The 118,603-nt window shown below is 38.1% G+C and overlaps 3 protein-coding genes across 5 annotated transcripts; all 3 read right to left on the minus strand.

Annotated features, from left to right (window-relative positions):
• Positions 1 to 20,228: 20,228 nt before the first annotated feature.
• col12a1b (collagen, type XII, alpha 1b) lies at positions 20,229 to 95,514 on the minus strand. Of its 3 annotated transcripts, none has more exons than XM_066723046.1 (66): positions 95,252 to 95,513; positions 93,215 to 93,325; positions 87,632 to 87,748; positions 86,980 to 87,123; positions 85,688 to 85,747; positions 84,448 to 84,711; positions 83,066 to 83,230; positions 82,240 to 82,413; positions 81,562 to 81,852; positions 80,262 to 80,864; positions 78,626 to 78,898; positions 77,884 to 78,159; positions 76,923 to 77,195; positions 69,696 to 69,965; positions 67,551 to 67,817; positions 67,001 to 67,193; positions 65,677 to 65,801; positions 63,605 to 63,754; positions 63,401 to 63,520; positions 62,854 to 63,018; positions 62,556 to 62,702; positions 61,553 to 61,698; positions 60,813 to 60,942; positions 60,121 to 60,266; positions 59,465 to 59,594; positions 58,917 to 59,056; positions 57,669 to 57,798; positions 57,100 to 57,239; positions 56,878 to 57,010; positions 56,755 to 56,778; positions 56,465 to 56,604; positions 53,669 to 53,798; positions 53,335 to 53,474; positions 52,811 to 52,940; positions 51,140 to 51,282; positions 49,851 to 49,980; positions 49,416 to 49,558; positions 49,059 to 49,188; positions 48,420 to 48,539; positions 47,863 to 48,009; positions 47,208 to 47,324; positions 46,054 to 46,206; positions 45,649 to 45,723; positions 44,818 to 44,957; positions 44,559 to 44,682; positions 43,976 to 44,119; positions 43,683 to 43,847; positions 43,304 to 43,342; positions 43,037 to 43,175; positions 42,121 to 42,263; positions 41,601 to 41,710; positions 35,471 to 35,629; positions 35,060 to 35,137; positions 33,266 to 33,352; positions 33,055 to 33,108; positions 32,667 to 32,762; positions 31,872 to 31,925; positions 30,447 to 30,500; positions 29,349 to 29,402; positions 28,522 to 28,593; positions 25,814 to 25,849; positions 25,658 to 25,724; positions 25,321 to 25,506; positions 24,871 to 24,948; positions 22,746 to 22,916; positions 20,229 to 21,205 (listed from the first exon to the last, which is right to left on the minus strand). In XM_066723046.1, exons 2-66 carry the CDS (start codon positions 93,282 to 93,284, stop codon positions 21,084 to 21,086), a joined length of 9,336 nt encoding a protein of 3,111 aa, XP_066579143.1. In that variant the 5' UTR covers positions 93,285 to 93,325; positions 95,252 to 95,513; the 3' UTR covers positions 20,229 to 21,083. The 3 variants fall into 3 exon arrangements, with proteins under 3 accessions (XP_066579143.1, XP_066579061.1, XP_066579216.1); XM_066722964.1 differs by having other exon boundaries at positions 20,229 to 21,238; XM_066723119.1 differs by lacking the exon at positions 20,229 to 21,205 and adding an exon at positions 21,275 to 22,393 and having other exon boundaries at positions 95,252 to 95,514.
• Positions 95,515 to 99,620: 4,106 nt separating this feature from the next.
• cox7a2b (cytochrome c oxidase subunit 7A2b) lies at positions 99,621 to 104,757 on the minus strand. The gene is made up of 4 exons (XM_066723271.1): positions 104,629 to 104,757; positions 103,692 to 103,781; positions 100,941 to 101,025; positions 99,621 to 99,876 (listed from the first exon to the last, which is right to left on the minus strand). Exons 1-4 carry the CDS (start codon positions 104,644 to 104,646, stop codon positions 99,821 to 99,823), a joined length of 249 nt encoding a protein of 82 aa, XP_066579368.1. The 5' UTR covers positions 104,647 to 104,757; the 3' UTR covers positions 99,621 to 99,820.
• A 1,056-nt stretch (positions 104,758 to 105,813) lies between these two features.
• Positions 105,814 to 111,544, minus strand: LOC136768811 (cell cycle control protein 50A). The gene is made up of 7 exons (XM_066723225.1): positions 111,066 to 111,544; positions 110,666 to 110,785; positions 109,835 to 109,942; positions 108,905 to 108,992; positions 108,585 to 108,731; positions 108,290 to 108,496; positions 105,814 to 107,180 (listed from the first exon to the last, which is right to left on the minus strand). The coding sequence occupies exons 1-7, from the start codon at positions 111,309 to 111,311 to the stop codon at positions 106,987 to 106,989; spliced, it is 1,110 nt and encodes a 369-aa protein (XP_066579322.1). The 5' UTR covers positions 111,312 to 111,544; the 3' UTR covers positions 105,814 to 106,986.
• Positions 111,545 to 118,603: the final 7,059 nt, after the last annotated feature.

Below are 118,603 nucleotides of genomic sequence, written 5' to 3' on the forward strand. Positions count from 1 at the left end.
TTGGTGTTCTGTCTGTGCTCATGAGAACGAAATACACATATGGGTGTTTAACATCTATAAATCAAAATATGTAAAAATGCAGTTGCTTATTTTTCTGTCATTTAACTGTGGTTGTTGAAAGACCCAGTGGGTCTCGAGAGTTGCAAATTGCGTAGAATAATCATCGTTGTTGTTAATGAATAGTGGTGATGGAATCTGCTAGGAAATGGTTTCCCATTATGACATCTTAAACAGCTGGCTGTACTGTACGTTTAACACAGGGAAATGACTGTAAAGACAACATGAATATCTTAATATTCTAACTGGCTAATGGTGCCTGCGAGAGCAATACGTAATGGTTTCTGTTAAGCACATTATTACATCTGTAAAGAAAATCACTCTGCTTTTTACCCATTCATGTTCTTGTTTATTTAAACCAAAACAGGATCATTATGTCAAGAATTCATTTTATATTAATCATATTCCCATTTTAATCAACAGATTTATGAGCAGATTTCCACTCTGTAAATTCCACCATAGCATAGTAAGTGCATTTTTCTAAACGAGGCTGCATTGCCTCAAGTGATTGAATCCCCCCAATAGTTATTACACAGCTTTCTAAACCAACATAATAGTTGAAAAGCAGAGGTCGTTCAAAATGTTATGTGGATAATAAAGGAGGAAACACCACGGAACATTGTGGTTGCAGATAGTCACATGTCACATTGATTTCAGCTGAAAGGTAAACTTTTAAACTGCATGATTAGGTTCTGCTCCTGAGCGTTTAGATATTAAAATGTTTTTTAACTACTGGCGGGTGCCAGTTTTTTAGACATCCAGTGCAGACTTGGTATCCTACTTGCATAGGCAAAACAAGTGTGTAACATCTTCATCCGTCTTCTGAAAACATTAAGTGAAACCAGGTGACATTTTTGAGAATAATACTTGGTCAGTACAAAGCCGACAATTTTTTCAATAGAGAGCACAATGTTTGCTTTAATGTAATATGAAAAGTCATGTGTTCTAATATTTTTAAGACATGGGGCTTTTTTGCTACAGAAATGTTATGTTACAGATAAGAAGGCAGAAACAGAGCTGCCGTTACCGATTTATCATTTTACCCCTTAAATATCACAACATCCTAGACCTAAGAATTATTAGATTACCAAACATATGTCTATGTATCAATTTATTATTATTGTTGCTGAATTAACCTAATACATTTATCCAAGCTGATTTACAAAGTTATACAAATACTAACATACAATATTCAAGGCAATAACATTAGGTTGAAAATCACTATATATTGCATTGAGCATATGAAAACATTAAAGGTCTACAAGTGTAATCAAAAGAGTTTTACTCTGAAGATGTCTAATATAAATAATAAGGAGCAATTCTAGTGAGCATCAAAGTGCAGAGCAGGTAGGTGATTATAGGAGGAAATGAATGAGTCATCTTTCATGAATTAACTGATTCTGGTTATTTTAATAATAATCATAATAATAATAATAGAATAAATAATTATGATAAACAGAATCGGTGCCTTTAGAAAGGGACCATTCATGCTATAGGGTGTGGGTTTCACTTCTCTGTCTATAGTGTGACCTTAATTCTCCTGTTTCAACCACCTGTGCTGTAAGAATATTAACAGCTTAGACTATGAAGGGCTGGAACAAGTGAGAGAATATCCCATGCAGTCTATACACATGTTGCATCTTGTACAGTATTTTCATACATGTGCCAGTATGCGCAGCTTCAGAATATGAGAATACATCCGTGAATTTTGGAGCATTGCATATACACACAGACTCGCAGTTCAATTATGGAGACAGCTGGCACTCAGTCTGATATATCTAGGACATTAATCTGAATAAGATATCCATTCACATGAAAACCTAATAAATATATAGTATAGTATATATCACTGGTTCATGGATAATGTTTCTGTATTAATCTGATTTCAGTAAGAGTAACAGCTGATGAAGATTCTCATGGGGGATGCAGGAGATTTTTAATAATATATTCAAGGCATAGTTTTATACCAATTAAATTACAAAAAGACGGTGGAGGGATTTTGTTTTATAATACCGCTGTTTTTGAGATTCTTTGCACACCATAGATCTGAAGATCCACAACTATAAATAAACCTTGCTCTAAGAAAATAATCTAAACAGAATTCCCAGCACTGGGCAATTTACACCACAGCTGCGCTTTACATGTGATGCCTTAATGAGACAGGGTTGTCCTGCCAAGACAAGGGATGCACAGAGGATACGTATCTTTAGAAGCAAGAATGTGTAAACAAAGATATAAAACTTGTAGTGATTGAAAATTCAAAGTGTTTGAGAAAAGCAGACTTCTAATAAACTCTACATTAAAGCCGAGTGCAAATTTGATTCAGTGTGTTTTTTATTCACTTTGGCCGTGCATGTCTGTGTTGCCTACAAAACCCCGACCGAATCCAGTTGTTAAGAAGCACATGTGCCTTATTAGCCTTTAAACAGATAATTTGTTTATTTACGTTCGGGCTCTGATGTGGCCAATGATTCATCACTGGAACGGTTTCCATAAAGCGGGGAAGAAATGGGTACTTGACGTTCAAACTCGGATCTTAGTATCTCATGCATCCTAATAAACAATTTAGTCTGAAATGATGGTAGTTTCAACAAATTAGACTGTATATATATATGAGTCTTTGTTTGTAAGACCATGTATTTTTTAATTATAATTTTAAACTCAAATTAGTTAACCTCGTTTCACACATCTTTGTAGCAGAACTCACAGCACTGTACTGTGACCTAAAGACTGTGCTATCTTCATTGAGAAACCTTTTAAACCAATTGTATGGCACTGAATGTTGGGCGAGATACTGAAGACATGCTGCCACCGCACTTCATCTTATGTTTGAGAATATCTGTGCACCTATTATAAGTACTGTAAGCATGTCTTCGACTTATATTGCTGTTTTTCATTGTTGGTGGTGGTGCTGCTGTTCAGGATGAAAGACTTTAGAGGAGTCACTTAGTCCTGTCCTTACACATTTGTCTCCGTACAGAACCGACATTCCTACAGAGGAACACATAATCACTCCAATGTCTTCATGTTATCCGATGAGTTGAATGATCTGTGGCTGATTAGTAAAATCGTTTTCACATGTAATAAACTTTATGAAGTCTGCATTTTTATTTATTTGTTTTTGTTTTGTTATACTCGGTGCTCAAATTGAGGGGGAACAAGGAGGAACGGCGGACCCCTTTTATCAGAATTTAAAACATAATTTCCCTGGTTACATAGGGCTTGAAACGAGGGGGAATGGCATTCCCTTTGGTTGTATAAAAATCCTAATCCTTATTATGTAATATCTATAAGGATCGAGAGACTGATATGTATAGTACAGGTGTATTAACTTAATCAATACAGTACATTTGCAGTGTGAACATTAAACTGAATTAGGATTCAACCAGATGCTAGTTGATGGTGTGCTGCAAAGGAGTTGGGAAGCCTTGCTTTTAATTACTTGTATTAGTCGTCATCCTAGAAAACTTCTATCTATTTTCTCATGAGTTATATTGTTTAGTCTGTTAGACTTAGTTATGAACATTTTGTGTTGGCATTTTTACTTCGGGGCTTATTCAGTGTTTTCTTTTAATGTGGTATTATTTTTGAGAGAAACCTAAACCCCATTGAAAAAGCATTTCTGCTTAGGAGTGTGAAGTAATTTTTTAACTACTTTGACAAAAAAGCACCAAAAGCAAACTTTGCAGAGAGCATAAAAATGGTCCTGAACTGAAACTGAGTATTATATTACCAGTACAGTATCGGGGACTTGCATTGGTGAATATTTTGTACAGTTCCCCATGTTAACTCTTTACGATTTGAGCACTGGTTATACTATACAATATATTTTTCAAATTATACAAATTTACAGATTAATTGTTGTATTTAAATGTTAATATCAAAACCATTAAACATGTTTGTAACAGAAGCAGGAGAAGTAACTATAACATTTTTGACATATTTTTACACTAAAAAAGTAACTTTAAAATTGAAAACAAGTAGTCTGTTTTTTAATGAATGGCATCCTCAAAGGAAAGGATATGCAACAATGGAGTTATCCCACACAGGGAATAACATTCATTAAATATAAGACATCAATGTTGTTTTACTTCACCAACATTTGAGATTAACTGCAGTAGGCCTACATGTTTTTAAAAAGAAATACTGGTTGATCACACGAGGAATGGAAAAACTCACCTCACCCTGAACATGGACCTGTGCCAAGAGATACTTTTCCTACAAAGGCACACTGTATCTCAGACTTGTCCAGTGTTATTATGTTATTTTATTTCTCTCTGCATCCTCTTTCGTTAGGGAAACCAACTGCTTATTAAACCACAGTAAAATTAAACCTCTCAGAGACTTTTAATTTAATATACCCTGCCGCATTGCTTGCTGAGGTTTACTTTCCTTACAGAGGCAATAACAGGCGTGCAAATTATTGGTAATCATCCGAGTTGAAGTTAGGGGTGACTGCTTTTTATTTTTTCTATGTGAATTTTTGTGTTCTTGCTTAGGACATTACGTGTATTTAACCCCACTGATTTCAGACCACAGCTCCTGTAGGAAGCACTCGTTGTGTTTTAGAATGTATTGATGGTTTCTCTGACTAGCCATCTTGCAAGGAAGATTGTTGGCACTGTCTAATGTGACAATGACAGCAGCCAGTCATCTCATCCCTATCTCTTTATTATATAGTCTGCTTGTGTGTGATATCTCCACCTATTTTTGTGCTCTTGTTAATCCCTAGCAATGTGTAAAGTGTCTGTAGGGGAACTCTGTTTGTGATTATCAGAGTTCCTCTTCTTATTTAGTTTGCTTGCATGACGCCTGATAATGAATGCTTCCAACTTTGTACAGCATATGGTACTGTGGAGAAACAATTCTCAGACATGCTTTTCTACTTCCTCCAGTTATAGCATCACGTTCCAGCTCTTTGTTCACTGTAAATGAGTACAGATTGGCTTTTTGGGTTTGATTTGCCACTTCGATTGTATTTGTTCCTGCTCTAAGGCCATGGGCAACATGATAGTTAAGCAATTGAGTTGGACTGTGATGGCATTCTTGTGTGGCTCCAGGAGATCCTTTGGTAACTGGGCCGTTTAAGTGTTGAATTGTATGACCTTTATTAGATTTTATCCTGCGAATCAAGAATTTCTCTAATTTTACTGTGTGTTTTTTCATTAACTTTTCTGGGCACTTTTTCAACATTGCAGCGTTTCTTCCCTAAGTGCTGGCATTGAGGAGATATCTTGAAGTTACAAAGAAATACTGTCAATACATTGTGCATAGCTGTTAATAGAAGCCAACTGTCTGAAATATGTGTTTGTTTGTTTCTTGGATGCTAACTCAGAATGACTTTTTAATATATTTATATAAAAAAACGGTTCTTTATGGCTCTCAGACATATTCTATTTAAAATATTTCTCCATAAATATTGAGAGAATGTACTTTGTGTTTTTTTTCTTCTTCTTGGTCATCTACTATGCAAATGCTACAACAATAGAAGACCATTAGATGGCAACGTGGTCCACAACAATATTTTGCTCCTGTTTTGCTCTATAATGTTTCATTGTAAAATAATAAAAACAATGATAATAGAGATGGAAAAATAGCCATGGTCTAAAGTTCATTTCTAATTCTGTATAATGTGATTGGTGATTTGTATGCAAAGGTCTTCTCTTTTTTTCAATATAAGTTAATATTTTCATTAATTTAATTCAGATAAGCATTCCATAAAACAGTACATATATACATTAATGTCTCTGCTGAGAGTGGTTGTCAAATGGGAAAAACAGCTTGAAACTGAAACACTTCACATTAATGCTCTCAGTTGCTAATCTCCCACAGTGGCTGGAAAATATAATTCTGATGTTTCTGTAGCACTTCCACTTTTGTAATGGCAGATACCTAAAAAAACTAATCTTCCAGCAATCTTCAATGTGGATTGACTATGCAAGCAAAAAACAATACCTCAAACCATATTTCCAGTTGTTCAGAGGAGTTTCTGGTTTAACATCTTCTGCATTTTGAATCTTGATTTGAAACAGATATTTTTTAAGAAACTCCATAGGATTCTTTATTTAATGCTGCACCTTTGGTTATTTTACCTTTTGGCACAAAAAGCAAAATTTTCTTCTCATGTGGCTTTTCTCTGAATGTAGTTTTTACATTTCTGCAAAATTACACATTAAGAACATTCTGTTAATTGACAATAAACCGAGCTGTGCAATTAGAAAAGTAAAACTCAGTCATTAATCTTTCATAAAACCAGTCCCTGTGCCTAAAATAATGGCATCCTATATTGTGAATGCATACTTTAATGAAGAACCGAAATGAACATCCACATAAAATACTAGGAATACAATTTACTTGTGTGTGTGTGTTTTAGTTTTTTGTCTTTTTAGTTCTTAGATCATTCAAATGCACAATTGTCAAACACTAACAGTGTTTCTGAGGCACTGCTCAAATGACCATTGTATCTCAAGAAAGACTGAACCATGAGGTTTCTAGGTAGTAACTATCAATACAAATTAATTGAAGTATATCCATATATCTGATGAACCCTCTGTGAATCCCTGTTATGTATTTTGTTTTTCCATCAACTTCTTGGGATACTCAATGACATGTGGTTAAGATTAAGAGAATGCATGAATACTGCAGATTATGCTGTAGGAGATGAAGTCAGGTGAATGCAAGACTTGTAGCTCTTCAGTTACTTGACCTCTTAGTGGGGAAAGAAATAAATGGTCTGGAAGTCTTAACGAATGGAAGAAAAACTGAAAGGGAAAGAAAAGGCCTGGGTCCTAATCAGTACCACTTTGATATAGCATTACATAGTAAATCCAAGCCATGAAAACATCTTTAAATCCTTGAGAAATGTTTGTGATGCCTCTTAAAAGTATGTCAAGGTTTATTGGATACTTCTGCAGATTCCTAATGTATTGTGTAAGATACACACTATAAATAAACAAGTAGACATTGTCCTTGTTGTATTATTACGACCGCATTGTAGAATGTACATAATATGTTGTACAATGTTTTTCTTGAGATGGGCTTCTTGAAGGAATACATTACGCTCTACAGATGTGATTAGTTGTCTAAGTGACATTCACATGATTGACATATGGTTAATGGTTTAAATTAGTTACACAGCAGGTTTACACTTTTTCCTTTCTATTTACACTTAGCTGGAGACACTAGGCTAAGTAGGATTTTATAGTCACTTCTCATGAGCCGTTATTCATCTGTAATTATATGACGATGAAACCCAAACAGAAGCAAGATGCCTCTGGCACAAAAAAACAATAATCGAGTACTGGGTTGGGAGTGTGTGATTGGCAAGTGGGTCGAAGTTGTGCTGTAATCCAGGCCACAAATAATAATGGCCAGACATCTGCAGATGAGAAAATACAAAGCTGTAGTGCTTTTTTTTATTATTTCTTGTCACTGCTTTACAACAGCATTAGAATATATGAAGCTCAGCCCAGCTGTGTTTTGTTTGCTGTTTGATGGTGCACTGTGACACCTCTCTGATCTCTCCCTGTACCCCGTCTGTTTATCTGCTGCGACTGTGCCTGAACTTTCCTCTCACTCTTCTCTATCACACGCCTGCTCATTCAAAGTCAAATCAGTAATGTAGCCTCTTTCAGAGTCCCCTCTACCCCTTCATCAAATCTGGCCTTTTCAGTCTGCTTTGTATATCCAATACTACCTGCTACCGAAGGCAAGAGCACCGTCACCTTGTGTGTAATTCGTCATTCGAATACATTTATTTTTGACTCCTTTGCTTTATTTGCTATCATTGCTATATCTTATACTGTATTAGTTCTTGTCTGTTGCTTTTATTTACCACACCTGTGTAACATTGCAGTTATTTGTAATTATATAAGACGTTTGTGTCTTTGAATGTGAAATGAATTAAGACATCAGCCAAATACATATTAGTAAATAAATAAGTGTACACATGCATTCAATTAAATACATTTACATTCAGTGAACATATTGAATATTATCAATTTGTCTGCATGTGGTTTTCCCCCCAGATTCCAATTAATTTTAAACCTTCTTTAATGTTTGGAGCTTGCCAATGAAAAATAACAATTATATTAAATTGTGCTGTCTTCAGAACAATTATTTCAACATTTGATTAATGACTGGCAGCACAGATAAATACATAGATTTCCTATTCTCTATTTTGGTGCTAAGTTTAAAACCAATCTTTGTAAGTTTAGATACATTTGTCAAGACATATATAAACAAATACATTTACTGCTGGAAACATTATGTTAATCCAGCTAAACGCACAGATGGGTAAAAAGGCATTGTTTATATTGCTTATAAGTATACACCTATCAGCCATAGCATTATGACCACTGACAGGTCAAGTGAATAACACTGATAATCTCATTATCATGGCGCCTGTCAGTGGGTGGGATATATTAGGCAGCAAGTGAACATTTTGTCCTCAAAGTTGATGTGTTAGAAGCAGGAAAAATGGGCAAGCGTAAGGATCTGAGTGACTTTGACAAGGGCCAAATTGTGATGGCTAGACGACTGGGTCAGAGCATCTCCTAAACTGCAGCTCTTGTGGGGTGTTCCCGGTCTACAGTGGTCAGTACCTATCAAAAGTGGTCCAAGGAAGGAAAAGCGGTGAACCGGCGACAGGGTCATGGGTGGCCAAGGCTCATTGATGCACGTGGGGAGCGAAGGCTGGCCCGTGTGGTCCGATCCAACAGACGAGCTACTGTAGCTCAAATTGCTGAAAAAGTTTATGCTGGTTCTGATAGAAAGGTGTCAGAACACACAGTGCATCACAGTTTGTTGCGTATGGGGCTGCGTAGCCGCGGACCAGTCAGGGTGCCAATGCTGACCCCTGTCCACTGCCGAAAGCGCCTACAATGGGCACATGAGCATCAGAACTGGACCACGGAGCAATGGAAGAAGGTGGCCTGGTCTGATGAATCACGAGTTCAGGGTGTTGACTTGGCCTCCAAATTCCCCAGATCTCAATCCAATCGAGCATCTGTGGGATGTGCTGGACAAACTAGTCTGATCCATGGAGGCCCCACCTTGCAACTTACAGGACTTAAAGGATCTGCTGCAGGGCTGTTTTGGGACCTACACTATATTAGGCATTTCAACTAGGTACATTTAAACTTTTACAGATAGCTTACATAACTTTTATTTAGAACTCAAAATGGAATTGAAAAACTATAGATAATATATATATATATATATATATATATATATATATATATATATATATGCCATATGCAAATTTTCTTTGGAAAAACATATCATATCAACACCAAGATAAATACACATCTAAAAACATCAGAAATATTGAGCCTTCAAAGACTCTTATATCGTTCAGATTTAAACTGACAATAAAAATGTATCCATATGGCACAAAGAAGTTTTAATTTCCTTCTGTTTTCTCATACAGTAAAGCACAATGTATCTGATTATTGTTGGAAAAGTTACACTAAGCACTCACAGATCACTTTAATTTGAAATGCCCTTTAGCAAAAAAGTATCTCTTTTAAATAATTCACAGTAAATTCAGTCTGAAGTATTCTTAAAATCATCCTCATTTTCATGAGGTTGTCTTTAGTGTGGAATCACATCAAGGACATAAACTCTCCTCATACAAAGACTGGAAAAGATAAGTAGGGAGCCATGGAACCAATGTGGTAATAATTTTCCAATTTACAGTAAAACTCTCCAAACTGCAGAGTGAAAGATTTGAGAAACTGGACTGATGGAAGGTAGGAGATGTAAGACATGAACATGTCTGGTTCATAATAAACACTGAGAGATGAATTTCAGTACAACACGTCTATATTTTTCTATTCTATATTAAATTGCAATCTGAAAAACTAACCTGAAATACATGTAGCACTATTTTTTTATTAAGCAAATCGTTTTCCAGAGTGCATGTCTTGTAAGTGTGTAAATGCAATGAACATGCCTAGTCCTTCACATGTACTGCTTCATGTCACTGTTGATATGTAGCAATGGAAACAATACAGAAAATGGAAAATAATCAGCATTCATTCAGAAAAAAACATTACCTGAAGCATTACGAGACGTATCTGTCATACTCTGCTTGTCTAGCAACTTGTGTGGCACTGACTCTTTTTTCACGTGATTAAGATCTGTCTTGATGAGTAATTTAGCATTGTGTCAGAGGTCTGGGAACAGCATCTGTTTGGTCTGGAGCTCTTCATCGCACAGGATCCATTTTAAGTCTGGGTAATTCTTAGGGGGGTCATCCTTTACCTTCCACAACCTGCGATAGCACAGTGGAGATGAGATCAGCAGAGCCGGGATGTGGGATGCCTTGGCAATGAGTCTGCAAGTGGGATTGCGGGGAAGTGGGTTTACTGGAATGCTGTTGCAGGGATGAGTGGAGCCTCACTGAGAACAAAGGCTTTCCTGGGAAAATCTTTTTCAATGACATCCAGTAAACCTGCTCACCAAGACTTCCTCATTTCCCCCTCGTGCGTTACAACAGGTTTCCTAAAAGTCAATGACTGGAAGGTCTTTTAATATGTAACTGAAACCATCTTCAAGCCACCTATTTATTTTCGTGCTGCAAGTCCACGATGAGGAAGTTGAGCTGAAGTGTGCAGCTTTCACTGAAGATACTCAATAATACAAGGCACAAAACTGAGGAATCCCTGCCTTTCCTGTCAGCACACAGCCAATTTGTGTGCCACTGCCTTGGGGAATCCCAGTTAAAGTTGGCTGTTGACATACCCTAGATTTGACCCAGCATTCTCTGGACTACAGGACCCAACCTGCACTGTGAGCAGTCTTTTTTTTTCACTTTCTCCCCAGAAGCTGATTATTTCCATTCATTCAAGCATTTTCTTGAACATTGATAATGGACAGGACAACAATTGTACTTTTTCCAGATTTATTTCAGTTCAGTTAATTGGGGCAATTTCTAGACAGCTAACCAATTAGATTGTAAAGAGAGAAATATGTAAATTCCATTGCAGAAAACCAGTAGGAAAATCTGGAAGGCAGGAAGCAAAACAAAACATTCCTGAAGTAGCAGTAAATCATGATTATGTTCAAATTAGTTCATTTTGTAACTCTCCAGTTCATACCTCAGCAGGGCAATCTAGACTCCCACATGTAGCCAAAACGTTAATTCCATCCATTAAAACTGTCTGTCTTGCACAGCTGTGCATTGATTTATTAAACAGACTTCAAAACCACACAGTTACACTACTGTCCATCGTGTATATCTAGAGATAATTGTGACTTCTGTAGTTCCACTTTATAGGGTGACAATCCTCTGTCTTAGATATCCTACCTTTCAATGTGAAGCATTATCGCCTCCTCTGAATACACATTGAAAGACTCAAGAACTTCAGTGTGGGGCATAGCAATATGTTTAACCCACATAACCCTAGATTGCAAATGCAATGTGTCAATTTATGAGAGTGCCAAAGGAGCAGGCTTCAAAAGTAGTGCAGAAACATAAATATGCATAGAAAGGAAATTATACTCTCGATGGAATATTCAAGGGACGCCAAGGCTGAAAGGTACCATATGAATTTCTCCTTATACTCCTGTACACTATCCTATTTCACAAAGCTTTCTATAGCTGCCTGTGATCTACACTCTTACCTTGTGACAACGAGATGAAGGAACTTTAGGAGTTTCATCCAAGCAAAATGTAAAACACGTAATACAGCCCTTAATCCATGGTTTATATTTAAGTACAGGCTTCTTGCAGTATTTGAGAGAAGTCTGGGAAAAAAAAGATAAATAAATACAGGAGAAAGACAGACAACCAATTTCAGTCATCTGTGTCTCCTGGTAGGAAAAATTATAATGTGCCATGAATGATGCAACAAAAGGTGTTTTTCCAGTAGCTCCAGGTGAAAATAAGGGCCCTTTTCAGTTTGTTCAGTAGTAATACAGCATTTCTACCACAGACTGGCAAGCTTTTTCTGATTTTTTTTGTGTTTATGTGCAAAATACAAAACACTGTAGAAGAAGGCAATTGTCAGCTTCTACAGAAAATGTGCAAGTTTATACCAACAAATTTCTCTATTTTTATTTATTTATTTATTTATGTATTTCTTAGCAGACGCCCTTATCCAGGGTGACTTATCTCTAGGAAGATTACCAAAAGATATTTCACATTAGGGAATGTAATAATGGAATGGCTCCACTTGGGTTTTGAACACTGTTTCCAGATATCAGACTACACACACCTTCCTAGACTATATTGACATGCTCTAACTGTTGGAGTATGCATACAATGTCCAGTTTTCCAGAGGCAATTATTGATCTGCTTTGGGATCCATTGCAAAGTGTCTGCCACCAGAGAAGATTTGGAGGTTAAAGGTTCTTCCAGTCAAAGAGCAGAACAGAGTAATGCAGCCATGCTCTCAGGTACCCAGTTCATCAGTGAGAACAGCAACATATAGCCCAACTTGCCACAAACAGATGATAGGAAAAAAACAAAAACTGGCAGAATTGATTATGTGGGTCAAAATAGATATAATTCTTAAAATATGTGGTTCCCACAAATTGCATTTACAAATAATTTAAATATGCATTGTGCATTCACTTAATTAAGTATGAAATCCTCATGTTCTGCATTTTCATATGTTGCCTAATATATATGCTACTTTTAAATACTTACATAAAAGTGAAAGGCTTTATAGCTTATATATTTTTCAAATAAAAGCATGTTGTTCAAATTATTGCAGAACTATTTAGAATGAGAACATAGTCAATGTGTTCCCATTTATTAAAATGTTAAAATGTGTCTTTTTTCAGACTCGTCATGAACATATGCCTTGTTCCTTATTTGGGTGGGTATGTATCAAATTATCTGCTAGACAGGCATTTGGCACTAGTGTTATAATAGATTATAATACAGCATAATTAGTAATTGTCAATCCCCTGTTTATGTGTCTGTGAATTGTAGAGAAATTGCCTCAAATATGGTAGCATTTATCATAATGCAGATTGATAAAATAATTAATTCTTCAGATGCAGTTTGACTTATAGAAAACAACCTCATTGTTTATGTTTTCTTGGAAGCATCAGGCCTCGCAGAGATTTGGAAATCATAAGTCCACCAGTTGTTATCAGGAAAGTTGCGATATGTGATTATTGTTATTATTGTTATCTGAGTTGACTCTTGCAAAGCTTTTCATCACGGAGGAACAATTTGTTTGACAAGTTAAAGTGGCACTTAAAGCTTCGACAATTATGCAAGCATAAATCACCATACCATACATACGGTTTACAATTTCCTGCAAAGACCAGCACAGGAAGATAAATGGAACGCATAAAAAATGAACTTAATTAAAAATTTTAATTAACGATTCACCCTTACTTACTTTTGCAGGATACAAATAAACAAAACAATGCTAAGTAAGTAAAGTATCTGCTACTGGGTATTTTATTTTTAATTTAATGTTGTTTTTGCACCAGTAAAACTTAGCAAAGGGAACACAATTCAGAATTTTAAGAGCATAGGCAATCCAACAGTGAACCATTGAACCAACAGAATTAAGTGAACCGTAACTTTCTTGAGAAAGCATGATTAGTCAATACTCGTGTCGGTAGAAAGTTCAAGTTTGTTTCCTAGGCTGTATTTCCTGGCAAATAAATTATGTATTTTTTCTAAACCAGAAATATATATATAGTTTAATAGTCTGTATTCTGTGTGGAGTGTAAAAAGTGTGGTATGCTTTGAATAGTGATTATGGGTGATAATGATTTGATTTCTCTGTACACTGTACTGTAGACTCAAAGGAAGACAGTTGGGTATTAGTACATGACTATAGCAACATCAGCAGTGCTCAAATGAAAACTACATTACTGATGTCTCCCTTACAGACATTTTGATACTACTTATCTACTGGATTTCTGCCAGTGCTGGTTTACCACTAGAAAGTCTGAAAGCCCACAGTTATGAGGAAACCTAATAGTGGGGGGAGATAACTAGCATTTACAGCTCCATTTTGTGATTAGCTAATCAACTGCTTAGCTCATTGAAAATACTCATATATATTTCACTTTATTAGCCTTTAAACATTTTTTAACTTTATTATGATCGCACAACTGTATTGCTGTATTAAAGTAGGACACTGATGTAATTATGGATTAATACTTTACTGTTGCACATCATGCCCTTCTTCCATTTATGTTTAACTTCGGATTGGCCACACTACTGAAGTGCTTATTAAACAACCATTTAAATATAGTATTTTAGAATGCAATACAAATGCAAATGGTTCTTATAAGTAATCATTTTACAAATGAATTAATCCATTTACAAACAAAGCAGTAAATAAAATACAAGATTTTTAAAAATCAGAGAGGATGAATTTATATAGACAGTGGGAGATGCAAACAGTCACCCTGACTAAAGGACCTTTGGCTTTCTGTCTTATTTCAGCAGACTGGAGATAAAAGCTGAAAATCTCTCACAGAGACGTTGTGAGTCTGGACCTTCAGTACTTTCAAGTCAATATTCAATTGCAAACTAGATATTGGCAATATTTTAGCATAGTTATAATTATCAGTGTAGAAGCAGAAAAGTATCACAAAGTAAGATGACAATTTTTGAATACAGCTCTAATATGTGTATCTTGTATCCTTTTCAGGCTAAAATTGACCCTCAAGATTCTAGTGACAGGCTTGATATTTCACGGCGCTATATACAAATAAAATGTTGAATTTGTTTTATTTTATCTTTAAACGATAACTATATTTATCTTCCTTTCCCTTTGTGTGTTTCTACAGAATTCTCTTTAGATCAAACTTAAAAATACCATCTGTCCCAGCAACATAGAGAGTGGTCATATAGCGCAGGCCAAAGCAATCCGTATCTGGGGCAGTTTCAGAAATAAGCACTCTTTGAAGAATAAGGAACAGTCAGAATCAATTACCTTAATCCTCACACTTTTGTTTTTTCTGTGGCCAATCCTCTTAACTCAAATGCTGTGCACTTTCCTTCTCATAAGCCTAACGTTCCTGCCCCACAAGCCCCAGCCTTTATCCCTTTCCACATCTCGTTTGACCAAGTCGCTCTGTACGAAGTTTGACAAAGGTCGACAGCGTAAAACTAACACTCCTGAACAATGCTGTTCCTCGTTTGACGGTACTTCAGTCTGACTGGCACATTCCCCACTTGGCTCCGAATGTCCTCACCCTTGCTTACAATATATGTTTTCTGTTGCCAATTCTCGATGTAATGGATTAATTTATGGCGTTTTCGGCTTTCCCTGACACCATGACACTGCCATCAATTCTCTTTTGAAGCACAAACTCGGCAACCCTTATTTTCATCCTGTTTGGTATAAATGAATGTTCCAACACTAATCCCTTGGCTCGTACAGACATTTCTCCTCAATATGCAAAGGTCCCTTCCCTCAGAGGTATTAGGATATGGATGCTTCATTCATCTCCTTGTTGTTCAGACTCCCTCCCCCTTTCTTTCTTCTGCTGTTAACCTTTACTTTGCAAGTCTGCCTCCTTTTCTTTTCTGTCTGCTTCTGTTGCAAGGCTTTCCCTACAGATCAAGATGTAATTTTGTTCTGTCTCTCTGTGAGTCAAAAGAAAATGTAGGGGTGAATGGGAAACCTCTTTGTAACTCTCATCACAACCCTCTTATAACTCAACGTTTACATAAAGAGATGGGTGAGATGGAAATGCCTCATATTGTGCAGACTGCCACCTCTGCCAGGATTTGCTTGGTTCCATACACTTTCCATTAAGTCATTACTGGCTGCCAGAGATGCAGAGGTTTATAGTTCTGCCCAAAACACCCCAGACAGAAGATGAGTTTCACAGTACTTATAACAAGATATAAAATGTTGAAAGTGCTGTTGAAGGGTTCTCTCATTGTATGCTAGATGTTTGTGATGACAATTATACCCCTGACTGCTGCAGAAATCTATACTTTTCCGTTATTAAAGGTAAAACTCTATTAAAATATTTTGACATATGCTGTAGAAACCTATTCTGAACTAGAAATAATATTGTCTGTAGAAACTTTCAGAAATTACTCTAATTCTGTCCTATACTAGTGGAAAAGGAACACTTTGCCAGCCCTAGTTGTAGTTAACACAGCCTTGTCAGTATCGTGCAAGCCCTAAAATGCAGACTTCAGCGTAGCTGACAACAAAAATGCCATGTCCCGTTTGAAGGTCAATGGGTCGGTTAAACTGTATTTAAATTGAAAAGCGAAAACCTCTTTATTGCTGTTGTGTGTCTCTATTAGTTCATTTTTTTATTTCAATTTTTCTGAATATTAGTAAGGGAAAAAGCTGTAACGTTTTTCATTATATTGCGGGTAGCATATGTCAGAACATAATGTGTGCAAGTTCTCCTATTCAGTAACACATGCAGGTTGTTTTGATAACTCATACTTCCCAAGTTACAGTGGGAAAGGTCTTTGGGTGAGAATATACCAAGTCATATTGCTATTTGCTTTCCTCAGTGTTTTGGCAACTGCTAAATTATACACATGCATTTTCCACATGAAACAGGATCAGGCAATGCTGAGACTTAAGAAATAATCAAAACATAAATAAATAAATCAATAAATAAATGAACAGGTTGCACGATGGCGCAGTGTTTGGCATTGCTGCCTCACAGCTCTGGGGTCCCAGGTTTGAGTCCTGGGTTGGGGGCCTGTCTGTGTGGAGTTTTAATGTTTCATCCTGCGTCCCATCCTGGGTGTATTCCTGCCTTGTGCCCTATGCCTGCCGGGATTGGCCGCGGCTTCCCCGTGACCCTCAACAGAATAAGCGGTTTCGAAGATGGATAAATAAATAAAATAATGAATTTGATTTACGCAAATGGGATTAGACCAAATAAAAATTTAGAATTTAACCAGTTGAGCTCATGCAGAAAAAAACATGCTTATTTTGAAAGTGATAACAATTTAACACCAAACACACATGCCCAGCAAGCAGGCAGATATCAGGAACACATGGGGAAATAAGTACAGTCACTACTATTTACACCCCCCAGGATTCACAGTCTTACACATGTGGGACTATTTGCATCTCTGTTTGCAATTCCAATTCCAAGTTCGTTCATTCCTCGTGTGCACCTGCTCTGAATAATGTATGCAGTGCAGGCTGTATGGTCAAGAAAAGAAGTATTCATTTTTTTCCCCAAGTTACAAAATGAAATGAAGAATAACATTTTGTAGACCTGAATGTATTGCTGCACAGAGTTAATTGAAACGCGTTCAGTTGAGCAGCCTAAATTCTAGCATGCAGCGGGTTCTGGATCTGGTTCTGAAAGCCACCGAGGGCCAGGAGAGCAGGACAGATCTAAGATAGCGTGGCACTTTGGAAGACAAATGTATGCGAGATGGCTCAAGCTTCTTCACAGAGGGAGAAAATTAAACACAGCTCCAAAACTAAATCAAATAATCCTTATTGGAACATACACACCAGTTAGAGTTAGTTTCTGCACTTGATACATTTTAAATGAGAAAAGATGAAGGATTATGATTGTGGACCAAGAATTTTGTTTTTTCCTCACTTTGAAATCTACTCTAGTAATTGAATGCCATTAAGCCTAATTTAATTATGCTATTTTTCACATTAGAAGATTTTTGTGCTGTTGCCCTAATACAGGTTTACAGTAGTATACCATGTTAAAATTGTACAGTAGAGTGTAGGAAACCAAACTTAACCATGGTAAATGATGAATAAGTATTTTAAACCATGATAAAAAATAAAACAACCTTGGAAAACTCTGTCCAAATCCACTGCCAAATTAGCATGCCAATTCACTGTTGTAAACTTTCACAAGGGTGTTTTTTGTTTGTTTGTTTGTTTGCATTGTTAGATTTTCCTGCTTGTACCACTACTGTCTTACATCTGGTAAACATATTAGGGAATTAATCCTTGAAATGCAAGCTGTTTTTTTGTTTTCACTTCCAAGGTTTACCCTTTTTTTATTGTTTGCCATCTATCTTTCAATTCTAATTTGATGTGGCGTTTCCTACTCAAGGTGGGGCAGGCGAGATTCCGCTAGGAGAAACTTCTAAGAGCTTCTACTGATAAAGTTCATATGTTTAAATGGTAACAAGCAACACTCAGATCCTTGCATTTCAAGTATGGGCCAGTATGGACTGTGTTGAACAACATCCATAGCTGCTATTGAGCAATAATAGCCAACACATCTTGAGATATTTGAAGCTCAGCAGGAGTAAGCTCACTTGCTGAAGTTAAACCATTTCCTATTTAGTTTTCAGCATAGGCAGCTGTTCAGTGGATTTGCTTGATAAACAGTTTTATGTTGTCTTTCATTTGAATGTTCTTTCAAGATCCTAAGGTTAAGTAATCAGCTTGTAAGAACATGGTCTACTCAGTATTGTCTGTACTGGACTCTGGTCTATAATGGTTTTGCCTACTTTTGACTTATTATTGGAATTTAATTCCCATTTTGAAGTCATAGCATTGGCTGTTGAGGCGTTGAGTGCCAGCTTTCTGTTTAGATTGTCAAAACTATTGTCTCCCCAGGAAAGATGAGACCAAACATGCTTCCACACACCTGCAAGCTGTCAAAGCCATGTTCATGTAAATGTTGAAAGCAACATTTGTTTTGTAGAAATATAAAAGGGCTTGACAGAGTGCACCATGTTCTTTAGACTTTTAAGCACAAGGCATTGCTTGCCTGAACTGCACCAGAACCTAGGGTTATTGAGTCCACATTACCAAAATATATAAGATTGGTTAACTATTGACATCCCAATAAAGTACAACCACAGCAATATAAAATACTTACATATGTGACAACAGCTGACTCTCCTCTCCATGGCATTTGATTGTGTCTATGGGCATCTGTTTGATTAATTTTAAGAGATGTTCTTGTGGTGTAGAATTGCACCAGGGTGCCATATTCTTGAAAAGTTAATTAGCTAAAAGTGCTGTCTTACTGCAAAATGACCGGGCCTTGAATGTGTAGGATATGCATCATAATCAACTGTGAGCTGATGTATTGCATGTAATAATGACATCATTCAAAGAGGGTACTTTGTAGTGCCTGATCGCTTAATGACAAGTAGTTATACAGAAGTCTTCAATTTTGTCATGCTAATTTTTGTCTGCTCTGTCATTAAATACTCTACAGAAATACAAATAAGATTCTCTTATTCAACGTCTGTGCCATTCCATACAGTGTAATTCTCTAACACAGCTAGAAAATGCTGGTTAATTGTATGTGCAGAAGCGGGTTGAACTCATAGCGTCCCTTGTAGTGCTTTTAATTTTATTTCAGAAGCCATGCATGCAACTTGAAGCACATTTGAAGGGTTTGGAATGTGATCCAATAAAAGTATAAAGAATGGAATGCATGTTACAGAAATAACGGCTATAAAATTTGGGGATTTGCGATATTAACAAGGATCCTTAAGAACTGTCATCCAAATGCAGGGAGCAGGCAGAGAGATTACCATATTTAGGGATGGAGTGGGACTGTTACAAATCAAAGTAAACAAGTAGAAAAAATTGATAAAGGTCACCTGGGAAAGATTTTAAGAATATAAAAGATGTAATTCGGCTAAACACTATAAAAACTTAAAATATTTTTTGGTGTATTTATTCTGTCATATCAGATTCACATGACAAGATATCACTGACATGGTCAGAAGTAAACCATTCTTAGGAATGACACACAAAATTAATTAAACTCCTCTAACTTGAGTGTCCTGGTAAATCCAACTTTATACAGTTTGGCATTGGCAGGTAATATGAAAATAACAATAACACTTGCTGAAGATATGCAGAGCTCAAGTAAGAATTTCATGTTGGCCTTGGGAATAAGATGTACTGAAAAGCTTAGTATGTCTCTGGATAACGAGCTTTGTGACCCATCAAGCTAACGATACTAAGACGACAGTATATGTTTCACATTAACTAGCCATGGTTTTCTCTCTTTGAAGTCTGTGTAAAACCATGCATTGAATCAATATGATCCATTTAAAACATGCACCACATATGAGGACACTTTCACAGTGTCTTTTTAGCCCTTAGGTCATGTAAATGTCACAAAAAGAGGTCTGGTAAATGGGGGATGGGGACAGTATATTTTCTTTAAGCCTTTGAAATGTTTAAGACATGTCCTACTGGGTTCTTAAGGGTTAATGTAGAGAATTCAAATAAGGAACTCGACACAGGTTACATTTTCAGTAGTTTTATTGAAAAATGCCTCTTCTGTTTCAGAAATAAATAAGAAAATAAGGCTGTGAAATTCACAATTTGCAGTTAAAAACATGAAAGAAGCAATTCTATGTCCATAGTCTTGCACACAAATTCAAACTGCATTGAATATCGCTGAAAAAAACAAACCAAAAAAAAACATCCTATATTCTGATAAAAAAATTTAACAGTCATACTAAATATACAACACAGACATGCAATTCCACCTTTGGTAAAATCAGCTGTGAGTTGGTATAATAAAACTTAAATATTTAGTCTAAAATAACAAAATGAAAGTCATGTTTAACTGCTGTATTGACGTTTTGTGAACTGTAGGTAGATCTTGTACAAAGTCTCCTCTTTACAATGACAGATAAAGAGGCAAAATATATAATTCCATTACAACAACAAACAGCTTTACAATAAGACATTTGTGGTGATGTACAAAAGGGGAAGGATCCATGCCATTTATTGCTAGATACCCTCATGCTGCAAACAAATGTAACCTTTCTTCCGGATGTTTTAAAATGCTGAATTTGACATGATGAGAGCATTAAACATTAGACTCTTTAGTATACACTTAAGGCAGTTATATTACAAGCAAAGACACTTTAAGGGAACATATAGCAAGCTCACAGGTTGTTTCATTTAAGAAATAATGTTTGGGTTTTGTTTTGCGTTGTATGTTTTGGCCATTTCTTTTGTTCGCTAAATGTACACATGCGTCTATGAAATGTATCAAACCCTCATACATTTCCTTCCAATTCTGTCAACACCAGCATGTGTGAAAATAGCAAATGACTTCCCATAAAAAGAACACAATCCTGTTTTTTTTTATGGTGCTATCCTTGCGTATTGCTGTCTTGATAGTGACCTCTTTCCGCGCTGGTTTCGCGAATAACCGGGGGACTGTATTTCTGTTTCATAGTCGTCGGGCTGCTCCTCTGGAATGGAAACTACATAGGTTTCGGGCTCAGGCGGGTATGGTTCTGGTTGGGAATATTTTTTCCAATTGAAAATCAAGACCATCTGCAGTTGTAACTCCACATGCACACAGACTAGATATTGCTTAATTTAATTGTTGATGAAAACTCAATGGTAACAACTTATTACAGTGGATGATTTTTTTTTTTAATGGCATAGCTTATTGTTTGAGAGGCAGAAATAATACATGTATTTGTAAACATTAGAATACTGTGTTGCTGGTTGTAGTGTGTATATATATATATATATATATATATATATATATATATATATGCAAAGCAGTATAAAACAGATTCGAATTTTTGAAAAATAATGTTTAGGTACAAGTACGTGCCATAGAAAAAATAAAAAAATAAATCCAAATGATAAAAGGAGAAATATATATATAGACGAGTGGCATATATATGCTGTAATATGTTCCTCTAAAGAATTAAAATATTGGTCAAGTAATCATTCTACCTCCAGCCTTTATATACGTATGAAATTCTGGCACTATTCCTTAAAACATGGCTGGTGCCGGAGGAACACGAGTTACTACAGCAAAACAATGCAAAAATTATTGGGGGGGGGACCTTTCAGCATTCATATTGCAAACATACCATAAAAAACTCCTAGGCCTAATGGCACGTGCTTTAATTTGGACCTGAGCAAAGGTGGAGTAAACCAATTTAGGCATCAACAAAGGAGGTTATGTTGGCATTCAGCAAGCAGAAGGTTATATGCAGAAGCTCATTAAAGATGTTAACTGATTTTAGTGAATGTGATTCCCACAGAATCATTTACAAGGCACAATTAGTTTATTTACAGATAACACTTCTAGATTACCATATTAACACTTTGGTTCTTGGTTACGAATCCACCTTGTTAGTAGTTTGACATGCTCCTTTGCTGAAATATGCTTCTTTGTGTTTGCTTTATTGGTTCAAGATGCAAACAGGCTCACTACGATGCCATCGCTGTTGCTTGTCTGATAAAGTAGCTGAAAAGTGTTGTTAGTATGAGTCCTCTCCTTTATGACGGTCAACAATGTTCATTAATCATTTCCATGGGGATTATCCTTAAAGGCTCATAAGCACGTGAGCAAGTATCTCAGAAACAGGACTTTCAGGATTTCAAAATGTAAGCAGCACAGGCGACCTAGAAAATTTACTATGCCGAACCTGAAACAGGTTAAAGAGCATGTTAGTTTTCAGTAGAAAATAAAAGAAAAAAAAATGAAAAAAACTTTTCTAAATGAGGTGATGAAAAAATGATGGCAGCTAAAACAGAACATCATGTAATAGTGTATACATTAATATAGTAAAACTAATCCCACACAACAAACCACAAACACTGGAAAATTAAGTATAAAATGGCATTCGTAATACAGTACTGTATGCTCTAGAAAAGATAAATACACTGAAAGGTATGTTAAATCTTAACCCTTTCAAAATTATAGAATGCCTTCATGTACAAGAGTTATGCAATTTGTGCTTTAGGAGCAGCTTCAGGTTTATGGATAATTTAACGTACCTGGGTATCCTTGACCATTGTAAGGAATGCCAACACACTGTGAAGAGTCACAGTAACCTGGGGGACCGGGTGGCCCCCTGACTCCTGCCTGGCCCTGGCGACCAGGTGGACCACGAGGCCCTGTTGAGCCTTGAGGACCTGGTGGGCCAGTTCGAGATTCTCCTGGTGGGCCTGGGGATTCAAAACAAACACTTATAACCACCTGACATCATCCTCACATCTCCCCTCAGAGTCAGAGAAAAAATTGGTTTATGCCACTGTAATTTAAATATTTAGACTGTTCAATTAGAAGGAGAAAAAAGGAAAAGAAACAGTGCTCGTTTGAGTTACTGGCACTCTTTTCTCCTTTCCGTCTAGACGATATAAACCTACTATGGAATTTCTCTCTCTCTCACTCTCTCTATCAAATCCTCACATATGTTGTCAATGAAGCCTCGAGAGAAAACTCATTGTACAACAATATGATTAGCCTCCGAACAATGACTCATCACCACTAGCTTCCCCTACTTGTAGGCAATTTCATTTCTCTCTTTTCACGGAAACAGACTTGGCACCGTTTGACCCATGTTGTAGACATCAAAGAATTGCATGCTTTTTTCCACTCCCTGTGTGATAGGAAAGGCTCTGGAGACCCAGTGCCTCAGACAAGCACACTGTATTACAATTAAGTGTATGACTATATTAGCTCCACTCCCCCCACCACCAAACGACCCTCCTGGGTGGGTGAAGTCATGATTTTGTTGAATTATAGTTTACAGAAATTAAAGGTTGTATCAACTGGGGGTTAAAAACGAATATGAAGACCGTATGGCCGCACTGATAAAAGGAAGCCATGCTAAAATGTATCTCCAAGAAAATTACTCATTGCCAGCACATTCATAACTGATCATAAAACTAGGTCACATGACTGGAAGCAAAAAGGCTAGTGATTTCATAGCTGCCTGAATTTGACAAAAGTTCTTCTAAAGAATGGATCACTCTGTGTTTACATGCAGTGGTGACAATTTTTTAGGCCACACTGACCACACAATATACATTTTGTCTGGCATGGGGTGTAGTTTTACAGTTTAAGAAAAAGATAAATGGATTAGGAAAATGAAAAGTAACAGAAGTTGATATTGTCCAAGCATAATTAGAAAAAGTGTATGAAAAACAAATACAAACTTGGATCATCTCCAATTATGAATTATGAATTATGAAGCCTAGCTTTGTTTTTTGTCTTCTAAGAAGTGAGGAAAATGGCCTGCCAATAGAAATAAGCTCCAGTGAAACTTGAACAGCTTGATTTCATAATTTGGTTAGATTAAAACGTTGCAACATATTTTGTTGGAATGATGTTGGGGCTGTTTTGAGAGATTCACTTTCTTTCATGCTAAATTAATTTAATTTAGACAAGCCTGGATGAGTTCTTTCATTATGGTTTTTTAGCTTCCAGATAATCTCAAGCATCCAAAGTATGTTTCTTGACTGCATTTCCAGTATTTCACAACTCATAAGAAATCAGAAAACCTATGAACCTCTCTATGGAGGGTAATCGTATGCATAAACTACACATCTCCAATAAGAAAGATAAATCTGTTTTTGTACATTTTTCAGTTTTTGTAAATTGCATTGAGTGCAGTATTTAAAATCATAACTGAGTAATATTGTGATTATATAAAAGATAGATGTTTCTTACTGGCCCAACAACAAGCATTAAATATCATGTAAATACATTACTATAATAACAATGTATGATATTGTTACTAAATCTAAAATATTTGCCTCTGTAAACAAATGATACATGTATATTGGATTTTCTGTATGGTTTCAGGACGATCAAAAGCCTTCTCACATCATCTAAGCAATGATTATAATTGGCAGGCACATTATTCTTTTTTTAAACACAAGGTTTAAGAAGATTGATGGGATGCTGGTTAATGCTTTATCCATCACTGTGAAAGCTCTCCAGCAAAGCCATGCTGGTGCCAGCTGTTATAGGTAATGGGTAAAAGGCACACAGAGAACCATGTGGCTCCACAGTGCTGTTATGCAAGATGGAAGCAATTAATTACCCAGAAATTACCCAAAAGTGTATGTGGCTTTTGTCATTCTAAATATTGGCATCTGATGCTGAAATACGTACCAGGCGGTCCAGTTAAACCTCGTTGTCCCTGGGTTCCTTTTCCTGGACTGCCCCGTTCACCCTTCTCTCCTGGTGGACCTATTAACGACACCAAGAACAGTCAAGAGAAGAACATTTCAATCATGCAAACGGTTGGCAAATGAGGACATCTGCACTGGTGAGCAGAGGAAAGTAACATCCACTTGGCGTAGCTATGGAAAACATGTAATGCGACACAACACAGAAAATAACCACAAGATATTGACATGAAACTGGACATAACAATGTCATAAATATGACTTTATATTCCAAAACTGATAAAGTTATGAAATAACTCGCCACACATGCTCTGGGATGTTTAGTTTTTTTCCTCAGTATGCCCTACAGATATTGCTCTCCTGACTGGCTATTCTGATCATTGGCTTTGCTCTACATGGGACCAGTTCCACGTCTTGCTTTTTTGATACGCACCTCTGTCTCCTGGGCGGCCAGGTGTGCCTGGACTTCCTGGGAATCCGTTCTGGCCTGCTTGTCCTTGTTCACCTTGAGGACCAGAACTGCCAGGGGGACCAGGGGGGCCAGGAGGGCCGGGGTTGTTGCGAGTAACATAGCCATTGGGAATTTGGTTCAGCATAGTGTCAATCCTGCTCATTTGGCCTAAAAACACAAAAGAACAAGTACAAAACAGGAGGTAAGAACCTCATAAACCATTCATAGTTCTTTGTAATATATATCTGTATATTTGTACTCGAGTCTCCACAGGGTGTATTAACAAGAATTGCACCAAACTGCTGAAGTAGGGCCTCACCATTCATCAGCTGCTCACAGACTTGTCTGGCAATCGAGCGCATCATATTCTGGGATGCAAAGTCTCCCTGCAAGAAGCAGTTTTTGATTAGGATCAAGTCATACGTGCTCCTCAAAACACCAGCGCACACAAAAAAAACACCACAATTATACTCACCCTCTCCCCTTTCTCTCCTTTCATGCCAGCTGGCCCCTGTATTATGAAGAAGAAAGAAACAAGTATATAGACATTCTCAAGTGAAATATTTAAGTGAGTATATTTAGCATAGAATTAGGTGTCAGATATTGCTACAGCCAAGAAACAACAATACACTCATACATAACTGTATCAAGGGAAACTTTGACTGGATTGAAACCATTCTCCATCAATACAGAAAGCGCATGGGGATATTTCTGGAACAGGATATTGCTGTTTGCTGATGTTGAGAATGAATACAAAATACAAGAAATAAATAACATGGTCTAAATAAACTTTTTATTTTTTATTTTTTTGCTACATAACAAAGTTGTTTCCCTGGTGTTGGAGGTCCTGCTATGGTTGCAGACTCTGGTCTTTACAGGATGTCAGGTACTCTGTTTTTGGCTCCATTGGATTATTTGCAGGCCTATTTGCACCTTGTTCTTAGGGACAGATTCACTTGAAAACTGAGTAATGTTGCAATTTTGCTTTGGTTGGTTTTACACAATACAAGTTGCTAATGAATAACAGCTCAACCCCAAGTGAATTTAAATCCCATGTGTCCAGCCTCATCACACCAGAGTTTATTTGGCTTTGCACTGGAGATTTTCCAAGTTAACTTGATTGCACTGAAAGTTGCATGTAAATAGGTAGTGTGTAGGTTTTGGCCATCCTGGTGTAACATGGAAAATATTACTCCCAAATAAAAAAAAAGGTCTTCCCAGAGAATTATGGTAGTAGTATGGTAATCATAATAATGATAATTATGATGGTGATGATGATGATATCCAGCACGACCAACACACAAAACTGGGATGTATATTTAAATAATTGATATGACTAATTACATAATTTAAATACAGGTTATTTTAATAGTTATTGAAATCTAAAATTTGAAATACATCTCCAGTGTATTTATCTGCTGCTAATTTGTTGCTTAGTTGATTTATCATTGAGAAATAACAGTTTGAAACATGTATATGAATCATGCTGCAGTTTCTGCTTGACCAGACACATCTGTTTTGTTCCAGGACTTAGTGGATCATTTACAGCATTCATCTTATACTAGCTAAAGAAATGCACGACTCCAAGCTGACATGGATGTTAAACTGACCCATTTAAATCACATCATAAGTTTAGTGAAAAAACTGATAGCTCAGATAGAAGATAAGACGAGAGAGTCGGTGACCATTTTGGATGCATCCAAATTGGGCAAAAACAACAATTTCCATTGTGATATGCTAGACAAATGGCACTACTCATTGGAGTCCTTGAATCCTAGGCTAGAAGTTTCCATTTCTTCACCATTATATATGGTTTCCCATAGTATGCATCATTTGGCTAAAAGCTGTATTTACTACAAGTGGTATGCAGTCTTGTAACACATTGGAACTATCTGTTTAATTCCACTTAATAATGCAAATTTATTTATTATTCCTGCAGGAGCCCAATTGCTTACTAATCCTGTAAGATAATTTTCAAATGTGGCACAATGCCCTTTCAGTCAGGCTGTGTTCTAACATGGAAGAAGTTCCAACACTGAATTGCATGTTATACACAGGACAGACCCAGATTACACATTGAGTACTGAGCTATTTACAACAGGCTATGCCAAAAAATGAATCACACCTTGTCCTAAACACGTGTATTAATAACGCAAAAGCCGTTATGCTCAATTAGTCCTTCAATCACTGTAGCCTTTGGTTAATGTGATTTCAGCTCGCTTTTGTCTGAGCAATATATTTTGATTATCATTATTGTTTTTACTTGAATTATCAGTGATATTTGTAGAACAATTAAAAATAAAAGATGTTGGATTTGGTTTGATGTATTCCTGGATATATGTCCAAGGGCCATTATACAGAATGTGAAATAAGATAACTGTGTTAAGTCTATATAAACTCTCCTAACACGAAAGAGTGGGTAGTATTATGTACTACCTGTTGCACACCCTCTGTAGTTTGTTACACACAAGGATATGAGATCAAACTTGACACCAATGAGAATGAACTACAGCAATGTGAAGAGCTTCAGACTGTGTGACTTTCTATATTCAGAATATGTATCTCACCACAAAGTTTAGCAAATCTAGTAAAACATAATTATGAATATGAAGACATTGTTCTGTAATGTTATTTTTGAATATACACACAGGCCTGGCTTTGGAAATATCTACTTGAAACAAGGGGGTCATAAATCAAAATTATGACTTACATTATTTTGTTGTTTTATACACTATCTGTAAGGAGTATTTGTACTGTTGTGTTATATGATACAAGCCTGGAGCTGTTTGTTTATGTTTTTGTATACTTTTAATGATGTTGATCCCCCACCCTAAACACCAGCCATGATTTATTTTCTAGTTTTGAAAAGAACATTTATGAAACGTACAGTGTGTGTTCAATTGGCAAGAGGGTCCTTTTGCATTCTCTGTATTACAAAGTAGGTGTTGATGTTGGTTTGAATAACCTTATACACTGAGGAAGCGCCCTTTCCTCACTGCAATTTGACATGCCAAACACAATATGCCATGGTTATGTGACATTGTTGCATTGGCTCCTGGAACACCTAACTTCCAAGATGTTTCAATGTTCTGAGTAACAGCCTGTGACAAGAAAAGCTAAAGCAGAATGATTTATGCCATTTCTAAAGTCTTCGGTGCTGCAGTAATGGAAAATTGCACTTACAGGCTGCCCTGAGTCTCCTGGTTTCCCTGTTTTCCCACTTGATCCAGGCATGCCAGGTGATCCCGGAGCCCCCTAATAAAGTAGAGAAAACAATTAACCCTTCACATTGACATAAAACAGTCAATTATATGACTCTGAGTCTCTGTATGGTAAATAAGTTGAAAATAAAAGTACTGTATCATATTGGCTATATCCCAGGCTGTCTGAGAGTTGAACACAACTGTAAAAAGATCTGCTGAATTATAACGCACAGATTTCAGCTTCCTACAAGTTAAGCTATTCAGCAATATTATTATTTGGGAGCCAACATTTATTCTCTCTTCTTCTCTGCTTTGGCATCCTTCATGTCCCATCTAAGACATAATTCAATTGCTTTAATAACTAGTTTGAAAGAAGCAAACTTCTCAGTTGTACATGTTGGGTGGTCAAACAATAAACTTGTATATTATCTTGCTAATGGCATCCTCCTGTACACTGCAATTTCAAATTCACATTAAGCTTAGTATAAATTTGAATTAAGGTACAGTTTGCTGCTAGTTATATTACTAAGAATTCTGAATGGGATATAGATGTTTAACAAGCAGGTTTCTTGGCAGAATGCGTCTTGCTTTAATGGGACAATTGAATCAGGGCTAAACAAACTAACGGGACAGAAAATTGAATCCAGGCTTTATTGTGTGAAACAGAGAGCTGCCACTATCTGTACACATTATTATGATTTAACTCTCAAACCAGAAACGAATTGATTCATGTTAAGTAAACATTTAAAGTGGTTTCTTTGCCACATCGAAATTCTTTTACTATTTCTTTGTTTTTATATTACTTACCATTGGTCCAGGTGGGCCCCTGGGTCCCGCAGGCCCTTCCTTTCCTTGAGGTCCCTACATAGAAAAAAAATAAAATAAAGTTACTGAAGAACACAATAGAATATTAATTGAATAGCCTTATTTCACCAGGAATAGTTTCACTGATTTAAGAAATCTGTCCTATTTTTTTATTGATACATTCTGTGTGTTTATTTTCTCTGCTAGAAGAGGACTCATTCAGTTGCATTTAGCTGTCAAGGAATCAGTATCTGTGCCACCAGACTCTGTACTGTACACCGATATACACTATATCTGCTCTGACCTTCAAAAAAACGCCATAATAAAGAATGGACAATTGCTGGATATATTTATATATATTTAAGGGAAACCGTGCCTACATATTTAAAGGGGTGCCTCATGGTCTGTACCAGGATCACTTCTCTTTATCTTAACACAAACATGCTGGAAATTGGTGGAATCAATGCCAAATATGTATTAATGGCGATTGCAGCCCCTCCAGGACCAGAGTTATGCAGCACAGACCTAGAAAGATGTTTTGGATTAATCACAGGTCTACACTGTAAAATGCATCTACAGCATATTTACAGCTTTGATTTGATCCCATTTGGATTGAGACGTGTTTCTTTAGAAATTCAAAAGCATATTTTTAAACTATTCAAATTGCATTTGAAACATCAGTATAAACAGTTAATTAGAAATTCTAGTATAAATAGATGCTTTACAATTTTTAAGTATTTGTCTAGGTAATTTACTGATTTTTTAAATTTTTATTCTTGAAAGTACTTTCACTGTCTGACAGATCTAATGATAACCTGAAATAAGTGTTTCCAAATTCTTGTGTTTAATAAACATTACATTCGTTTCCTGTGTTGCAGTCAACAGCAGACCAGCTGCGCTTTAATTGTCCTGCTTCAGGCATAATGGTCTTTCCCTTTAAAACCAGACTAAGCATACATGCAAGAAAAGGCTCAAATACTTAATATCTTGTAATAATCATGTTAGTAATGCCTACATAACCAAGGTGAATTAAAGCACACACTATCATTCCCAACATAGCATGTGCTTTACCAAACCTTCTGCAGAGCAACAGACTCTTACCCTTCCTCCTACTGGGCCAACAGGTCCTAATGGTCCAGGTGGGCCAGGAGGTCCCTAGAAAAATAACAACAAAACATTTCACATAACCAACACCCATAGAAGACATTTACCTTTGACCAAATCATTGAAACCACTTTGGTTCCCCCTGTAATGTCAGTGTCTACAATGGCATTAAATCATTTTTTATTGTGAAGTTGTGCTCTGAACTTTTCTTGTCTCTTCCGGCTCCCCTTTAATGTGCAGCACAAGATTTACAAAGGGTGTAATTTGTACCAGATACGTTTTATTGGTCTTCAGAAACCTGGTCTGCATACTTGGAGGGTCATTAAATGAATGTTTTGCTCAGGGCAACCCCACTGATCTGTCCTACACTTGGAGTAGGAATACAGGTTTTCAAGAGGTGTTTGTGGTGTTAATTGAATGGCTGATTGTGTTAATATACAATAGTACTGTTTAACCAGTGCAATCATTTACATTAAAAATGTCGTTAGGCAGATGCTGTTAACAACGATAATTGCTACAACCTCCAGAATTATCAATGCTGTCTGTCACATGACACAATGTTATTTTGACACTTCCTCATAACTGTTTAAGGGCACCCTGGGGCTCTTTCATAGACTTGGCTTAGAAGGAACAGATGCCTATTGCTACTTCTAGCTACAGAGAAACCCATCCTCTCCAACGTGTCCTGCAATGAATAACAACTGATGATCCTTGCTGGAAATGGGCAGCCAATGTCATCAGGAAGCCTGGGTTGACTACACTAGCATAAGGTCAAATGAAGGATTTCCCTTTATGGGTATTCCAGGAAATACAATTATATATTCTTTGCCATATCTATCATGTTATGTTGAGCAACAAAAAGAGGCACCACAGCTATACAGTCATAATCTGGTTTCGTCAGTGAAGAGGCCTTGTATCCAGTCACTGATGTCCATCATTTCTAAACAGTCCTTCAACACTCCAAAGAACAGGTTACTTCTATGAGGGACCAGCAATGCTCCAGATCTGTTCCACAATTTTGCTGAAACTGTATTTTACATGGTCAAAATGTGGTATGGCCATCTAAGTCTCAGTTTTGAGAGCCCTGTTTTATACGCACAATTCAGCCGCCAACAAAATGCATTAAATAAACATTTTTTAAGAGATATCAGTGGGAAGTTGTTGGCTCCTGCCCAATTCATCCTGCAAGAAAATGCTAAAATGATTACTTTACAATTCAGATTAATGGAAATAAAGTTAAATGTTAGTGTTTTGAAACGTCTGGTAGTTATAGCTACTTAGTGATTGTTTCCCCTTTGGAATATTGTCTGAAGCGTGCCATGTGGAGACGATCCAGAACAGTAGCATTATTGCACATAAAGGATTATCTACTGTTTCCTTTGCAACAACACAGTTAAAGCTGTAATTGAAAGCAGTACTCACTGAACGTCCAGGTAGGCCCGGATCACCAGCATCACCTTTCGGTCCTTGCCGACCCTGTGTTAATAAAGAGAGAATGAAAAGGAAAAGACAATGTTAACAGCCTCTGCTATTTCAAATGAATGTAATACTTACTAGAGCTATGTGTAAGCCACAATAAGCCAACTATAAATAATTTAAATAATGTATTTGACATGGTGCGGAGATGTTGATATCTACTGGTCTGAACCATGTAAATCTTGAAATACCACAGTGGTTACTCATCTTTCGGAAGGAAAGGGAAAAAAATATGGGAAAAAAGCTTAAATAAAAAAAAAGAAGTTTATGAGTCTGGTTGGGTATGCTCCAGGAAATTTTAAAAACAGTGGTAAGAATTTCTCCTTGATCCAGCAGCATTTGAGCTGCACTAACTAGGTAAAAGTGTTTTGTTTTGTAATGCTGGAGTGGGTCTCAAATATCACATGAAATATTTCCTAATATTTCAACACTGTGATGTTTTTGAATTGGGGAGGGCAGTGATTTATGCTAATGGTATAAAGCCCTCAGCTACTGACTATATAATCCAGACATGAAGGAATGCAAGAGCAGGATCTATGGACCAAAACCCATGTCCTGTAAATTATAAAATAAACATGTAACGCAATCCTCATTTCAGTTTTTGTCATTGTGAAAAATATAAATAAGCAGAGGTAGTGATTTAAAACTTAAATACTAATCTTACTGAATGGTAACGTTTTTTTGTATTATTATTTCCACCTCCTAATGTATTTTCCAGGCGCTGCTGTATCAACCACTTACCGGTTCTCCTGGAATAGACAGTCCATTGGGTCCTTGAGGGCCTGGAAGTCCCATAGGGCCTGGTAACCCTGGCTCCCCACGTGTGCCGACTGGGCCCTATCAGAAATAAGTATGTATTACATATAATTAAGGGATTACACACTTTCTATTGTGGATACATAATACAGTTGGTAGAAAAAGTTTAATTTCTTTGCATGTTTGTTTTGTGTTTCGTGAGGGTGATGGTTCTTCAATAATAAGGTTTTCAAATTATTCTGAATTCTGGTGATTTTGTCTAGAGACATTTATTTACAGTATTTTTTCCAGTTACACCTAAGAAAAGCCTTAAAAATTAACTGAAATTGAGTTTACACATTTGGGTCACAAATTGGGTCAGCGAGCTACTTACAGCTTGGCCAGTTTCTCCTCTTTCACCTCGAGGTCCTTTGCTACCAGGTCCCCCCTGGAAAGAAAAGAGCATTGAGTTGATGAATAGAAGCCATGCTTAGTATTACACTTACTGATTGTGTCTATATAGTTATGATTTAAGGGCATAGCTTATTAACAACAGCAGCAAAACGTACTACACAAAGAGAATGACCGAGATGTGAAATCCTTACCGGAGGTCCAGCAGGGCCCGGTGGCCCAATGCTGTCCTGAGCACAGGTGCAGGCATGAGGCAGAGCGGGACATTTCGCCTCTTCTCTCTTAAAAAATAAAAAAAGATAAATTACATACATTACATAGTAGATAAGCCTAAGTCCCAAAAGACATCAAAAGACTCTTTGGTATTTCCAATATTGTACAGAGTATATATCCAGGTTGATTGCCAGCTCTGCATAGTCTGACTAAAATGGGTCATGCAGTCAACATAGAGATTGCCATATTTCTCCATGTATCCAAATATATGGAATCTGTGATTTGCCGAAATATTGAGATGTTGAGCTCCCAAATGCAACTATGGACAGATTCTTCTTGGAAACATGCGTCAAGACTATCATTGTTGACCTGAGCTCTTAAACACAATCTGGCTTTTTTAGATTTATTTAGATAAGAAAATGGAGATCATTGTATTTAAAAAACAATTCTGAGATTGAAATTAAAGTATATAAATAAAGACTAAAGTCTGACCATGAAGAGACCATGAGGAACCAGACGCTACAGTGCCTTAAAAAACGTAAAAAATGTGACAATGAAGTCCACAAACAATGGCTGCCTTTATGCATGTTCAACCACGTGTGTGTTTGGAGATCTCACAAGGGATTGCAAGTGAGAAATCCCAGAACCAACTGAGCAGTGCCAAGTGTCCAAATAGCATGATTAACAGCGATGCATAAAAGACTTAGAGACCACACTATATACACTGCACCGGCTGTCTTGCTTACATTGTTGTTACATTGTGATTTATGCGTCCAATTCAAACTAAAACTGTGGAGTCTTTACACACTGGCCAACATGCTGAAATTGTTTGAAAACCAATATTCTGATAAATATTTGGTTTTAGAAAAATATGACTTGAAATGTAATCTAATTTTCTGCTGCTGAACTCGACTGATTGAGTTTTTCTATTATATTGTTTGTTTTTTGTCACATATGATATTAAAATGGTCCTGTTATGACATTCAGATCCCATAGAGCATCAGAAAATGTGCATAAAAGTTTTTAATACACTTTTAACCGAAGTATTGTAAATGGCAATAGCACAGAAGCCATTGAAAGACATTGTGTTGAGCATTGTGCTTTATAGCAAGAATTTCCCTGGCTGTATGAGCATAGCATAACCTTGAATCCTTGTTTCTTAAGCATCTCCTGAGGGAAATCAAATTTTACATGTGCAGCTTTGTCAGCCCTGCGCCTGATTGCATTATGCGATGTCGAAAGAATTTAAGTCTGAGTTCTCCTTCAGATGAAGAAAACATCACTCTGTATAAGTGAGAGGTGATCAGTTGATGATATTTTATAATATAAAAGAGGTGTTATTTAGCACGTGCACATTATTCAATCATTACGAAAACAAAAGGGTCCAGTACATTTCATAATACAATTATTCTAGACATGCTAAAAATATAGAAAGTGCAATGAAAGTCCAATTTTACTGTATATTTGTGCATTTGAGCAAAGCTACTCATCCTCTGTCACAAACACAAATGTACACTTCAGCTTACATCCTCACAGCAGGTCATTTTAATAGCTGGGCAGGATTTTTAATGACAGAAACAAATAGCAAGTGTTTAAAGCCTTTTAACCCACTTCATTAGAGACTGTAATTGACTGTTAAATTCTGGTTTAGAATGACTGTCTGTTGAAGAGTGAGAGAAAAAAGAAAGGTCAAGTGGATAGGTTTAAGTAATTTTTTTTGTTGGATATCAGTAAGGTTTTATTTCTTCAAGGATCTTTATCGCGGCTCTTCTTACCATTGATGGCAGGTCGCAACATCTGTCTCTGCTGGTCCAGCCTAAGCTGCAAACAATATCAAACATCTGGAGCTGGAACTGCACAACAAAACGAAAACGGATGTTACATGTGTCTTTGATATAGCGTTTGTATTTAAAAACAAAAACATGAATTCATTTGTAGAACCTGTACAGCATCAGATGATGAATGAGCCACACAAAGTTTACAGGGTCAGCGTTGGCATAATTTACATAAATTAAAATCTCTTCTCTTAATTTAATTGTATGCCAAGTATGGGGAAACAAAAAAGACAAAAAGAAATGAGCAGAACAAATACTAGCTCCTGCAATCATATAAACTCAGTTTGGCGGCTGTGGTAAAAATACATTTTTATCTGATTTGATTTAACAGTGATGTCAGCTTTTACTCACTGTGGCCGACTCTCTTTGGGATCCCCTCGACTTCACCATTTTGCCAAGAACTTCATAGCCATCAGTAGAAATGTTGGTGGCTTCCTTGATTTCTTTCTCTGCCACTTCCTGGCAATCCACATTTATTTTGACACTCTTGGGGGAGACAGCTATGTGAAGCTGCAAAGAAAATAAATGATCATAAATGCCTTTTCCAGCACACACAAAAAAAAAATCTAAATAGAACCAAACAACCCCAGAACAAATCACATATGTTTATTTTGTTGCTCTGCAAATCACTTGGAGGTATTGGATGGCAAACAGGAATAAAAAAGTGCCTGTTGATGGCCCGTATCCTCTTATGTTACTATTAATCTTGATACATTACTGAACACTACTCCAAATTGAATAGCCAGCACTAACAGGAAGGAAAATCAATCAATCAAATACATCAAACAATCTGAACTTTCTACTGTATCTTATGGTTGTTGCATCTAAACTGCAAATCACTATTTACAGAATGAGCAGTGAAAACAAATACAGTGCCTTTACATGAATAACAAATGTCTATACAAGAATCCAAAAGTGCATGTCACTCACAAATGGCATCTATTGAGTTATAATATCTGCGATAAAGCTTTCATTTAACATAAGTGATTCAATGAAGAATCCTGGAAACTGGACGGGATCCCCTTTCCTCTTAATAAGGACATGGAATAGCTCTGTTAGTACATGCGTACAGACTTAAGCATATATGTCAGCTGCTGTGAAGTAAATATGACTATGGTATTTGGTCTTTCCATGATCCAAGCGACTTTATAAACATTGGGCAGTGCAAGTGCTGCCCTGTATTACTAAACCACGTACTGATGATGTCATTATGTGGTCTACCATCCAAAAGTGCATTGTGTCCAAACTTTTCCTGGTCACTTTAAAACCGACTTTCAGTCCCTAAGGGAATTGTAATTGTGAGATTGTGGGTTTTCCATCTTGCTTATAGGGAATAAAACAAATTGATGGAAAAAACTTTAGTTCTGGCAACCACATAAGGCTTTATTGCAGTTTTCTTGGTAACAGAATACAGAATTTCAACTTCCTCTGAAGGGAAGGCACCACTGCCACTGGGTCCTGGCAACTGCTAGATAGCATGATAAACGTTGTGCAATCAAATGCAATGCATGATGTGGGCATAGTTACATTCCCCTACTGTCTGGTTTCTGATTAATGAAAATAACTCTGAGACAGATGAGATGAAACGATTGATTAATAATACTAAATAAAGCTTAAGACCATGACCACGCATTACCAATGGTGCTGTGTGGATATGATGAGCTGATAAGTCTTTCCAGAAGACTTCTTGAGCATTGTAGAAGGCAATACATGTACAGGAACAACAACATAAGATTGTGCTCCCACACAGTATAGCAAACAACAGAAATCTACACAAGCCATCAACGAAGACATGGAAAAAGCTGAACATGGCACCATTGTATCAAAGCAACATCTTGCCGTTATAAACAACAAAAAGCAACATGGATATTTTTCTGATACAAGGTGACTAATTGCTTATTGTTAGAGCGTAGCAGGCATGCATTATGTCAAATTATTAAATAAGTCAAAACAAACAACAAATAAGAGAAATAATACATAAAAGGTGAACTCTTACAAATTGCCGAAACCTTGAAATTGCAAATGTGGCAACACCTTATCCATGCACATTCGTTCCACTGTGGTGGACCATTTCATTTTAAATTCTAGACGCCCCTGGGTGTGCAGACAAATGGTGCATATGGTTTTGTTTCTAATTCTGTCTTGCTCTATTCCCTGTTGACAGGTTTCCATGATTTTTATCCCCTTCCATTTTATTATCCTTGGCTGGGTCTGGAGGCTCTTAACTGTTTCTTTAGTTTCAGCTACAGTTCAATCAAAAGGTTGCAAGTTCACCACCTAAGATCGATTGCATGCAGTTTGGAGCCCGTGGAAAGGCAACTAGAGGGAGACACTTGGTACCAGGATGAAATATATATACATTCGTTATCATGGCATTAGCATAAGCCTTTTCTAAAAGTATCCAACCTATTTGCAAGCTGAACTCTAAGTTTTATTATACAAAATGAGTGTATTACATACTACATGAGAAGTTGCCACCTCAGAAATGACTAGTAACCACCTAGTAACTGCTCTGAAATCCTAATCAGCTTTAAGACAATCATCTGTCAAATAAAATCACCATCAGGAACTGAAATTGGAAAGTACAACTGCCAGGGAGGGGAAAGCTTTGATTTTTCAGCTTTATATATATATATGTAATTATTATGATTATATCATAACTGATCAATCACTTGCCGAACCGGTTACATTGTCTGCCTAGCACTGTATTAGATATACCTTTAGATGCATATACAGCTAGGAACTAAAGAGATTGTCATATACATTCACATTTGATTGGTGCTATTCCATTAAAAAAACAAATAGTGGCTTCATAAATACATTTTTGGAAGAAGCTGTAAAGTATACATTCTTCAAAACACTAAGAGCACATTCTGCAGCTGCCAACTCCAAGTGCAAACTGGAAGAAAGTGCCCTGTTCATGGAAAATACCAGTTTCATATCAGCGATTCTTACAGGATGACAATTTTGCCTTTTACACTCCCTCGCATGGGAAAGAGGAACTGCCTGCTGCTGAAAACTAAAATAGCATGCATGGTTTTCTCAGTTTATTTTAGTTCACAAGCGTGTCTATCTAGTCACAAATGTACTTGATATCCTTTGTAAGGGAGCTGGTTTTTGGCCCATGAACAAAGTGCCCTCGATGTGTCCTTTAAAGGCTTAAGAATTTATCCAGTACTAATACATTAATCTGTAAGGGTTTTCCCACATGCCCTCCTACTGCCAGGACACAACTAATAAGGCTTTACTTAAATGCATTTCATTTTTTTCCCATTTCTGTAGTCATTGCAAACAAAAGAGAGATACATTTCATCTCATCTACAAGAAAGAAAGAAAAAAAAAGTTTCAATTGTTTTAACGAAACATATATCTTAATTTAGTAAATAATGATTGTTACATGCATAAATGCATTAAATATGGCAGGAGCTAGGGCAACTATCCTGGTTGTAATTATTCAATAATTGTACATTTTGTGTTTGTATCGGCTTATGTTTTGCACATTTACCTTATTTTCATAAAGCTGGTTATTTATTTCTATAAGCGAAGTACAGTGCATTTTACATGGGGGAAACAGGCTCAGGGGATACATTTGGTGACACAGTCTACAATATGTAAAATACACAATGTTGTTAGAATGTACGGACTTTATGCTACAGTATAAAATCCATTCTTCTTGCCCAAAAACCCTTGAAGCAGAACTCGGGCTGTATATCACAGTGATCATAGAAAAAGTTCCACCAAGACCAATTCAATTATGCTCACCGGTATAAGATTTTACAGGCAGGAAAAAGTGATTTGTGCATTTTTTATGCCATGTATGCCAACGTCCAAAATACTTGTTTGCCACTTGAAAACTAAATCTCACGCATGCTCTCTTGTTATCCATTTGCAACTGTTAAAGATAAGACAGTTTGATAAGATTAGTGGTTCATCAGGTGTTGTTGGCATAAGACAAGAATTCATGCACACAAAATCCAGTCCTGGGGATAAATGTATCGGAAATGTAAAATCATGCATTTGCCAGTTTAAATTATTTCCTTGCTGTCACTTTTGACATTGATGAGGAACAAAACATTCCCACTACCCTGGGCTCTGGCACACACCAGCCCTCTGGTGAGACCCCTGCTGAGCTTCTGGGCTACAAATGAGAATTCAATGCTGATCCACCACACTGTGCTAAGAGGCCAACCGCGAGAGTTGCCAACCTTTGAGCTACTGCTAGAATTCCCTGTGGTCAACTACTCAAAGCACGTGACAGAGACCTGCGCCAAATCCCAAATGGCAAGCCTGCAAAAGAGTCTTAAATAATAATAATAATAATAATAATAATAATAATAATAATAATAATAATAATAATAATAATGATAATTAAACCAGTTTCTAGTATACAACACATACAATAGAATTAGTCCAATGTAAAAGTAAAAGGAAATAATTTCTTGCCTGTTTACTTACTTGAAGATATTCATTAGTAAAATCAATCTACATGTTTAAACACATAAGATACTTAGACTGTGATAGCATAAGCAGGTCAATATGTGTAAAAGCAACATAATAGTAAATACTTTTTAATCCAGTAAATTGTGATGTATAGTAGAAGACATACATAAATATAAGTTTGCTACAAGCTGACTGAACAATCTTGAATGATTGATCTTGTCTAATCTTCTGTAAAGAATGTGTATCTGTCAGCATGACTAGAAATATCCTCTCTCTGTGTATTGCCTTAGATATCAGTCTTTATATGTGTTTGATAAAAAGCAAAAAGGGTAATTAGTAAATTTATTTGAGATTCTTGCTTTAGCAAAACCAGATATCCCATTTACATTTTTTTCCCTTCCACTGCCTTATCCAAGTTGTGAATTTCCATTTCAAAACAACTTATTACTTCAACACTTCCACTCTTTTCACCCACTGATCCTGTTGATTATGAGGTTCTGATACACTGAACCCAGAGGGCCGTGGTTTGGGCCCCCTGATCCCGACGGGCCAGGCAAAGTGTCTGCTCAGTAGAAGCTGCTAAGTTACAGTGCTGCACCTTATCCTATCCCAGAAGAATTGTGTAAACATGTGCAGGCAAACACAGTCCCCGTTAAGGGTTTTGAGCCAGGTTCTATACGATGGCATGGCTTAAATCAATACATAAATAAAATAAAATAAATTGACATAAGTGTGTAGCACCATGAATCCAGAAATATTGGGGAATCTGTCACCTGCATATAACCCTGGCTATTTGTGTTCCTTTTTTGTAACCATTTAACATTTAGAAATGTATTTGACTAAAACAGAATCCATTTGAGTATTCATTTGCAAATGAACTGTAAGTGCTGTGGATTCTTCTGTCGGATTTCACAGAATTCTAAAGCTAATTGGATTGGACATGCCATTTTAAATCAAATAAAGATAAAAAATAAAAATTCTGTTCCCTCAACATGAAAACCAAAATCCACTGCCAGGGGCCACATTTGTTTTAAATTCGTTTTTTGTATCATACTGTTTTAGGGTGAAAATCTTCCTCAAACACAGCATCTTCCAGGACAAGGTTTTATTACTGACTGCAAATAAAAACACTGAGGGACCGAAGCCAGAGCGAGAATGTAGACCACATTGTGTATTTATATGCTTGATGAAAAATCAACCAAATGTTGTTTGTCTGTGATTTCACCATGAAGACATTTCTATTATGAAATGAACAAATAAACAAAAGCAAACAAACACAATGCTAAACAATTCAACACACAATCTTGGAAATGCCAAAAACAACAGGCATTCATATCAATAAATCCATTGATATAACCACTTCCAGAGAGCTCCAAAGTGCCTACAGTCCATCACCAAGCATATAAATCACCATTGCTTTTTGGGTCAACATTATTTTTGGTTGGCCACCTTTGACATTTTTCTAATGTCTGTATCCAAAGTTAGGACAAGCTACCCAGAAGACAACACAATATACTACACATGGTCTTATTAGCTTATTGTAAAATTCCACTTTAGCATCACTGGACATATCCTACTCATATATTCCTGTGATATATTCAACTACTTCTCCATAACATCCACATCACAGCATCATAGTCCATATTCCAAAAGATTTATCCAGCTATGCGACACATTTTTCACATATTAAGTAGTGTACCTCATAGGTTAAAAAGCACCTAAATAATACCAATTCTGGTTAGGAAATCTTTATTAAGACATTGCAATAAAATTAAAATAAAATGTAATTAAATGAAACATAGCTTCTTCATGAAGTCAAGGACGTTTTGAATGTAGAATCCCCATCTACAATTTCCAAGCTGACTATCTATTACATTTCCAAAACAATGATGTTTAGGTATCAATGGATGCACAATGGATGGATTGATTAATTTAATTAACTAGTTCTTCAATACCATGCACTGATATCTTGAAACCTTCAAAATGTGATTTTCCGTCAGAGTAGCTTTGCATCACAATCCCGCCGTTAAAAAGCATTTACCTTGTGGAAGCTTCCGTGGAAGATTTTCTTCACTTCATCGTTATCAAACGTAACCTTCTGGATCTCTCCCCTCGTGTCCTTATTGTAAAAAGATAATGTTTTGCTGGAAGCTGAAGAGAGAGAGACAGCGCTTAGACAGTGCTCCAGCGATGCATCAGATGAGATGTCACGCAAAGCTCATAAACTAAAAAACCTCAGCACTGCATGAGAAAACCACAGACATAGGTATTTATCAAGCTGCCAAGTGAATATACTATGTAAATTTACTGAAAACAAAAACACTCGCCTCTAAGTGACAGCAGTAGCATGCCAATTTTATGAATGCTTATGCTTTCTGAGGTTGGGCCTTGGTTCTTGTGTAATTATTAAAAGATCAATGCAGCACTGGGATCTGGAGCCTATTAAAACGACTCTATAACATTTGTGTTTCATGAGGGAATCGGGAGGGGAAAAAAAATGTAACCACAGCTGGCTTGCAGCTAGTCCTGTGATACATAGAAGAAGCTCATGAGTTCCTTACGATCAACTGTGAGCCCCACTTCGGGTTTGTTGCTGCTATCTGAAATCTGCCACATGTCAAACGCCTCGGTCTGGGTGTCAGGGAGAAGGCGGAACAGCAGGATCAGGGTGTAGGCAGGTGGCAGGCCTTCTGGGTGGACCTCTCTGTTGGAAAGAAAATAGGTCTTGTGAATAAAATGGCACATATTGGGAAGCAAAAGCAAATGTTCATAAGCAGAGATTTTACTATAATTATAATGTATTTTGTGCTGTCACAGTTTGAATCATCTCCCAGTGCTTCACTATCATTTCACTTTGCTATCCTATATACTCAACTGTGGTTTCGGCATGACAGAGAAAAGTTTTATAGGGACTCCATATGCAGATGTCATTAATTAAACATCTGCTTGCATCCACAACATAAAAACTGACTATTTATTAAACCAATCTTGTGCAACATTTACTGATCTCCCTCTTATTAATAGCTTTTTAATAACATTAAAAGCAGATTTTTTTAAATGCAGTATTGTCTGCTCCGCAATAATGATTTATAATGTTTCTTAAGTGCAGATACACAGACAAGTATTTGGATCATTATGGGAAAATTAACAAAGCACAGCATAGACACAAGTTGCTGTTAAAACCTGAAAATATCTAAGCAGACCCAGTAAATTGCATCCTGGGTCTCTTGGGTGCCACTGTAACCTAGCGCACGTACATTAATTCATTTTGTAGTGAAATGAAAAACGACTGATTTTGTCGTACAGTTAATTCACAGGCTGCAACAATAAACAAGCCTGGACCAAAAAACATGATAATATGAGCAATGGGACCTTGAAATGTGTAGCCTGGAAAGACCATTAAAAATAATGACCAACAGCACACCGTACACGGCTGAGTTAACTCATCACGTTCTGAAAATGGTGATTAGAACTTACTTTGTGGGCTGCGAGAGGTATGCGTTTTTATGGAGCCTGTAGGCCGTAAAACTGTTGAAAGATCCTGGCTCCATAGACACCCCTTTTACGGAGGCAAACGTCTTGTCTGTGAGGTTGAACGCCTCAAGCATTCTGAAGCCTGCAAGATGAGACACGGCCAGTCAGAGGTCATGCCAGCACAACCAGAAGCAACGATACATTCCATAATTAGCAAAGAAACAACCACCACTAAAGCAAACAATGCAACATTAAAAATATTGTTCTTACCTGGTGAGGTGTACCCATTAAGGTAAATCAAAGGACAAGCTGAAAATCACAAAACAAATATATATTAGAATTCATTCTTTAAAGACTCAAGATTGACTATCTTCACTTAAACTAAAAGAACTATATATAATGGAAATTATGGAAGAGCTTACAGATACACAGCTGTTACAAGTGGTGAGTGATATGTCAAATGTGTTCATGGGCTAATTAAGACTTGACTGAGCATTGGGATCTAAGCCATAGCTATTCCTATCTAAGCACAGGGTGAACACACATAAGATGAAGTTAGAACAACAATAATAATAATCATTCATTATTCATTATTAGTTACATCAGTGTCACATACACCATCATTCCAGGTAAAAACAAAAAGTCTTACTTGAGGTTGCGGTCTCACAGATGAATGTAATGAGATTATCCTGAATCTTTTCAAAAGCGTCAAAGTCATCCACGACAAAGACATGACGGTCACTGGGCTTGCTTCCAATCTGCTGCAGCTCTGAGTAATCCACATCAGCAACTCCAATAACGAACACACTGTAGCCTGTACGAAAAACAAGAGGAACATTGCAGCTCTGAGTAATCCATGTCCACATCTCCGTTAGCAAACAAACTACAATCTGTACGAAAGACATTCGACTGAAACACTGCACTGCTATCTCTGATATTTACCAGCATGCTGTAATGCAGGGGCAGTTTTCTTCACTTCATCTTGTGACCGGCCATCGGTGACAACAACGAGCACCTTTGGAACGTTCTTCCTCATTCCATTCTCTGGGGTCAGGACCTTCTCACCGATGTACTTCAGAGCTACACCTACGACACAAAATACAAGGAAGGGTCTTAGGTTCTTGCAATCAATCAACCACAGTAAAGCTGTGCAACTTTATGAGGGAAGAGGACATGGGCAAGAAAAAAGAACAAAATCCAGACAGTGTAATTTTGTGTGCCACATTAATTGGTTAATCCTAACAGTTCTGTGATGACACTTGTCTTCTGCTACTCGATGTAATTCAAAGGGTTCTGGAAATAATTTAGTGTCAATGCCAAGATAAAGGCATCTGAGAGACTGAGCTAGATCTTAAATTAGAACGTATTTATTGATTTACTTGGAAAGAGTTGCGTACATATCACGCAAAGGGCTGTGGGGTGCGTTCCTGTGCCACGTGTGACTGGGTAAGATGAACAGGAAACTTTACAAACACAGCATCGAGGTGAATTGTGAGTTTTGTTTTAGCAAAAGCTTTGGCTGTACCTGTTCTGGTGTTTCCTCCTCTGTAACGGACAAGTTTGAGAGCTGATAGAACCATGCCCTTGTCTTTGTAAGTGTTGAGTTTAAATTCGGTCTTTGCGTCATCACTGTACTGCACGAAAGACACCTGTTCACACAGACATAAACAGAACATACAATGAATCATATGTTTATTTTGGAATGCCTGGTGTTACTTAATGCTCTTTACCCAGAATGCCACTATATCAATTGCATCTTTCGTTTGGTTGGAAAATGGACACACCTGCATTCCATTTGGACTGATGACGTCAAAGGCTCCAGTGGTGTCAAAAACAAACTGCAGAACTTTGTGGAAGTTATCATCACCGATACTCCAAGATCCATCAATCAGGAACACCAGATCTGCCTTGGCACCTTTGCAAACTGGAGTGGTGCAACAACAACATTAAGTTTAACAGCAAGATGGCACAGCTGTCTGGAGTTGAGCAATAATAGCACAAACAAAAGCTGCATAATTAGACTCAGAACTTCCCAGTCTTGTGGAATTTCACCAAACAATCCACAGGGATACAATGAATTAATGAACCTATGCGGAGCATGTATCATTTTAATTGATCATAAGCCCCTACAAAACACATTTGGAGACCATAAGGGCGGGAAATGAAAAAATACTTTAATGGCTTTTGCTTGGAAACCATTTTGTAAAACCGGCAGGATGTCTGCACAATGCAATGCAACATGTTTGTGATCTCCTGTAATATCCCCCTGAGGTACATTAACAAGTTAAATACAGCGCCTAATCAAAAAGACAGTTGCACTGGAAAGAACTCATTTTCCACTCGACACAGTAATTGTTTAAATAAAAATCAAGCTTTACTGAAACGCTCTTGTGACTGCAAGACACATGATCTCCATGGTTTAGCACATGCTGTACAGCATGGAATAAGGGTCCGTAAAACTTGTTCAGGGGTCTCTAAACATTTTTGAACACAGTCAAATATAAAACATTGGACAGGAAGATGATGTTTGATCTGTAAGTAAGAATCTATGATCTATGAGCTTTTATAACATAACATTGGGACACAACTTTGACCTCTCTGTCTAACTTGCTTACCTTCCCAGGAAGGTGGAATAGTGGGAGGTGGAGGTGGGGTTGGGGGCTCAGTGGGAGCTTCTGTGGGTTTAACCACTGCAAAGAAGAAAACAAAACAGGTTACAGAATCACCTGTCTCCCTAGACAGCAGTAATACAACGGACACAGTGTAAGACTCCACAATGCTGTCTTTAATCAAAGCCTGTCATGCAGTAATACACATTAAACAGAAAAAAACACTCCAGCTAATCCCCTTTATTGTATTCAAACCTGTCAGTGCTAACCTTAATTCGATACTAAGTGAAGCACAACTCTGTACAAAATGAATCGTATTCCTGTGCCATCACAGATAGTCACTGTTGACTTTGAGGACAGACTACCTCTTGCTAAATTTGTTTTAATGATCGCAGTGAAGTCAGTACTCACAGGTCCGCTCTCTCACACTAACCCCAGCTCCTTCAAGGTTGGGTGTCTGGGCAAAGACAGTGGCATTGTATAAGGCATCAGGAGAGAGGCCACTGAAGCAATAATTTGTCTCTCCCCCGTTAACAGTGACCTCCTGCTGTCCAAGGCTGTACACTAAAATTAGAAAGGAAAATGGAAACAGTTAATACAAAGGATAAACTGTTCTAAATTTAAACTCCTTTCAGAAAAGATCGGAACAGTCTGCATTTAAAACAGTAAATGATGTGCCTTGATTGAAGTAATCTGATATCTGACAAAATTAGTTTGTTTTTTTTGTATGCTGTTATTTGCGTGACTCTTTTAACTGTTAAATATTGCTTAGATCAGTCAGCCACTTTGTTATAGTCTACGGTAATTTGAATTCACATTGTGCTTCTAATCAAATCATTTATCTATCCATTTCTGACATCACAAGCCTACAAAGTTTATCTTGAAAGCATTACGGGGCTTTATACCCTTTCTGCCTATTTACCTTCTGGGAGTAATTCTTTCAGCAGCTGCATTCTCACACTAACAAAATAGCCTTCATTTGGCAAACTGTCTGATACAGTTCAGTAATGACTACCATATAGAGTTTTAATAATTGCAATATTGCTTCCTGTTTCTAAACAGTTACCCTGAGTCTAAGTGTGAATATATAACAGATGGATCCAAAGGACAAATGGAAATTAAAAAAGCATTGAATCGTTACAGGTAATAAAACCATTCAAATGCTGTATCTTTAGGCTGGTATTTTAAATGTTGTTTTTATGTCAGCTTCTCGTTAAAGTAAGACATTGCAGACACCCCTGGAGGTACCAAACCAGCAAATATCGAGACAACATCACAATATGCCGCTTTATGTTTGGTTTTTGTTTCAGGTTTTAGGTTATCAAATGTACAGTTCATGCTAGACCTCTTCAGCTTTTCTTAAACGGGAACATATCAAATCTACATTAATATGGGCCAAAAATTGAGAAAACTACACTATATTAATGCCTGTTCCGGCTACATAAGAATCTGTTTTGGTTTGTGTAACTGTACTTCTTCTGGGTGACGGACTGCTGTGCTCTCTTTGCTAACCACAGGTACGGCACAGGAAAAAGAACAGAGATCAACCACAAGTCAGTCCTTACCATCAAGAGGATTCAGCTTAATTCGGTAAGAAGTGGCTGATCTATGAGGAAGCCACTGGATGCAGAACCTGTCAAAGCCAACGGTGTGTGTTTTAAGGTCAGTGACGTTGAGGTACACTGTGAACAAAGAAAGAGAGCCGGACAATTGTATTAACAGTGTGTGAAAAGAAGGCCGCTTCACACAGGAGCAGCATTTTGACTTACTGAGAGCCTGTACAATTTAAACTTCATAATAATGAAACAGTTACATAAGTTTATCAGGGCGCAGCATTCTCGAGATTCCTATCCGTAGCCACACCCTAGGAAGATTTTCATCACTACATTTAGCTTTACACTTTGTGCATATACTTTATGTGTCTTGCAGTCACATATCTTTAAAGATCAAAAATAGTTATAAAATAGTTTTGTTTTTTAAATAGAGAGGTCAATCTGACTGAGTATACCTTCAGTACTTCAGTAAAGGCTTAATTCAAGTACAATCATTTATCAGACCTGACTGAAGGACAACAGCTACAGCTGACCTGAAACACTATGCAGTTGATGTAACCATTTCCTGTCAGCTGTGCTTATAAGACTCTGGATGTTGCAAACACACTGGGATTGCATGTATTCTTAAAAACATATCATGGAAAAAGAGAAAATCTGTAGGACATACATGTGGTTCCTTGTCCTGTCAGAGCACCACTCACTCCCCCGTCATACTGAGAGTAGACTTTGACATCATAAACAGTGCCAGGGTTCAGATTGTGCAAGACATACGTTGTGACATCGCCGACGTACACTTCCACCGTTTCATCCTTATCTGAAAATGAACACAGTGTCAAGCAATCATGGGAGACTCTTTTTCATCCATATTCAGAATTACTATCCACTGAGAGCTGCCATTACTGTACTCTATGGTTTAAAAGCTTTGTAAACTATACTTTGTAAACTTTACTAGACTGCACTTTTGTAATGCTTAAATTGAATGTTGTATTGATTTGTATAACTGCACCTTTTTATACGTGTGTAAACCATGCGTCACCCTGGATAAGGGTGCCTTCCAATAAATAAATGTATTTGTATTCTGCTAAAAGTGGTAGTTGCTCATGAATTTACATGCATTAAAAATGTACCCCCTGAAAAATCATGAGCAGCAGCAACTAAAAAATACACCAATGAAAATGATGAGTCTTCCTCAGTGGAAGAAAGCTGTGCATGTGTCCTGCCTACCTGTGGGCTGGTAGACAAGCTTGTATCCCAGGACTGGCGACGGGGAAGGATCCCAGGAGACCCGGAAGCGGGTGTACCACTCGTCCGACACGCGCAGATTGCGGGGCTCCAGCAGACCGACTGAAAAAAACCCAAAGCAGACAGAAGCCTCCATTAAGAATCAGTCCTGGCAACTGACCCCCTTACCACCCATTCCCGGGTGAACCAAATATACATGCCAATAAACGATCTCCATTAACCGTACACCACATTCCCTTTAAAGTGTAGCTTTATTTCACATTCTGAGGTTGTTCTTTTTTTTTTTTTTTTTTTTTTTTTTAAGTGTAATATGTCTATTGTATTTTTTAATGTTTTTACTGGAGCACAATAAATTGGGCACTACCTATACTGACAGAGGTGTTAAGGCGTCAGAAGTGTCACCCATTTCAGGCAGTTTGTGAAGAAAGCCAGCTGAGGGTATCAACGTAAGAAACCTGAATTATTCCTACGTTCCAAGCTTTTTCTGATTCCCTAAGACCCAAAACTGACACAATCAGGAAATAATGCCACCGAGTTCCCGGGCACATTTCATTATAAATACTGTGGCACAGCATTCAGTACTAGAGGGATACTCCTGAGGGATAAAAGTGCAGCTGTTACCTGTCTTTCCATTTCCGGTGAGCTCACCACCTGCGCCATCAGGGTACACAGCCACCACATTGATCCTGTAAGGGGTGTCAGCCTGCAGGTTCTGCAGGGTGACGGTGTTTCTTCTTCCAGGAACAACAGTCTACAGGAGACAACAGACACACTTACAGGACAGCTGTCAAACTCCAGCTCCAGCCCAAACATTGCTCCCCATGGTATGTCTGCCAATAACTCGGCAATTATTTGCCAACTGCATTCAAGCACGTCAAATACTCATTAAATATCTTTGTCCTGTACCTAGGTTGTCTCCTAGCATTGAACATTCACATAGACCTTCAGATTTCTATTCCTTTTGGTTTTGTTACTTACGAACTCTTCGATCGGGTCTCCAGTCGTGGGAGCGTAGGTGATTTTGTACTGCTGCACGGGGCCCTCGGCATGATCCCAGCTGACACTCAGAGTGCTTGTGGTTTCACCAAATACACGGAGGTTTCTTGGTCCACTGCGTGGCACTAAATACACAAACACATACAAAATGTATAGATCATTTTTAAACCTGAACAGATAATAAAGACTTTATTATTAAAAGAAGAGAAGGTTAAACAGTTAGACAAGGTTTAACTCACACTTTCATATTCTGGTGCAGTACTCTGAAGTGTTTTTGGATAACGTACCACTCAGACAAAACAGGTCACAAGTATTCTGCCTGTGTAGAAAGTTTTAGCAGCTGTGCACTATCTATGACTGCCAATCAAAGCTTGAAGGTTTGTATATATTGGTGTTTATCATTACAATATGACTTACGTGTTTTCCCATCTCCTGGAACTGGGGCTCCCTCTCCGTCGGAGTAGAGAGCCACAACATTGACATTGTAAGGAGTGTCTGGGATGAGCTGTTGGAGGAATGCAGTGTGCGTGTTTCCTGGCACCAACACCTAGACAATAAAAATAAAAATATGAATTTGAAAATGCAACCATTTCGATGCCTTCACAGAAATCTTACTGCTCTAATTTTCTTATGTAGTGTTGTGCATTGTGTGTGATGGGATTACAAAAGTCCACATTTTAAAATCACGTCCATGATCAAGGAGCAGCAGCATGGACGATGTGAAGAGGTTTAAAGGTTCTTTATGTATTTAAGATCTTTTGGATGTCCAGGTTCATGATGCTGCACTTTGACCAACTGCGTAGAAATCTTATTGTAATTACATTATGAAGATCATTCCTAACCTGGCTAACTTTCACAAAAGTCACTGACACAATTCAGATTAAACATGGTGATCTTCCTGATACATTCAAAAACTGAGCAACAGCTTCCTGAGTTGTCCATGTCCAGCATCTGACTGACCTCTGTTCTTGTCTTATTATATAACTTTTCAATTGACTGGATTGTATCTAATGTACACTATTTCAATTTTATTATTGACAGTGTTATGTAGTATTGTATTGACCATATCGAAATGTAAGTCTAAAGCTGGCTCCAGCTTTGGAAAAAGCCAGGTCCCAGCAATAAAGTTTTTCTCAGAAACAAAACATATGGCTGTAGCCAAGAATGTACTTTTTAATGAATAGATTACCTCATTAGTGGTGAAGTAAACCTACTGTTTTTAATAATTCAAATATAGTTGTTTTTGTTCTTGATGTGTGTTACAGATTTGTATCACATTTTCGCAATACTACACGTTTTGTGGATTCATCAGTCATAATATAAGTAATTCCGATCTCAATGAGTCTGGAAACATAACTAATTACTGTTAATGAAGGATGAAAAGTCAAGATGAGGTTTTATTACATGAAACATGAATCATTCAGTGTAGTTTTTATCTGAGTTATGTCTATGCCTGGCCCAGTCTTTTAAAAATATATATTTTATGCTTCATAAATAATAGGAAAAGTTATCACCTCCAAAAAAAAAGAACCGATATTGAAAACATATTTTACACCACTGGACTAAAAAATCTGTTTTAAATTATTACTGTTCTTTTCAAGAAAAACAAAAACTTGAAATCAAAAACACTCTCAACATTGTGAGGCAGGCTACTGGCTTCGCAGTTTGGGGGTAGGATCATTAATAAGACTTTTGACATCACTCACAGATTCAGAAGGCCTTGTTCCCGTCAGGGGAGCATAGGTGACGCGATACTGCTGGACTTGGCCCGACGCAGGCTCCCAGCGCACATTGAGGCTGTTCGGAGTTGGATTGAAGACTTCAATATTGCGGGGTGGGCTGCGAACCACTGTCAACAGATACAAGAGCATTATGGCTTCCACACATACCCATGAAAAGCATTCAATGGAAGTTATTAAGAGAATTCTCCTGTTGTCAGTTGGACTTGCAGAGCCAATGAACAATGGCAAAAGAAAGCAGTAATGGACTCTGCAACCTCTCGGGCAAAAAGAGCATAGGTAGATATTGTGAAAGGTGCTCAACTTTAAGCAGAATATTTTGCACAGTTAGGGATATTTAAACTTACCAAAAGCTGACCTAAGCCAATTTAATAGGATATAAAGTAATTTTATAGTCTGCATGCCCCTTTAAAATAGTTTTACTTGTAATTAAAATAGAAGCAGATGTTCATCTTAGTTTTGCCACTCTGCAGGTCACCAGCCAGCATTTTTCTCTCTACTTTTATTCAGTACAATTATAACCATGATTAGAGCAACAACAAGCATTCTTGCTAAGTTGTAATTAGATTTTAAAAGAAAGTCTGTTGATGCCAAGTGTTGGTAATGGCAGAACGGAGAGGACTTGACACACACAACGACACAATACTCCAGAACGCTGAACCATGGGAGTGGTTAGAAACCATACTGATAGACCATTCAAAAATGTGATGAAGTGCAATTGTATAATAATTGTATACTGGAAATAATTAAAAGCTTTTGCATCCTAATTATTTGTCAAAATAACAGTTTATCTATATTTTCTTGAAATTTCGTGTCCTGTTTAAAATTTTCTGAGAGATTCTGTCCATTTCTCATTCCTTCAACCAGACCGTGAGAAGACATCCAATGTGATAACGGGGATTCATGCAGGAAAGCTCGAATGCCCGGTACAAAATCATTACACACTCAGAGCTGTACAATGCAGATACGCTTCGCTGGTCTAATTTCTTTTCAATTACCTTTTCCAGAGCCAGTATTGCTGGAGCGGTTAGTTATCGTGGCCAATAATCTAACTACAATAAGCAAAAGACGGTCTAGGCCGTGCACAATAGGATATTAAGCAAGAATTACATTAAGTAACAGGAAAATGCTGATGAGATAAAACTATTCCTTTAATGTTCCACTGCTTTTCAAGGCTATTTATGGCCCTTTTTTATGTGCGGTAAACAGTATTAATTTGAAAACCACAACCATGTTTCACAAGTGCTTTGTTCAAAACTAGAGTCATTTTTCCAGCAGGGAACCACGATTACTCATGTGCCCCCCCTTCAGCGGACCACAGTGAGTCTAGACACAAGACACTTTGATGTACTTTGGTCTCGATAGGCAAATTCTCAACGCGTAAATGCTTGAAAGCGAACATGTCATTAAAAATTTCAACTGTTTGAAATAAGATCCCATTTCAATTCTTTCTTCTTTCTTCATTTTGGATTTAAAATTCTCTCGGATGTACCAAGGAGTCACGTTCTTGGCATGACTGTGTACTGAGAAATACATACTTCCATGTAACTTTTTTAAATGACAGAGTGTTAAAGTAAAACCCATGGACCACATTGTAATTTGAACTGCTTAGGACATTTAAAGGAGTCTTCAACTCACATGTCTTTTCATTTTCAGAGAGACGTTTGCCCTCCCCCTCAGGATACACAGGGACCACTGTCACCTTGTAGAGCGTGTCTGAGAGAAGGTTCTTCAGAACAGTAGATGTTGTGCCACCAGACACTTGCTCCTGGAGGAAGCAATTTACATGATTCGTTAGTTGGTTTGATTAAAGTTAAGGATGATGTCAAGAAACTTGCTTCTTTAGCAATAAGCCTATTTTATTTCTGTTTTGAAATATTGATGAACACAGAACCACATTTTAATTTGGTTTTGTACAGTGTATATTTTAATTTCAGTTAGCCTACTGTAAGCATTACAGAGAATGTGGCCACTCCCCTGGCACTGTTGTGCAATTAGTTTTGAAGAAGCTTGTTTTGCACCCATGTTTTAATAACATGACAGCTTAGCAGCTCAAGAATTACTGTATTTCGTGGGAAATGAAGGGGATTATTTCTCAGGTAAGCCTCCTGTGGCCCAGTGTCCTTCTACGCTGCATGAAATGAGCTACAGACAAGTCCTACCATATCTTCGGCTCCTCCCGCGGCTGGGACATAGAAGATCCTGTATTGGCGAACGTTGCCCTCAGCCGGCTCCCATCGAACATTCAGGGTTCTTGTAGTGGGATCAGTAACCCTCAGGTTTCGTACTCCTCCCAGGGGTTCTGGGAAAAGAAAAAAGAAAAATCACTATGGGCCACTAAACTCTGTTTTATAGGTCTTTCTTAATCATCAGTCACTGCATACCTTGAGCACGTGATCCTTTTGGCTTATTAATCCCAGTGACTGAATCAATAGTCAGTTTGAACATAACAGATACCTGTGAGTAGGTTATAGTGACAGCTGAAGGGATACTTACTGGTCTTGCCCCTGCCAGTTATATCTTTAATTTCCCCAGTAGGGTAGACTGCGGCCACAGAAATGGTGTAGGGTGTATCTGAAGTCAGCTTTTGTAGAACAACGCTGTTCTTCTTGCCTCCCACCTGAGTCTGCCAATCAAATACATTTCAAATCAATACACTATTGTTCTTCTACACCCAGATAAGGTTACCATTCTAAGCAATACATGAAACTCACAATACTTCGTTTTTAAAATCTACCTTTAATTGTTACATCAGTAGAATCTGTGGAAGAATGATTTTGCCCTCACACTATCCTTGTGTACTTGCATAAAAAGATGACCTGCATCAAACACAGTGCAAACAGGACAGCGTTCCCTATGATGAAATTCAGTTAAGATCAGGCTTCATATATATTATGTATAGAGACAATAACTAATTGATTTCCTTATTAGTATTAAGACGATATGCAGTTTAATGTTCTCTCATATTCTGGATCTCTGCTTTTGATTGTTTAAAGGAGAGTTGATAATGTTTATACATGTGCTATGAAATTCTGCTTGGAAGACCTTTAAGAAACATCAATGTAATTGAGTCATCTTGGCAAGCTTGCTTTGTAATCTCTTTAAGAGGAATTTATACAGCTCAACACGAATCTCTCTTCAATGCAATGTTTGCTAAAAAAATAACAGAAGAGATGGCACCTCACTACGTAGCATTGCTTTTAATACATTAAATCTTTGTTTCCTTTTGTTCAAGCCAGAAAAATAATAACACACTGCACTGTACTGTGTTGAGCCCTAGACTAAGCAAGCATCTCGATACTGCCCCCGTTTGCCCAGGCAATGTGAAGTATACATCACATATTCACTTTCATAGAGGAAATCGTTATGTGCATCTGTGGAATTCAAGTAACGCCGTCATATTTAAGTACACAATTAATCATCTTAAGCCTCTACAATCACTTTCTTAGTCTTTTATGTAATATATTTGCAAAGGGGGTTTCCCTCAGTTTAGAGTAAACTACTTGAATTTTATAAACACAGCAACCAAACTATTTGTTAGCATAGTGTGGATGTTTCCAGACAGCCTTTAGGAATGTTCTGTAGAAACTTATCAGACAAAAGATATGAAAAGTCCAGAATAAGACGCCTGGAAGCCTGGGAGTAAACCATCATTTACTTTGAGAAACCCTACTTATTTATCAACAGTGATGCTCTGTGTTCAAGGTAAAAGGTCAATAAACTGAATTCAAATCTCTAATGAACAGACTTTTAAATCTGTTAACTTTCAATAAAATTAAAATGAATATCCCCAAGTGTTGGTCATATAACATAAATAAGGAGAAACACTCATGAAGACTATATCTGCTCTCAGCCTATCATGAAATCGTGAATTCCAGACAAACGTGAAAGTAAAATTACTCTGTCAAATACAGAATGAAAACATCATCTAATTGCTCCTCAACATGATCATATTTTTCCAGTATGTAACTGTTTTATATTGTAGCATGCACAGCCCCAAGGGGAAAAAGTGAAGCAAACTAGTAATTAGTCTAGCTCAAAATCCTATGACAAATATTCACCTTACAAATCCAATTAACAAACATATCAATTAAATATAGGTTAGATTTTAAAGATCCAGAATACAGTGCATTTGGAAGCCCTCAAAATAAATATTTACAACATCTTTTACCCATTTCAATATTGTCCCACTCTCTGTGATATCTGAAGGGTATAATTTAATAGAGTACCAAGTTGTTAAACTTAAAAAGAAGGGAAAAAAAAACTGTTCACACTCAGTATGTGATTATGTTAAACCCTGCTCAAGCCTAAGAGTAACAGTACTTTTGATCTAACCGCATATCAAAAACAAATGGTTTCCAAAGGCAAATTCCACTGATGACTATACGTAAGCTTTCATAAAAAAACTAAAACTGTCTGAAGTGTATAAACGTCTACATAGACAACAGGAAAATATTGAATACTGTCCAGAAACAGTGATAGAAGACCAAGATTTAAACATTTTTAACTGCTTTCATAGAAGTTTCATAGAAGGTCCAAACAGGAATATTATACAAAATATTATAATTTCTTGCCACTGCACTAGTTTGTAAAATTTAAAAATTTAATTAAAGCGAAGGAGGTTGGAAAAAGCCCATTAGTTATATATCCTAACATTCCTTGCAAAATAAGGTACATACGGCTGATAACTAGAAACAAGTTTGTCTTGTAGTATTCAGTGGCACAGAAGTTGCTAAGTTCCTACATGTAAACATCTGATGAAAAGCAAAATGCAAGCATCCTCTTTCAGAAGGGCAGCCTCCTTTCGAATCCCATTAGCTCTTGTTAGACCGCTGTGGTTGTGTAAATACACCCGTTGCCGTAAACAGTACTCAAGGTATGAACCTCCACTCATATAAACAAAGTGAAATGATTCAGCCAGATGGGCTTCTTCTGACAAGCTTTCCATGCCTTGCTAATAAATATTAAACCAAGCCATATTTGACCTGACAGCGGGCCTGTTTATACTGTCCAAAACCAGTATAAAACAGCAGCAGAGGATTTTTATACCACTAAGCAGGACTTTTTTTGAAATGGGCTTTACTGATACTTTGTGTGTGGACTTCCTTATGTACTTTCATATACTTCTGTTGGAAATGTGTGCTTTCTTTCTTTATTTGGCTCACTCTACATGTATTCTTGATTGTTTTTTTGTTGATGTGATGCTCATTAACACTGCATGCCTTTTTGACAGGGTGTGTTTTAAGCCTAGGATCACTAATTGTGAACTGGGAAAAGTGCCACTGTACTTACTGACTGTGGCTGCCCCCCAGCTGTAGGGACATAGGTTATCCTGTAGTTCTGCACCTTCCCTGGCGCGTGGTCCCATTTCACCGTTAAGCTGCTCGTGGTAGCGTTGTACACCTGCATATTCTGAGGGGGACCTGTGGGAGCTGAGAATACAATGGAAACATGAATACAATCCATAAATAGCAGCTGAAAATGCACATCGTCCTTGTAATTAGGGAGACGATAAGTGTTAAGAACTCAAGAATGTAGGGAAAGTATTCCTCATGAAATGTGTAATAATTCATGTCACTTACCAGGTGTTATAACCTTTATTGGCACTACAAAGAGACAGAAACAAAAACAGGATAAATTAGCACAATGGAGAAGGAAAAAAAAATACATTATTTAATCCTATAGGTGTGGGAAACGAGGCTTACGTGTGCGCTGTCTGCCCATTAAATCCTCGCTCTCCGATTCATCTGGGTAGATGGCTGTGACCTGAACTTCATACATTGTGTCTGGATCCAGGTTCTCTAGGACTTGGGAGTTGTCATCGCTGTTGAGGATCGCCTGTTCATGAAATCTCAGTTACTGTCTTGCTCTGATTAACACCATTTAGCACATTGCTACTGAAATAATTGCAATCTTGTGGGACTTACAAATTGTCTGTCGGTGTCGCCCTGTTTAACCCAGCCAACTCTATAGAGAGCGACGTCAGGAGCTGCATGATCCCACGTGGCCCTGAAACTGGTCGATGTCACTTCAGAGAATCTCAGGTTTCTCGGTGCGGGGACGACATCTGTGAAGATGAAAAAATGACAATGCCGTTGACAATGCTGTCCTGACACTTACTTTAGGAGACCTTCCTAACCGAGAAATGTAAAATGTAAATAATGTATGTTTGAACGAGACCGGTGCTGTGTGGAAACTAAACCTGAACAAAGGGCGCTGTGAACACAATGTTTCATGTGACCGATGAGTCATGGCAGGTTCTGGGTTTAAGCTGAAGGAGGTTGCCAAAAGCATGAAATGATGGAGCAGTCAGGGCTTGAGAGCAACAATTTGCTGGAGTTACTAGGTGGTTTCAGTTGGAGGTTTCCTTTAAAGACCTGATTATTCTGGATTATTCACAAAAGCTAGTCATTAAGTTACCGAGCTCCATCAGTATTTGCGGCAAAAGTGATAAAAAGAGCAACTTTTAACATCACGCTTCAAAAAGACACCTTACCTGTCACAGCTTGTCCAAGCATGGGACTTCCAGGCCCTTCATCGTATACAGGAGTGACTGCCACGTCATACTCAGTCTGAGATATGAGGTTATCGAGGACCTTTGTAGTTGTCCTGCCTCCGACCTCTATCTGCAAGCACATTAGGAATGAAAGATTTATAATTTTAATATTTTGCCGTTGTTTATTAGACCAGAACACAAACATGTTTATTATAACCTATAAAACAAGGTCAAGAAGCAAAGCAGTAGAGGATGAAAGAAACAGACACAAAAATTATAACTAATTTCTGTGGATTATACGATACTATCTTAAAGACCTGTTATGTTTAAATATTAGTCAGCAGGGAAATGGAGATTGCAAGGTCCCGTATTCATGCAAATAAAGGGAAACTTGGTCATGATGATCTTGAACATGATGTACTGTAGAGAATGTTATACTTAAAGATGTAAAAAAAAATTGAAAAATTGTTTCCAGGATCGTGCATTTGCATCAGTTGATTACTCAATCAGTTTGGACATTCTTCCCTATCTCTTCCCATTCTTGGTGCAAAATCTGGACAAAATCATCCATGAATAAAAAAAAAGTTATGTTTCAAAAGGAAAAAAAAAACTTCTCGGGGGGAAAAAATGTAATGGACAGAAAATTATGTATCTAGTGGAACAGTTACATCCATCAATTTAAAAAAGCGTGCAGGCACTTATTGGGCATAGTATTCTTGCAAGCTTTGCTGAACAGCAATTCGCCTGAGACTTGAAACGTATTATCTTCTCAACCTGACACAGAAATCCTGATGAACGCCACAAAGTGATTTATCTCAGGATATGGTGCTTGGCTGGGACCAGAATGTACAGCCAGTTATCTTCAGAAGTCACTGTCTCCCAAAGGCCAAAGTCATAAAATATACATCCCACTTAATTCGAATTGTGGGACAATGTGGCTTCGGTGAATCGTTTAAAAATCCAGTAACTCCTTCTTTCACGAGAAACCTGTTATTGCAATTTGGCTGATTTGGTCAACAGTATTCCAGCTTTACATTACAGTCCTTCCTGTCTTCTTTACTTTTTCCTACTATCCTCTTACACTGAGCTGTCAGGGCAGACTGGATATGTTTTTGAACGCATTATAAGTTTGGCGACACTCATCTACCTTTTCAGTCATTATTACCAGGTCAGATTTTTTTTTTTTAAACACAGAGTAGTAACAGGCTGCAGAGTCTGACACATGCCAAACTCAGGACTCCTTCCCACCTCCTTGGCTTCATCTCCATCGACAGGCTTGTACGTGATGATATATTTGCGAACATTTCCTGGTGCCGCATCCCAGTTAAGGTTCATAGTGCTGTGTGTGACATCGGAGATCCTCAGCTCCCCTGCTGGTGGTAATGGCACTGAAGAGGGAGAAAAGCAGATTTACAGGCAAATTCATTTGACTCTGTCTTACATTTAAACTAGGAGTATTGGCTGCTGCACACCACATGCAATGTAAAGGAAGGTCTTGAGTTGAGCATCCTCTTTTTGTAAGCGGCTAAAAGGGCTAAGGTTTATAATGGATTGAAAGTTAATGTCAAACTATTTTTTTCAACATCTGAACATCACCTTACACAGCATTGCAGCTGATAGTAGCAGCAGTAAGACGACAACGATGACTATATGCCCTTAATTCGGGGGATTTTTGTATTTTGAACAACAAATTATGTTTAAAAACACAGCCTAACAAGAACGAAATACAAAATAAGTACAATGACCCTAACCTGTCAGCCACTTAGCTTTGGGGTTAATAAAAAAAGCCAACTTACACGTCACATCCTGTGTTGTTAGAGGATCACTAGTTGCGTCTCCATAGAGGGCAAACAAGGAGAGTGTGTACGCAGTGTTGGGAATCAGCTCGACCAGCTGAACATCAGTCTCATCATACCCAACTTTCAGCTGCAGGTAAAAGGCAAGAAAATGTGAGATATTTTGTGATGCATCAATAACCGTATAGAGTATGCTCTGCTTTTTATGTTTGCTAAGACAAACAAGAATTTCCCAAAAACTAAACCCGGTTCAGTATTGCTTCCTCAATTTTTTTGTTTATTTGGAGTATAGGAGGAATAACGAATTTCCAAGTTCAGGAGGCAAGTAAAATTAATTGAATCTTTGATCTGCTTTCATTCAAAAGATGATGAATTCAAAGCTGGTTTGGTCACAGCCAGTGTGAACGCAATCTTCCACTTGTCCTTTCGTTTTTTGTTGTGACCGTTACTACAATAAAGTATGAAACACTTCTCCAGATTCTTACTTTCCCTGAGATGCCATCTGGAGAGTGCATAGCTGTATAAGTGTGCATTGTCAAAAACACAGACTGGGACAGGAATTGTCCAATAAACCTACTAAAAGACTTTGCCTTTATCAGTTTGAGAACATATCCAGCCATACATCTGAGTTAAGTTACCAAGCCTGCTGCTTTTACCTCCTTCTCCCCTGCTGGTACTGTAGCATTGATTGGGCTGTACAGCAACATGTAGCCACTGGCCTCACTGGCTTCCTCCCACCTCACTCTCATAGTAGTTGGGCTCACGTCATAGGTATTCATTTTCCTCACCGCTGCGAGGGGCACTGTTGAGAGAATTGATTTGCACACAATTTGCAGTTAATGTTTCGCGTTCCTATCACTGACTTCCAACCCTAGCCTGTGTCTCTCAGAACTGATGGATATTTTTGAGGAGAAGAATAAGAATAAAACATGAACTCCCAGCTTTTTAACATTTTTCGAAGCTCATTTTATATACAAATATTACTATATTGTTAAACCAAATGGGACTGAGTTGGGCTTGCAAGTGTTTACATGTTTATTGTTAATAGCTTTTGCAACTATTTGAGGTAGTGCAGTCTTTATAAATGTATCTTCATATTTTTTCCTAATTTTCCTAGTACTTATCTTCTTTATTTTTCTAATGTATGCAGTGTTGGTCTGAATGTCCGTTTTATTTAGTGAAAAGTAATTGAGGGATTCAATGGTGTGTTTTCACTGGCTATTCCTAGTTTTGCAAAATAAAGGTATGACTGGAAACCATTTGAAGAAAACATCTAGAGGGTATACTTTTGTTTTAATAGATATGGCTTAGAAGGAAATGAAATGAAAGATGTAGCAGCTGCACTTACGAGTGGTTTCTGTGCCTTTTAAGGGCTCGCTGCTTTGCTCCCCAAGGATGGCATAAACATTGACGTAATACTCCGTCAGAGGAGTCAGATCAGGAAGGATTGTTGTTGTAACTGATCCATCAACAAATATCTGAAAGAGATTAATGATCATTAGTTTCAGAAACTAATAAAACTCGGAAGACGAAAGGTCACCAATTCCTATAGCCAACTCTTACCTAAGCTCACAGTTATATAGATATGTATAGTTGTTTAATTTACCATTTTATACCTTCATAAAGTTTTCAAAGCCTTTATTCCTATGTCCAAGGATGGCACTTATAGATATTGCTAATACTGTCACTTAAACAGTTAATTAAAAATGACTTGTCACCAGCATGCTATATATATATTGTGTAAAAAGATTATAAAGTAAGAGAGAGTAAAATAAGCCTTGACATTAGCAAATGGAAACTGGATTTTCTCTGCTGTCAACTTTCATTTTTATTATGCTGATGCGGTCTGGCTATGGCCAATTAAAGCACAAGATAATGGACAATGGCCAAGTCAAGGCTCCTGAAGCCACAGCGATTTGAAGCCTGGCTCAGACTAACAATATATATATATATAAGATGTGGACATGACATGGTGAAGAAAAAACACCATCAGTATTACGACAGACATGACACTAGACACTCAAAAGAGAAGGCCTGGAGCTGCCCATCCATGTGCTAGGTGGCCCAATGTGCTGGGAATGCCCTCACCTCTTTAGACCTGCCTCCAGCCACAGGCATGTACTGAACACGGTACTTGTCCACGGAACTGCCGGGCGCAGTCCAGCTTGCCCTGAATGATCGAGTTGTGACTTCAGATGTCACCAGGTCTGTTGGGGCTTCTGCTGTTGCAGCAGCTTTAGGGATAAACATGAAGACATATAACAGGTCAATGTTTAAGGTTCATAGCTAAGATTATACTACAACCACTTTTCTCAACTTGTAAATTGGAATACTGTTTGTCATGGTATCTCTGCGGTTTATGGAATAATCAGGGTTGCATAATGCTCTTTAATGAAGTCATGATAAGTCCAGTTCTTTGCATAATCAATAATTTTCTCATTCAGACCATGTCATGTCTCATGTACAGCTTTGTTTAAGTTTTCTTTCACATATATATATATATATATATATATATATATATATATATATATATAAAATATATATATTTTTTTTTATATATTTTTTTTTATTTACTTTACTTCAAATTAACATACAAAACAATTCACTTTCCAAACACTAAATAAACTATGCACGTGCAGGAAAAAAAAGTGTCAAAATCTAAATTACTTTCATTATACTTGGCTGATGTTCAGATGTGTGCTCACCAGACCTTTACGCCAAATTATACAGTTCTTTTGTGGGATTAGTCACCTCCTATACTAAGATAAATATGTTTATAAAACTGCAGAATAAAATCACTCCAGCTAATACTGAATTTCTAATAAATGACTCTTTTATGATCCTGTTTTCAGCACCCTGTAAGTTTGAGAAATGCTTTTATGGACTGCAGTTTTTACCCCTGGCATTTTAAATCACTCTAAAAACATTGACTTGGCCTCCTCTGGCTAAGCTTGGACTCTAGACTTAACTGCCAGGGTAACATAAATATTTTAGCACTAATGTTTTTTAACCAGTGTAGCACCTGATAATGTTACAGAACAGCGGCCAGGCGGTCTATATGTCTATTCAGTGAAAGGAAACGGAGAGTTACCAGGGCCCTTGACACTGTTGCAGAGGTTAATGGTGAGGTCATCCACCATGTCCAGCAGGAAAGAGAAATCAGCAACGTTGTACATGTGAATCTCATCGGGGTCCGTAGCAATAGACCTCAGTTCATTTTCATCAGCATTTTTAACACCTGCAAACAACAAATGAGAGTATGTGTTGTTAATACCGTGTGCTCCGACACTGAGGAACTGACTCAGACAGTGATGCAACAGTTTCAGCACCAAGGACTGTCAAATGTATCAACCATGAGTTTAACAGACCAGAGTGAAAGAAGTACCCACCAATAGCGTACAGCTCAATGCCCTGATCTCGCAGGTTTTGGGAGTTTTCGATGATGTCATCTTGTGATTTGCCATCAGTGATGAGCACGCCTATCTTGCGTGAATTGGGCCGGAGTCCTACGTTGGGCTTGAAGTTGTTCTGAAGAATGTAATTCAAAGCCAGACCTTAAGACAGGGGGAAAGGAAAATGTGAATACTCAATGGGAAAAGCACTTCAAATCAAAACTGTATCTGTCCTGTTATAAATGACTTCTGTAACTATTGCCATATTTTCTACTCATACATAAACTATCTTTAACTATCCCTCAATAGAACCAGCGCTGTAGTTGCTCCCATCCATTGTACTCTACTTAGGACGAAAGGTGTATATTATATTTTCTTGGTCTTGCTGCATTATATCCAAAATTTGGAAAAGTGATAATTCTGTGACAGTCAGTCGCACTGGGAAAGGCAGACTAATAAGATCACTGTGACCCAATACAAGATGAAGCAGTTATTGAAGATGTATGGATGGATGGGTAAGAAAAAGTGTAAATTCATGGAATACCTGTTAAGGTGTTGCCTCCTTTATAGGGTAAATTGGCCACAGCTTCAAGCAGAGAGTCTCTGGTTTTGTGAGCGTTCAGATGCCACTCAGTCTTAGGGTCTCCACTGTACTGAGCCAGACCTGCAAAGGCGTTTCAAGTTAAATACTTATTTCTTGTATTTTTAATGTTTTATTAAAATGTCTTAATAGATCTGTATCACTTACCAATCTGGACTCTGTCAGGACCGATATCAAAGACTCCGACCATACGGGCAATGAAGGACCTGATGGTTTTGAAGTTCAGTCGTCCGATACTCCAGGATCCATCAACCAGCAGGACGATGTCGGCCTGAGCCGTGGTCTTACACTTGACATCTATGAGGCCAGATGACAGGATTGTCATTAAAGAGCACAGAGTTGTTGCATTTCCTCTTAACCGCACAGAAGCAGTGATGAAAAAGAAGAACCCAAGACCATACAAACCAGATTAATGACACATCCACAGAAACACAAACAAAAAAGGAAAAGATGGAAATAAACACAAACACAAATCACAATCACAATTGGCATAATTGAGCAGCTTTTTAAACAGTTACACAAATGAATAGTGTTACAGACAATTATTTTTACACTTTTGGAAAAGTTTTCAAGTCATGTTTATTTGCAACATTTACAATTGTTATTTTCTTTCATGCCAGAATTCCTCGTTTTCGGCCTTGGTCCACTCGTTCTCCACATGGCTTTCTGGCCTTGAGCCTTGAGACACATTTGGACCGGACATGGAATTCATCCCATGGAAAAACAAAAGATACCCTCTTGACATATGAAATGTGAGGGCTTCTTCCTGGTAACTTATTATACATTCCTCACTGGAACAGCGCCTACTATTCCAGACACCTGGGGATGAAAAGGATTTCTCGTCTTCTGCATAAAAACTTTCAGACATTTCAGACATTGTGCAAATATGCAATGGAGTACAACTGAAAACAGGTTAGAGGTATTTTGTTTTAGTTAAATTTCCTCACAAGGATAAAAAATACAAATAAGTATATGTGTAATCTTTGATCCTAGTTGTTTCTTAAATTATAATAACAGCATTTTAGCCTTCAATTATTTCATAGATAAACTGGTGAAAGAAGTAGGTTGTGGCATAACAAGTAATCATATGGAATCGCACCGTTTCTGTAGAGTTTCTTATGTCTTTCAGAACGTCCTGCTTCCGCAGGGGGAATATTGTTTCCCCGGGTACTAGGACACAGTGGCTTCACCAATAACAGTTCCAAGCCAAAACCAGAGTTAAAGAGCACAGGGATGAGAATAAAAAACATTGACACTAAGCAAGATATATGACCACCCAGTCTACAACAACTAGACATGAGATTATGGGCACAGATACTACTGTGATTGCATAGAAACCATATATATTTTTATTATAATAAATTAATATCTATGGTTTTAAATGTATTAGATGGGGAATATTTCTGCTTTGTGTTCCCTTGGTACTCAACATTTGTGTGGTCTTATGCTTATTTAAAGTATGCGCACAAACGTGTCCGGTATCTTACATAAAAGCTTAAGACAGTGCTTAACTGTATACTTGGTATTCCTTCTCTAACACCTCAAGGTCACACCCCTGCACAGCAGCCAATTTAGCCTTATCTGTTCCAGATTAAATAAGGAATTCCAGCCTTATATGAAAAACACAACATTTTCCTTGCCTCATACTGCTAGATGGCTGCCCAAAAATTCAAACTTGCAAAGCTGTAAAACAATCGTAATTGCAAACAGATTATTATTTTTTTCTCCATTTTGCTTTTGAAGAAAAAAAAAAAGACTACTACGTGTCAAGAAAATTATAGATCAAAATAATAAATTGTCACAGATGGTGAAGTCATTAAAAGCTATTATTTCATGATGAGTGAAGGCATGTAATTCAGCTTTGTTTACAGATGGGAAAGAGATACGCGAAAGCCAAAACTTTCCATAACTGTCTACTACACCGTATTCCTAGTGGTGCCAGTCAAAGCTGAATCAGCAAAAATATAAATTGAACACAGTTTATTTGGCTTCACTGATAAAGTACACCATGCAATTATAACTTAATCTGAGTATACTTCATAAACATTGGATATTATAATACGTCTGCTACTATAGGCAATTTATACTCAAAATAAAATCATTACTTATAAGTGGAAACAGAGGGAAAAGTCTACAAATAATGACTACTTTGCATTACACTCTAATATTGCAGCACATCGACAGTAAGACTGGTACATTTGTAGATGTAGATGTGTTACCTAGGTTATCAAGCGGAGGGGGTTCAGGTGCATCCATAAGGGTTGTCTTTTCTTCACCAGCGAGTGGCATACTTTCTCCACCATCAAACATGCCAAACACACTGACTGTGTATTTAGTTCCAGCCCTGTGTATGAATCAAACGTGATCAGGTGAGCAGAGAACTTTCACAATCTGACTGTAGATTAATTTGTGTCTCTGTATCTGAAGTTTCTATTACCATGTGACAAAAAGATACAGATGCAGATCACTAGACACAAGACTTCTGAACTCAAGGCAGAAATCTGATAATACATCTCTTTAAGAATAAACCATTAGCACAATAATCAGATAGAATAGTGAACATCAGTCTAACCTGAAGCTACAAGTATGTGTTTTCAGCAAAATGGGAACAAAGTTGAAAATCAATAACAGGAAAGAAAAATACATCCCCTCTTCAAACTTTCATCAAAATAGAAGCTAAATCTGTTAATGTTTTAAAACCACTGCCCGCTTCAAGAATTCACTTTCCTTTGAAGATGCATTTTAGGCAATATGCCCACACCTTAATAAATGTGTTATGTAGACAACTTTCCCAAAGTTGGTAATCGGCCTATGTCTTGTTCATTAATGATGTTTTACATATGCTCACATTAGATCGCCCCTAAAGCATGTCAATTCATGTTTCCTTTAGGCAAAAGACAAAAAAAGACTCATATGGAAACACAACCAGTCCACATTAAAATTCCTTTCCTGTTATGTTCACTATACGCTGTGGTCTGTATATGCAAACTTCCCTGGCTTATCATTTTAGGGTCAAATCAGTTTAGACTCATGCAACACATAATTACTAGGCTAGTTAAGTGCTTGCACTAGGAAGAAACTAAAATGCAGAGCATGGAGAATTTCGCATTCAGACAAACATTTATCAAATGAGCGTTCATAATATAACTGTTTAACAGGAGCAACTGTTAGGAATTAAATATGAAAAGAAAGACTGGAAAGTTGGATGTCTGTTTCAGTTTCAAATTACATTGTTAAACACACATAAAAACAATGGTTCTTTGAGACCAGACTCTGCCTCATGATGTAGTTCACTGTAGTTCACTCTGCAAAGATCCTTCTTTCTCCACTGAGTCAGGTAACTGATTGACCAAACCTAAATCTCATGTCAAGCTACACTTTATGGGATTCACACACTGGTCTTCAATATTTCTTTGATACTTTCTACTTTTCTATCCAGAACTCCCCCCTGTACCTTCAGATTTTCTCATACTATGTTTATAGTATGTATAGTATCATGTTACTATAGAGAGTAAATCAAGGCGTGATTATAAAGCGTCATACCTCAGCTCTTCCAGGACAACTGTGTTGTCATAGGGTCCCACAAGCAGCTCCCCCAGATCAATGTCTTCTCCAGTTGGGTGGAAGGTGACCTTATAGCCTCGCACATCTCCCGGGGCGTGGTCCCAGCTCACTCGGAAACTGGTCTTAGTTGGCTCAGAGGTTTGTAGGTTCCTGGGGCCTTTGTAAGGTGACACTAAAAAAATAAACAAGAAAGAAAATAAATTCTAGTGTCGTACCACAGAGACACAGAAGCTGTACAGAGAAGGAAACTCACATGTGATTGGCTTACAAAACATTAATTAATAACACTAATAACTAATGATAATATATCTGTATTGCCTCCATCAGCAAAGAAAACAAAACAGTGAGTGTTACATTGCCAGAGCACTGACAGAAGTGACGCCTACACCATTTCTGATGCAAACAAGCGTGAGTCAGCACTAGCGTGGAGATGCTTTCCTATGGTGTAACTACAGGTGCTCACAGGCCCACAGAATCAGTTCATCAGCACAGTCACATTGCTCTTGTGGGTAAGTATGGACCAACGTACATGTCACTCCTACTCCTTGCCTTGCTTTTCCTTCTCCACGCCTGTAGACCGGATTCACGATGATGTCGTATGAGGTCAGGGGCTTTAGGCGCCGGAGCACGGTGTTTGTCATGGTCCCAGGCACCTTGGTGGCCAGCTGTCGCCCGCCAGCCGTTGGTCGGTAGCTGACCCTGTAGTTCACCACGTTGCCAGGCGCCGGCTCCCATGTCACCTTCATACTTTTCTCAGTTTCCTCAGACACGGTTAAGGTCTTGGCAGCTGCGGAAGCTGAAGCAGAGAAGCAGACAAAGAAAGTCAGCGATGACCGAAACCTTGTACTATATGAGTCAAGTGCAGTGATGGCATGCATGGGCTAGAGGATAGGACTTTGGATACAAATCACAAAGCTGTCGGTTCAGGTTTCCTCCTGCTGTATTTTTGGGTAAGGTTTTTCACCCCAGTTGTTCCAGCTCAGCCCAGTTGCATAAATGAGAAGCAGCTCTATGATTATTAATCTGCCATGGACAATCCAAACTGGGATGAAGGCCAATCCAGTCAAGAAGGCTTAAGACCCATAAACTTCTGCTGTTTCTGCGGTAGGTTTCCTGTTTAGATGTTTGATTTAAGCACATTTTCCTTATATTTCATTTTCATATCCAATACTATATTTTTTCCTGTGACATTCGGCATATGTTTATATTTTTTCTCGTGGCAATATATTGCAGAAAATATAACTTTTCGAAAGGAATGCTAAAAACTGTGTGTGAATTCTTTTGGCAGTGATGTTGTGCTGTGAAAAGCTCTGAAGCTCCACATAAAGCTTGCTTCACTTGAATCTGTTTCTACTGAAATTATTAGATCGACAAGCAACCATCAATGTAAGGCAACAGATACTTGCTAAAAACACTGGATTTATCAGGCAAAGTCAACATCAGCAAATGACAAATTGTTTTTCATACAGCACTTCCTCTGAAGGACATGTTAGCCATATAGATGGAGAGAAGATTGCATCAGCCATACTTTCACCTCATGTACACTCACAAATCTGTCTCACTGTACTAACAAGACAGTAAGAAAAAGTATATGTTGATGGCTGTTAAAACAATCAGCTTCAAATTCAGGAAGAAGGTTTTCGTCAATGAAAAAAACAACTTTGAAGGATTTTCATTGACTGCCAAGTGAGCTCAGGAATGAAAGGGGATTGACCCTCAGAGAAAAATAAAGTTTTTTTTTCTTGAAGTGGTATGTCCCAACTCTGAGATCTGCAAATGCTGATCTTTGGGTTGTTCCAAAAGTATCAATAAACAATCGGCTTCAAAGCGCCTTTTTCCATGAACAAATTCACCCACCCGTGAAAGTTTGGCAAAAAAAAAAGCTTTTTTGATGTCTCGCATGCATCTATCCGGTTAAAAAATATACTACCAAGACTGCGATTGTTGATGTTTACTTCCCAGAACAGATTTGAATTCTGTTTCTCCCTTGGAAATGGGTAAGAAAACCCTGAATGGATTGTGCATTATCTAATACACTACACATATGTATCACTTTAAAATTGCTACCATCACTATGGCATTCGGAAGAATCAGGTGAAAGCCAATAACAATGACGTTATTTCAACACGCAAAAAGAATTATAACTGTCACTGTCTCACATTTTCCACAGCGGACCTAAACACTGTGTCCTAAATTTGTGTTGTAAAACTCATCATTTCCTGCATATTTCTTAAACCCATGTCACCACTTACAGAATCAAGGGAGGAACAATAAGACATTCTTTAATTAAGAGTCTTCTCCAGAAACTTCTTGTCTTTTTTTAGTGAAAATATGATCCGTAAAGCTAAATTCCAGAATCTATCTCTGTAGTTCGTTAAATCTTCCTGCCTGCCTAAGACTTTGTTGGTAGGCTGGGGTCTCACCTAAACAAAAAAATAAAATGTAAATTTTCTTATATAGAATTTTGTTTTTGTATCATGCAGAAGACTACTGTGATGAAAGGCTTGTAGTTAAGTTGACAATTATAGCTTGAATCTATTACAAGCCACAAAATAAACTGGAACATTGGTGGCTTCACATCAAAAGACAATCTCTTTACACTACTACACACCAAAAAAAAAAAGTGTTAAATTGCTTTGCATTATGGGAATATTTGCTGCTCTTAAATACCTACCATCTGTTGTTTCCTCTCCCACCAATGGATTCCCTTCCCCGCGGCCGTATGCTGCATAGACAGACACCTGGTATTTGGTTTCAGGCGTCAAGTTCTCCAGCACGGTCTCGGTCTCGTCTCCGGGAATGCTTTTCTCTCCGGCCTCCTCGGTGAAAAGTGATTTCCAGGCTATCCTGTAAGCCCGAACCTTCCCCGGTGCCGCTGCCCATGAGACTCCAAAGCTTGTGTCAGTGACATCCTTTGTCACCAAATCCCGGGGGGAACCAAGTTCTGATAAGAAGAGCAGAAGAGACTATTTGTATTGGTATTATGTGAATCATATATGACTGCTTCAAGGAATATTCAGCACTGTAAGGTCAGACCTACAGGGGTTTTGGTTTGACTGCCAGTCTGATTTTTATTTAAAAAAAAGTTATACATCACCAGATACATCAGTAAATGACTGAAAAAAAAAGTCCGATTTGTCATATCACTTGGAAAAGTTACCTACAATGACGTGCAAGTCATGGGGCGTTCCCTACAGACAACTAATTCAGTTCATTTGAATTAATTTAGTTAATATTTCTTATCCAGAACTAAACAACAAATAAAGTGGCAGAAAAACAAAGCCTTTGCATCACATTTATTCGACAGAGATTGTATATTGTACAGTTCTGGAAATTATTTTTTTCTAGATTTTTTGATGTCTACAAATATTAACATCTTAAGCAAAATACATATCCACCTAAATCTACCTCAAAATGTGCTGGTCTTTCTGATTGACATAGATTCATTCAAAATGTAATCAAATTAAAATCAAAGTCTCAAGATTGAAGCATTCCATATTCCAACCGATTTTTAGTTTTGCTATGTTTTCTTGGCTTTCTTTTTCCATTGAACAAGAAAACTCAATCCATAGAACTGCATTTTATACTAATACAGATGTTCTGCGCTCCCTGTGGAATATACATTGAAAAACCCTGAATGCAGAAATCGCAGATGGTGTTATAAAAGACTTTGATTCGCAGTGATAGTTTGCCAGCACATACTTGAACACACAATGCAACTCCTTTGACTGTGGTCATATCAACACATTACAGGACTGCACTGAGGAACACAGCTAAGTATACGGGACAGCTGAGGACTGAGTCATTGCTCCAAGCACTTAGCAATGCTGAGATTTTGAGTTGACTTATAGTTTTACAAATAATCTTTTATCCTCCAATATTAGTTAGGACTGTAAAACAATAACTAGATATAAGGCATCTAACAATTGCAAAACAATACATATTGAAAATCAATCTAAACCCAATATAGACCTGAAAAAGAACAAGGCAGTGATTGCTTTAGGGCATCTGCTACAGCTTGAAAAATGTACTGGCCACACAGCGTCTGTTACAGTAGTGCTCTCAAAGGTGCATAGTAGGGATGAATTACTTTCTCTTTCATCGTACGGCCAACATATTCTCAATTTTGAATGTGCCTTCTGGATTTTAAACATCTCTCTCTTAGGCTCACGACATGTGGTTTCGATTAAAAGGGTGAATACGAGATCTACTGCACATGAGCACCAATCTACAAATCCACTACGCGGCAAGGGCATAGCTGGGTAAGTCTTTTATGAAGAAAGGGAAATTCACCAGTAACGTCTGCTCTTAAAAACACTACTGCTGAAGCCAGATGCTGATCAGGTATATGATATGTATGGGCCACATTTTGAGAGATGCATTCTTTGAGATTACAATGCGCATCTTGAAATATAACATTAAAGTGACAATTCGCCATAAACAAATGTTATTTAACTGATTTAATATGTTTCTTCCACTGTCCAAGACTCTTTTTGAGACTCAATGACGTGGCACTAACCCTTCCCCAAAAACAAGCAATATGTGGACCTCGCAAGTATCCACCCCAGTGCGAACACATCCTGCTACTTGTGCAATGGTTAAATGAAATAAAAACTCCAGCTACGAATCATTAGAGAATAGTCATTTTAAGGCCCTGTCAAAAAATAAAGTGTTCTGGTGATACGTGATGCCAAGTTGACTGGATCCAGACAGCATTTTGTTTGCCAAAGCTGAATACTGACTTCCCCTGCAAGAGACCACTGGGAATAGCTCAGATTATAATGAATTCAGCAGACACATCCAGTTTTCATCATTAATACGTATATTGAGGCCTATTGCAGACCAAATCCGACTGTTATTGGGAAGATTTTGACAGAAGGAAGCCACTGAAAACAATCCATTTTGTTCTTCAGGGTTGGGTCTTGCCAGTTCTTCAGTGTCATATAATTAATATTTTGTAATCTTTCACTTTGTGTTGCGTGATGATGAATGATTTTGAGAAGCAACAATGCATACCTTCACACACACAGACTCTGAAAAAGGTTTTGAGAAACAAAAGTTTGGCTGAACAGTTATTTTGCAAAAAAAACTTTTGATGGCTTATTGCTGTTGGGTTTGAATTTGTGTGTGTGTGTGTGGAGGAGGAGGGGGGTTTCTATGGTTGAAATGTATATATATGAATGAACTTCACAGCTGCATATTCTCTTGTTACTTTAGTTTTTGTACACTAGCAAGTGACCTAATACCTGGCTATTACTGTGCATTGATATATGATTTAATTAATTTATTTGACGGATAACCAAAATACAAATCAACATAGAAGGAGCAGTGATGCAGTTTTATAAGAGACAGTAAATAAAAGATTTCTCCCAAATCTCTCCCAAAAGTGAAAAAGAAGGATTGAATTTAAAATATATAATTTACGTAACTTAATCTGTTCAATACAGTCAAACGGCCCAGCTGTCTTATGTAACAGTGGCTAGCAGGAAAATGCACAGAAAACAAACTATACACTTGGAAACCAGCCATGTAACTGACAATATTAACCGATGTACGTTTTCAATCCTTAGCAATAAAAAACACAGTTAAACACTTTAATATTCTATGCATTTATTAAGTCATCCATTTTCTAAGATGCAGGGTCTGTTTTTATTTCAGTTGTGTCATCATTGGAACTACATGCAAAAGCAATTCAGTGAACTCAGCTACTTTCTTATCCGCTTTGTATGAAAGCATCTATTCACTTCCATGTGAACTGTATAAAAAAAAGAAATTTACTTTGGGGGAAAAAAAAGATTTTATACTTTACTTAAAAAATAAAGAAATATTAACGTTAAGCATGTGTTTAATTTTATAGATCAGTAACTAAGCTGTGTCTGATTTCAGTACGATTCTTTCCAAACACCAAGCCAAAAATAATCAATCAAAAATAATATTCTTCATAAGTACCATTTTCATTTTGGCTAAATGCACTCACAGAGGGAGCAATGCTAACGCTCACACCTATTGCAGTTCGACAGCACCGCAAGGCTTTGAGATTTTTTTTTTAAACAAACACCTTTAATCACAGACTGTGAAAAACTAAAGGAAACTAAATCTCAAAAATGTATCAACTTATTATCTCCCCCATGCATTACAGCTCTGAAGACAAAATGTTGAAGACCATTTATTTTCTTAAAGTAAAGACTATCAGGATTTTGAAAGATATATAAAGTGTGTCTGTGTAACTGTCTAATTCTGTTTAATTTCTTTCCATAGTTTTTTTTTTTTAGTAAAATCCTTCTCACTCTATTTCAATGTGTGACTTTGCCATAAACTGTGGTTCTTATGAAGTGCATGTCAGACAAGTTAGACTTATACCTATTAAAAATTAAAGCAATCTTAAGGTTTCTGTTAAAGCAACAACTTCCACATGGGAACAACAAACTGATTAAAAATACATTATCTACAAAAGAACACAGTATACTCCAAATGCAACTTTCAGATGAAAGCTTCAGTTTTCCAACTACAGGTCACTGTTGCACCTTTGCAAACAGGTGGATTCTCCGAAGTTTTGCCATTTGATCAACCATGTAAGTTTGAATCATTTCACTGGAGTCAAACATCTTGTAAATATAACCTGCAGGAAGGTGTTTGCTCAATTTGCCAGATAAAAGGTGCTTGAGGAGCCATGGGTTCTCTTTGGTTGCTGTGCACCAAATTTCAGAATCGGTGACAAGTTAAAGCACAGGAAAAGACCTTTTGGCCCATTTCTCCTGTCTGATTGTGATGGATTTTATTTCCACATTTCTGCTTTTTCTCTGTATTTTCCTTTTGGCCCCTCCTTCAGGAAACACACAGCTTTGAAGTGCTGCTCAGGTAACATGTTCCATATGCTCTTCTGGGAAAGTTCCCTTCTAACTGATTTTCTCACCATTAAAAAAAAAAAAAAAACATATTTGGAATACAAATGGTCTACAATTACTTGAGCCATTTGATCGCTCTATCCGGTAAAAGCACACTGAGATTCCATTCTCCCCGCCAGTGAGATCCATGCCGACCTGGGAGAACATAAGACAAACACAACTTCCTCCAAAACCATGTGTCATGCCTTATAATTTGTGGAGTTCAAAATCAGCCAGGCTTTAAATGCCAAAGTGAAGACGGCTCTTACACGTCCCAGGGTTGCAGGTGGACATCAAATACCATCTACAATCAATCTAGATCAGAATCCCGACTACAGCCCACTCAGTTCCAGCTGGGCCGAGGTCATGACACTGCCGGCACTCAGATATCTGGCCTCGGTGACGATATAAGCCACCCAGAGGGAAAACAGTCTCCTCCACCACTGGGGGCTACTACCTTAACACCATAGGCAGAGACTCGAACCAGCGGGAGCCACACATGTTCCACATATTTAACGCACATGGGCTTTAGCCTTGCGTAACTCCCTTCGCTCCATTTCATTTTTTTTTTCCTTTCTTTCCTAATTACACACAATCTCCTCTATCTCGCATTCGGGTTTGGTGCTTGATACACTTTACTTGGATTCCGTAGACATTTTCAATTTCCGTTGTTTTTGGTACCTGAAATGTGCTGAAATGAAACCACTATAGTCTTTGTACAGTCAAAGGTTCCCATCGGAACAGGACAAGATAACAAATCTCTAATTTTTTCTTTTCTTTTTTCCACTTCATGTTATCCTACTAGAGGCATGCTAAACTGTCTTTGATCAGATTCCCCACAGTGCTCACAGTGATCTCAACCTCCTCAGAAGTTTCTCACCCACTGTTCTCCCATATTGCAACTGTGTACAAACTAGACAGTTATGTCCATCACTCTCTCTTTGCGCAGTTGAATGAATGAAATAAAGCTAAACTATCCCTTGCCCTCCCTACAGAAGCTCTTACATATTTCCCTCAACGTGGGAGTGAGTTGATTAACTGAATCAGCCAATTTGAAAGACTGAGAAATGTCCCTGGAAGCTACACAAGCAGTGCACAGTTTCAGTGTCCCAGGGAAATATCTATTATTGTTCGACTCAAGCGAGTGGCTGGAAAATGTCAAGCTCTTCTTTTATGTCAGTGAATGTGCACTATTCAGCGCGACAAGCAAAGAGGCAGCAGTGAACTTCCTTGCAAGGACACAACTCCCTTGTTTTGTGTTGTGTGGGAGAAAGGGTCTGAGACTTGATTGCGTAAGCCTTCTGTAATTTAGTGCAAACACAGATGTAAGCAAATGTCAGTGCTAATTATCTCTGTCTTGCTTGGCGTAGGAGGGACAAACATTTCTGATGCTTCATTCCTGTTGCTGTGGCAGAAAGAGAAGGGTTCACTATAGGTAGATATCAAGCTGGGTTAGCCACACATAGGTGATGCTTTGGGTTTGACAGAACCTTTTATTTACCAGGCAGACGAATACTTGAAGGTGTCTTTTCACAATTATGATTATATATTTATGTATACAAAAAAAAATAGCTGAAGCATATACTTGATATAGACACTTTTGTTTAAAAAGGAGACACTCTGCCAGTTTTTTGACAGTGAAGTGTTTCATGTATTTCCCCCAGAGGATGAACACAGAGGTCAGTGGCTGCGGAAACAAGAATCAGCCCTTACTTACGCAGTGTTTGGCAGAAATGCCCAGCTAGCTGCCAATGCATCCAATTCAGGGCGCGCACCAAAGCATTTATTTTGTTATGCAGACCAACAACAGCTGCCATCTGAGCTGGCACCCCCTCATTTTATTTTGCTTAGTCCACTGGTGAGACCTAAACCAAGTCCCACGTCCTATGCTTCAATGGCATTCCCCAAGTGTTGCATTGACAATTTCCCTCCATATTGACAGAGCAATCCTCAGTTCTTCAACAAACACACTCTGAAAGCACAAAACTAAACAGCAACGACAAAATATGCACACACCAAAAACACCAACCACTACAAGAACTCCAAAACCTCTGACACATGGAGCTAGTACATCAGTTGCAGCCCAACCAGCATGGGGCAGAACTGACTTGTTCATAAGCTCAGCCACATGTAGTTTCTTGGGAGGGTCATCAACCTTCAAAACCATGTTACACTGCAAATCTGTTGGTCCACTTTATGGCACATTTCCAACAACCTACATCTTATACACTGCTCTTGTCAACAGCAAGAGCAGCGCAGACGATAAAGGGGCCAGCTCCCCTCAGCACCCAACCGGTAGGGCTACTGTTCTTTTCTATGGGGACTGATATCACAGTGTAATTGTGTTACACTAGACTTCCTCCATTCCTTCCGATTCTAACTTGACCTCTCAAATTATACACCACATAGACATCTGACCAGTCCAACAGGGGTTCCCCTGTGATCAAAGGAGCTCAAATGGCTTCAGCTGCTCTGGGTAAATATGATACCATAGGTCATGCACCGTTAATTATGCTGACAAACTATAATGGATTTCTATCAGATGTGCACTTAATCATTTTAACAACTGCATCTCAGTGGTAGCTGTGTGGCGTGCAGAGAGACAAGAAACAGCCCAGCCAAGACCACTCTCTACCCACTCTTTACCCAGGGGACAGTTCAAGCTAACAGTTAAAACAGCAGCAACTTAAACAGATGTCTCCTCTCCGGCTGCTTTTAATTCCTGTCTGTCTACCAATCAGCCCTTTCAAACTGGGATTGGAAGAGTATTTCAAAGACAGATGTCTTTCCCTTCAGCTGAAGCAGTTGCAGACTTTTGTTGTTGTTGCAGTTATTGCTCATCAATATGTTACACTTAGATAAAACATTATTCAGAGGTATAGAGCATATGTCTATATATACTAGATTGAGAGATACATAGATAGATAGATAGATAGATAGATAGATAGATAGATAGATAGATAGATAGATAGATAGATAGAAATAACTTTTCACAGATCTGTAAGTGATTTCAGTACCTTCCAGTGTAGTTCCTTGTCCATTGAGGGGGTCCCCGAGTCCTGAGGCGTAGCGGGCGCTCACAGACAGCTCATACTCCGTGTCTGGCTGCAGGTTCTTCAGCAACGCGGTGGTGACATCACCCTTGACAGAGATCTCTTTTTTCTCTCCCCCAGCGGCTGGCCTGTATGCCACCCGGTACTGCAAGACTTGCCCTGGGGCAGCCTCCCAGGACAGCCTCATGCTCGAGACGGTGTTGTCATAAACCTGCAGGTCTCTTGGGGATCCCCTGGCTAAAATTAAAAATAAAGAAATTAATTATCAACAATAAACATGCTTAAAGGTCTTTCATATTTGGGGCTTCATGGAAGAACTTCTAATAGAATGCTTACAAAAACATCTTGTTAATTCTCTTTTTTCTTATTTCTTATTTCCCCCAACAGGCACTTTATGAGGAGGAATACAACTGTTAATTGTGAGCCGTGGAAGGAGGGCCACCTTCTATGCAAGGCTACTGTAGTGCAGGCAAAGCAAGGGAAATGGCAACACTGTCTCGCACTGAAACTCCTTGTTCGTTTAGAGAGCAACCAGCTGCACGACCAAAAGCATCTTTTTAAAGCAGCTGGTATGTGTCGACGCAGACATCTGTGTATCTAAATAAGACTCTCGAGGACACAGGCAGCATGATTATTTGGTTTCCTTAGTGTATGTAAACAACAATTCCTTTTTTTTTCCAGCTAAAAACATCCTCTTTTTTTTCTTTTAAAACAGTCATCCTGTGTCTAGCCAACACATCCTCATCCAGACATTCCCACATACGGTTTGACAAAAGCGAAACCATTCCGTTTTTTCTGAAGCGGGGCAACAAATATTGAGAGATTCTGGATATCGTGTCTAAGGCTAGAAAATATAACTCGAAAAGACACATATTTAATATATATCAACATAATGAAACCCCTGGGGCCACAGCTGGAGTTTTACCTTCTTTAGTCATTCCGTCAATCTGCATCTCATTTCCAACCCCTGAGGGATATTCTGCAGACACGGATACATGATATGTGGTCAGGGGAAGGAGGTCATGGAGCACGATAGAGGTCTCGGTTCCGCTGGTGGCCGTCTCCTTCCTCTCTCCCTCTCCACTGGTGGGAATGTAGGAGAGGCGATACCTTACAACTGGACCAGGTGCTGCTTCCCACGTCACTTTGAAACTGTCCGTCGTCTCCTCAGACACCCGGAGATTACGAGGAGTTCCTTGTTCTGCAATGACAGATTAAAGGCCAAGAGTTTACAAACTCTGAAGAACGAGGAGTCTGAGATTTTTCTGTGATCACATTATGGTACATTTTGAACAGCATGCATTGCTCCTCCAAGTAAAATACATTAAAATATGAATTGCTTGCAAGAACCAACAACAGTACAGACCCCTAATGTGAGCAAACATGGACGTAACCACAAACAATGCAGTGACACCACGACTCAGATGAAGTGCACTGATGTCTGCCAGTGCCTGAGGTTGTTGCAGGGTCTTGAAGGGAAGGGTGTAACAGAGCTAATGGTACTTTATTGATGAACCTGTTGGGTTTAGGCCACACCCTGATGGAAGTGTCAAGTGTCAGCCTTTTGGTATGGCAGCTCTATTGCACACAGTACAAACAAATAACCCTTTTGTTACATTTTTACGACCATTATAGTACTTCTTAGCTGCTGTGACAATGTGACCCACCTTCTAGAGTGGTCTCCTCTCCTTTCAAGGGAAAGCTGTCTCCCCTCTCATATTGGGAGTAAACCTCAACTTCATACTTGGTCAAAGGGGTGAGATGAGGCAAGATCGTGGACGTGGTGTCTGCGGGGACGGCAATGGAGACGTAATCTCCACCAGCCACTGGCCTGAACCTGACAAGGAAGGACATAACATTCGGTGCGTCGGAAGACCAGCTGGCATGGAAACTTCTGGATGTCACGTCAGAGAACTGGAGGTCCCTTGGAGGGCTTAAAGCTTTAAAAAAAAAATAAAGGACAAACATCAGGACCAACGCAGATGTATCGAGACAGATTTACCAAATTCAAATTTGAATAGTTAAATAAATACAAGAATGCTAAGAATATGGAATAAAATATCAACACTGAGATCAGAGTTAAGATTCCTGTGGGTCACAAAGGCAAATTGTTTTCTTTGTGAAAATGGCATACCAACATTGATGACTCGAAGATGCGCATGTTGGATTATTTTACTTTCAAAAGACACATTTGCAACATTTAACTTGATGATTCAAAATAGTTTAACATGTTTTGAGCAAAGTAAAAGTGAACTAAATTTGGGAGCTAATATTTTGACCAATTAAAGCTGTTACGTGCAAAAAGATTGCAATAAATTACTAAGATACTAGTGTATGGCCCATATATTAACTTAATGGACTGTTGGAATCTTACTCTGAATCAATGAAAAATGTGGTCAAAGTAGCCACTGAGGTCTTGTTGCTATAGTATTTAAAAACAGTTAATGACAACAAATTATGTAACCGGTCCAGCAGGAGTTTAGGCATGCGGTTGTTTTCCTTACAAAGACATGGGTTTTAAAGACATTTTACATAGTGACTGCTTTCCTTGTTTGACTACTTGGCAGAACATTACGATTAGAAAATAAATGTTTTCAGTGCTTGAAAAGCCAATGTATGATTAATTGCAACATGTGTGTTTATGCTATCTGTATATTTATCCGTGTATGTGTGGCTTGATCAAGCTAAATGTTCTAATGTTTTATGTGTTATTTTGACTTTTCAAGCTCCAGAGCTTCCTGATATCCAATTCCACTTCCCCGCAACTTATGACTCATTTAGCTTTATAGTAAAATATAATATTTATATACAGAGATGCTCACATTACAGAACGCCGTTTTTCCGAGTTCAATAATGACAAAAGTTTAGATTTTTTTTTTGTCACTGTCTTACTATTTACAGGGAACCTATAAAGTTGCTTTTGTTGTTTTGTTGCTTATAACATCTACTACACTATTGGAATCAAATATACACACTAATTAAAAACAAACTGCATTGGAGATTTTGCTGCCGCAGGATGAAACATACATGTTGTGACTTTACCTCTTGAAGTGTTTCCCCTGGTCAGATTAAAATGCTTATTGGGAAAATCCATAAACAGTCTCTGGGAGGTTTTGATAACGCAATGAATATAGTGGCACTTATCACCCCATCAATAATGTCCAAATATGAAGTCTTGGCACGAACACATATTTATTTGCACACTTCTGTAAACAGTTTGGTACTTATGCTTAGCATTTAAGATTTACAGACATGCCACACAAGCATGCCCAGTGCATCTGACATTTTTATGACAGTACTTACTTCTCATCAGAATCATCTTGAGTTCCTGCTCAATTCTCAAGCAGATAGACTGGGTGAGCTCCTTGGATATCCTTTCAAAAGCGTCAAAGTCCTCCACGGTGTACACATGAGTGTCTGCAGGGGGATTAGCGATGGCCTCCAGCTCTGATCGAACGGCATCTTTGACACCCACTGCAAATATCTCTACGTCAGTGCTGCGTAGCCTAGTGGCGGGGTCTTTGAAGGCGTCCGACGATTTGCCGTCAGTGATGAGGATCATGACTCTAGGCACGTTGGGCCGGGCTCCTTTGCTGGGAATGAATATCTTCTCTCTCACGTAGGTCATGGCTTTGCCTGTGTTTGTCGAGCCTCCTCTGTACGGGAAGGTCCGAACTGCTTTGACCACAGCGGACATGTCATGGTGGGTGTTCAGAGCAAATTCGGTGTAGGGATCTCTGCTGTATTGGACAAGACTGATCTGTACTTTGTTGGGTCCGATGTCAAAGGAGTTCACTAAGACTTCCAGGAAAGCTCTCACTTTGGCAAAATTTGCTAATCCTATGCTGTACGAGCCATCGACCAAGAGAACAACATCTGCTTGAACATCCACTCCAAGAGAACACTCTACAAAAAATAATACAATGTCACTATACAAGTGTGCTGCTGGGGTCATGATTTCAGATCCTTTCTTTCCTTTGCTTAGCTTTCATGTTATAGCATATGACAGGTACCGTCGATGTACAATCCAGCAGGTTTTATCGGTCACTATTAATTATCCATTAACAAAGACTAATGTTACATTTTCCATAGTTAAGAAAGTATTTTTTCAGTTAAAACAGGATTGGACAGACAGTGTTAAAAGGCCAAAAAAATTGCTAAAGTAATTTGCTAGTCACAAATTATAAAACCTGCTGGACCACCCAACTTATTGCATGTATATTACTGTACCCAGAACTTGTTCATGGCCACTTTGCTGATTAAATATTATAGGAATATAATAAATGTTATTCTGGACTGAGTGGTGCTTGTATATACTGTACAAGTGGAATGTATGAAATGTCAGCCAAGTACTTTATGAGCCAAGGTGATACAGTTTCTGAGTTAATCAGTCGGATCTATAATTGAGGGGCAGTGGAACTAAAGTACAGACTCCAACCTTATAAACTAACTAACTAAGACTCCACTGACTGGGTTGGTAAATAAATGAATATACAGAACCCTGTCCATTGACTTTCTATGGGTTTGTAGAGTCTTATAGGTACATTTCAAATACACAAATAGTTTCTCATGCAAGACATGGCCAAAACAAGGGGACTCTTACCCAGTGACACTTTCACAGGCTGAGTTTTCTCCATGGCCATCACAGGCTCACTGGGAGTCAAACCCCTCAGAGCAAACAAGTTAATCTGGTACTCGGTTTCGGGAGAAAGGTTCTTCACAGTCATGGTAGTCACCAAGGGCCCCATGTACAGCTCCTGCCGGTCACTTCCAGATATCATAGGAATGAGCTGCAGCTTGTACCCAGTTATTTGGCCGGGGGATGGATCCCAAGTTACCCGCATAGATTTGGCTGACATTTCTGTGACCTGTAAATTGGAGGCTGGTTCAATAACTGTGGAAACAAACAAATATAGAAAAGGATAAATGTCCAAACTACTAAGGAAAATATTGATATTTCTTAATCATTTAATTATGGCAGTACTTCTAAATGCATAAAGTTGTAGTATATATTCATTTTATTTTACTTAAGGCAGTACATTAGTTTAAACACAAATGTTGATTTATAAATGTTTAATTACCATGCTATTAACATTGAATTATCACTGACCAAGGGTTTATATATGAGAATAGCTGACAATTAAATTTCTGATTAATTATCTGTTATCATATTATAGATTTGTTTCCCCACAAAGGGTTCTGTAACCTAATTATTCTCTTCACTACCTACAGACTCTGTTCTTGAGATAAACCGGACATAACAGTTTCAGTGAGGACTTACTTTCTTCTCCACTCACAAGTTCATTGAGCTGCTCATCGACACCTGCACACACTTGGGTAATGATCTCACGCTGTACATTTTTAATCAAATCAAAGTTAGCCACGTTGTAGACATGCTTGTTATAGGGACTAGAGGCCATTTGTCTCAGCTCCTCAACATCTGCTCCCTTGATCCCTGTAACACATTAAGAACATAGAAAGCATATAAGACTTACAGTACAAGTATTGTTAAGTATTGTTATTGTTAATGTTAACACAGTAGTTCCTGCTGTCTGCCAAAACAGATCAATCTGGGAAGCCTAGCTTTAAGAATTCAACAGCTATAAAACTATAACCCTTCAATTCTACAGAGTACATTGTAAGTTAAATCATTATATATTCTCTGAGAACTGTCAAATGTAAAAAGTGAAAAGAGCAATTTGTTTAGAGAACTCAATATTAAGAAATAATGTGTTTTATTTTCCCTTTTCCTCCTAAGGCTGTACTTACAGTAATTTAATTTCACCTTTACATAAACAAATAGGTTAGAGAGACTGTTACTGCCAATAATTTTAAATGCACTTTTTGTTTCTGGTTTTGATGGAAAGTATTATAATATTCTGGGCAGCAGCAATGAAAATAAACATTTAACATGCAAATTATCATTATATTACATCAAATGAACTCGATCTTACACACTACAACTAGATTTGCTGGATCATTTCCGTAATCACATCCTTTTTAAGAGACTGTTGTCAGAGCTTTCCTCTTATCTAATGCCACAGTAATTTAGCCAAGTAACAGCATTACATCTGTAAAATTTGCTATTAAACTCCATAATCACAAACCTAGAACGAAAATCTCGACTCCGATGTTTCGGAGCTTTCTTGCATACTCCTCCACGGGATCCTGTGATTTTCCATCTGTGATGACCATTGCAATCTTGGGAAATCCTTTCCTGGCCCCAGCCGGCTCAGTAAATGTGTTTTTCAATAAGTAGTTCATTGCATCACCTATATAGAACACAATAGATACACAATTCAGTGTTTTGTTTTGGTGTCACTTCACATTAAGGGAATGTCTTGTTAACCATCAGGTCAAAAGCATGTCAATGTATGTTGGTAATCATACTTAACAGATAGTTATGCATTCATTATGGGAGTATAGCAGTCTGGTACCTGACATATAATTTACATATGCATTTTTAAGCGTCTTGTTAATAGTTAATAAATGCATATAATTGCCCCTTAAAATGAATCATAAAACTTTGTAGTACCTTACATTGTGCATCTATATGAAAAATCTATCAAACATGTAACATTAAAGGTTTCGTATTTTCAATCCAAATTCACTGCAAACTTTACAAAGATCTTCTGTCTTAATATTAATAGTAGAGCAGATTCCATTTCTTTAAACTGTGCTGAAAATTATTTTATTATTCCATTATTAATATATATATATATATATATATATATATATATATACACTTTAAACCTGAAAAACCCTGCTGTTCGAGTTGCAATGCATTGCAAATGTCACACATTTTGGAAAGTCTGTTCTGCTTTGTCACAGCATCTGGCCAGACCTTTCAAACGACTGGCTGCACTATTCAGTGAGCAGCTTTAAACAGTAAACAGCAAGCATAGAAACTAAGGATATCAGTGGTCTATGAACAAGATCCTAGAGAGGAACATTGGGTTTGTCATACTCTGTACATCATATGATAGAATATTCCTAATGCACTTTCAACTGCAAGGATAACCAAAATTTGCACAAATTTGAGCTTCAGCTATGCAACTCAGAAAAGACTAAAACTTAATCTGGAACTTGTTCATGTACAATATCTGCTGAATTCATATGAATACTACTGTCACTAAATCAAAGCTCCCCCTACATGCACCTTTAATAAATATTTTGCATGCAGTTTCATTTAAAATTGAAAATGAACGTCTAAAATTCTCTTGCATTAGTCTTTATGTCATGTAAGCTTGTCTGAATCGTTTCCTGCAGGAATAACTGGGGAGCGCCCACAAACTATTTCAGTCAACTGGTGAGTCAGACTTCAAATTGTCACATCAATTTGGTTGTGAGATCAAAAGATGTTTCATAGAATAACATCAAAATGAAATCTCTCCTAAATTCCTATCATAATAAACACTATGTATAAGAATGTACACTTAGTGATTTAATAATGCCAGCTTAGTCATTATTAAAAACATAATAATCCTACCTGTCATGGTGTTTCCACCCTTGTAAGGCAAGGTGTTGATGGCCCGGAGCAGTTCGCCTCTTTTAAAATACTGATTTAGGTTGAACTCGGTCCTTGTGTCTGTACTGTACTGCACGATTCCAACTCTTGTCTTATCCTCTCCGATGTCAAACGCAGATGCCAGGTCAGCAATAAAGCTTCGAATGTGTTTGAAATTTTCCCTTCCAACACTCCAGGATCCATCCACCAGAAACACTAAATCTGCAATGGCACTCACTGAACATTCTGGAGAAAGAAGGGGGGACGAAAGAAGCAAAATTGGTCAAGTAAACTTTTACAAAGTTGGTGGATGACTTTTCTTTTGCATACCGGTAGCTTGAGAGCAATGAACCGATCACCTGACTGGATAACTAGTGGAATTATGTCTATATCTTGAGTTTCTAGATTAGAAAAAGTCGATTGAGATACATGTAAATGTGTATTTTCATATGAAAATGTTCTAGAAAAGTAATGAAAAATGTTGCTGTGGATTTTTTTTGTTATTACCATACCATTGGACACAAAGTCACAAAACTGTTTCAATCTCCAATTCATCACAAAACCTTTCAGTGCTGTCATAATGCTTTATGTCTGCTAGCCCTTCTGGATTTCAAGCCGTGTATCCCTCGCATTCTTTGGAACATTCTAAATGATTCAATAGCGATAATTGAGATGATTCATGTATTACTGTCTTAAAACTTTAATCCTGCGGGTCCTGTTTTAAATTTGAGGTAATTCAATTGCCTTTAGAGCTGCAAACCACATACATCATGATTCCGTGCAGGAATTTACCTCTGTACCAGCACTCTTTGAAAAGTCTGTGTGAGGGCTAATTGTTGTGAGGCTTAAACTGACAACTATTGCATCACTTTTCTATCTGATCACTGCCTAACAATATTAGTGCTTTTCCAATCGCACTAGTGTTTCAAGAGAAGGTTAATCGAGGACAAGCCTTTCTTGTCTGTAAACACAAGTGAGTGTACCCACTTTATATGAGGAATTAGACCAGCCAACCACAACAGACTCTTCAATGGCATACCAGGATTTCTTCAGTTACACAATAAATAAGTGGTCTGCAATGTAAATCAGTTTAGCTTCTGATTTCTATAGAATGTTCTTTTTATCTTAGCAAAGTTCCTTTTTCACAAAATGGACCACTACGTCGATGGAGAAAACCCTTCACCAAATGCAAATGTTTTTAAATGGAAAGCAAACTACTTACTGACTACTTCTCTTTGCGGTTTCCCCTGGGGGCCACTTGGTTCTGCTCCACCTGGCTGAACTGAAGTAAAGTGTCACAGTTAGCGCAAGGTACACTTTAGATACAAACACAATGCAGAAGGAGTATGCCCCATAGGGATGATATTTTCCATTTTCCAATTTGCAAGCATAGTATTGGCACAGGAAACCCAGGGAAGAATGAGCAACTCAGACAGCTACTGCTCCCAAAGTCCTGTTGACAGCAGCTATAAAAAAATATTTTACTACAATATATGGCTAAATGCTTGCAGCAGTCCACAAGTGGAGGCTTGGCTTTAAATTAGAATATATGAGTGCTTACATACCAATAACTACCAAAGAGATTAACCCATGAAGTCCTAATAAAATATACTTCAAATGATACATTTTAAATAGGATCATATAAAATATAGAATATAAGTGAGCATGTGACCAAAAGTAACTTTTCAAGAATACAGTAATATCCCCAAAATGGATCTATCAAGCTTGCATAGACAATTCTTCTACATACAAATAAGAAAATGGCAGCAGTTTAGATTAAGCTTTATACAGTAAATTAAAATGAATTATTACAGAAATCAAATTTTTTGTATACCATGTTTGGATGTTTGTGATTACATAATTGAAGCAAACTAAGGGCCGAATTAAATCAAAACTTTGACCCACCCGCTAATAGCAAACTACAAAACTGTACTCAGTTGCGACTTCATTTGTAGTAAGATGCCACTTTCTTCAAATCATAAATGTAACCGCTATGATGTACAGGTTTGTAGTTTCCTATTAGCGGGTGGGTGGAAGTTTTGATTTAATCCGGCCCCAAACCTAGAATTATAATAGTATGATATAATTCTCTCTCTCTAATCTCTTAATCATATCCGAAAGCAGTATTTGACATCAAAACCTTGTTGTGAATAAAAATGGTATTGTTCAAGCCAAAGTGAAAATGATATCATTAAATGTTTTTTCAGAGGTGTCCATGGCGATCATTTTTAGAAATATTAGCCATGAAAAGGTTGTCCAGCTGCCCAGTTATGTCACAAAAAATACTCCTCAACATTTCCCTATGCTGTGTATGACATACATTAATATGATCAAAGACCAAAAACCCTGTGCAAGGATTTTATTATTATTTCTCTGTCAGTTACAGTCAAGTATGCTGTCTCCTCTGCTTGCTTCATGATTTATATGTAGGACACTATACAGCTACAAATACAAAAAGATCCTTATTGTTTTATTGTTTATAATATTATTGTTTAAATATTGCAATTTACTTACTTGTGAGCTGACCAATGATAGGAATGCTTTCCTCAGATCCATAATATGAATATATGGTTACTTCATAGTCTAAACCCGGACTTAAATCTGTTATTGAGGTCTCTGTTGTAGTGTAGGGGAGATTTAGCTCCTTGACAATTATGCCTACAATAAAGAGGTACAGACCATAGCATTATTAGATGCACAGTAGTTATTGACAGTTGTAGAAGACAGACTTAGGGAATTCCATTCCTGGACATTTCAAATTACTTTACTACTTTTATACTCATTTTCTAGGTTGAAACTGCAAGATGTGACTTAAAGGGTGTGGAAATTGTACTGCTACTCCCTAGAAGTCAATGGCCTGGCAGTCCGATGTTTACCAAACCTCTGTCTCAAATCTTTCTCTAGGCTAAATCCGTGTTCAAGAAACTCTAAAAATATATTATTGTTAAATAAACTTAGTTTCATTAAGTGTTAAATACTACAAAATGAAGCAGGATTATCATTGTCTCAACTGAAAGGAATTAATACTTTAGAGTACATCTGTATATATTTATAAAGACAAATGAGGCACTCCGAAGATCCTGGAGAGGATAAATCTAGGGTCTTGGCAACAGCAAACTATAATCTATAAGATACGATTGTAACTGTTGCACTGAAAATTACATACCTCCTTTTGGGGCCACTTCGATTCTGTACCCTTGTACTGCAGAAGATGGTCGCTTCCATGACATTTGTACTGTTTTTTCATTAAGAATTTTAAATGTCAAATCTGAAGGGGGTTCAACTGCAAGCGAGAAAGAAATCAGTGTTAATTCCAATAGGCCTGAAGTCTACAAATGTTTTAAAATGATACATATAAGCAAAGCTGTGATTTTTTGGCATAAATTTGTTCCAACAATAAATCCTTTGTTATCCTAAATTCATTGTTGGAGAAAGAAATGGAACCAACACCACGATGACAAAGATAACACAACATAACAGATATGAAAAGCCATTTTGGAGCAAAATGACATCCGCTTGAATTGCTCAGACCATGTACCCATAGCCAGCAAATCAAGCACAGGAATTCAAAGAAACACAATGACTTCACACAACAATTTCCACAGGTGCAGACATCAAATAGACCATCTCGTACATGCTGAGTGCAATCAGTACAAAGCATGCTTCACCAGCCTCCACAGTGTGGCTAACAAATGATGGAACAGAATAAAAACAAACAACAAAAAACAACACATTCCTCAGATACTGATTATACAATGGAGTCAGATAGTAAGATTATTATTAGGTGAGATTAACCAATTTATACCATGTGTTATATATACTGTGTATATACACATATAAAAACAATGTTCTCTGTGTATTTTAAAATGTAGCACATATCAACAAGACACATCCATTGCAAACCTTTTAAAAGAATACACAATACGTCACACTTGACTCTTGTGTACTTTCTTTTCAGTCTTAAGTGCTCACAGATTGAATGAAGTGATGGAAAACGATTTACACAATCAAAATGAAGAGGGACACAGTTGAGTACAGAGAGATCTTTCCAGTTGAAACAACAAAAAGACGCGCTGTTTATGTTGAACTAGGTTCACAGACTCATGCACATGTACATGAAAAGTTGTTGGGAACAACTTAACGCACTGGACAAAAGCCTCCATGTACAAGAAGGACCACACATATGAACATATTTTAAAATGATATTCTTTTTAGAGTCCTCATGCTCAACATGCTTTCTATTCCACTTTCTCCTCCCAGTAGCCTAAGCGTGAGGTTTTGCAAATTAAGTGAATTATGCTATTAGGAGAGGGATGTTAGCTACTACATCTCTGGTGTTCATTTTTTTAAACTGACAATTGTTACAAGTGAACAGAGTTACTAGAACTTTAGATGGTTAGGTGTGAAAGCTCAACACACACAAATTGCTTGTTAAGTTATAAATAGGGATGCTGGCACTTTTTGTAAGGAATATGTTCTCATATTAATAAGAAACGTAATTGGTAGGCCATTAATTATTGATTGTTTTAATATAAAAAATGACAAGTCAATCAAGTCAGTCAAGAGCCTTCTTACATTGCCTTTGACAACGAATGCATGAACAAAAACAGCAATTTTAATGATCGTCAAAGGCCAAAGCTCCTTGAAGTGATCAGAATTTTGCATTCGTCTTAAGTTCTACTGTGTGAAAATTGAAAAGGAGTCCTCTTAAATGCTGAACAATATGGGCACTTCTTATACACATTCTGTACCAGTCCATGAAATGAAAATGTAGTGAAACACATGCAAATGCTCGACTTAAACATATCAATGAGATGCAGCGAAAGGAGGTCTGCATGAATTAAGCTTAAAGGGTGATACTTACATGCAAGACTGTAGCAGTGTGTGGGGGGGGCGGGGGGGATGCAAGAATATCATTCTAAAATACTGTTGAGAAGCCACAGCTCAGGACAAATTTAATGCACAGGCAGACACAAATGACCTGAGCAAAGCTTTATTCGTACATGGAAAAGGAGGATCACCAACCTTGCAGATACATTCAAGGGACGTGGCCGAGTCCTGGGCTGCTGCTGGGGAGGTCAGCATGCAGCCCAGCCTGTTCCCTTCCTGTCTCCAAATGAGCCGATTCCAACCAAACTCACACACTGACCGCAGGGGAAGTCTTGAAATCTTCAAATGACTTCGGCAAATTGCTTACCCGTTCAAAAATGGAGGTCTGCGTTCATTCAATAACGCTATCTGCGGCGCTCGCGATCTCAATTCACAACCCTGAGACTGTTTTTCATTATATTTTCAGCTTCTGGGCTTGTCGACTTATTTGTTTGCTATTTTTGGATTAATCTAAAGTGTAATTAAGAGATACCCTGCTCCCGTAGGCTCTTTGTCAGGGCTCTCAGAGGCACAGAGACAAACCTAGTCCAAAGTTTTTGGCTTCCACATTGATCTGCAGTTTAATTCTGTCAAATACTATATACTTTGTCATGTTCTTTCATGCCACAGTGACCAAAAGACATTTCCCTTTTTCCCTTAGAGGAGTCTGTTTTGTTTCTCAAACCCCATCCTAGCCTAACAAACAGTTTTTTGGCCAATATCTTCCCCAGTGAGAAGGAAAGACCCAAGTCTTGCAGACAAGCAGAAGAGATGCCAAGGTATTTCCACGCCATGTGCTAACATTAAACATTACTTCATATTAAGTTTCCTTATGGACCGCAAACTCAGCAATTCATTTTAATAAGGCTTATAGGAGCCTAAAAGGACTCTTTGTCTCTGTGCCTCTTGAAAATTGATTTCTCATGCCTGTTTAATTTTTTCCACCCCTTAGAAAATAGATAAGGACAATTAGCAGTTTAAAAGGAGAGAAGGACAACTATCCATTCTGTCTGACGTTTATGTCATAGTCAGTTGTATACCTCTGAGGCATATATTCACAAAACTGTTTTAAAGAAGACATATCTGGTTTTCACAGTACTGGAAACTGTATTAAATAACCATCCAGTGGAGAGATATTTCCTTATGGAACACTTGGTATAATGTATAAAACAGACCTTAAAACCACACTTTGTATGATTTCATAGTTAACCACTGGGTAACTTTTTTTATATATATATAAAAAGACCTCTAAAAGTGAAAATAATGCTTGCTTGATTCCAGTATAAATATTGAAAGAAAGTAAAATTTCCTGAGGTGCTCAGATTTCTTAATTATATACACACTCCTGAAGTTTTACTTTATGATCTTATCAAAGCTATAATTTGTCTTGTTACTCATGCGTGCATTATTAAAACCAATGTCTTATGAGAACAGCAGTGTACTGGATTTTGCTTTTTGTGGACTTCAATTGAACTGAATATTTGAATGCATTCCTAAATATCTTGATCGGTGCTATATGAGCCTTAAGGTTTTTATTTGAAACCTTGTAGTCTGAGAAACAAAAACTACTTAAATATGCTGTACCATATATATTTAAGTTAGGGAGGCTTTTTTAAATAAAGAAAAGTAAAGAAAACTGCGTGTGCCTCCTCCAATTATTTAATCTAATTTATAGATTTGCTATCTACAAAATTATATATATATATATATATATATATATATATATATATATATATATATATATATATATATATATATAAATTCACCTTAAACAGTTCCATAATGTTTATTTGATTTGAGTAACACATTTTGTATCACTTTGTTTAGTGCAGTTTAAATGGCATGCTCCCCTGAGGAAAAAAATGGAAGTTGAAACATTGGGAAGCTGACAGTTAAAACTACAAAGAAAAACTGTTTCTGCTGTTGCTGTTGTTCAAAATAAACCCCATCACCATATCAAGCCTTAAGACATTTATCCATTGCATTGTACTCATTGTGTCTCATTGTGTAATTTACCACATATTTATAAACAAAATTAGAGTTATGCAATAAGAGAAACAGATTGAGGAAAAGAGGGACAGCTTTCTCAATTAGTTGCATGGCCCTGGTCTTCTTAATTCACATCAGGTCACCCTCTCAATATAGCTCCCAAATGTTCCCCTCTTCTTCATATGGTTTATGCTCCTGGCAAAGGCAGACATGGAGGCTCTTTCTTATGTAATAACTGGTTGTGTGCTGTGGAGTAACACTCACGGGAGACAGTTCATTTAACACGTTTCGAGACGTTTCCACCCGTCCGAGATGGGAGACTTCAGAGGCATGATGGCGCTGCGGCGGACAGTCCCATGTCTAACCTCCCGACTCGCCTGCCAGTCGCTCGGTAAGCTGGGCCCTGCCGTCCCACCGCTGCACCCCGTCCCACCCCATCCCACTGCTGCACCCCGTCCCACCGCTGCACCCCGTCCCACCCCATCCCACTGCTGCACCCCGTCCCACCGCTGCACCCCGTCCCACTGCTGCACCCCGTCCCACCGCTGCACCCCGTCCCACCCCATCCCACTGCTGCACCCCGTCCCACCGCTGCACCCCGTCCCACCCCATCCCACTGCTGCACCCCGTCCCACTGCTGCACCCCGTCCCACCGCTGCACCCCGACCCACCCCATCCCACTGCTGCACCCCGTCCCACTGCTGCACCCCGTCCCACCGCTGCACCCCGACCCACCCCGTCCCACCGCTGCACCCCGTCCCACCCCGTCCCACCCCGTCCCACCGCTGCACCCCGTCCCACCGTCCCACCCCGTCCCACCGCTGCACCCCGTCCCACCGCTGCACCCTGTCCCACCCCGTCCCACCGCTGCACCCCATCCCTGCACCCCGTCCCACCGCCTCCCAGCGGCTCCTCCAGCCTCCGCTCCATCGAGCCACACTGACACCCTGAAGAGCGGTGGTTTGTTTGTTTTTTTGTTGTTTTTTTCTTCTGTTTTTTAAGGGTGTATACATGTAAAACGGTTTAGATAACTAATCAGATCATGGAGTGCTTTCACTTTGCTTTCTTGTATTTGGAAAGCCCAATTGAATCTTCCCTGTAGAAACCCACTCATGAGAGGATGACCGACCCTGACGTCATTACAACATATTTCCACTTGGACTCACCATGCACCTGCTGAGATTAAGGACTAGTTAACTTTGTCTTCATAAATTCCCATTTCTTCGAGACACACAGTACACAGACAAGTCAACATTTTAAAGAAAAAAAGTATAGGCTACCTATTGATTTGAAATGTATATATATATATATATATATATATATATATATATATATATATATATATATATAACGACCATAACAATACAACTCCTATGCAATAATGTATTATTATTATTATTATTATTATTATTATTATTATTATTATTATTATATTTTCTGGGTGTTATAGCTACTGTTTACTATATATTTAATCTTACTGTTTAGTACTTTACCAAATATAGACATTTGATGTATTATATGGCAGTGTTACAAACTGGTTATTGATCATGTTCAAATAATGTTTAAAATAATGCAGTTATTTTGTAGCTAAACAGACAATTGCAAGTAGAGCAGCTGCATTTCAACATTAATAAAACTGGTTTATTTTTTATTTAATTTTTTTGTTTTGTTTTTTCTAGACGAATCTTATTTTATTAGATTTTTAAGTTTTGTTTTGTACCAAGATAAAGGTAAGAAGATTATTTTGTCCTGGTGAAATTGACCAAAGCAAAATCACATTTTATGAGTAACTTATGATCAAAAAATACATGTACACAGGAGGGGGGGGGGTGTACCATGTAAAAGATAGGTCACTCAGACAGATGTGGAAGTAGAAGAAGAAGCTGGTTACCTTGAGCATCGACTGAGGAAACCAACACTGCCAGCAAGGCAGCTGCTGCCAACGCCAGCCTGATCTTCATTCTGAGCTCTTTGTTTCTGAATCAGGAGCACATGAATGGATCTGCAATGAGGAGACATCAGCATTAGACCCCAAACACCAAGAGTACATTGGCTTTACTCATCTTTCATAAAAGGAGGAGTAAATAGATGGTCTGCATGACATAGGAAAAAACTAAAATAATAAGTAATTCAGTTACCTGTAGCTAAGGTTAATTTGGTGTTTTCGATTGGCAGGTAATGTATTTAAGAGAAAACGAGAAAACACCAGCCGTTTAAAATATAAGGCTGGAATACATAAAAACGTTTAATCTATTAGCTAACTACTATGTTCAAGTTGGGGGGGAAGCATCTGAGCATATATATATATATATATATATATATATATATATATATACATCAACATTTCCATAGGAGCTGGGTCAATAATGTGGCCCCTAGTCTACAATGCGTCTCCTGTCCAATGTATTGTTCATCTAAAATAATAATAATAATGGTAAATTAGCCTCAACCAACGAATTGCATGAAGTCTATTAACTTAATGGTTTAATTTACATTAAATTAATAAAGGTAGTGCTAATAAATATTGACAAAGACATGCGCAACCGTGACTGTGAGTTGGGAAAGGGTCTTTATTTATTAATCTTTATTAATTCCAGAATGTAATTTAACTACGGGTCCATAAAAACGTATATAAATAAATTGTAATCCGTTTTTTGTCGGATTTTTCTCCATATCTCTAAATCATGGATTTTTTTTTCAATGCTTGTATGTGGAAGTATTGTCTTCCAATTTCAAATATAAAACAAATTTACTTTTTTCAGCGTGGCTTTTGGGCTTTATCGGTTCCTACTGCACACTGCAGATGCTTTATGCTTTATATCAAATAAAATAAAAGTCCCGTTCTTGGTTAAAGTGCGCCTCCTAGAGTCATCATGGGATGAACAAGCCTCAAAGTTATTTCTCAAACCTTTGGACCATGCACTCTCAAAAAAATTATGAATCATAAAACAAAACTATATGTTTTCAATATAATTATTGAATCAGGTTAAACTGTGTATACAAACTGCATTGTATATATACATGTATTTAAAAAGTATTGTAGGTTTCGGATTCCTATGTAAAACATATACTATATGTATGAAAGGTGCCCGAGGTCAAACACGTCATATTTCTTTCAGTAGACTATTGCATTAACATCACTCTGGAAACAAAACCACCAAGAGTCTATAACAAAGAAACAATATAGCCTATAGCTATAACGAGTTAAACGTCCATACTTTGCTTTTTCAATTATGTTCTATAGTTGATTTTTAGTTTCCATCATTTGTACGCAATGAACACAAATAAGGTTAAACTTTAAAATGAAAGCACAAAGATTGATGACAGAATATTTGTATATATTTTGTGTGCCTAAGGCTGAAAAGGGGAAAAGGTGCAATTAGCTTTGATCTGATTCAACGCCATACTATTAATCATATAGGATTATTATTAATAATAATAATTATTATTATTATTATTAATATTATTAATAATAATAATAATATAAAAAATAATATTAATCATCATCATCATCATCATCATCATCATAAATCGAGATAAACATTAAAAGCTCCTAAGGGATATTAATATTTCAGTTTCAAAAATAAGTTCCATCCATTCTAGCTATTGCAAGAATCTTACAGAGAAAAATGAAAAAAATGGTAGAACCGGGATTCAATGCTTAAATATCCCTCCAGCTCAAATTCAAGAAGTACTCCTGAAAGAGATACTTCTGCAGAGATACTTTTTTTAAAGAACCATTTCAGTTCCATCCATTCAAGTTCTTGCAAGAATCTTAAAGAGAAAAATTAAGAAAAAAAGAGAAAAAATTGGTAGCCTTAACTAATTCAATACTACATTCTCACTCCAGTTCCAGTTCAAGAAGTGCATCTGAAAGTACAGTGGCAGAGAGATATTTAAGGAAAATTAATCAAAAGTTTTTGCAAACCTGGAGAAGTTGGAAAAATATAGAGATCTAGTTCAAATGTCCAGAAGTGCCGTCTCTGGAGATGCCCCTTGATGCAAAACTGCGCCCGGGTGTCTGGAGAGGTGGTGGACTCGGTCGTGGCTCCGCTGCCGTGGAGCTCCTGGTCCAGATGTCCCAGTAAGGAAGGCTGTTTCCAAGTGGGAAGACTCTCTCCCCCATCTGCTACTTAATAGGGGGCTGTTCCCAAATCTCATTTTACTATCGTAAGCTCTTACGAAACCCAGCAAGCGTGGAACCCTGCCATGACTTGATGTCTGCACTCTCCCAAAAGTGGGGATATACTTTTGGAAACTTGTGCATACTTTTCTGAATTCCTTTGGCATGATGGTCATCCCAGTGTTTGGTGCCACAGGTCTTCTACAAATGCTCGGATGATAGCATCTGCGTCTGGAAACCCAGAAGAGAGCTTGTTTTTTGTCTCTGGCAACCATGAAGGCGATTTTTGAAACATGGGACAATGGAAAATCTTAAACAACACAATGCTATTTCTTTCAAGAACACAATTTAAGAGGCAGTGGTCACATCCTTTCAATTGAATGTGTTTGCTAAGTCAATGAAGAGGTATTTAATGGCATATTTATTTTGTGATTGAGGTGTTTTACGCAATTAAAGCCCAACATCTGTTGATTCAATTCTTCCAACTGTCTGATCTCACATTTGTACTTCATTACAAATTCCAACCTGGGCAACTGACCATCTACTTAAAATAAATAAACACTTTGAATGAAAAGTAAAATCGTAGAATATATTTTCAGCGTTATTCGTAACTACACAGAATAGTGATCTTTATCCATGCGATTAAAACATAATATTAAAATGGCAAATTAAATACAGATGGGCAGCACAGGAATGTGAAAATGTGTTCTTAATGGCCTGATTACAAAGTTTCATCTTCTATCCCTTTCATGTGTTTAAACTAGTCATGGTGATGGAATCTATATGAATCAAATCAGTAAGTAAAAACGGATGTTAACACACCTTCTGGGAAAGTCGGAAACACTGAAGTACAAGTAAACATTTTTTATATAGCCAAACTCCCAAAACTAATAGTGGTATAATGTAAATTATGGTTGACATCTGAATAAAAAGTTGTATATAGCAATCTGTATCTGTAAAACAATATTTGCAAGACACATTTTCAACTTTGCTTGGATGCAACATAAATGGATTAATGTCATATGATATGAAAGTCATATTGACTTGGGAATCATTTTTCTTCTCTAATTTTGTCAAAGCAAGTTGGATAGCGCATTTTGAAAGGCTATTACAATCCTTGCTGGCCCCTGTACAACACTTTATTTCAGTTTTTCTCTACTTTTCCACACAAAAGGGAAGCAAGTGCACATCAATCCAATGCCTTAAAAATCTACCTCGTGTATCTATGTTGGAAGCGCTTATTCTTATATTTGTAATTAGGCTATACATCTAAATCTGGTAATATGTATGTATGGTAGCTTGAAGGAAACAATTAATGTCTGAAAATATAAATACAAGTCTACTGTAGAGTTGTATTTCGTTCATTTCTTCTGCGATTTCCTAGCAAACACCTCCCTCTAGTGGTGAAAAGGCATTCTGCTTAGGTGAGGTTGAGGCACTTAAAATTTGGGTGGATTGAGATCTTTCTTCAAACTGAACACCCTGCTGAGAATTATCCATGCCACTTGTCTTTGAGAACTGAAATACCGTAGCACAGCGATTGTCCTGCTGACTACAGGAATGGCCTCCAGAGCTGCTGCCAGATAATGTAATGTTCATTTCTCTACTATAAGCCGCCTCCAACGTCGTTTTAGAGAATTTGTCAGTATGTCCAACCAGCCTCACGACCGCAGGCCACGTGTTTCCAGGCCAGCCCAGGACTCCACATCCGGCTTCTTCACCTGTGGGATGGTCTGAGACCAGCCACCCGGACAGCTGATGAAACTGTGGGTTTGCACAACTGAAGACTTTGAGCACAAACTGTCAGAAAGTGTCTCAGGGAAGCTCATCTGTGGCTCATCATCCACCTGACTGCAGCTCTGGTGGACATCCCTGCAGTCAGCAGCCAATCTCACGCTCCCTCACAACCTGAGACTTGAAATCCATGGATTAGGGCCAGATTAATGTATTTTAATTGACTGAGTTCCTTGTTCCCTTCCCCTTTCCCTTAGCTCTTAACTTTGACTTAACATCTTGTCTGCACTTTTCCATTCTAGGATGTAAGACCTCATATGTTGTTTACTGTATATCTCATATACACTTGTGTAAATTGTGAATTTGTAAAATGTATTATGCCTTGAATTGCTCTGTATTATTGCACTGCTCCCCAGGACCAGGAGTAGCATTGCCATACACATACTTCTAATTATAAGCTTTAAAAAGTTAAGAAGATATATCTCCATATTCCTGAGTAAGTCTATTTTACAGATAGATGTGCCTACATTTCAGTTTTCATATACAGTTGTTATGGATAGCTTAATTGGACCAGTTATTTGCTTGTTATGACAGTAGAACTTCTTTTTCAGGTCTCTACTTGTTGACCATTAAAACTAGCAGTAAAGCCTGTAGACGAAGGCTCCCTAGGACCAGGGTTGCATCATGAATGTGATCTTGCTCCTCAGGAACACCAGTGCCATTCATACAGTAGGATGGGATGTAACTGACACAAAGACACTATTGACCTGCGGCAAGCAATAGCATCTGCATAGAAGCAAAGCAGGGCTGGCAGTCAGATGCTGAAACCATGACTTATTCACATGAGACACTGTCTTCACTCCACAGCTCAAGTCGTTCACTGGGTTTAACTGTGAATGTCACACCCTTAGCTGTCTGGACTACAGCAAAACAGTCGGGTTGGCTCTTTTGCTGTTCTAATACAATGTGGAGGTAAGAGAAATCAAGCCAAATAAATACTTGGCCATAAGAGTACAAAAGAAGAAATAAAATAAACTAGTTCTTCTCAAAAATCATGACTCATATTTTGTAAGTCGCCCTGGACAAAGGTGTCTGCTAAGAAATAAGTAATAATAATAATATTTACATTTTCCTGCAAAGGAAATATACATAATTTCTTAAAATCTGTTGTGACACCTAACCTGAGGAACCTCAAAGGAAACAAAATTGAGTCATGCTGCTACTATGATCCACCGAGCAACACAGATTCATCTTTAAGAACACTCAACATACATTTTTCATATCACAAAGTGCTATTTTGTATTACTGATTCAGTTTAAACATAACGGTTCCTTTTATGCTAAAATAAAGAGCATAAGAGGGGTTTGGGCTTAACCTCTGGCTGCTGAAAAATATGTTATTCAAGGATCACAAAGAAAATCTAGAAATAAATCACAGTAATTAATTTTTGACACAAAGCAATGCAAGTGAATCTCTTTTGTGTCCTGAAAGCCATGTGCATGTGGAACACAATCTCCCCAGCGTCCCACAGTGGAGGGAAGCAAAAGGATAGCCAAACCTACAAGTGTAACCAATCTAAATTGACAGTGAGTTAGAGATGCATGTCGATTATCCAACAGAAAAGCACAGAAAATATATATTCTCATCTACAAGTTTTATACACAAATAGATAATTATTTTATACATTATAAGCAAACAAGGGGTCGGGTTTCAGAAAGGGAAAACTATATATATAGAATATAGAGGTGGTTCCATTCTGTGCGTTTCCACTTTGACTTTTCCATTATATCTCAGCAGATTTCACCACATTTCACGTTGCTATTCAGTGTAAATATGAACAGCTTTCCTTTCAGTGCGGTCATGTCCTACTGCACAGCTCCATCAAGTGGTTATTACAAACTCATGGTTTTCGATGAGTTTTCCGGGAACAGTTTTATTTATTCATTCTGCAATTTCATTACTTTTCCAGACCTGGAAATGAAGTTTGTGATGCTCAGGATCTGTGGGAACTCAGCTTTCCTTGCTCAGTTTAATGCCCAAAAGACCCATTCATATTTCATGTTGCATTACTAGCGAGTTGCGAATTGGGGTTTCTTGACGGCTTTAATGTCAAGGCTCGGTATTCGTCGTTAACTTTGTGGTCTACTGACATTTCTAGTGAGAAGAAAGCCATTGTTTTTAATGGCCGCAGCGCTGGAGGATGAAGATTTATAGATCACACTTCTATACATGGTAAATGGAAAACTGTCCTTAATAATACATCGTAATAGCCAAGATACAGATCTAAGTAACAGTCTCTTTCATTGCCTGAGGGAACTGCTTTATATTATCATTAATCATCGCATCAACACCAGTACATCCATATTATATCTGTGCTGCCCTTTCGATTACTACAAACACTTTTCCTTGCAGCGGCACAAAGAGATAGGAACCAAACATCTTTCACAGTTAATGTAAAACTGCTTTTATTGTTTGCAGTTCATACAGTACAATGAATAAATATTGATCCCATTAAATGTGGAACAAAAAAGCTCATTATGACAAGGACAAATAAGCTCCCTGAAGATCAACATGGAATCTTTACATCTGGACCCGGTCTCTGTCTCCAGGTACGTGAGATGAACATCCAGGACGGGACATTCACTTCTTCTTGGGCAGGGCGGCGCTGAGCAGCTCATAGATCACATACCCGGTTCCTGCAGAGAGAAGCACACAATAGGGGAACGTCAAAATAAATATCCTAGAATGACCCTCTACAGCAAAGCACTGCGACACAGTAAACAGAAGCGATCGTGTTGTTATGATCTGCTTCTCAGGGTCCAGAAAATGGAGGGGTTTGCAAATGTCATATTAAGACGCATTGCCCTTTGCTTTTGAAGGCAAAGAACACATTCACACAGAGAAACTAGTCTGCTTTCATCCAAAGTGGTTCTTAATCCTACTAATTCAATTCAAGATAATCAATGAAAAATGTGGTGTTGAGCTGAAAAGTTGTGTTTTGTGTAGTATACATCTTCTACACTTGAGATGAACTGTGCCGTGCCTTACCACCCTCATCCATATTTACTTGGCATGTTTCCGCATGAACTGTTTCGCAAGATAATTCAGAGAAGGCATAAATGCTGGGTTTGTTATGAAACAATTTACATCACCAGCAGATCGCCAGCTCTGAGCTGTAAAAACTTGGCGTGAAGGGGCTTAAAAGTTTGACATGACACAAAGGAAAACACATTCAACAATAATAAGGGAAGCAGCTATTCTCTTAACTGGCGAGGCAACATTAATCATCACACATTTGTCAAGTGCTAACAAATCAAAGGCCTTCATGAATAACATATACAGGGACTTATGAAAAAAATGACCCCATAACCTATTAAAAAGATGTTTTTGAAAACATTGGACAAACAGCACATGGGGGCTGTTACATGCAATTAGGGCTGAGAGAGAAAGAACTCTGCAGCGTTTGGTTCTCATTTCCACAACATGCCAATTACACCCTCACAGACACTGAGACTTGCTCCAGACATCTCTGTTAAATCACATCCATAATCCCAGATGTTGCAAACTGTGTGTGTGTGACTGGTAACACTTCATCTTATACAGTACAGTGCCAAGACGGGTGACATAATTGCTGGTGTCATAACTCAAGAGTAGCATGATCTAGTCTTTACTTGTCAACATCTCCTAGCGATACAGTCATCTGCCACCCAGCTCCTCAGGCTTTACTCACAAGCTTTTCCAATGGATTTATTGGACTTACCCAGAACTGTCAGAGCCATCGTTAACCTGTAGAGGAGCGCGTCTCCGGCCCCTCCTTTCAGATGCACTGGAATGCCATTGTCCTCCTGTAACACAGACACCTGGGTTATTGACCAGCATCTCCTATAAAGCACACCCTTTATTGAACACTGTAATTGTATCCTTAAAATGACTGCCAGTGGCTCCTCTACCGTTTTTCCTGCAAGAGTTGTTGGCAGGTTAAAGCATACAGCACCATGTAAGTGTAATAAAGACTTCAATTTAACTTGAATACCAATTGCCCTATAATACAAAGCTCTGATTACATTCAGCTTTCAGTCTACAGCACAGTAGAATACAGAACACAAAATATAATGCTCCTTTCAAAATGCATTATGATAAATTCACAAATGTAAGAGTTAAAATATATACATGCAGTGCCTTTTTGCCACAGAGCAGGTGTTTGCAACAAAGCTATTAGCACTAAGTAAATGAGAAAAAAAGCATTTTCTTTAAACAAGTCTTAAAATATCACAGAACAAGCTAAAATATGTTCATTTTACATTTTAATATGTAAAAAAGTCTTTATCTTCTCCTCCCTGGAGGATTTGTAGAGCGGACACTGAGAAAGAATTCCTACTAAATAGAGTTATTTTGCCATCTGCATCTTAACACAATAGATTACAATAAAAGCCTTTTGAAAGAAGACTTTATTGACGTTGCTTCGACATCTTTCAAGCAGCATAAGCACAGTGCTTTGGCGTAAGGGATCTTTGAAATAATTCTGTGTGGGGTGGGAGCAGTTGAATTTATTTTGAAGCAATATGAATGGCTTCCAAAACCTCTCCAATTGGGCAAAGTGCTCCAAAAGCACTAAAAGAACCTTTTAAAAATTACAAGTATCAATAATTGAGTGTTCTGTAATGCTTTAAGGCTGCAGAACTGAAGAAGAATTAGCAAAGCATTTAATCCAAAGACACCGCTTCAGATTTAGCCATGTGTGTTTTGGACACCACATGCATAACTGTCACTCCAGCCTGCAGTGAACACCAGCAACATTTAGTAACTTCAAAACTATAAAAACACACAGACATTGATATAAAATCAGAAACAAGTGTAATCCATCTGCACAAATTATCAAAGCATCACTGGTGAAATGCACTACGATATACATTTATTGAGGGAAGACAGGATTTAGAAATCCCTTGTATGTTTCTAAAGCTAAGAATGTGCATTTCAATCTAGAAATCACACTTTGCCAAGTGTGGGCCTCTCATTCAAGGTGTACTTTTTGTTGCACAATATGATATACTGTCAATCCATTGCCAAACATTTCAATAACCGTATATCAATTACTTAGTTACAAATTAACTCAGTAACAAAATAATTAACAGAACAGATCAGGTCCAGATGCCAAGAAACTGTTTTGCACAAAGACAGATTAAAAAGTAATAACCAAAGCCTTCGAGTCATATTGTGGAGAATGTCTTGCTTTTTTGGTGGTGGTTTAACTTAATTACACCATTGTGTCTCCATTCCACCCTTAAATGTAATAGTCTGTTTTCTATACCACACCACCACTATAGTCCTGCTTTGTCTGTTTCCTCTTCTGCACACCAGGCTCTGACAGGTGGTTGATTTGTGTGTTTACAGGTTTTAAGGCATGAATCACTTGTCAAATGATTTAAAGAATTCAAGGAATACAAGCACAACTCGTTAAGAAACATGTGTTACACGGCCCCATCTATCATTAAAGTTTATGACTAAATGTAAACAAGGCAATACATGCACTATTTTTCAAGAATCCAATATGATGGGCCAACTAAATTAAGCAGAGGATCACTGACTATCACACATGGGGAAAGACTACGAAACTCCCAAAGGGGACAAGAAACACTGCATTGAAACCACTGACTCAGCAAGAGAAGCCATACATGCTTTTATGGAAGAAATTGTGAAAACAGGGAGACAAATGGTATTTAATGAGCAGAATCAAATCAGGAAAACATCTGACCTTGTCTGTGAAAGTCACGGTCAATGGTATCATCTATTTTATTTTATGTTTAAATGTCCTCTGCTGCCCCAAAGATCACAGATAGCTGGTCTGTCTAGAGGCATGTCTCATGTTCTAAACCACTGACTGTACAAAAGAAGCATTCTGGGATTTGCAGGGAACTGGATCCTGTGAAGACATTTTGGCCCCAAACTACCTGTCAAAACTCAATGCCTGTTATCTGTAATTAACCCCGGCAAGAAACAGGATATATATATTTTTGTATTTCTCTCCTGAAAGAGATACTGACACCTTTCAGCAGGACAATGACAGCAGTGTGGTTCTCTAGATGGCAAACCATTAGGGGAAACCTTCTTCAGTCTGCAAAAGACTGGTACGGATACAAACCTGGTAGAGACTTTAACTCAAAAGACTTACCACTGTAACTGCTACCAAAGGTGGTGCTACCAAGGACTGACTCAGAGGAGAGAGCACCTCTAACCGACACATTACAGTTTTTATTTTTCCTTAACTGTTGCTTCACACAAAATGATGTCTTGCCTCTTCCAGTTGATGAGAAGTTTGTGTATTAAATGCATCAACACTTTAGTTTGTAAAACAACTAGATGTGAAAGGGGTGAATATATATAAGTGACTTGTTCATGGCTGTATTTTTCCCTATTTAAAATTGCTTGACATTGTTGAAACGTTGTGCACATTTAATTTTAGATGGATCCCACTGTGTTTCAGCACATGAAAGCCCACTGTAGACGGCCTCACCTGGAAGATCTTCTGCTTCTCAGGGACCTTGTTCTGGACCTGCCTGCGGGCCGCAGTGCTGAGCGTTCGCTGGGACAGTTGACGGAGGGCCTAGGGCATGAAAACAGACGATTATTACAGTTCTGTACAAAGCTGGAATGAGAAAATGTAATCTGTGTATGAAAACAAATACATAATAAGATATACATTTCAAAAGTGTATACTTGTACACCTGCAATTGCTTGATTTTCACGTTTTGACCTTTAACTGAACACACACACATATATATATATATATCATACATACACACAAACACACATAGGTACTCATAAAAATGTACAAAAATAAAATAATGCACGACTTATTTTATGTATTGTGGTTTATAAAATGAAACTAAGGCAATACAATTAGTGGCGGAAATAAAAATATAGTGAAGATAGATTTCAATGGTTTCACTTTCTCTTTTTAGAATAATACGAGGTCATAATTAATCTTATTTTATAGTTGATCTGATAATAAACAGTATAGTGGCAAAGTCATAAAACGCTCTGTATAAAACGTAGTGTGCAGTGGAATTGTATACTCTATGCAACTGTCCCTGAAAATAATTTAAATTAAAATCAGGAATAGTGGTAGAGAAAAACACTTATTTCACTATTTTATTTTAGCACCACAATGACGTTAATTGAGTTACCACAGTCTATTAAATAAGGCCACCACTTTTTCTTGTGCGTTTCATTTATTTTAAAAACGTATTTCCAGCCTGCAGGCCCTGTGCCAGAGCCTGTGACCGCTGTCTGCAGATGCCGATGTTACTAACCAGTGCAGCATTATACAGAGAGAGAGAAGGGTCAAAACAGCTCAAATAAGCCACACGACGCTAACACACAACTCTGTTTGTTGCGCTAAATAATATAATGCTATGTTACAGAAAAATAAAGAATAAAATAAGACTTACCAGCAAGTTTCTGAACATCTTGGCTGAGTATTGGTCTTCCTCCTTGCAGTAAAGCTGTACAAGGACACCAAGGCACGACTTACTTCCTTCACTATCCCATAAACCACCGCGGCGTTGTTCTTTTCCGGGTCACAGTGACGTCAGCGCTAAATCAGAAATTGGGAAATAAAGACAGCATTTTTTTATTTTTTTTATCGTTAAATAATAACTAGAATTTAAAGTATTTTTTCATCTGTACAATATAGTATTGAATATCTATTATTTTGCATGTTACTATTAGTGGTAGTTTGTACAGAAGTGTGTAAATAGACTTGGTAGTGGCATTATCAATAGTATGCGCAAGTGATAGTATCAAAGTAGGTCAATAGCATAAGTATGATAATAGGTATTGTCCATGATAGTATTTAATAGAAGTATACTTGACAGAAGCAGTGACACCACAGCAGTATGCATGTGACACTAGTTCACTACTACTATATATAACACTACACTGCATTATAAAACACTAGTACACTACTGAGCTGAGGCTCAAAACTGAGTCCTTTTGTATCATTACATCTGTATATTGACATACAGCCAAATAGTGTTATACACGACAAAGACATGTCATGTGTTCAAAGAGTAGGTTATCAAATGTAGAGGACACAAGCTTGTTGTACAAGACAGCCATGTGTGTGTAACTCTACTATTGCCTGCAATTAAAAGTGTGGTGCTCTCCAGGATCAGACCCTGCTGTACTGCACTTTATTGAGATACAGTAATAGTTTCAATTTGGCAATGTAAACAGTAGTTACAGTGCAGTAGAATATTGTGGTTACGATACAAGGCTGTAGTTACAGTGTAGTAGAATAGTTGTTACACAATGGCTGTTGTATATGCAAGTACAATATAGTAATGCAGCTTCAAAATAGGTTAAAGTGTTACATAAAACCCTATACATATGTTCTAAATGAAATCGCAGATACTTGCATTAAGCTTTTATTAACGCTTTCAATTATTTTAATTTATACTGGAATATAATTTTTTTTAGTTTTTAACAAAATGTTACATTCATTAAATGTTATAATTACATAATGAAATTTAAAGTATCTGAAGATAAGTAGTTTACATTTCACAGTACTTCTATTTCTTAAATTGCAAAATATATTATTAACGGATTCTCCCAAAAAGACAAAGAAATAACAGTGGCTTTCAACCTTTTTAATATAATTTATTTATCTGGCAACAATTTAAACACTCCAGGATAAAATGTTTAGTGATAAACTTCTTTTGGAAAATATGAAACCAAAATGTACACAGCAAGGGAACAGTTGCATCTTTAAAAGGATTTACATGTATAAATAAATAAAACATCCATTGCAGACATAAAGTGCAAATTATTGACTCGATCATGTGAATGCGTTTGGTATTTCAATTTTGGAGAAGAAAACAAAAAGTGACTTGTCTGATTACAAATAAAAATCTTAAACTAAATGTTATTCCATAGTATTTGGTCCCTAAAACATTAGCATTCCCATCATGGAACACAAGACAATCGTTTTCCTATACATCTTCATTCAAGTATAACATATAATGTTATATAAAATGAAAACTAAATTATGATTAAAAAAAGATGCATTTTCCAAGGCCTTATACAATCTACAGCATTACCGCAATAGAAAGTATTTTAAAACTGAAAATAAAAAGACAATTCCTAAAAGGTATTTCTTATGATTGCCTTAATTTTGAACCTTTAACACACAGATACATTTCACAGCAAAGCCTGTTAGAATTGACCTTTAATAAACAATTTAGGGGGGGGGAGAGAAAAAAACAAAAAAAATATGACAATTCTACATTCACACAGCAGGAAACATGCCAAATCAGCTGCAATACTTTGTAATATTGTTTACTAGAAATTAAATATAAACATCCATATTCACATACACATTCCTTTCTTTTTTTATATTTCAGCATCAACTTGATTAAATGTCAGCACCTTCCACCAAGATAGAGTTTCTGCCTTTCTTAGATTTTCAAGTTACGGATAGAGATGGACCATGCTTTCAGGAGACTTGCAAAACTGTTTAACGTGCCGATTTCCAAATCCAGCAACAGTTAAACGCACAAAGAAACTCAGCCTATTAAAGCCCAGTTTTCGTTCTATTCTTTGAGGAAAGTTTCTCACCTAGTATAAGTTTATCCAGTTGTCCAAGCATTTAGCTGAGGTCCACCTCTAGACATAAAATATGCAAAGATATAAAATAAAACACAGAAGACAGACAACATGAACAATAACCAGTGCTTCTACACTTCATTAGCTGGCGGTCCGGTCTGGGCCTCTGGTAACGCGCATGCACAGCAGGGTTTCCGGGCTGGTTAGTTAGGGATGTCTGCACTGGTGTTGCGGTTCCCGTATTTGTGGTGGATAATCAGCAGGACCACGCCCAGGAAGAAGCACACCGAGCCCACAGTGATATAAGCGATGCCCAGGAATGGGTTCTTCCCTCCCATCCAGGAGATGGTGCTGAGGATCATTCTCTTGCGGCCTTCAAAACTGCGCACGGGGTATTCTGAGGGAATTGTATAGGAAAAGGGGCGACTACACCATTCAATATACTCAACAATAGACTGAAAGATGATAACTTTTTTCGGTTTGTTTTTTACTGTAAAACACTACGTTAGTTCTCTATATTTATTCTAAAAACTAGGGAACTACTATATGCAGTTAAATACTAAGTACCTGATGTGACAGTTTACTTATGCTTAATATAATAAAGAGGGTTTCTGACATTTGGTTTGAAACAAAGTATAACCATAAGTGCTGGTCTTATTTTATGACGAGAAGTGATGGCAACACACCAAAAACAGAATTCAAAGGTGTAGAAACGCCTTTCAGTCCATCTAAATCAGTGGTAGTCAAACACGGTCCTGGAGCCCCTATCCAGTAAGTTTTGTCAGTCACCCTAAATCGCTAATTGACAGATTGGGAACACCTGGAAGTGATTGATCAATTAAGCAATTAACTTGTTCAATTAAGGGAATTCTGGTCATTGAGGGCTGAAAGGGGTAGTTTGTTCTCTTTTTACCAAATCTCTACATAACTTCATTTCACAAATCACCTGCTTAATTGATCACATTGAAATGGTTCCAGGTGTTAAGAAACTGATAATTAAAGGTTACCTATAAAACCTGTTGGATAGGAGGCCTGGAGGATTGGGTTTGGCCAGCACTGACCTAAGTCCTATTTTAATGCTTAAATGTCAGTTTTCAATTGAAGGCAAACTCTATACCACCCCTCATCTTCTCCTAGACCTCTGATACATCAAACCAGACCTTACTTCTCCCTCTAAATAAGTCTGCCTTGCAGGGGTGGTTCCTGGGCCCAATCAATGCACTAACTCACAAACCCCATTACACAGCTCATCACATGCATGGTAAGCAATGTCCCCAAAGAAGGCTGAGAAATCGGCCTATCGGAAAGCATATTAAACATTAGCCAGCTCCATAACACAGTTGGAAATGATTAACTGCATACCGTTTCAGTTTATAGCTTTTCATTATTACCCCCAAGTTGGTTCTTTTTTTTTTTTTTTTTAACGGTCTGAGGAAAGATATTGCAAAAAAAAAAAGAAGTGAAGCACGCTGCAAATATTCTGGTTGCTTATTCTGAAAAGGATACTGTAGGTGACCACCAGCGTGTAGTTGCCCCTCGGCAGGGTGGGGTTCATGTTGCTCTTCTTCTCAATGATGCGGTACAGTTTACGGAAGGTGGGCAGCGCTGCAGTGCGCATCCACACGATGAAGTCTTCATTTATGAAGCCATTGTTGTCTGGGTCCAAATCCAGTTCAAACACCGGCTTCTGCCAGTTCACGGGCTTGGTAGTACCTCAACACAAAGAACTAATTGTTCAGTCACGGTCCCAAGAAAAAGCGTACATTTCAGAAGTCAATTCGAGATGCAGACTGGAATTTACCTTGGAAAATGGAGGTGAGGTTGGAGTTATTTCCGCCCGGGTTTCTAAATTTCACATTCTTGTCAGTCCACCAAGCAATGCCCTTCTTCACGAGAGGGATAGGGGTGAAATTGCCATTGGGGTCGTTGTAAATTAATTCCAAAGTGTCTTTCAGGAGGAGAGTTCAACCGAGAATGAAAAAAGCAACAAAATTAAAAAGAAAACATTTTTTTTTTTTTTAAAAGGGGTAAAACTGCAACAAAATAAAAATAACTGGAAATACACACTACTAGTCACAAAACTGGTTTGTTTTCCCTAAGCTCTATACAAAAAATAATTACCATTAAACAGGCTGTTGGCAATAGCACCACAGGGCGCTATTGGTTTGTTATCATTCGTGCGGTATGGCTCGCATTCCTTGCTAGGGTCCTGTAGATGGGGAGAGAAGCACAGGTAAAAATGGAATTAATCTATTTCAAAGAATTCAAATATTTTTTTTATTTTTTTTGCACTTGAATAATCTGTAGGACGTTTTTTCCACAGAATACAAGCAATATTAATATAGCTTGCCAGACACAGGTGTTATAATTCATGGTGGGTACTTGAAATTAATAATTAAAATGCCCGTACAATACATTTCAGCTTTGCAGTCTCTAACCAGTTTAGACAGGAATTACACACAGCTCAAACTCCACAGTGTCAACAGCCAACATGAAAATCTAGATGCAAAATTGTTTTTATTTTGCAGTCTTTTGCATCATGCTTAGCACATATGCTCACACCTTAAATATGCAAACCTCCATTTGCCAATGATTAGCTCTTAAAACAATATGTATTGAATCAAAATCTATTAATACATTGTTTATGTGCAATTATTTCACTGGAAAGATAAAATAACACCTACACAGTAAACTATGTGCATAATATGTGTTAGTCAAATCATTTTGCAGCCAAAAATGAGTTGCCTTAAAATGTTTATTTTTGTGCTTCATTTTCCCAAGGATTAGTGCATTATTGTTCTACCAAGACCCCCCAACACAAGCTGCCGTAACTGTCAGAACAAAAAATTGAAGTTATGCTAATATTTGACAGTTTCACTTTAAAAGATGTCTCAATAAACGATCTCAAGTTAACTAAAGCTTACTTGAACTTTCCCAGAAGTATTTATACCTCAAATGCTAACTTATCATGTATATATTAATTTCTATGTTTTTCTAAGGAATCCATAGACTGTGAACTTGATATTAACTTATTATCATGGTCTAACAAACCTTTAATGAAGTTTTATCCCCATTGAGTTGGCTGTCATCCCTAGATTTCACATATCGTCTGTGATTCTGGTAGAAGTTGGAAAGCCCATAGTACATGAAAACATTGCTCTGGAAGAAAAAGGCATTCAATTTTACACAATGTGACCATAATATTGCACCATTCATTTATACCCAAGACCACCGTCTCACTCCAGAAGATGAAATTAATGTAAAAAGTCATGATCTGATCAAACAAGTCACTCAGAAAATCACTAGCTGACCTATAAACATGACCTGTGGAATTCAATTACAGTAGTATTTAATAAACCAGGAAGGATAATTGTGAGATCAAAACATGCTCATATTAGAATTTTTTTATATTCAAAATGACACATGGTTGACAGCTCAAAACCTGCAAAATACACACAATCAATACTTTTACCACGCTGATTTCTGTCCAATGAAGAGTATTTCTACACACAAGGTCAAGCATAAGAGTAGCAACAATCAATGCTGAGAACAAGGTTAAAAGGATGCATTTGCACACATATTCAGTAGAGTATTTTTAGTGTAAGAAAACAGAACACTATGTATGCACTAAACCACAGTTTGCATAATCATGATTCTTTATATTTGTTTAGATTTACTGGCTTATACAATATAAAACGTCCACCAACAGGCGATTTTGCATATAATCAAGTTTTGGTTTGTAAAAGGATACTTTGACTAGAATGGAAATACCTTGTGACACAAACTGCCCCCCGATTCCCCTCGATTTCTCTGTCCTGACTATCTTGAGCTCCACAGAGAGGTGAGGACTTGTTTAAAGCGGTTTAGTGGAGCCACTCTTACCTCAAAGGGCTGGTCCAGAGTGAAATGGATGCGGCACTGGCAGGGGCTGGTGCTGTTCCAGCTGTAGTTGGAGGAGCAGTTGTAGCAGGGGCTGTCCATGTCGCTGCCGGTGTAATCGACCTGCAACCACAACAGGGCGGCTATTCACACAGGACACCGTGCACACACTTCAATAAACTACTGCACTTCCTTATTTAGACAGCACCCACAACACAACCTGCATGGCGAGATTTTAAGCCCGATTAAAGCCATGGCGACTCTCTCTCTCTCTCTCTCTCTCTCTCTCTCTCTCTCTCTCTTATATATATATATATATATATATATATATACACATAGGTATCGTATTGTCATTCCAGACTGCTCGGTTAAAAGCTGCAATCGCCCCCCAACGAGGCAGTACCTCGAACTCCTTGATGTTGTTGGAAGTGACGAAGAGGCCGATGCCGATGGGGATGAAGATGAGCCCGATGACGAAGAAGGCCGGCAGCACGGTCCCGGCGGTGAGGATGGGCTGCCAGGCGGGCAGTCGCTGCTGTTTGAAGGCGGTGTTGTCCGGTTTCTTGCTCTTCACGGCCGCGGCGCCCGGTCCCGAGGCCCCGGAGTGGTGCCCGTCTTCCTCTTTGGCGTTATAGCTGGACGCCATCATGTCTGCAGTGCAATTACTGAGCAAAACAAACCAAAAACGGCTGATTTAAAGCAGTCCGCCGCTCGGTGGTTTACCCGCCTCGGCACACGGTGTGCCACGAATGTCTCGATGTTTTAAAAAAAACCGTGTTCAGATGTTTTCGTTTTACGGGGGACCTAAAATAAACCGTAGTCACCCATTGCAGGCAGACTGAACACTACATCAATCCAGGAAGCGACCAGGCTCGCAAGACGTACCGTGCGTGATGACGTGTACCGACTGCATCCGGGTTCTCGTATGCAATCCTACCACACCTCCTGCGCCGGCGGTGCGCGCTGTGACGTGTTGTAGTCCTGTTACAGTAGAGGGGTTGTGCTAACACAATTAAGACAGTTTAACATTAAGAGAAATCTGCAAATGCTTTTAACATATCTGAATTCGAGATATCTCTAAATGTTTTCGGGATATATCTTCAAATGTATTTTAAAATAAGATATGTAACTATCGATTTCAATATATCTGAAACTGATTTTAAGATATCAGAAATACATGATGAATTTGAGATATCTGTACACAGAGTTAAATGAGCTATCTCAAATTCATCTTGAGATATCTTTAAATTGTTTAAATCTATAGTATAGTACTGAATATGAATTGCATGTGTCTATAGATAACATGTGAGAAAGAGAGTGAGAGACCCATATGGTTGCCACCTCCCATATTGAAAAATAAAATTCACTGTCCCTCACTGAATCAATACAGGAGCAACAAAAAGTACACGTGGAAGAAAAAGTACAGAGGGTGGGGGTGGGTTGGGTAGAGAGAGAATTCACATTAACAAAATTCACATAACCTAGATAATTTAGTAATTATTTTGTTCCTCCCATTTCACTGGTTGGAATAGGTTGATCTTTATTTCAGTGCATACATCCAGGAGAGTTGTTCTGATCAGTTTGACAGTAAAAAAAAAGGAATTTCACAAAAGGAATTTATTTTCAGAAATAAATGTATTATTCAGTCATCCACCATAGTGGTCTCTGTGGTCTACCAGGTCATTTGCTATTTCTGAGTTTATCAATGGGTTCTTGCTTCTTCCAGATATACCAAATAGTTTATTTTGACAGACCAAACATTTTGCCCATGTCTATGATCTGATGTTTTAATCCTTAATATAATTGATGCAACTGTGCTTTACTCTTATTGACTCTTTATTTCCTTTACATGCATGTTGAGCATAACAGAGGACTTTGAAATTGATGCATAAAAAGCACAAATTGGGGCATAAAAATTCACCAGAATGCAGGAAATGAGTGTCTGACACTCAAAATCTCATGGGGGAGGACCCCCGGACCCCCACTTGATTCTTGTCCCCCAGGCATGGGGCCGCTGCACCAAAGTCCGGGACACTGAAGCGACGCCAAATGAAGAGTCATAGAAATCCAGAGAGAGATGCACCTCCAATCAAAAGGTTTTTATTACAAGCAGCTGCAAGGAAGAGGTTCAAGAGGCGATCTCAAGAAGTCTTAGAGAAGTTACAAATGACAGGCACTTTTATTCAGACCAGACAGGAGAGAGAGATAACAGGCCCACATGTCTGTCCTGTGATCAGTGCAAGTTTGGTTTCTCACTGACAACTGTTCAGGTAGACCTATATATAATCAAACCGTGGAGAATTAAGGCATACATAATGTTTAATATAAGGGGGGTTTGTACGATATATCAAGCCCAAATTGCTGGTGAAAACTGGTTCTTATCAGACTCTTATCAGGGTTGAACTATAGCACAGTACCGTAGCACAGTGAGACAGTGACCTTGTTCACACAGACACAGAAATGAAATGCAGTTCTTCAAGACGATACAGTATCGTATTTAATTAAACATATAAGTGGTGTATTTTTTTGTATGAACTCCAATACAAGACAGTACACTAAAACATGATTTGCGTTCGTACAAATCACCCATGAGTCACCCAGCATGGGATGTTCGTAAACTGCAAACATGATCTGACTGCTGAGAGCCATGGTGAGATCACTGGAGTCATTGCTGTGAAGAAGAAGCGCCACCTTGTGTATAATTGTAAGGATGTTTTTTTTATATACATCCATTAGCACCTGTTTGCTTGCGGAAAAGCGGATTGCGTGCAACATCTAACATTATGGGCTTGATTGGAAATGCAGCACATGGGTGTAAATCAATACAAAATCAATGTAAGAAGACAACAAAACAAAACTCAAAATCGGTATAAAGTTCCCGTACCTCCATAAAACCTATTCCAGGCATGCGTTGTTGTATTATAGCTTATATGCATGAGCTTTATTCGTGTGCACCTTATTGCAGTTTCACAGCCCTGAAATTGTAAGGCAATATATCCCACTTATATGTATTTTAATGAAAACGTACAAAAGCTTGAATTATATGGCACTTTATAATAATAATTTTAACATGTATTGCTTCTGCTACAAAAATGTGCCTATTGGCCAAAATGACATTATTGTCACTTAATTTAGCTAAAGGGTGGGTTATTTCCTATCTGTTGAGGGAGTTGTCTTTGAAATAGCAAGTGTCAATGTTACCTTTTAGTGAATAGCATAATCGCAATCATTAAACTAAGCACCTTTCAATAATAAAACAAATCAAAAGTGATACTCTGGTTTTCTTTCTTCACCTAGAACAAACATGCATGTCAAATAAATCAATTAACAGAACAACCAAATAGGAGAATGCTATTGCGAGTATTTAATCATGTATTTGGACAATTTCTGTAACAGACCTTAAATCGGGCACTTTTTGGACAGCATGCAACTGTGCACAGTTGGGGGGCTGGGGCAATTGGTAAGTAGCCAGTATTAGCCGGTTAGGACTTTGTCAACATACATGACACAATGTCCTGTATACTTTAATGCTGGCCATGACGTCAGTAGCGGCTATGATGTCACATGAACAAGTTGTTAGTTTAAGTATCGAAGACAGAAGTCAGACATTCGGACTGGTATAACGAGAAAGCAATATCACATCTGTGAAGCTTGGAGATATACCATATCTATTCGCTATACCGTATCTATTCGAGATACCAACGTATTCGAGTTTCAAGAGGAAATTGCAGCTGAGATCAGGAGAATAATTACTGGTGGAATAATCACAGCACAGTTTCAAGGTAAGACAGTGTTTCCTCCAGAAAGCTGTAGCGTAGGAGAGCAGGGGAGGAGCAAAGGCTTGTTTATTTCAATTTATTCCACGTTCACACAAAGTTTTGGGCCAAGGCCAGTCATCTAGCCCGAGTATAGCTGCGGGAAACCCGGTGGTAAAGTAATGTTGACACTGATAGCTATATTACTAATTGTTACACGTATGCCAAGTTTCCACTGGCGGCCCCGGACGCTTAAACGGGTGTTTCCACTGGCTTAAGCGTCTGAACGCGTTTTGTGGAGGTTAACTATCTGCTGCCAGACGAGTCCGTAAGCGTCCATCACCCAGTGAGGAAATACCTCACTTTCAGAAGAGAGATGTGAGTTGGACTACAGACAGACAGGGAAAAGATCAGATACATTGTGTCGGGAGATATAATCTCAAGTGCCGAGTGCGATCACGAAGAAATTGCAGTTTTATTAGCAGCATGGAGTGAAATTCACATACAGAAACAATGACTGATACAGTTAATATCCGAGTGCATTAAACACTTGGATTTCACAGGACCGGTGCAGCGCCTGACTAGTTAAAATAAACTGAAGGATAATAATCGGATCAGCAGCCGATGTTATTAATATTGTATGAACAGCTGGACGTGTTTCAGGCTGTGTTGTGTGAATGGTGTGCAGGACAATCAGTACACCATTCAGTTAACGTGTCCATTTACAAGATAAATTAATGAATAAATAAATACAGCAGATCTGGGTTTCCCTCTAAAACATTAAGGACTGGTTTAATAAATGCGTCCATAAATGCCATGACTGAGACGCGCACTTTAGTTCAAATATAAGCTGCTATATTGCAGCTGCTGTTACTGTATGATTCATCGTGAAATGTGTGTATTTTACGGCATAAAAGTGTAGTTTGCAGTTACAAATCTGTAGAAAAAGTCAAGTTGTGCCGTGTAAAAGACATATCTACTAGCACATATCTTGATGATGATTACAATTATAACAATAACCATAATACGAAATAACAATTTATTTTATTGTTGCACATGGAAACGTTTTCTTACGGTAACGTAATGCTTGTCTGAATATAATGTTGTGGTTAGTTCTTCCTCATATCTCTAATAGAAACGTGTATTTATTACACTGTCTCCAAAAAAATAGAATAAAATAGACACAAAAGTCCTTTCCACATCAGGCTCTATCGCTCACAGTGTTGTTTTCTGTCTTTGTTTTTTAAACGAAACACAAGCCAAACCCTTCTCCCATCAGAGGGACTTCATAATGGGCTGGTTTTACAAAAAGCTCTGAACCAAGGCAGTAGTTTCAACTTAGCCTTGGAACCAATATTACTGAAGTTGTGTGGGTGTACTTTACCTAAATATGTGAGTTTTTGTATCTGTGTTGCAGAATGTCACTGATGGTTCTGCTCTACCTGCTCCTGGGAGGTGGTCTGCAGGGCCCCGCGGCAGTGGGGGAAGATCAGCGCAGTTTGGAGATACAGTTTTATGACAGAGTGCGCGACAATTATCTGAATGACATGCTGCAGATGTTTCACCAGGAGATCAACCGCCTGAGCCAGAGAGCATCAGCAGAGGACACTAAGCTTTCCTTGAGTTGGGAGGAATGTGCCTTGAACTTTCAGAACCTAATGCACTGGCACTGGTTGCTGGGAGTGGGGCTGATCCTGTGTGGGCTAATCTTCTGCGGCCTGTGCTCTAGGAGGAAAAGGTGGAAGAGGGAGCCAAAGGCCAAGCCAGAGGGAGAGTCGGAGGAAGAGTCAGAGGAAGAGTCAGTGGCCGAGCCAGAGGAAGAGTCAATGGAAGAGTCAGTGGCCGAGCCAGAGGAAGAGTCAGGGGAAGAGTCAGAGGAAGAGTCAGTGGCCGAGCCAGAGGCGGAGCCAGAGGAAGAGTCAGTGGCTGAAGCAGAGGAAGAATCAGTGGCTGAGCCAGAGGAAGAGTCAGTGGCTGAAGCAGAGGAAGAATCAGTGGCTGAGCCAGAGGAAGAGTCAGTGGCCAAGCCAGAGGCCAACCCAGAGGTCGAGCCAGAGGAAGAGCCAAATCCAGAGGCTTGGACCAAGAAGCAGCTGATAGCCAAGCTTAAAGTCATCTCAAAAGGTGGTGTTGCCAGAGCCAGAGACAGAGATGTCTGTTTTGTCCAAGAGGTGGTGGAATATCTTCTGGATGTGGCACGGGACTCCAGCCAGCTGTGCACCGACATGCTGCAGGAAGGCTGTGTGGGTGTGGGCAGCCAGTTTGAGGGCGGTTGGAGCAGCGGAAGACAGCAGGAGCCTGATTTTGACATGTTGGTGGTCATCAACCCGCCCCGCACTCTCTCCTTCCAGGTGGAGCTTGGCTATAATGATGCAAGCAATCCCCTGGCTTGGGAGGCCTCCCCTGATTACCGCGGGCAGGGAAGGATGCGTTTAATTAGTACCTCCCCGCCCTCTCAGGGTGTGCCACCCAGGCCTCACGAGCCAAAGAGCAGCCTGGACTGGATGTGTCCTGGTGAACACCTGGAGCCAGCCCTGGTGCTGCAGTGGCTGGGAAGTGCACTGAAGAAGGCCTGGGGCCAAAGAAAAATAATGAAAGTTACCTTCGGGGGGGCGGAGTGTCCCTGCAGACTGCAACTGGAGAATCCTTCAGGCCAGAGGCTGTACGTAAACCTGGTGCCCGCAGTGAGAGTGGAGGGCACCAATGCTTTCCTGGTCACCCAGGGACCTGTACTGCGGCCTCCAGAGCACTGGGTCCAGTGGTTCAGCCTGGACGAGGGCAACTTCCTGCGGGACGTGACTCAGAAGATGCCAAGTAATTCCTGCCACCTAAAATATCTGCACATGCTCTCCGTCGCCAACACCCAGCCAGCGTCTCTCAACTCAGAGGACCCTGTGTCCTCCTTCCTGACCTCCTACTATCTGAAGACGATCCTGATGTACATGCTGCTCAGATGGCCCGATCCGCAGGACTGGACGCAGAGGCAGCTATATAGGCAGCTCTGAATCGCCCTTGGTGTACTGGAGAAACACCTGGAGTGCAAGTGGCTCCCCCACTGTGTGCAGGGCACGCGGGACCTGGGCTCGCTCCAGGGGATGCCCCCTGTGTTCCCCCATACCTCGTCCGTCAACCTCTTCGAGCCACTGAAGCAGGACCCCCATCTGCACATGGTGGCAATGAAAAACTTCCAGCGGCTAACGGCACGGCTCAGGATGTTCACACGCAGTTTCTGTGAAAAGACCAGATGCAGGAACAGCAAAATCGCAGAGAACAGGCAGAATGAATGGCCGCTGTGAAGATCAGAGAACACTTCAACACTTCCCTACTTCCCTATTTCCCTGATTACAAATAAAACATTACAATAAACACTAAATGGCTTGTTATTTCATGTGAGCAATATATATATATATATATATATATATATATATATATATATATATATATATATATATATATATACACTCACCTAAAGGATTATTAGGAACACCTGTTCAATTTCTCATTAATGCAATTATCTAACCAACTAATCACATGGCAGTTGCTTCAATGCATTTAGGGGTGTGGTCCTGGTCAAGACAATCTCCTGAACTCCAAACTGAATGTCTGAATGGGAAAGAAAGGTGATTTAAGCAATTTTGAGCGTGGCATGGTTGTTGGTGCCAGACGGGCCGGTCTGAGTATTTCACAATTGGCTCAGTTACTGGGATTTTCACGCACAACCATTTCTAGGGTTTACAAAGAATGGTGTGAAAAGGGAAAAACATCCAGTATGCGGCAGTCCTGTGGGCGAAAATGCCTTGTTGATGCTAGAGGTCAGAGGAGAATGGGCCGACTGATTCAAGCCGATAGAAGAGCAACTTTGACTGAAATAACCACTCGTTACAACCGAGGTATGCAGCAAAGCATTTGTGAAGCCACAACATGTACAACCTTGAGGCGGATGGGCTACAACAGCAGAAGACCCCACCGTGTACCACTCATCTCCACTACAAATAGGAAAAAGAGGCTACAATTTGCACAAGCTCACCAAAATTGGACAGTTGAAGACTGGAAAAATGTTGCCTGGTCTGATGAGTCTCGATTTCTGTTGAGACATTCAGATGGTAGAGTCAGAATTTGGCGTAAACAGAATGAGAACATGGATCCATCATGCCTTGTTACCACTGTGCAGGCTGGTGGTGGTGGT

Source organism: Amia ocellicauda, chromosome 1 (assembly GCF_036373705.1).
Source record: "Amia ocellicauda isolate fAmiCal2 chromosome 1, fAmiCal2.hap1, whole genome shotgun sequence".
Taxonomy (NCBI): domain Eukaryota; kingdom Metazoa; phylum Chordata; class Actinopteri; order Amiiformes; family Amiidae; genus Amia; species Amia ocellicauda.

Coding starts and splice junctions, on each gene's coding strand:
- col12a1b (XM_066722964.1), bottom strand. CDS start 93,284: ATGAAGATCAGGCTGGCGTTGGCAGCAGCTGCCTTGCTGGCAGTGTTG. Junction 53,475..53,668: donor AACTGGCAGGGGCAAGACCA/GTAAGTATCCCT, acceptor TTCTTTTCCCAG/AACCCCTGGGAGGAGTACGA. Junction 21,239..22,745: donor CAATGGTCAAGGATACCCAG/GTACGTTAAATT, acceptor ATTCCCAACCAG/AACCATACCCGCCTGAGCCC.
- cox7a2b (XM_066723271.1), bottom strand. Junction 101,026..103,691: donor AGAAGCAGAAGATCTTCCAG/GTGAGGCCGTCT, acceptor TCTGTGTTACAG/GAGGACAATGGCATTCCAGT. Junction 99,877..100,940: donor GATGGCTCTGACAGTTCTGG/GTAAGTCCAATA, acceptor TTCTCTCTGCAG/GAACCGGGTATGTGATCTAT.
- LOC136768811 (XM_066723225.1), bottom strand. CDS start 111,311: ATGATGGCGTCCAGCTATAACGCCAAAGAGGAAGACGGGCACCACTCC. Junction 109,943..110,665: donor CTCTGGACCAGCCCTTTGAG/GTAAGAGTGGCT, acceptor TTTTTCTTCCAG/AGCAATGTTTTCATGTACTA. Junction 108,993..109,834: donor GGGATAAAACTTCATTAAAG/GTTTGTTAGACC, acceptor CCCCATCTACAG/GACCCTAGCAAGGAATGCGA.